The following is a 142,859-nucleotide window of genomic DNA, read 5'->3' as shown; positions in this document are numbered from 1 at the left end:
TCTACAGTATGATGCTGCAGAGCTAACGGTGTATATGTCAAAAGTAGCGCTTCTTGGAGACACATCGCCAACATCGCTCATTAGCATTAAAGCTACAGACACACAAAAGTGTGTGTTCACAGTAGTAATAATATTAGTAATACATTTTATTTGTTTTATTTGTCAGATTTCGGTGCTGAGGAAAGCAGCTAGTTGTTGGGGACAGTTAAGTAAAGAGAGGCCGTTCAAAAGCATAATACATTTGCATCACAAAAACGCAGAATGGAAAAAAATCAGACCTCACAAATGGCTTGGTGTTATTTTCTCTGCCGTCGTATCACCTGCCGCTCGCCCTGTCAATTGTTGTGTACGTGTTTCTACGTGTTGAGATGCGCAGTGTCATACAACTTTATGTCAAAAAATCCAAACCATCCCTTTCAAAACAAGGAGCGGCGAGCTGGCCGGGCAGCGGATGATGTGGGGGGAGATCAAATCATGCAAGTATGGGGGCGCCAGGTTATGAGGAAGAGTCTATATTAAATGCGGTGTAAGACAGGAAGCCAACGAAGGTTAGAAAGAACGAGTGTGATGTGGTTGGAGTAGTTCTGAATAAACACAAGTCGATGCGTGAGAGTCGGTGGAAGACCAGTAAGAAAGGCATTGCAGGTTAATGGGAATTCATTCATGAGTGCTGGGAGGGAGAGGGACTAAAAACACTTTTAAAAGTGCTTTTAGTCCACTTTCTCTTTCCACGTATTCATTGTTTGTCATACTAGATATTTCTTCCTGATTTGGCTGGTCCTTTGACTAACACTTGAGAGTGACTTCTCCAGTATATGTTTGTTGTCACACCGACAGCCAAGAGAGGGCGCTCTAGGCCCAAGTGCAGGTATCTGCTACTCCCATCACTCCTGTGTCACTGATCATTTACAATGTAAACTTATCAACTTACAGACTATTGAGATGGAACACATTCAGGTAAACTAGTTATGTTGTTTAGGCTACAGTTATCTGTTAACGTTACCTTAACATACGACAAATGACTGTTCTTGGTCTCTGATTTTATACTTTTTTTCTCCACTGTGTATTTTGGCTGATGCTCTGTAGCGACTTATACTCTGGAAAATAAAGTAACAATGCACACAAGCCAAACTACTCTTTTAGGGCAATGAATAATTAATACAGTGGATTTGCTGTAATATCAACATCAAATAGGGAAAAGTAAAAAGGAAGGCTGATGAGTGGGAAGAGCATTTAACAAGTCAAAGGTTTACCTGGGATACTCCGGGCTGCATGAGTAAAGAAAATGTAACACATATTAACTGAATGTGATGTTATATAGTAGAATTGTTATTTATCGCATCATATCAACATGATATCATTAGAACCATCAATAGTGCTAAATGAATTTAAAAAAAAAACACTATGGTGGACTTGACTTAAGTTTGTCGGCATCACTATGGTGACTTGAGCATGACAGCAGCCTGCAGGGACGCCAGCAAGTGTGAATCATCAGGTGGGACTAAATGTGGACAGCTTGTGCTTCCATCTGTACAATGTCTCCGACACACTTAATATGCATGAGAGCAATGAGCGCCAGCAGAAATAGTGGGATGATTCATCAGGAAAAACACCTTTAAAAAGGCTTTCTTTTTGCTTTCTTTCTTTTAAATGGTCCCAAGGACGCACTTTGGATACCTAACGTTGGGGTGGTATAAAAAAATAATATACAAGACTTGATCAAAATTTGAGGTGGGATCTCTTTGTCATGCCAGCAATGCTGAAATCCGTCTGGGCTGTCAAGGTTACGTTTTTTCTCTCATTAGGGAATAAAACAATTTCACTACTGTGTTTTTGTGCAATGACAATAAAGGGAGTCTATCTATCTATCTATCTATCTATCTATCTATCTATCTATCTATCTATCTATCTATCTATCTATCTATCTATCTATCTATCTATCTATCTATCTATCTATCTATCTATCTATCTATCTATCTATCTATCTAACAGGCAGTTTTGTGGCGTTGAAGGAGACAAGGTCTAAATTTGTTTTGTGTTTTTAAAACCCTTTTCCCACAGAAGCCGTCTGATTGTTATTGCGCTGCAGTCGGCGCCAGTAAGGGCCTTCAGTTGGGTGGAGGACCACCCTGTGTCTTGACGGATCTTCTGGCTCAGCGCAGGGGTAATCATTGGGACCCACCACTTGACTTGACTTGTTCCTTAACGCTAAGGACGCTGCCAAAGGCCTTGCTTATGCAGCTCCACGATCCAACCATGTTCAAGGAGAGAAAGCTTCTTAGCTTTAGCCATCAGGAGTAGGGGTGTAAGAAAATATTGTTTCGGCGATATATCGCGATACTTCGTTCCACGATACTGTATCAATATTAAAAAGTATGATATGGATATTTTTAGGCATTTATCATAGACTGATTATGGTATTTATTCAAGTGCAGACACAACAAAAGTTCATTTCTGATTTGAATTGAAACCTCCGATGGTTAGGTGGCAGCACTTCCGTAGTCAATTAGGCAAGGACGTTGAAGGAGATTGACGGGTGAAACGTCCTCACACATAAACACAGTTCAACATGGCACAATGCCAGCACACAACAGCGGCCCCTGCGGCGTACAAGGCTGAAGTGTGGACACATTTTGGATTTCTACACAAAGTAGGGTGTGCACAAATTGACAAAAGCCATGCGTCGTGCCCCAATAAAGTATTCGGGAAAACACGACAAATCTGCGAGTCCACTTAGCGAGACACCATGAGGACCTGCCGCTAGCAAGCAATGCCAAGGTCCTTTTGTATACTACAAAAGTAATACTGTGATATTGCAGCTATTTTGTTTTTCAAATTGATATGACTATTTTGTGTATAATGGTTATTTCAAGCATCCTAAAAAGACTTTTTACTGATGTTAGTTACTTTGTTCCACAAATGATGGTGGATAAGTCAGGGACTGTATACTCTGCATTTTTTTACCGCTAATAGAATGTGAACATTTGAGCAGGATCTTGAGACATAATTTAATTTATTTGTTTTTTATGGTGTTTTTTTTTAAGCTGGATGTTAAAGCTTTCTTTATCCAAATGCTACACTTTAAGTTTTTACAGAGGAAAGTGTGATACAGCATAACATACTGTTCTAATGGAATAAACATGTGTTTAGTAAGTGCATATTGCTGGTGTAATTCAATTTTTCCAGGAAATAATCTTTAACTACAAGAAAAACAAAAACATATCGCCTTGTTAACAGTATCGTGATATATCGTATCGTGAGCCGAGTATCGTGATATGTATCGCATCACCAGATTCTTGCCAATACACACCCCTAATCAGGAGGGCATGACCGTGTGAATGCCTGACAGAAAATGAGAATTTTGAGCAGATTGTGGCTTTTATAACCAGTGGTTGTGATCAGGTGAAAAACAACCTATTTGAGTTTATTATTTTAAATAAGTTGCAAATGTTTTTGTCTCACTCCCTCTTCTTGCTCTTGCATATTGTAGCTCTACTTAAAACCTCATTAGGATCCAAATGTGCAAATGCATATTCTAGCAATTTTCCAACTGGCCTCAAGATTTTGATCAGGTCTGTATAACGCCGTAATATGGGTCCCCTGAAGGACTGTCTTGTCAGTCTTTGATGCCCACTGAGCAATTTATGCCCGTGTATGCTATATTATATCATGGCTACCAAAAACACATATGACAAAGCGACAGAGTTGGGGCCTTCGTGCACCGACCTTGCTTGATTTCATCCGCCGTCCTGTCGATGAGCACGTAGAGCGACCAAACCACACACGTGATGGCGATGACGTGGAAGGTGACCGAGCACATGATCTTCCTTCTCTCGCTCGCCGTCATCTGAAGCTTCTCCCACTGGGGCCAAGAGAGCCAAGATGGAACATTTGTCAGACAGGGGAAGCATTTTCAAGTCACACATAAACACACAATAGACACACACTGTGCACACACACACACACACACACAAGAAGGGGAGTCCAGGTGGCCAAAAGCATGTGGCTCACACAGCGTGCCAACTATATTATATAATTGGGGCGAGCTAATGTGACTTATGAAACATGTCTATATGTTCCTATCAGTGATGCTCCACAAAATAAAATGACATGTACTACATTAGGATAACACAAATGTGCTTATTGAAAGGCCACAAGGTAGATGCAGAACCACATTATACACCTCTGGTCACAAAAGTGCATTCAAATTTGTTATATGTACCACTACACTACTCGATTCTCTGATTGGTTAAACTTGGTAAAACCACAAAAAGAAAGAATAGATAATTAACCGATTATCCAATTAATCAACAACATTTTTTTAACTTGGATTCATTTTAGATCCTAAAGGTGCACTGTATAATTTTCTAGTTACATTCCTTGCAGATGCCGTAAATCATATTGGGCAACGTAAGGAATGAGACAGGAGCTAATAAACATTAGCAACACTAGCATAGCCATAATTTTTATACACAATACACATTTTCACAGCAACATCATGCTATGTTATGCATAATTTTAACATTTATAACGTTGCACCTGAAGCTAGCCGAATAGTTCTAGCTCTTAACGGATAGTTTATTTTAAGATGTGTAGCGAAGCCTGCTTTAATTTGTTCATTCATTCATTCATCATTCATTCTCTCCCACTTTTCCTCACAAGGGTCGCGGGGGTGCTGGAGCCTATCCCAGCTGTCTTGGGGCAAGAGGTGGGGTACACCCTGGACTGGTGGCCAGCCAATCACAGGGCACATATAGACAAACAACCATTCACACTCACATTCATACCTATGGACAATTTGGAGTCACCAATTAACCTAGCATGTTTTTGGAATGTGGGAGGAAACCGGAGTACCCGGAGAAAACCCACGCATGCACCGGGAAACATGCAAACTCCACACAGAGATGGCCGAGGGTGGAATTGAACCCTGGTCTCCTTGCTGTGAGGTCTGCACGCTAACACTCGACCGCCGTGCAGCCCCGCTTTAATTTGTATTTATTTACTATTCAAGGATCATCCAGCTAGGGGTGCGGTTTCCTTCAGGACTTTGTGAAAACCCAAAACATCAAAAACGACCATTTGAGTGCTTCTGGTCTCTAAAGTTGAGCAAAAACTTGAAGGAGATGATAGATTTTTCTCCCATCAGGCTCTGGGGACACATATTACTGTCATAACATTATTAAAAAGCCAATTTCCATCTTTTAAGATGTAACAATGACACAGTACTTCAGTAACATGAACATTAAAGCCATCAAATTCCACATGATGGACAGAATTATTACTTATTTTGAAAAGAGCCAGAAAGATGGCAATCAGCACTTCTGCCGGAGCAAATTGATATGTACATTTTGCAGGATACGTGACTAAAATACCACAAGCGATGGTATTTGTACTTTGCAACCATTTCCATCAGCAGGACATATCATAATTATAATTATGGTTGTGGTCCAAGGTACCTATCAGTCCCATAACATGACACTAATTAAAAAGCCAGTCTTTATTAGCTGCGCATATGAATCTGCACAGTTGCTGATGATGATGATCTGGACTTCATCAGCTTCTTGTCAAACAGCCTTTAAGTGAGCACACAAACACAGCGACTCGTGATGATGTACAGTCCAGTATCATGCATGCAGTGACAGTAGATGTCACAGTGTGTTAGTTCATCTCACTGGCAAGCTGTACACATACCTACCTGGCTGCAGCATCCGATCCTCGTCTATCATGCTTACTTTGCCAAGAAGCCTAATGTTGGCACTGGCTCAGGATCACAGTTGCTGTATAAAATATTCACCTCACACTCTGCGCTGCTCTGCAAAATGGCCAAAAGAGCCAACACTTTATCTGCTTTCACTCTTTAAGTGTGATTAAACATGCCTTTGTTTCCTGGCAAGTCTTAAAAGTGTCTTGCAGTATGTCACTCCTGCTGTTAGCCGGCTGCCACTACTTAAAAACAGCCCAGGTCAGTGTTGCAAAGCACCCACATTCACTATGCTTTTTATAGTCGTCCCATTCCCACTGCATGATTGCTTGCATTGGATTACAATGTATGGCAGGTTGATCTGCATGTGTCACCTAAAGCAAGAAAGCCTGGTGCAGAAAAGTTGACTGTAATCTAATCTCTTATTCTCTTTAGAACTACTAATTGTTTAGATACCTTGCCGCTTGCGAGTCAGTGAGGAAACGGAGGAACGGCTTTGGCAGGAGCCACTCAAAAGCTATTAGGGAACTCACAATGAGCTTGTCAACTCATCAAAACATGCGGTCGCCACTCAATATACGCAACAGTCTGACTTACTGTGTTATCTTAGATATGCTAAAATCATCACACAGCAGCTTAACATTCAAAAAGCGTCCAACAAATGTAATGTAACGTACACCCACTAAATTTAGAGCAAAAAAGGAGTCAATCAAGCTATGAAAAAACTCACAAGCCTGTCAACCCATTGGAAATTGCAGGTCATTACTCAATATACCAGTCTGACTCATGACATCATCTTACTCAGAACACTAAAGTCAAATACACCTCAGAGATAAAGAAACATGCACAGTAAGAGTTTACTAGTACAATTTAAAGTTGACCGTGGCCATAGAAAGACAGAAAAAAAACTATGTGTTAAGCCTTGGTCACAACCGGACATACGATTTTTTGGGCCATGTGGTCTTTCGTTCTTCAAATTGCTTTTTTCTTTGTTCAAGGAGGTCTCAACACACAAAATATATGAATGTGCCTTGGTCGCACTAATTGGTGGTGCATGACACACAAAAGTCCACATAACTGACATTTTTCCCAAACCTGAAACCAGCAAAATGTACAAAAGACAGATGTTGACCAAACGGACGACGCACAAAGTGTTTTGCAACCTGACAAAACTTAAGTCAACTTTGTCAAATTTGAAATTTTTGAAATTTTGTCATGGGCACCTTAAGGCATGTAATCAACGTCTCACCTTGCGTAAAGGTTTCAGCTTGGTCTCCATGATAAACTCGTACTTGCAGAGCTCACAGCAGCGAGTGTCGGAGCTCTTGATCCACTGCTGGAGACATGACTGGTGCACGAAGCGCAGGCTGCCCGTGCAGTGACACGGCGTGATCAGCGGACTCTCGTCGTCGCCTTCGCAGTGACAGATCCTATGCAAGAGTACAGTGTTGTCACCATGATGGATGATACAGATCTGGTGTACTTACAGCGTTAGACGGAAATGCCAGATTGTATTCCTGCTAATTAGGTAGGCTACACCTGCACATCGAATAAAGGTCTTATTCAAGGCAAAGATCCCTTGTAAAAATAATAGCACTTTTGACCAAGTTTGAGTTTTGACCGGTGCTGTGAGAAATGCTGGTACATTAATTGCTCCAAACTTTCTCACACGCACTTCACAGACAGTAATGCTAATCATGCTAACATGGACACAAAGAAAGACACCAAGATGTTTTGCATCTAAACCAAGCCAACAGTATTGGTATAAGCAGACTGCACATCCATGTGTTTGGGGCACTGGGTGCAAATAAAATGCACTTCCTTGAGCAGCGAAACATACTTCCTGCTAATAGTAATTGTAGCGTGGCAGAGGTGATGTTGGACCTTGTCAGCGTTAAATTCAAACTTAACACAATGGAACTACAAGCCAATCACACTTCTGTGAAATCAAACTGCCCTCCTATGAGGATGCACAGAATGACAATCATTACACATGCTGTTGTGTTAATGTAATAGACAACACGTGGTCAGCAGGACACCGCCAATAATGATAATAATAATGATGATAATAATAATAAAAAATAATAATACATTTGATTTCCATGATAATTTCCATCTGATAATTTAATGAGAATATTTTGTTCTCTCAGATCTAGGATGTGTTATTTTTGTGTTCCATTTATTTTTTTGAGCCCTGTTTGAGCCATTTCCACCTTCTTTTACATGTTTGTCACACTTACGCAATCTTTCTGATCAGAGAAATCTAAATATCGATCAATAACAACACAAGTGAACACAAAATGCAGGTTTTTTCACAACCTTTACATTTTGCCCTTAAACCTAACAACTGGTTGAGCCACTCTTAGCAGCAACAACTGCAATCAAGTATTTGCAAAAACTTGCAATGAGCCCCACTCATCTTTGAAAATTTGTTCTAATTCAGCCACATTGGATGGGTTTTGATCAAGAAAGAAAGCATTCCAAGAAAATCCCCTGCTGTGAGCACGTTTCCAGCCACCTGACAGGAAGCTTCCATGACTTTGTTTGTTTGGGTGTGCGTGTACAGACAAAAAGCCAATTTGAAGCTATTAATCCTCCTCAGGATCTCAAGTTCTTTGCTCTCTCGTGTGTTTCCTCATCAGAGCCCAGTGAGGATGGGAACCAGGAATGTGGACTTCATTTAAGTAAATGGTGTTTGTTATTGTGGTTTGGTTTGTTTCCAGTGGTGGATTACTGATCTGCATCATACTGAGAACTGCGTCTAATGTTTTAGTAACATTCCTGTACAAAACCACCACAACCACAATACAAAATGCAGTGGAAAAGCGCCAATGCCGAGTAGAACTGTGTTGAACCAAGTCAGCACCATGAAAGGACGAAAGGGATGTTAGATTCTGGCCTTACACCAATTCCATTATACTCAAACTGGTACAAGTACCACTGGTAGCGCCTTTGAGAATCATTTCATTTCTTGCCTCTCCTTGAACATTTTTGGAAACAAACAGAGCACACACAAAGGAAAAAAGGATGATGTCACAAAAAGGGGAACATTATGCTGGATAACCATGAATAAGGACGTTATTACGGTGTGTGTGTGTGTGTGTGTGTGTGTGTGTGTGTGTGTGTGTGTCAGGTTCACTTGCTTCTAACAGCTGGTCTGAGGATAAATACTGCAGGTATCAGACTATGCATCTAGAAAGTGTCTGTCTACTACTCCACTCACAGGGGTGGTGTGGGCTCTACCACATCACATGAGGGGTGGGCATGAACCATCCAGACACCCACCTGCAGCAGTCGCCAGACTGTGAATATGGGGACTGTGGTTCAGTTTTCGCTGACAAAGGGGACGGGCAGCGGTCCAGGTCGCTGTCCTCATCCATGTAGCACAAGGGTGCCAGATGAGTGGCGCTCTTCTCAGCTGTGCTTGTTAGTCGTGGAGGGCGAGTGCAACGGTTCTCTGTGAGGCCGTCTTCCGCCGGTAGCTCCTCTGATGCAAACTCCAACTCGTTGCCTTCCAAGAAGGCGCTGGAGGACTTGTTGATATGAAGGTGAGAAGTGTAGCCATCCAGCTCGGAGGTTGAGGATTGGGAGAATGGGAGGAGCAGGCGGAGGAAGTTGGAGCTTGGAGAGCGATGGGGTTGGTCAGGGGGTAGTGGAGGGGGAGGAGGACGGATGGGTGGGACGGCATTTGATAGATGGTGGTTATTAATTGGGAGGCTCAACATATATTTGTAGTTGTTAGTGAAAGAGGTGACAGGGTGGTGCTGTGTTAAGAAGGCCGGACTCGATGTTCCATTTTTTTGGTTGTCTGCCGCCCTTGGATCAGAGCCCCCAGGCTGAGCGGGCAGGGGCTTCAACTCCAGCTCTCCCTCAGAGCAGGTGCGGTCGATAAAGTTCAGACCACGATAAAGGCTGTCCACACGCTGGCCCACGTCGTTGAGTGACACAGAAAAGCGAAGCGAACCGTGAGGGCGAATGTTGACTGAGGACGGACGCAGCAGTGAGAGCCAGTCTCGTTGCTTGAGGACAGGTGGCGGATCTGAGCAGATGGTGGTCACTGTACCTCCAGAACCTTCATAGCTTTTACCGTTAGGAGCCAAGAAAACAACAGTGGTCCGCTTCTGACACCCCTGATCTGCACTGCTGGTGTATGTGTGTGTATGTTTTTCATGTCGGAGGACGGAATGGTGACGGACAGCAGGAAGGGGCAGTGGAAAAGAACAAAAAGGGAGAAATAAAGACATTTAAGAGAGAGGGGGGAAAATGTTTCAGGGGGCTGACACTGAAATATGCCACACTCAATGACCCATTTTACAAATAAAAATCAATTGACAGCACTATGAGGCCCACTAACCAGTCAGCTGTCCTTGTGTTTACAAATATGACAATTACAGCTAAAAATGAAAAGCTGGTACCTGCAGATGTCTTGGCTGGAGGGAGAGACGGATGTTCTTGAGAAGCTAGATGGGGCGTTCACAGAAGTCGGGCTTCCCGCCTGAAAGCAACAATAGTATACTTCAGGAAAAAACACTTAAATATGCAAGATACGGTTTCTCTTAAAAGGATATTACATTAAGAGTAGTGAGTGTACGAATTGTATAGTAGAGTAGATTTACTATCCACTGAAAATGCCATTAAAACAAGCAGCCATTAACTGTCCGAATAACTAGGAACAAATGTGAGTAATATAATAGTGTCTGCAGTCAAGCTATGGTGTGAGCATGAGTGACTGCTAGAACAGGGGAGCTGTGGTTCACTGAAGTAAACATGAAGTCCAGCATGCAGTATGACACTGTGAAGTAGAGCATGATCCCCTCTGGACTGCATTAGTTTTACCAACATGGCAACGAGTCCAAACACAAAAATGAGAGGATATGAAGTTTTGAGGGCTGCATGGCGGTCAAGTGGTTAGCACGCAGACCTTGACAGCTAGGAGACCCAAGTTCAATCCCACCCTCGGCCATCTCTGTGTGGTGTTTGCATGTTCTCCCCGAACTCCGGTTTCCTCCCACATTCCAAAAACATGCTAGGTTAATTGGTGACTCCAAATTGTCCATAGGTATGAATGTGAGTGTGAATGGTTGTTTGTCTATATGTGCCCTGTGATTGGCTGGCGACCAGTCCAGGGTGTACGCCGCCTCTCGCCCGAAGACAGCTGGGGTAGGCTCCAGCACCCCCCACGACCCTTGTGAGGATAAGCGGTAGAAAATGAATGAATGAATGAATGAATAAAGTTTTGAAGTGTAGTCAAAAGTGGATCAGGGTTTGGGGTTGCTAATGTAAATCCAAAGTGGGTTCGCTTCGTCCATGAAACTAATTACCTATTGATTTCATCTCTAACTGGGGCGACCGTTATAGCTCACGGTCTGACACTGATCAATAGACGCTCCATGTCAAGCTATGCCCTTCAGCCTGCTCATGAATGACATATTTTCTCTTTCACTCATGCATAACGACAGCACGTTTATCTTAATTATACGCCCCTGGTTCATTACATGTTATCGCAGAAGAAACAAATGCTTTGGATCGTCCAATCATGTAGTTCCATCTCGATATTCATGTTTATTTCCGCTCTAGAACACATAGTTCACGTTCTGTGGAACCGCAAGACAAGATCAGCGATGCAAATGGTTCTTATGCAACAGCTGCTATATTTAATGAGGTAGGCTGACAACACGCTGAGTAGCTGGCCGACTATAGGAACATGACTTGACTCGACTGTTGGTGTCAGCTGGAAACACATCCAACATACAGACAGGTCGTGCTTGCACGGATGGCGTGGGAGGCTGTGTTTATTCCTACTGTGCATCTCCTGGCAGGTGGTGTGCTTTGGCCTATGGAAGTTCTGACGATGGTATTCAGGTGTTTTTGCTGCTGTAATGTCATTTTAATGAACATCTCCCGATTAATTAATAAGAAAAAACTAATTATGTAACATCTCTCCCTGTCCGACAGATTCTTCATCAAGCTTAATTACATCTTGCAGGAGGATTGATGTTGATACCACCTGCTCAAAGATGGCAATATGTTGCTATGTCATATGGTTGGTAATAAAGGCAGTAAAATATAATGCATGTAGAAGACCATCTGCAGTGAAAGTGAGTACAGCCACACTTTAATGAGACGATTTGAGGGGTAGGTGATTTTTGCAAATGGCCGCGAGAAAGCCATTTGATTTGATTGGCCAATCATTAATCTGGCACTTGAGACTCCTAAATCTTCAGGCTCCATCTGACTCAACAGGACTTCCCATCAGCTTGGACTAACTGGCAATCAGCAGATTGGCAGCGGAATTTTGAGAAAGAGACTAAAATGACCACTGCTGCTTTTTTAAAATATACCAAAATGCACTCAATTCGCTGACCACCGATCATTACAGTACCAATCTATTAACGTGTCAGTAAACACTGTTTAATTACGTTGTAATCAACCTAATGACACCCAATAAAAGGGCTGTATGAATAAGTACGTCATTACAAAGATAATGCTAGGTTTTCCTGTCAGACATAAACCGGTAAGATATTTTCTGACTAAATCAATGCAAAGCATTGAGTGACAAATAACCAATCAATCAATACTTATTTGTATAGCACATTACCAACAGCCGTTTTACAAAATGCAAGAAATCAGTCATAAAAACAGAACAGACCAACATAATTGTAAAACACAGACCATGTGTCCAATGCCAGTTTGAATGGCGTGTCTTTGGTTGTGATTTAAAGACTGATATGATAGTTCAGTTACAGAGCGTAGACCACGTGGAAGAGAGTTCCAGACCCTAGGAGCAGACACAGCAAATGAGTGATCTCTCCATTTCTTACATGTGGACCTGGGGACCACTAGAGTTATCTGCTCAGAAGAGTTCAGACTGACTGGTTGGTAAAAAGTCAGCAGGTCGAATAAGTAGGATGGAGCAAGATCATCAATGGCCTTGAATAAAAGAGAAAAGAGAATCGGGCTAATATGGGCATGTTTTGAGGAGTTGAATAGGAGGCGAGCAGCAGCATTTTGGACCAGCTGAAGTCTACAGAAAAGGGATTGATTCAATCCAGTAGAGAGGGTGTTGCGGTAGTCGATCCTGGAACTAATGAAGGCATGAATGGCTTTTGCAGATGTCAGCACGGCACATAAAAGGTTTGACTTTTGACAGGAGCCTGGAAGAACTTGCTTTCACAACACAAAAGTCGAAAATAAGAGCTGGAATTAACTGTGGAGTTTTGCATGTCTTAAAACTCGAGTCAGTAAAACTCAAATGTTCCATAATTTACCATCACCAGTTTTTTCAAGTACATGTGGTTAAAATTGTTGGGATGCGTCTCTCATCAGGAAAGACATGCTATGTTTCATGTCCAAAAAATCCAACCCCATACAGACCAGCACTGAATATGGCTTGTGAATTTTTTGGAGTACTGAAAGACACTTAATGTGGCTTAAAATAGTTTGAAAAAACCCTACCGGGGCTAATAACAATTCAACACGGTTGTTAGTGAAACAAATACATGCATTACAACAGCTTGGCTACAAATCTCGCATCATCAGCAGAGTTAAGTTGACCCAATGAGAACAATGACCCAATAAAAGAACCAATGAGCCAACAACCGGTCCAGTCAGTGAAACACCAAACCTGCCAAACCGCCGTGATTGGAATTTTTTGCGCACCTGCCAGATCTTTGGCCTGAACCCAGCACCAGTCTATTGAGCGGCTGCTCGCCTGCTTTATCTTTATGACCAGTGTAATACTTTCATTCCGCCTCACCTCCCACCCCAAACACACACTGGCACGCTGCTCAACACCAACACGAGGCTGCAGCTAAAACCTCTTAGACTCACTCAGAAGTGAGTGATGGAACACTCAGCTTCTGTATCGCTATTAGCAGACATCTTACATTTTTCACTGTCTTCACAATAGGGCGGCTCAATGAAAACACTGAGAGATGGAAATCAATGAAATGACAAAGTGCGGGTGAAAATCGAAGTAGGCGTTTACATTAACACGCATCCTGATGGAGGCGTCATGTCTTTATGAAAGTACAGTATTTGGTCCTTTGCTGCCAGGCTGCAGCATGATGTTTTATATTAACAGGTAGGTGTCGGTGCATGCCAAATGTCCTGTCGACTTTATGATCTTTGTATTCAAGCAGCCTCCTCAGGAAAGTGCTTTTGAAAAAAACGAATATAGACAGAATCATAATGAAGACTCAATAGGTATGGTATGTAAGCCTGCATCTAATGAGATCCAACACTAGACCTGCCTTTAGAAAGGCTCACTTTTGACTGACACCATCAGAGCGGTATTAATTTAACTCTGTCTATTATTGTGTGTGGAGCCAAAATAATAGAATAAGACGAAAGTTTTGTGGTCTTGTCCTGTGATCCCGGTCTGGAGATTTATACTTGTAAACAGGTGGTGTAAAATGTCTTCTCACCAGGCGACTGTGAGCTTTTTTCCTGTCACTCACACAAACCAGTGACCTGGACATGCAGCCGTTGTTAGCAAGTAACGCCGATAATAATATGTTGATCAACGATAGCAATCAAATAACTGCGATGCAGCTAAGAAACATACAGCACAGTAAAACCTTGGTTAACATACAGTGCATCCTGGGTAACGTATTTTTAGGTTTACATTGAAAATTGCTGCAAACATTTTGCCTTTGTGTACATTTTCAGGTACATTTTTAAATCACAAAATGCCCTTGTTAGCAGTGTGTTAGCGGAACCAGAGGTCATTGTTCCCAGGTCTGTCGCCCTTCTATGAAATTATTAGTGGTTGACTCTGTAGTTCTTAACACAGTTACAACACAAGTCTGTTTTTCCTATTGATAATGGCTGCAAAATAATCCCCATGGAGCCAAATAAAGTTAAAAGTACCAGTTCTTTGATAAAGAAGGTGCGAAACATTGAATTTAAGAAACAGCAAATTTCATAGCAAAACATGATGGTGATGTCCGTGTGGATCTCGACTCATAGCTGACAAGTCTTCAATCAAGGTAAAAGTGAAATTAAATATTCATTTATCTCTTCGACGTGTATTTATAATAGTTTTCTGCATTTCTAACTATAATTTTAACACTATATATATTTTAAGTTTTTTGTGTTAACACTTTTGGGTGTTAAAAATTGATTAATTTGATTTCAATTATATCGTAAGTGAAAAACTGATTTGGTACCACCATTTTATGTATTCGTTCCAACATTTTTTTCTTTTGTTCTGTCTGTCTGACTTTCTCTGCAGAAATGAGTCCTGAAAGAGAAAGGTCGTCTTATATGCGGGTCAATACAGTAACTATGTCTACATTTTTTTATACAGCTACTTTCCCCTCCAGCGTGAGCGAGTGACCTTTCCCAGACTCACTAATGTAAGTGCTGAGACTCCGATGACAACATTGTAATAAGCCAGTGTCATTTCCCTTTAGGAAGCAGCGGCAAGATTAGCCGATTGGCCGGTTATGAGCTATAACTGTCACATTCGAGAACCGTGTTCATATTTCATGCCTATCATATTGTTACACACACTTTTCCCTAAGGAACTGGGTGATGAGGTCGGATGTGATGTCCTCGAGAGTAGTGACAAAGTCATAGAAGTTGCATCGTAACTTGGACTAAACCATTAAAGCAACAATAAGTGAGTCATGTGGGTGCAATGACTTCCACGGCACTCGCATCTAAAAGACAGAGCGGCTCATGGATGACACATTAGATACAGAGTGCTAAGTGACCCTGACATGTCTCAGCACAAGTAAATGGTTTATCCTCTTAAGAGGCTCAGGAGGAGCAGGATTGTGAGGGGAGGGGAAGGAAAGATGAGAGAAAATAGATGAGGCTCACGGGGAAGAAGGCGTGTCTGTTTGCCCTGTACTGCTCATCTGGACTCACCACATGACTATCAGTCCACACCTACATATGTTGTTTCCACAAGTGACTTGCTTCAGGCTTCTGATTGGCTATAATGGCCAACAGTTTCTGGGCTAAAAGTTGCAGTTCGCTCATATTAGGGATTAGTCTTATGATAAATTCATTGATTTGATCAAATTGCTGTCTAGAGAAGAACAACATGGAAATGAAGCAATATCCATGCAGACCACCACAATGATTCCTCCAATGTAAAACGGAGTTCAGAACATTCAGAGAAAAAAAATCCTATTATTTCAAAAATAATGTAGGCCACACATTTTGGGTTCGATTTGCCGCTTGGGCATCTCTGTGTGGAGTTTACATGTTCTCTCCGTGCATGCGTGGGTTTTCTTTAGGTACTCCGGTTTCCTCCCACATTCCAAAAACATGCTAGGTTAATTGGTGGCTCCAAATTGTCCATAGGTATGAATGTGAGTGTGAATGGTTGTTTGTCTATATGTGCCATGTGATTGGCTGGCAACCAGTCCAGGGTGTACCCCACGTCTCACCCAAAGACAGCTGGGATACGCTCCAGCATACCCACGACCCTCGTGAGGATAGGCGGGATAGAAAATGGATGGATTTTTTTTTTTGAGTTTTGATTATTATTGCTAAAATATCCTTTCAAGTTACTCTGACCTGCAATGAGGGGAGAAAACTGTTAGGGATGTGGGAAAGTCTCACCTTGGATATATTGCTGGATCTGCTCGCTGAATGACCCAAAGGTTTTTCATTCTGTAAAAAGGTAGAAAAATAAGGACAGGGTGAGTCATCTCTATCATACACATGCATACTGTCGTTGGGCAAACGCTCCACTAAGACGTGGACAAACATAATTTCAATATTTCCTTCAAGGAATAATAGACTCACATTTGTCTATGGATGCATGTATGTATAGCTAGAAGCTCAGTTGGGTTGTTGGGCATATGTTGGTGTGCGTAGAATATATTTATTCTAGAAGCACTCGGGCTCTTAGAGTTCAATGCAGTCAAGATGTGTTTTTGAGACGGTAATCATCCTCGATTCCCACTTGTGCTCCCTGATGAAGAGCTGCTGCGTTGCTGAGCCGCATGCAGTCTTGGTGTTAAGGGCCTTGCATGGCTTCTTAATGAGAAGTCAATCACGGTTACATAACGCCCAGTTCACACGGGCTTGAAAAGGGCTTTGCATACAAACAAATCTTGACAAGGGGGAAATCGGCTCTGTGGGAAGACTTGGGACACCACAACACGTGCAGTTGCCGGCTGCAGGAACAGCAGCTTATCGCAGCATATCATGCACTGTCCATTGGTTGTTCAAATCTACATGTATGTAAATGAGAAATTGAATGACAAAGCATGCTTGTCCATATGTCGAGAATGTCAACAATGTCAGCCAAGTGCCCCCACCTAGTCACCAACTAGCTGTTTTGGTGTCTGTCATCCTTATCTAAAAATACAGCTACACATTGTTTGTTTACTCCATGTGATTTGCTGATATGGTAAATAATAGTATCGGTGTGCACAATCAAACAAACACATACCTGACCTTTAAACTAGTGACTAAGCTGGGAGCCATCTTTCTCATAACAATTCCAATTATTACATAAGAGTAAGACTCTGCATGATGCAAATATCTGATCTGATGGGGGAGATAAAACATCCATTACATGCTCAAAAATGTTCATTTTCTCAAGTTTTGTTTTGAAAAGAGGCGAAATCTTAGTAAGACCACTGATGCATTCAAGGATATTGGGAACATTTTCAATTCACGACCTTAGATGACAAAAACGTGCAGTAAAACCTCACAGAATCAGAATCAATCAAAGCAAATATGTGCCGTAATGCTAAAAGACGATGACAGGTGATATAACACTAAAAAACACCCCCCCCCCAAAAAAAAACAAACACAAGCTTATTGCAGTTATCTGCCATGTGTTTTTTAAGTTCTACTTTTCTACTTTGTTTGTCTGAAACAATCTGAGGTCGGACCACATAAGCTCCAAACAGGATGTGCCTGCTGTATTCAAATGCAGCATTAAAGGGACTTTATGCAGCAAGGGTGCTAGCATTTGAACACACTCTAAACGCTATATCACATCCTCTACCTGCTTTGAGTATGTAAGCTTGTGTGTGTGCGTGTGCGTGTGTGTGTGTGTGTGTGTGTGTGTGTGTGTGTGTGAGCTTGATACAGACATGTACGTAACCACCAGACAGTGACCAATCAATTTACTCGGACTGAACAACAATTTACACCGATTTAATGACATTTAATTAGTTTTAATTGTAAACCACTATTGGTAACATATGCAAGTGGGTGGTGGTGTTCTAAGATTTTTTGGTTGAAAAAAAAAGGACCATCTTGATCCAGCTGCATAGCGTCGCCTTTAAGCTTAAAAATGTACCATTGGACAACAACGAGCTCATTCATCTGTCATTAGTTTTATAGCTTTATAACTTTATAACCAAATGGAAAATTCAGCAGTCAATGTGTTGCATTATAACTATTCTGACAGTTAAGATTGAAACAGATTCAATTTTTACTGAGGATGATGGTAAAGTACAGAACAAATTACTGATCTTTGTCCTTAATCCTTCCATCTTTAGATAAATACGCAGCCCAGACGAAGACTTACTGAGGACAGACAAGCCCAAAATGTGACCTTTAGTAAATAACAGCAGAGATTAGTCAAAAGATGAGAAGACACATGAATCAATCCAGTGTTTATCCTGCTTGTCTTTGTTAAAAAAAATAATAAATGGGTGGTTCTATGAAACCGTCTGGGAGTCACCTTCCTTCCTACTGTGACGGCAAACTACTTGCGCTTCTTTTCTGGACTCATGCATTATTCTGAGGAAAGAAGGTTCACAGGGTTTATAGAGCCTGTCTTACTGCAGCTCCTCCAAAGAAGCAGCTCACGGAGCAGTCTATTCAAAATTGAGAAAGACAGAAAGAGAAGAAAGGCTTTCTTTAATGACCTTGTTTGGGAGCACGTTTACAAACCGGCATTATATTCTAAAACTGAGGAAGCTGTGTGTGTGTGTGTGTGTGTGTGTGTGTGTGTGTGTGTGTGTGTGTGTACCACTCTAGACAATGATCATGCTAACAATTGGAAACAAGATGTACACAGTCTGGATAATCCAGTTTTCCTCCTTTTGATTGATCGGTGACTGTGGAAAGTCCTCTTACATCGCCAACATCTGCCCACTCTCGTAACCGGGTACACAGTCCATCTACTGAACCGACAGTTGGGAACTCTGAGAATTCAGGGTCACGTTCAAGTGTACTGAGGCTTTTCTAATCATCACTTTTGAATACGGCTTCAAGTGCAAATCCACTTCCTATTCATCCTAAACTTCTCAGGGAGAAAGGCTGACAGAACCAGTCAGTTACAGGGTGATTTGAAACAGGAATTTATGGTGAAAATCAACCAAGTGAACTACTTTGCTACCATCAAAGCACAATGAGGTGATATGAAAAAAGGGAAAGGTACTGCACAAGTAAAGAGAATGATAGTTATCACAGAGCAGTAATGAGGTGGTTGTGGAGGGAATTGAATCAGAGAAATAAATGGCAGAGTAAGACGTGCAGCCTCTCTCTCTTCCAGTCATCTTGAATTCTCTATAAATTAATTATCGAAATGAGCTACGGTCAAGAGAAGGTCTATTGTTTCCAACTCATCACAGTGGTAATGTCAAGTAGCGGCACGGTGTGCCGTGAAAAAGCTTTAAGTCCATTAAAACGCGTCTTCATTCATGCGCTTGCAGCTGAATGGTTCTACAATTAGAAATCATTCTACTGACTAAGACCAGTGTTGTTTAAGACAAGTGGAAAAATGGCAACAATGGTGGCAAAGATGCCTTCATGGAGGGCATCCACTGTCTGGAACTGATGTCCGTTTTTGGAAATTTCCCTTGGCTTCTATCCCCAAGTGTTCTCAATCGGAAAGAGTGAGGTGCTCTGTCAGGGGAGCGTTGTGAACTGCAGCATGTCCTGCTGAAAAACCCAGTCACTGGACTGGAGAGGGCCTTCAGTCATGAGAGATGCTCCCTGCACCATCTCCATATAGCCACCTGCCGTTATAGCCAGACACCTCAAGGTCCAGTGTTCCACTGAAGGAAAAAGCACCCCAGATCATGATGGTGTCCCCTTCACTGTACCGTGTGGAAAACATCTCAGGTCCTTGTCATTCCAGTAATGTAAACCATGAAGAAAGTACAGGTTGCATTGCTAGAGTTGATATGCTTGTTATAAAAGGACTTTCCTGCCAGTCATTGGAAAAAAAAAAAAAAAACAATTTGCATTCACCTACGTGATATAATGACACGTTCATCTTAGTTCTATGTTAATATGCGCAATTCATATTTAGAAACATTTACCCAGACTTGTGACCCCGCTTTATGCATAGTTGGACCAGCCAGGACACCTCACTACCAAATGGGCATTAGCTGCAGTGGCTTTGAAGTAAACAACTCTTCAAAATGGATCAATCCGCATCAATTCATCTGCATTTGGATACTGTGTTCACGTCTGACAGATCTCACAAATGAACTATAACTGGGTTGAAATGGACTAATGGTGCTCGAGTGAAAGCACTCTAAATGTACTAATCTAAGCCACACTTTTATACCACCACCCTGCAGTCACGATACAAGCTGACATAAAAGACTACACTTAATTTAACAACACTGCAGGAAAACACAAGGCTCACAAAGACAATGAAGTCAAAAACCACCATTGACAACAAAGTAATATCAAATATCCCAGACAAACAAGCAGTATACTAATTTGCCTGCCTTCAAATGTAAGCATTCCCATCAGCAGGATGTGCTTTCCCATCCTCGTCAATTCCTAGCTTCTCCTCATCCCAGGAGTAATTACATCAGTATGTCCAAACAGGATATAGCAGCTATCTTAGCTGCCAGCCTAACAAGTGACTGACAGTATATAACATGACAGGACTAGCCTGGATCGGAAGAACATTCACAGCTTTCCAATGACAAATAAATGTGATGGTGGCAAAGATATCAACGGTAGCAGCACTTGAAGTCGCACCCATCATGACATGAGTCATTATTTACGACTTGTGCGAAGAAGCAAAATGCAGATAATTGCTCCTGAACCTTGTCCGTTAATTAGGAGTGTTATGAGTTTGTGAACCCACTCTACCCGGGTGATATAATGGCTCAATTACACACAAACAGACAGAGAAAAATATGCTTACATAATGATGAACAGAGGAGGAAAGGAGTCAAATGTTCACCATTACACAAGGCAGAGCCATGTCTGAATATTCAGTTTAAAAAGGGGTCAATGTTAAAAAAAAGAACACCAAATAAGCTCTTATGACTCGCAGTACTAGGAATAGGCACAAATATATCATTCGCTGAATGTGAACTTAATTATCAATTATAGATTCATTATTAAAGAGTTTAAGTTCATGAAGTACTGGACAGATATTTTATTTCCCACAATTAAATCCTTCTCTTTTCCCGACAATGCACTGCACATCAAACATTAGCTGCCTTGTTTCAACGAAAAGGAAAAAAAGCGGCAAAACATGCCCGAGGCTCCGAGCTGAATATCTTCCCATTCAAATAAACAAGCCAAGTGTAAGAAAATACAACATGTCATGTGACAGTAGCCTAGCCAGTCAAGCAGATGGAAACAACTGCTAACTTGCTGCACACAATTTGCCCATCGGAAGAACCTCACTCCATTTACTGTCATTAGCCTATGCTGCCGGTATACAGTAGCGGTGAACATTTGACTATATTTCCAATGAAAAACAATGGAACAGAAATTTTGAGTATTGTAACTGGAGATGCTAAATTTGTCAATCTGGGAACCTCACTCCATTCAATTTCACTAGTCCATGTTGCTGATATACTTTAGAATGAGAAAAGCTGCGGGAGAAAAAATGATCAGTGAGTTAAAGTGCAATATAAATGTGGCTTGATCAACATCTGCACATCTGTAAATGATGTGTAGATCTTCCATGATTGGTATTACCTTGAAATTTCACTCTCTGCTCTTGGGTGCTTTTGTACTCCCCCCTTGTACTTTTGCTGCTGTACAGCTAGAATTCCCCCTTGTGAGAATAAGACACATCTTATCTTGTCTTGGTGTCATTCCGAGCTGTGTACAGTTAAATGATTACTTTTGGTCTGAATCTGGCACCCTCTTAAGAATGGATGTGCAATTCTTGCTATATACAGTATAAGACTGAAGCCACTTTTATTCTAGTAATAGTAATTCCAAAGGATGTAGTGATACCGGAAAAATTTGTAAATTATGCTGATCGACAACAAACATTCTGTTTGTTGAGCTCCGAGATGCAAGCCAACGAAATACTATTTTCCAAACAGTTCTTACTTGCGGGCCAGAGTTTGCCATGTATAACCTACAGCAGCCATTAGCAAGTGGCGAACCTTGGTCCGGTCTGGACCCACTGATGGCTCTTCACAGACCTGAGATCCATTTAAGTGATGGGAAATATAATAGCATATAATCATGCTGGCAAACCAATCACAGCAGCAGATTGTGGGCGTAATTACTTCAATTACGTGACAACAAAAGCGGTGACGTCACTCAAAATGAGCCAATTAAAAATTTCTTTACTTACCAAGGAAATGAACTATCCATCCATCCATGCATTTTCTATGATGCATGATTGTTTGCTTCATTAAAAAGTGAATGAAAAATTAAAAACCAACGTACAGTAACTTCTTTCTTCCAGAATTCAGTGCCAAACCACTGTGTCTCATATGCTCTGAAACGTGAGAGTGCGGAAATTAGAGCAGCATAGTATGAAAAATCTAGGAGAGTCATAGCACATTCATTATTCACTAAGGACTGTATGAATGTAAAATGTCACTGACAGAGAGTTGCTAGTGCTTCTAGGTAAACAAAAGAAGCAATTGTGTGACAAATTCAGGCAAATTCCAATTTAACATTAAGAGAATGTGTTGTTTCAGCTTTTATAATAAAGAATTTTTAAAAACATTTTTTCATAGAAAACGCTGCAGTTTTTATTGCATTATTCTTGTGTTCATTCATTGTTTGTACCGTCAAACTTTTTATTATTTATGTGAAATCTGATCTTGTTTTCTTTTAAATGAAATTTAGGTGCCAAAATAATTGTGTTGTAGGTGATGTGCAGGGTTTCATCACATTTGATATTCATATGAGCCCATCTGTTTGACACACAAAAAAATTGCATAAACGGACCTTACTCAGTTTTAATTGAAGACCCCTGACCTACAGCATAATACATAAGAAACTACACTACAGTTTGTTCCTATTGATTAATGGGTTGAACATGATGCTCTGTCCCAGTCAGTCTTCCTCACTCCTCATAGACTCCTCCCCTCAACAGGTTTTAAGCTGTGCCACAACATGTGACTGACTTAATCTCCCCCTCCTCCCTCCCACAGCTGTGGATTTGACACAAAGCTCTGTGATTTGGTGCATCAGGCGATGATGTGATATGCTAAGCTGAAGGCCAAAATATATTATATATATAGTATATATATATATATATATATATATATATATATATATTTTTTTTTATTTTTTTTATTTTTTTTTTTATTTTTTTTTTTTTTTTCCCCTCAAATGACAAACTCCACCCCGGCACCATCTTGGCATGGAAGCACAGTGGAGAGATTGGCCTGCTCTCTTCGCCAGTGGCACAATAAGCAAAGAAAGAACTGCTGAGGGGTTCATGAGTTCATGTATGCATGATAGTATCTTCATATCTTATTGGTGTTTTAACTGAAAAACAAGTAGTGGCGCCATGGAGGTAGTTAAATATTAAACTCTCAAGCGAGCACACATGCAAATACACGTAGACACACACACACACACACACACACACACTTTACAGGATCGTCTATTCTCTGTTTGGACAATGCAAGCAGCTGAACAGCAACTGTCAGAAGGTGGTAACTCTTAAAGAGGACATATGCTCATTTTAAGACCCTTTGTATTGAGTTGAGTAGCTAGACACAATAATCCACACAGAAAACTTTCTAGATCTTCCGAATCTCCACCTATTCCAGCTGTATTTCCTTGGATTTGTGCTTCTGGCCAAAATGGTCTGTCCCGGCAAGCCCACTCCATGTGATTGGTCACACACCCAAAGTACTTCCTAACCACACACTGTTGGTGCCGTGGAGCTCAGAAGCAGGACATAAGGGCGCTGTGTTTACCAACTGCTGACAATCTTGGCAAAACATCGGCAGTGCAAATGTGATTATTCAACGTTTTTTGCAAGACTACCAGAAATCGGTGAGCACTGTGGTTCTCTCCATCTCCGTGGACACACGTCGGTCGGGCATTAATAAAGCGGCTGCTTCAGGCTTCAGCAACAGTTTGGCAGATATTTCACGTTCATGTTCACAACAATAGTGTCAAATGCCGTTGAGAGGTGAAAATATTTTTCTCTTGCTGTGTATCACCAACTCCAATAACCTCTGCCCTCGTAAACAGACAAGCAAAGGGGTAGGATGGGGGAAGCAGAGCGTGTATCTGGTTTACAGTCATGCCCTTAAGGAAACCTGCTCCTCTGCGACATCACAAAGGAACAGTTTTGCAATGCTTTGTGAAACCAAGTGTGTTGAGCCATCCCAAACTTCTTTCAGGGCTCACTTCCATATGCGCAAACCTCATTATCTGAAACTTTGCCATTGTTTAACTGCATTTATAGGTCCGAAAAGTGGAAAAAGCATCATAGGTCCCATTTAAGATGCTCAAGTCGGTGGGCCTTGTTTACATTAGAGTGCATTTTACTGGTCTGCGTCTATTTTACCACCATAAATGTAAAAAAAAAACAAACCAATGCGGCCAAACATGAATGTTTTAAAATAATGACCTATTTGCCAAGGGCCCTTGGAATTGTCTGGTGGCCTTGGCCAATATCATATCTGCAGCATAAAACCTTCATCTGAGCCTCCCTTGTTAAAACCTTACACTTCTTTGCTGCCATTGCATTGCAAAGACGGTTTGGTTGCCAGAGGGCACTGCTTTGGGGCAAACGTTTTACCCACAAAAGAAGAATATTGTTTTTGACAACAAACATGGTAACTGTGGAGGAGTTCTGCATGTTCTTATTAATAAGACGTCAGGCGATATTGGAGCCACCATAGCAGGTGGTGCTAATCTGCAAAGATGTGAACCACCTAAATGCTCTAAGACACCACAAAAGAGTGAGTTAGCGTTGGTATTTCTAGCTGTGACTCCTCAGTAAATCTTTTTCAACCAATAAGCGACCAGCAATCTATATTACCTATGCTGTATCAGCTGATCAGGTACTAGATATAGTATTCTACCTTTAGGTAGTGCCTGCCAGTGGAAACGCACCAATAGCAAGTTGAGCTGTAAAGTGCAGAAGTCACCAAAGAGGTAGCCGACTCCTTAGCTTATCCTTGGCTCATTCACTCAAGAGCGTGCTAACATGTGCTTCAGTTTCCGTAATGTGCTGCACCGTGTGCCTTTAGATATTAATAATAAAGCTGACTTGAATGTACGGAATTGCACACCATGCACCCCGCCCTCCCATCCTCCAGAACAAAAAGGGTAAGGGGCACATTAGAAAGTGGGTCAAGCTTTCACACTGAGGATGTGACAGATGCTACAGTATACTGCACAAACACAAACAAACAGCAAGCGTGCATGCATGCATAGGAATGGACCATCACACGGTTTACTGCGGTGATGCAACACCCCAGCAAACAAAAGATGAGCACAACAAAACAGAGAAGCCACTTAACTGCTGCAAAACCACACATTTGTGGCACTGCTGTTATCGCTCTGCCATCACCACGGAAACAGAGGGCCTCACCATAACAACCAGCTTTCTATGACCAGGATCCTTGTCAGGATGAGGAGCTACACATGTCATGCTACGTGCACAATAGAGAGCGAGAAATGTACCTGAATCTTGATTTTCCAACAGGAATTCATGGCTGGACCCTGAAGCGCACCTTTCTCTCGCTCTCACACATACACAAGCACGTACACACACGCACACACCGATGCAAACTGTAGTTCCTCAGGGAGGTTACATGACCCCTATAGAAATCCTCATGGCGAGCAGAGATGCACAGTGATGGAAGATGGAGAGAGACGAGCCTCGGTAAATACGGAAGTGGAGCTGCGGCAACAATGGCAGCCGTCACCGTGGCGACTGCAGCTATGGCAAACTCAGCTAGCAAATAAAAAGACAGAGGGGAGAAAAGGGTAGAGAGCGAGAGAGATGACAGAGGGAGGGAAAATAGACGGCTGGCCTACATTTTCTGCACACAAACACAGAAGCTGCTGCTGCTGCTTGTCCTGGCTTGCACACTCTCAGCTGTGTGTGTGTGTGTGTGTATAAACACACACACACACACACACAGAATCCGGCAGTGTAATCCCATTGGCCGAGCCAATTCTTCCTCCAGCTGATCTTGATGACATGGGGGAGGGGCGTACTGTTGTTGAATCATTCATGAGCAGGGAGGTGGTTTCCTTTAAATAGACTCCCTCTCTTCTGCACCCAAAGCTTAACCTTATATTACCCCCTCCTCCCTTCCTCCACCTCATCCCTCCAATAAGCTCGTCCACTTCACACTTGCATGCACGTGCAGCAGCCTCCAACTGAACCTCTTAAAACAAAAAAAGTCAGCCACCAAATCTGTTGTGAGCCTCCATCTGTGTCGCCCAATCAGAGGGAAGGTTACTCCCGGGTGCACCAACCAAGAGGCTTACTGCAAATATGCCAGTGGTTTTGCTTTGTTGCTCTTGCTGACAGCTCCATTAAAGGGCAAACATGACCCCAAATTCTCATACAGTGGTATTTAAAAATGTGGACACCCCTGACAATTTCTATTATTTTCACTTTTAAATCATTGGGTGCTTGTATCTACAGTTTTAGTTTAAAGGAAAAACTGATCTATTTTTTTTATTTTGTCCATCCAAAATCCATGTGGTAGCACATAACGAGACCCACCTCTTTCGACTATAAAACCCATCAAAACATCTAAGATGCCACTGAATATAACAGCTCTTTTTAAAGACATGCACTTGGAAAGATATAGTTGTTGACTTCATTTTTAATCAGGTTTGCAGGGTAAGCCTAATAGCAACTGGTAGATTACAATTACAAAAAGATGAGTTGTCTTATCTGCTGGACACAGTTATCGTTAAAATGTACATAATTCCAGGCCTGCCAACCCTGTGTAAATTTGAATCCTCCCCGATATCGTTAAAAATCAAAGACTGCAGGCCGCAAAGGCTTATTGCAACTGTTGAGCTGAAATCGGAGATGTTGTCTGGCTGCCCTCTGAATTTGTCACCCAGGAAATCATTTTACCAACTGACCAATCACAGTTCGAGGCTGTGGTTCGAGGATTTCATATCATGCTACACTAGGGTGACCATAATTCCTGATTTGTGCGGGACTGTCCCACATTTTAATGTTCCGCAAATTGACTCGCATTTCTGATCGACAGCCACCAATTTTCAAACATGCGTCTAAAATCTTGTTCTGAGGAGAGCAGACAACACACAGTGGAGGCTATCATGAGGGCAGGTCACAGGCTGTGTGTGTGGGTGGGTGTGACTGTGTGCTGTGTGATAGGCAGGGGTTGCTGTCAATCAAACAGCCGGGCACACATGCAGGGAAGTCAATGCCGTTTAAAGAAACACCCACCAATAAAGAAACGCCCACTAAAAAAAAACAGTCAGCAAAACACACGGCGACAGCAAACCTTTTAGCAACACGTTACATTGAAAAGTAATTTTTTTTTAATTAAATTTTTTTAATTTAATTAAAAAAATTTTTATCTGGTCACCCTATGCTACACACAGAAACCGGGGGAATTCACCTCAATTTTTTCCTGGGAGCAGTATATACATATATGTTGGCAGCTCTGGAATTCTTAGGGTTTGCTAACTTCCCTAACTTTTAATGTCTTCTCCTTGTCACTGCATCTCTACACATCACCGGTGTCTGTGAATGGCGGCAAGAACTCGCTGGAGGAGGTCAAAGCCAGAGGAGAAATAAACCGGTGGAGAGCTACAGTAGAATGAAAAGCGCTAAAATGAGAAGAGACAGCCAAAGACCATCTGTCTGATTTCTGCTACATGTCAGCTGTCCTACTGGGTGCTATCCTACTGTCGTGCAGCTTCCATTGAAAATGAATAGACTAAAGGTGATGTCATCTTCCATGTGTTTTTTATTTTGCTGGACAAGAATTGTCCTACAAATTATTATTGTCAAATTTGACATAATTTTGTTCATTAATGTAATAATATAGTATGGCATAGAAATGCTAGTACACTCATTTTTCAAGAGTACTTAACATTAGAATTGTAATGTAAAGAGCTATCAACATATTGTATTATTATAGTGGTTGTAGTTTTAGCTCCACAAGGTGGCAGTAACCACATTTCAAGCATAATGAGTGGTCAGCATCCAGCACTTCTATTTACCTCTGCATGCACTTCAAAAAGTTGAGTGCACTACTCAACTGCGGGTGTGAAAGCCATGCCTTTTGGACTTGTACTATTGTTTACGCTGATCTCATGAGCGCTGTTAATGCTGACTGAGCAGCTTAGTTTGCTCCTTACCACTATTACAACATTGGCTCTGTTGCGGCTGTTTTGTACAGTATACTTTTTAATAAATGAGCATATGGTCCGTTTTCCCTTCATTTTAAGTTACAAAATGAAATGATTATGAGTTTTCAAATTTTAGAAATATGAGTCTCTCTCTAATTAACACCCTGTCCACTTTGCAGTTGAAGTAAGTACACCCTGGCTACAATTAGAGAATTTAAGGTAGTAATTATTAGTCAAAACCTAGAAAGTCCAAGTGATCTACAGTATCACAAGTGTTTGTGATAATTGTGTGTATATAGTGGAGGAAGTGCTGTTTGTTTGCAATTTCCTAGCCATGTCTCCTGTTGAGTCAGAGATTGCATGCTTCAGACGCATACGACGGACCGCAAGATTGTTGTGCAGAGTCTGCATCCATTTGTCATCTCTGTAGAATCTCTAAGAATGCACTGTAATCTTCACATCATGTCAAGATGTTGCATCTTTTCTCCTGCGCAGTCTGGCTGGCAGCACACGTCAGCGGAGTGGATACGAGCGCCGGATCACTCAAAACGGTGACTCATTGTTATGGAACAGAGCGGAACATGACGTGCTTCAGTAGAAGTAGAGTGGCGTTACAACGGCAGCTATTGTGCTGCTACGCAAGCCAGGTGAATGCCTACGGTGCCATCATCGGTTAGGACAAGATGAACAGATGCTGGGTGCAAAGTGGCAACATCGCTATGTAGTGATATTTTAATTCCTCACGTCTACTGCCATTAACATGTTGAATGTGTTTTCCTCCAGAAAAATTGGAGTGTTCTTAAAAAAAAAAAAAAGAATACCTTTGTATTTGGAAAATTTGCTAATGCCAATTGCTAGCATGTATATGGGATTTTCAATGTGAATTAGCATCAAGCTAGCACAACGGTTTAAATGCAAGTTATTTATAATGGCTGTCACATGAAATGGAACTCAACTATAGTCTTTAAAGGGAAGTTATCATTTGCGGAGTTAGCAAGTAGAGACTAAACGTTAGCCGGAGCTAATGTTTATAATATAAGGCCTTTACACACAGGAAGTAGACTCTGCTGTTGTTAAAGACCTACAGAACGACACAAACATTAGTCAAAGATCAACTATATGACAGCTGTGCTATCTCCTGTTAAGAATCTGCTGCAAAAACTCTTGAAATCAACTCACTGGCCTCAGATTATTCTGAATATTTTTTGGAACCCAAACGAAGGGTATGGTGAGGATAGTATTTAAGTAAAATAATATATACAAATATGTCGCAAAAATATGACTTCAGACTTCTACTTATTATTGGCCTAAATTAAGCATTTAAGTAAATAATGGCTACATTAACTAACTAAATGAACTAAAATACAAATACAAGGCAGAAGTAGTATTCTGATTGTGAATGCAGTATTCCAACTTGGCCACTAGGTGTCTGTTTGGTGAGAGTAGGGTCAGACATGATGGCCATAAAAGGCATTTACTGAAAGTTTAAATGATCTCACAATCAGCACAATAATAATAACAACACAATAATCAAAATAACACCTGATATTGTTGGGGTCATAAGCCACAAACCCAACTGTGAACCTCCAATGTCACTTCCTTAAAGGGATTATTTACTCTTATTATACATAGCTACTATATTGGGTAGGAAAAGTGTAAAGCCATTGAAAGCCACCATTACGATACTGTAAGGCTCATGTGTGAGTCCTATTTTCTTTGTGATTATAGCTACTATATTATCTAGTACAAGATGACTATATGGGTGTTATTTCATGTCGAAAGAATAATCCTATTTTGAGGAGGTTTAAATCCTTCCACCGTGTAACATGCAGTGCCTTGACGCATCACAATGAATAAATGTTAGAGCCATGAGCTGTGTAGTGCTCCTCAGCTAGCAGTTAAATAGCAAGTGGACAATATTGAAAACTTAACTATAAGGACCAGCACCTCCAGCTAGCTGTGTCCCTCTACAGTAAATGAGATTAGCATTAAAACAGCTCATAAAGCAGCCCAGTAAGCCATCTTGCAAGCAGAGTGGATCAATGCATTCTCAATGTGCCAAGCTGCAGAGGAAGGCTATTAAGACAAAAAGTCTCCCTCGCTTAATTAAACATTGCAGCACAAATGCATGCCGATATGCGCTTGATGAGGAGCCATTAAAGTTATTGCGATGCAGACGCCGATGCAGATCCCCGACTCCAGAGCTCATTTTGTTATTGACCCTGCAACCTTGCTGACCTCCTTTGTCTGACCTTGGCTTCTGCCGAAGAGAAGACAATACACACCTAGACGCTCCTATAAATCCTTGCGGCATACAGAGCATGACCATGCCACTACTTTTACACACAGACGAAGTAATTACAGTTTTGTTGAAGCAAAATCAATAGGCAGATTTAATTTCTGGAATACATCACCACCTGATTAACATCATAAAGATCACTATCATGTTTCGCTCTAATAGCGCAGCATAAAAGCATATGCTAACATTTTAGGGGGCTTTTTAAAGCAAAGCAGACAAGGAGATCTGAGATAAATACTGTAGGTAGGCTTTTAATCAGCTGTAAACATAAAACTTGTACAGAATCTTTGTCATCTGAAACAGCAGGAAGGACCTCACATCACGTCTGCACTCTCTCCCTCTCCAGCATTCATCAGTTATCACCTGCTGCTAAACAGATGGTGTACCATTACGACAGACAGGTGGCAAAGCTTGCAAATTCAACTGGACGTGTGCGCAAACTTTAAGCAGCAGCACAGGACGGGAAAAAAACATCTCCTTTCCCTGCTTTTGAAGACCTGATTGGGATTCTGGGCTTGCACGCTGCTTCCCGACAGGATGCCGAGGCTCAGCAGGAGGAAGTGCAAGGTTACAAAGCTTCCTCTCCTGCATCTAAACCTTTTGCATCTAACTTCACCAAAAAGCGGGTTCATGTGACCTCAGTGGAAATGTTCCAAGAGTCCTGCCGGAGGTCATGAGGTTCACAATCTTTAGTGAATGATGAAGCAGAACCAACACAAGTCTCTAGAGACCGAAAAGCAGAACAAAAGGGGAGCATACAAACTGAACTGGCATGACATGCATGCCAGGCCATGAGGTGGCGATTTGTCAGGAAAAAACACATGCATGTGCATGAACTGCTTCAAATTATAGCATTTTATATTATGGTAGTTCTGGGCTAGTGGGCGTCAGCTCAGAGTAGGAGCATGGAGGATGTATTGCTATTGATGAGCTTAGTGTAAATGTAATATTATTAATAATCATTTATTATTATTTATATTATTATTTATGACTAATTATGCCTATATTGTACAATACTTGATGAAGTGGGCGGCAGTGGCTCAAGAGTTAGAGCAGGTCGTCCAGAAACCTGAAGGTTGGTGGTTCAACCCCCACTCAAGTCATTGTCGTTTACCCGCCTTGCCTCCAATGCTGCCCACACGAAGGAGTAGGTGGTGGAAGACACCGTAGGTGCAAATCTACTTCAGGACAGCTGTGTCTACAGATGTAGTTAATTCGTGTGTAATGAGGAATGTATGAATAGTAATAAAATCTAATCCATTATTATTAATACCTGGAACCTATATACATATCAAATTCCGTCTATTATGAGCCTTTTGTTATTAGAATTGTGATTTTCTTGTCCTGTCTTTTGCACAGGCTTTAATATGGGGAGCTAATAAGGAACCAGATTTGCCCAATCTCGTGGCAGAAGCCAACATTATCCGATCTTCAAAATAAAGCAGATTGGCAGTCGATCCTGCGATTTCAATTTTTTTCAAGTCCAGTTAAGCAAAGAGATGCAAATCTGCTCTACACTTACCTGAGGCAAGTAACCTTGACTGTACATATCATTCCACCTCAATCCACTGATGACTGGTGAAGGACGTTGAAATAAATGTCCCCTATACTCAAGTCTTCTACTTTCCTACTCAAACTACAATTCCAAAAAAATACATAAATACGGCCCATAGCAGCAGTGGCAATTTACATATTTACATCGAAAGGCTGCTCATCCAACAACCATCATACCCAGGATTCACTCAAAGGAACATTTACATTTTGAATGCCTGAAAAATGAATGCCTGAGCTCACAATGTCAATGAAAAAAGGGAAATGTAAATGTACAATATTTCTGATTTAATTACGTATGTGTGGATCCTCTGGTAATTACAAACATGACAAGCTGCAGACTTGGAGCCAGGGAACATTTCTTATTTGCATTAGTGGTGGGAGGATGAAACTAATCTCAAGATTGAGATGCAGCACGGGTTGGCTGCTTGGAAAGTACAGGTTGAGCTCGTTTTACGGCGTTTTGTGGTGATGAACGCAATTAATACCGCTCAAAAAGAAAAAGAGGTAGTTATGTACATGTGGCAGAAGAATATGTAGGTGGTAATACATAGGTCTCTATTGTTGTGGCACAGCCCATGTAGTGGTAATGTGGTCCAGCGCACCACTGTGCGCAACCAATTTGGTAATCTGGTGGACTGGGCTGCGCAGAGATGGCCATGGTTGCGCATCACCAGGGGCCGGAAAATGTTGTGACAAAACATTGTGGCAAAGGTATGCTGAAAGCTCGCAAAGACGACCTGGTCTATTCTCGGCGCAGGCGAAGCGCACTGGGAGCAAATACTGTAGCGATGCCTCAGACAATGGCACCAAAATCTCAGTACTTACTAAAATGAGGGATGTACCACATTTTGTGCGATGCCGTGTAATTGTTAATTATTTGCCCATTGTATAGTACTTTCTATTCATATTACATTTCCCAACTCCCCCCAGAGAGTTATTATATACACTGAAAATGCTGTCACTCAAATGACACACAATGCAAGGACTGGTCAGTGAAAGAAAAGGTTGACTATTAAGCCTCACTTTAACATAATGATCCACTTCACGTATCTGCGTAGGTAGTGGGACAAGAGAAATTAGATGAGGTGAAGAGGAGCAGATTACATTTTCCAGCTGGTCTTTTGATAAGATGACCTCTCATCTGGTCCACACTCCAACCTTTGGAATTCTATCTCATTGGTCTGCTATATGAAAAATATTCTTCTTCTTGCAAACTAAACATTAGGCTGGATAAGCTCCGCCAACTTGTTGCAGCAATATGAAATACTGTTGCTCATCTTGCTCTCACAGTTTACTCATTTTTTGTGGAAAATACCTGCGAGCAATGGTAGTAGCTTTTTCTGGATTGAATGATACTGTAATCAAATGTGTGACAGGGAGCAGATGGTGTAATACTTGCCTGATGTCCGTCTTTTTAATGTTGCAGCCTTGCATTAACATGTATGCACTCTTAAATTAATCTATACTTTCTACAATACAGTCACAATCTGAAGACTAATCAAAGGTAATGAAACAGCAAAAATGATAACCCAACCATTTTCAACATTTTCATACCTTGTCTGTAAGTCTCTCTTCAAAGCTCATCTCCATCGGACTCTACCACCGGAAAATTGCAAATTAGAATGACATTAAAAACAGGTGTGCAGTGCACTTTGTGCGCACAGGGTTTGCAGACTTTCACTTTAAGTCCTCTGCATAACTCTGCGTACATATCGCCTGAGTATGTTTAGGCCTTTAAAATGCAACACAACCTCAATGATGCGTTCACATGATCTACAGCACTTTTAAAAATGCAATATTGACAGGCGTATGAAAAACATGACTGTTCCACTAGTCATGAGAAACTGCTGAAATTCTTATCAGCTAACCGTTAAAGGGGACCATTATGCTCGGCCTTTGAATTCTAAAGAGAATTCTAAAGAGCAGCTACACACGATAACCAGCACATAAACCTTTATACTTCTTCCAGAATCTGCACCTATGCAGCTGTATTTTTTTGGATTTCGTGGTTCTTGCAAAAACGTCTGTTTTAGTCTATTACACCCACGGCCCGCCTCCAGGCTCGCCTATTCCGTTGTGGTTGGTCACACTTGCGAGTCCTTGGAAGTACTTTGGGTTTCCGCCGCTGTCTGCGAACAGCATAGGAATGGATACTAAATGGCGATATATCTTTTGAAACCCCACTTTGTGTATGCACACGCTATAATGCTACACAGACTACCGCTTTTGCTCCATGAATTACACAAAATAAACAAGTTAGGACACTGATGAATTGTTACTTACTGCTTGCTCTTCTGACTTTTCCACACGACTAAGTAACATTGGAAAGGAATCGGGCTTCAGCAAATTTTCCGGCTAGTCCAGCTGCATACTGGTCCATGTTCACAAAACAGTCCAGTATGAAATAACGACAGATTAAAATGCATTTTTTTACGGTAGGGAATCAGGAACTCCAACCAATTGTACCTGATGGTGGCGTTTTGAGGAATTGTAAACAAATGTGTGTTTCCCGTACGAGCTATTGCTAGCAATGTAAACAGGAGCAGAGTTTGCCCATATAAGGAAGTCCATTCCTCTGTGACATCACAAAGTCTCCGTTTTGCCACGCCTTTTAAAACCAAACGTTTTGAGCCATTCCAAACTTCTTACAGAGCTCACTTCCAAATGTGCAAACCTCATTATCTGAAACTTTGGCAACTTCCTCAATTCAACCAAAATGTGATGATCATCCGTGTCAGCAGACAAAGAAAGCATCAGAAACAGAAAGTGGACACCAGACAGGAGGATCACACAATCAGCAGTCATGCAAGGATACACACGTGCTTTGAGGGTGTTGTCCAAGCTGTGTCACATTAAAAACACAATAACATATTGTGACGGTGATCTCAGAGCAAAGTGACCAGTGTGTTCTCTCAACCAGGCACTTTCCCTTTTGGGGGAATTTCAGGCACATCTGTGTGACAAAGAGCTAAAGCAGTCCATTCGATGTGCAAATGAATGACGGCAGCTGAGATGGGATTTAAATTGAAAAGAAATACAAGACCAGATAGGAAGCGACTCAGGAAAGTCCTAGGGACGTGGTTACCATGGGAATGACAAAATTCCCTCACTCCGTTTGCCCTCCCTCACTCTCATGCTGCTGGGAGACAGATTCATGTTTCGCACTTGGCCAGCGTTTGTCAAATCTATTAGCGTGCAAGGGGGAGAACGCAGGCCGGAGAGGCATATCATGAGGCAAGAAAAAAAAAACAATTAGCTTTCAAAGTTTTCAAAATATCTGATTATCATCCCCGCAGGCGGTGTGACCCAAGGCGACAGACAATAGAGCATCAATCAGCCGACTTGGGCCTGCGTGGAGGTTGTTGCTGGCTTAAACAAATGCAGTAGTCAAAGTAATGCCACTACTCTTATGAAAAGACATCTTTGTCATTCAAGTGCTCCTTGATTTTTGCCAACGTGAAAACCTGACAGGAGCATAGAAGGCATAGAAGTGATTAAGACTTTGGTTGAAGCTAGTCTTAACTAGTTTGCCGCCAAAATAAACAAAATTCAACATTCTTCTAGTACATATTGTTCCAATAATATGACTTAATTCCCATAATAATTTTCCCAAAACTAATTTTCCAAAATGGACAACTATGTTGTTTTTTTCTGTGTCATAATATTATAACGACTTGAAAAAAATGGATTTTTTCTTTCATATTTCAACTTTGTGCTACTAAAATAACATTATTTTTTCCATTATTCTAGGGATGTCCCAGATTGGGGCTGAACGGCGATAAAGTGGTTAGCGCGCAGGCCTCACAGCTAGGAGACCCGAGTTCAATTCCACCCTCGGCCATCTCTGTATGGAGTTTGCATGTCCTACCCGTGCATGCGTGGGTTTTCACCGGGGACTCCGGCTTCCTCCCACATTCCAAAAACATGCTACTGCAAATTGTCCATAGGTATGAATGTGAGTGTGAATGGTTGTTTGTCTATATGTGCCCTGTGATTGGCTGGTGACCAGTCCAGGGTGTACCCGCCTCTTGCCCAAAGACAGCTGAGATAGGCTCCAGCACCCCCTGCGACTGTCTTTAGGATAAGCGGTAGAAAATGAATGAATGAATGAATGTCCGAGATTGGCATTTTTGCAGAAAACCAATATGCCCATAAGATAAGATAAGATAAGATAAGATATGCCTTTAGCTCCAGCACCCCCCGCGACCCTCGTGAGGAAAAGCGGTAGAAAATGAATGAATGAATGAATGAAGATATGCCTTTATTCGTCCCTCAGTGGAGAAATTGCATTGCACAGCAGCAAGAGTACAGAATCAGTTAAGCAGTACACAATACACAATATAGAAAAATAAACAATATAAACAACCCAAGTATTAACAAAATCAACAGTTTTAGCCAAAGTTATATACTGTATATTTTATTCATATATATTGCCCAACTCTTAAATCCTGATACCAATATGTGTAACATGACCTCTCTCTTGTGGTGGAATGAACACAAATGCATTTTTGTAATATTGTTATTGGGCAAAAAAAAAAAAACGGTATCACATTTTTATGCTGATATAGGATCATCTCTATTTTTTTGCATTAAACTGCACTTTTTTTTTTTAAACTATTTGCATATTATCCATAATCCTTATGTGAGACTTGAACACGTGCCTTTTCCTGCAGTTAATGTACACCTTGGGACACACCTGTTCTGCTGACAAAGCTTGAAAACATCTAGAAAAACCAACAACGTTTTATGATTTTATATACTGAACATGCTGTGACCATGTAGTAACAGGCACATACTTTATTTTGCTGTATTATTTTGCTGTATTTTAAGTATTACTGGAACTTTCTTCCTGGGTGCATTGATTTCACATAGCGACAAACAAAGGAACTCTACACCAAGTGTTAACTTTTCTAAACTCCAAAACAAAAACACAGCAGTGGTGGCAGCAGCTCCAACATGTGACGTTATTTTTTGGTATTGGCCTGAGGCATTGTGAGCAAGGTGCTGGTATGCGTGTGTGTGGTGAAGCTAGTCAGTAATATTAATAATAAAAACAATGTGGCTGTGTTTCGGTTAATATGCACGTCACATTACTGAACTGAAGAGGTGTTGGTGCTTTTCGGAGGTTTTTTTCAAATGGCTTTATAGTCGGAATAGGTGCGTTAAAAGAGAAAGAAATGTGTTCATGTCCCACATAAGACTTGTGGATATTTTTTAGGCGCAGTTGTCCTTTAGATTATATTATTATAAAAAAAAAACACAACCACATGCTGTACTTTGGACACCCCCGACTTCAAACATTGCAAGACTCTCTTGTTGTTTGTTGTGTGCGAGACAAATGGCCTTCTTCCTTGCACCAAATGATTTGCTGCTGATGTAAGAGAAGCAAACAAACACTTGTTTTCCTATACATTTCTGGAGCCCTGTGCACAGCTACGATTAAGAGTGGCGAATTGATGAGGCTTTACCAGCCCTCAAAACCAGACACCAGGATCTGCTCAAGAAGCCAGTTGCTATTTCTCCCATGTGACACAAATTATTATTTGGATCCATGCAATACTTTGCAACTAACTGTCACAAGTGGTGGTTTTTAATGGCCCAAGGCTGTTTACACTTCAGGTTCACACCCTCCTATGCTAATAACATTCACCTAATCAAACTGTGTAAAGACACACTTAAAATTACCATGAAGGAACCAATTGACAGCCATTTGTTCAATGACAAGGATGAAAAGGTTGGCTGAAAAGACAAGCTGATAAATGTCTGTCCTAAATGCAAAAATTTCCCGTATGTGTAATAGCGATTTGACTATATATTCCTGGACTATAAATATTATAGTACACTGGATTTTGCACCAAGTTCTCAAACTACAACTGGCCTCTCGTCTGGCTGGTGTTTGTCACACCTCGTCTTTGAGCATGAACTGATGAAGGCTGCTCAATAACCTGAGACCTAAGACAACTCGAACAGTCCAGGAGCGATCGATGCCCTGAGAATACAACGGCCTGGATGAATGACAATATTCACAGTCATTCCATGCCACTTTTGAGGTTAGAATTTGGCAAAAAAAATGCAATTGAAGCTAATTTAATGTATTTTTGCCTAAATTGAGCATATTCAATCATAAATGTGGCCAAAGCAACTTAAATATAAATATAAGGTATTGAAAAGGAGCATTTGAAAGACACTGTTAAAAATATGAACTCAACTCTGAAACCCTGATGTCACTTTCTGTCCGCAAACTACTGCATTCCCCCAAAGTACACATTTATAGCAACACACACAAGCACGACTCTTATGTCATTCATTCATTCATTTTCTACCGCTTGTCGCGGGCGTGCTGAAGCCTACCCCAGCTGCCTTCGGGTGAGAGGCGGGGTACACCCTGGACTGGTGGCCAGCCAATCACAGGGCACATATAGACAAACAACCATTCACACTCACATTCATACCTATGGACAATTTGGAGTCGCCAATTAACCTAGCATGTTTTTGGAATGTGGGAGGAAACCGGAGTACCCGGAGAAAACCCACGCATGCACGGGGAGAACATGCAAACTCCACACAGAGATGCCCGGAGGGGGGAATCGAACTCGGGTCTCCTCGCTGTGTGGCCTGCGTGCTAACCACTTTTCTGCTGTGCAGCCACAACTCTTGTTTATGATGTCTTAAATGGCTTAGTTGCTCTTATGTCTACTGCATTAGATAATACCAGTTTAAAAGGTGACCATAGGCGTGTTAGTTGATGTCTAGATGAATTAAATGATAATCGATTAAACAATTAATACAATCGCACCCTCACGCTACCGTGTTTTTCATAACATTGTTTTCTTGATGACTATGGCTATATACTATACTTATTAGTCCAAAATATTTAAAGACAAGGTATATGTAGTATTTGTAATGTTACACTGATGAGACATGACATTATATTACATCACCGTCACATTGCATGCAGTCAGCCATGGCATGTCATGGCAGAGTGAAAGAAGTTCTCCTCCCATTCTGTGTGGAAGTGGTAAGTCTAGCTTCTTACTTTATCCTTCTCCCCCACCCCATTTAAAACTTCAAAAACAGTGGAATACCGGAAACCGAAAGGGAAAAAAAAGTAAGAATAATTTTCTGTCAAAGTTCCTGACATTATCAAGAGAAATCTAAATGTCACACTACGAATCTGTCATTAAAGATGATGCCATGTGTGCTGGCGTAGAAAGGAGCTAAGGGCAAAGTGATTATTCTGTTTGATTTCTCTAAAGTCTGTTTGCATTATGGAAATGCTAATCTTGTATCATCGCTACCTGGGGATGGTAGAATTATCCTCATAGCCTGGTCTAAAGACATCCTTGAGAAAAAAAGCAAACAGGCCTTCATCTTAGCAGCCAAATGCCTCACAGGCGTAGCCATCACATTGTCTCACCACATTTTAATTCGCTTTTTAACTCTTTGACGCCTCCTGAACGAGACTCATGCAAGTTGTGCACATACGGAGAGACAACACCAGCTGCTGCCGTGTCTTGTGAACCTGCGGGAGGGATTCCAGGGACATACAAGGAGGTCTTTAGTGGCTTGGCAGGCTGCACTCGATGTGGTCAAATTGAGTTGGACCAGCTGAGAAGCTATCAAAGTCCCATACTGCAAATCAATCAGCATTTTGTGAGCTATTTATTACACAATAGGTTGACAAGAACATATTACTTATATGTGTCATTCTCACAGAAAATGATCATGATGAAAATCATCCAGCATTTTTGGTTTCTTTCTTCCTGGCATGTAACCGTTTACTACAAGACAAATGCTTGAGAGGATACTAACTGGATTATTAATAATTATTTTACTCAACACTGTGAAAGTACAACTATTCTGACTTGTGGCTTATTTATTCATTCAAGCAGGTGGTTATCATTTATGGGAACAACGACCAAACATGTAAATATGCCACACCAATGCCACATACACAGGCTCGAATTAGCGTGGCTTGGGCTTTGTGGACTACACCGAGTCATCTGTCAATTACTGCATTAAATATATGGAACTATATGGTAATATATGGCATCTATGGTACATGCATGTGCTTGGAATGGTTCTATTTATTTCTGTCATGCAAGGTGGTAGTTTTCCTTGATAGCTAGCAGGGAGGCCTGTACGCATGTTCTTGAGCATATGCAAGTGTACCTTGGGATTTGACTAAATTATTTCAATTCAATTTATTTGTATTAAGTTGTGGTTATCATTGATACCTGCAAGGGTCAAAGGTTGCATGGGCTGTGTGAGGCATAGCCTTTAAGGACCAGTACTAATAATACATGGAAACAAGCAGAGTTGATGACTGCGTGCCACAGCACACTGCATTGACACATTGGTTATATGATTTTTCGTATTACATAGTCGCGGAATTGGCCAATAAAATGGAATTTACCGTTAAATGTGGACTCTCACGGGAATTGACAAAATATGAACGAAATGCTGTCATCGGGAGGAGAAGAAACGCTCATGTCAGGAGTTACTATTTACTCACAGGAATGCCAGCACAAAATCATACCAACCATTAAAGCTCCTCCTCCCAAATTAAACGGGTTGAAATGGCGATATACACAGGTGAAGGTTGGCTTGTGTGAATGGAATCTAGCTGGTTTAGCTTACTTTATTGCATGGGTAACTACATCTTCCTTAATCACAAGCACAGGTTTTACAGTTTGTTGAATATTTAGCAGAAATTTGTGCAGAGGCCGACATTCCATTAGAAGAGTTAGCCAGATTGTTACCAATAAATAAATATGCTTTACGATTTGAGACAGGTGTATTTCCTTATATGGGTTAAGGTTTCTCTGCTGAATTTAACTATGTCATCATATTGTGATACGTCCCAAAAATAAAGTGATACATGCCAAGGTCTATATCACCCAACACTACTGTTCATTCAACGCCTCACTGTCAATATAATAAGGGCAATTTTTCTCTGGAGATTTATTTGCTGTTAGAATATTGTGAGGCTTCAAAGGTGAGTTGCATTCATGTCGGTGACTGCTCCAGCATTTGTGTTGTGTGCCGTTATAATGGTATCCCTGAATGCTGTGCAAAATAAGCTTTCCAGTTTCGTCACCACCATAGAGGACCCGTGGGTGGGCCGTCGGTCGGAACGTTAAGAGGTTAAGCGCTTGCCGTGAAGGTTATTTTGCTCCTGCCTGGCATGTCATCCTGGGGCAAAGTGCACTTTATAGCATGTGTAATCCTTCTTTTAATGCAAGCCTTATCAAAGCTTCCAGACACAAATACACAGCAAAGAATGATTGCTGAGGTAGAGAAATTTGAGGGAACCTTTATTCCCGCTGTATAAAATCCACTCCAAGTCTTTAAAATGTCAAATTCATGAAGGCAAACACTACTCTTTGAGCACACGCCCACAGGTGAACACATTTGGACCTCGACAAATGAACTGGAGAGAAAGTGGAAGGAAAAAAAGCTACAAAGAGAGGGGCTACCAACACTAGATGCCCTCTGAAAGACCAGCAAACAGACTTTGCATTTTAAATAGAAGCTGGACTCTTTTTTTGTTTTTCTGTGTTTTGGGGATGAGGAGTGAGGATGTGCCGAGTTTTTTAGCAAGCCAGATGGGTCGGCACTGTGCGACTAAACTCTGGGCAAAAATACACAAATGTATGTCCAGGATCCTTCAGTTCATTTGCATTCTAAGTACAGCAAATATCCTCCAACCTTTCTGCAGTCCATTCTGTTCTGGTCCTTCTCCATGGTAATGCTGGTTCCACTGGGACCACAGCAGAAGCCTCGCTGTGCTTCCTCAGAGTGTAAAATACTGAGGTAACAAGAAGGGGGGAAGGCTGCACAAACAATGGTATGATAAAGCCGACTTGAGTGACTAAACCTTGGTTCTAAGTCTAGAATTAGGTCTAAAGTGGTTGAAAATATTTGATGCTGTGAGAGTGGAATATATACTGTACACAGTCGTCCCTCGTTAATTGCGTTTGGTTTAAACAGTTAACATTATTAGAGCCCTTGAGACATTAAATAACACCCCTATAGTCATCTTCATACATGTATTACCTCGGTGTTTTTCAACCTTTTTTGAGCCATGGCACGTTTTTTACATTGGAAAAATCTTGTGGCACACCACTAACCAAAAATGTAACAAAATGTCACCACGACCTCACACGTGCATCAATAAGTCTATCGGAGGAACAAGGTTGGTGTTGCCACACGGACCAATATTACATTGCTCTGCCAGTCTTTACACCACAGACACTCCACGTTTTTACATGACAAGATTTTCTCTTTCCGAATGACCTTTTGGGACACAATGGTATCCATGGAAAGGAATATTCCAATCTCTTGTCTACATGCGCCGTGAAAATCAAACAGAATAGTCAATAGGGCATGCCCAGTAAAACGTAAACACCAACATCACGTGATACCGGCTTCCCCAAGCTTTTCTTTCACTTGTTGGAATAACTCCGTATTGCCAGTTTTTTGTCTGTCCAGTCTTGAAATTTAGTTTGAATCAAAAACAAACTTTGCTTAGTCCAGTGCCGATTGCTGGCCTCCATTTTTAAAACTGAAGAACGTCTGGATCTGCGTGTTACGTCATATCTGAACATGCTCTGAAAGAACGCACCCAAATTCAATCTTGCTAATATTTTATAATTAAACTCAGGACATGTTTTATATAGATATATATTTTCTTTTTTAATAAAACTGCTTGCCAACCGCCAATAAACAACAGAAGAAGAAAAACACCACGAAGAAGAACGCACCCTGTCAACTTTCCGTTTGAGCGGGCACAAGATACCTCAATCGGATTGGTTAAAGGAATATTCCATCCCTGTTCAATTCTTTCCGTTTGAGCAAATAAACCAAATGCAATTGGAATATTTGGGTCCATGTATATTATTGACATAACGGCTATTGACATAGTATTTGCAAATGATGATTAATAAATGTTAATTATAAAAAGTGATATTGGATAATTCCTCACGGCACACCTGACGGTTTCTCAAGGTACACTAGTGTGCCACGGCACAGTGGTTGAAAATCACTGTATTACCTAATACTGTCTAGTAGACATGATAAGCAATAAGATCATAACTCACCATCGGCATTGGGAAAAGTTTTTGTTGTACGTCTTGAAGTAACCTCTATTCTTGAGAAACGTCAGACTGTCCAGTCTCCACTTCCGGATCGAATTCAGGATCCAAGACATATGGCTGTATGTTAAATGCCGACTAAATGGCCGTTTAGTATCAACTCCTACACCATTGTTCACAGCCAGCTACACAAACTGGAACTCCTTTTAAGCACTCACTAGTGTGACCAACCACAGCGGAGTGGAGACGGGCCATGGGTGGAACACATTAAAACGGACCGTTTTCGCGGGAACCACAAAATCCAAAGAAATGCAGCTGAATAGGTGTAGATTCTCGACGAACTATAAAGCTTTGTGCTGGGCCGGAAAATTTGCATTATATAGGTCCCCTTTAAATATTTCAACTCAGTCATCTTTAAAAATGTTTTAAATCCATGTATGAACTTTTAATGCTTCAGTCAACTTCCTGCATAGCCAAATAAAGACGATTTACGACAATAATGATAATGATATAAGTCACTTCTGCTTTGAGAAATCAGATCCCCATATTTCCCAGTGATGCTAATAAACCAGCAAAGCTTTCAAACAACTTTAGCTTCTAGATGACATGAACACCTCAGTTATAAAATAATTCAGTTTCGATCAGGAACGTAAATTGATGTCCCTTTGAAGTAGTTTTGAATGTGACTTCATGTCTACATATTTTCATAAGCCATGTTTACCGTATTTTCTGGACCATAAGTCGCTCCGGAGTGTAAGTCGCACAAGGCCAAAATGCATAATTAGGTAGAAAAAAACATACATAAGTCGCACTGGAGTATAAGTCGCATTTTTTGCGGGTAATTTATTTTACAAACTACTTGATCAAAACAGACATTACGTCATCTTGGAAGGCAAGTTAAATAATAAAACAGTAAAGAACAGGCTGAATAGGTGTAAGATATGCGAACACAATGGTTATTCAGCTACACAAAATATAAACATGAGCAGAAAAGGTGTCCAGTTTTTATGTAACATAAACAGTTTTTTCATTTATAAGTCGCTCTGGACTATAAATCGCAGGAACAGCCAACCTATGAAAAAAAGTGCAACTTACAGTCCGGCAAATACGGTAGTTAGACACCAGAGTTACCTTTTGCAACATTGGCTTCACCAATCACTACTGTTAAATCAGCTTTTTCACTTAATCATGACCGGAACCAACCCCGACAATGATGATAAAGCAGAGGGAGGAGTGTGTCTGTCTGCGTGTTGTAAAAATGTAAATACCAATGACCAGTTTAAGAGAAGTGTGAATATCACTAGAGCCACACACGGAGTGGAAAAAAAAAGGTACCATCTGCAGCATGTGAGAGGCCTCTTAAGAACGCCTGTGCTCTATTGTCACAGACATATTGTTTGAGCGACTTGCTTTGTTCCTGCGCTCAAAAAAAAAATGCGCTCTGAGCCAACTCTTGTGCTGCTTGATGTGATGGAGTATCAAGAACATATTATCAGGGGGAAGAAAATCAATTAAACAGAATAAGAATGAAATTAAAGTCACTCAGCATGAAACTATCCTGACACTGATGAACCTTCAGAGTTGTTCTTATTTCAAAACAAATGTTCAAAGTCAGTTAATTGGTTCCAAACGCAAACTATCACCGTTTTTGTTTTTGTTTTTTTTACACAGTATGTTTAAATTGAGTGATTGGATTTGATTTTAGATTGTGTCTCATGATTAGCTCCACGGTATTTTGTTGGAATCAAAAACTAATAATGTCACTATGCAAGTATTTGCAAGTTCATCATATTGACAAAATCAGCCCAGGCAATTAAAAAATATCATAGAAAATGAATACAGCAAATTGAGGCCAAAATGTACAACTTGGAGATATTGACTGCCCTGAAAAATAACAATAATGCTACCAGCAAATACGCACTTGAAATGTAACCCTAAATGTAACGTAACACTATCAGGATACTTCCAGCTATCATGCAAGGGAATCTAAAATCGAGATTAAAAAACTAAAGTATAATCCTCGATGGTGTCACTGTTCTGGAATACAGGTTTTGGTGTTGTGTGAGGATGTAACTGCAAAAGAGGACGTTTGACTGAAACTGCAGTGATAGGAAATTGCAGCTTCATTTCTTGAAGCTCCTCACATACCTGCTTGTCCTTGTCTTTGTCTTTGTCCTTGTCCTTGTCCTTGGCCTTTCCGCTGCCTGACACCCGCGACGACGTGACATCGCGGGGGATGACAGAGATTTGATGCAGTGGCATGTTCATCCCAGCAGAACCAACTAGGGAAGCTCACACACTTACTTCCTATCCCGACGCCAGAGCAACGGGCATGATGGTTTTCAACTGCCAATGCCGTGACCACGCTACCCTGCAGAAGGCAAACATACACGTTATGCACGTTAGCAACACGGGTATAAATTAGCGGTATAGAAAATGTGTAAAATTGGGGTATGTTTGGATTGTATTTCTGATTGTTATTGTGCTTGTTGCACTGCTTTACACTACAGACCGTGGCCATCCAATACCATGAACGCCATCATTAGCTTTAGCAGAGAAAAACGGGCAAGTGGCAGACTTTCAGACCTTTGCAGAGGTATACAAGCTTCATGGATAAAAACACCTTCATATTTTCCAAAATTAAGGAAATTGGTGCTTAGCCTACTTTTTCTTTTTAATTTTAACTTCAAAATCATTACCTGTTGCTTTATGGGTTTTACGTTTTCGAGTTAACTTTTACACTTGTTAGACAGTTTAATAAATGACATCAGAGGGGCATCAGTGACTTTTACGACGTCATTAAAATTAACAGCGGCTGTAATTTTTTCCTCCAGTAGGCAAAAGATCATTACAAGAAATAGTGTACGAGCTGTGCGTCCTTCTCAGACAAACTCAAGAGAAAGGAGTTGAAAGAATCCGGAGTAGTGTGACTGAGGACGTCCCAAGGAGCAGGAATAAAGAAGTTTTCTTTTCCTTTTCAAAACAGGGCCTTTTAACTTCACTTAATGCAGCCATCTGTACCGCCACTAACATCAATTAAGCTTTGCCTCCTTCTCACCAAGAGGCTGCGTGCACCGTGTTGTGCATTTGTGTGTCATCCAAAGCCTTAAGCTTGACAGTATGAAAATGACAGGATTAGGACACCAAAAAGCAAAACAGACAGATGTCAGATGTCAGAGAAATGGCATCACTGATGTGAGAATGAGGGCAACTGATACATTTCCACCATTCAAAGGACTCAATCTTTCAATTAAGAATTTTGTAGCTGGTGAAGAATGTGAAGAATGAATGAGGAATATTTGTCAAGAAAGTGTCTATACTCAGACTGTATGCACACAAAAGGGTGAAAATGTGTCAAAACATGCACCTGTGCTATTCATTTTATGACTAAGACACCACATGGTGGCGCTATTAATAAACCCGCAACAAATTGTGTTTAGCTGAAAGAGCACAAAAGAGCAGGAATGTTGTAAAACATGGCCGCCACCAAGCAAAATATGTTGGCATGAACATTGGCGGGACTTGAGCGATGTTTACACTTGCATGTATTTTGAAGGTTTGAATGTCACGTACAGCGTCACAAATGTTACATGCAGCTATCGGGAACATATAAACATAGCAGCCGCAGCACGGGTATGAGCAGAATAACAACTGAACCCCCTTCACTTTTAATTGGCTTCATGTTTGGAGCCCGTGGTCTGCACTGGAGTGAGAGGTTGCACTAATTGGAGAAGACGTGTTGAATAGACGGCTGGGATTCCTCCATACTTATAAATTGCTGAGTTCAGCGCCATAACAGCAATATTTTTAGCATTAATTTGGCAAAACAGTGTTTGTGTTTGTTTTTCTTATACTGGAGGGTATAAAAATGGAAGATCTGACTCACCCTTTTTGGGTGGAAAAACAGAGCTTTGTTTTCACTGCTTGTGAGGTGTTGAGGTGTATCATTTTGGAGAACACAAGTTAACTTTTCTGAAGTGTGTGTGTGTGTTTGCATGCACATGAATCACCTGCCGCATTATTAACAGTTCTATATCAGCACGAGCCAATTGCAGACCCCCTGTGGTTAAAATGCAACTCTGACCTGTTGCCATGACAGCAGCTATTAAGACTAGCTTTGATCAAGGCATTTGTTCAGAGTTGTTTGAAAATTATTCGTGTCTCAAAGCAACTGAGGCCAAATGAAGCGTAATATTTGGCTGCAACCAGCAGAGGCGCTGTTGATTAAAAAAGATTCACCCATCCCATTCAAAATCAGTAAATCGTGGACAGTAAGGGATTTTGTCGACTGCACCAATTCATGCAATTTCAACCAATCCCTGCAAAATATGTACAAGCAGCCAACATTTTCCAATACCCACAATTTTTCCTGCACATTTCGACTGATCATCATCTTTTTGACCAATGGTATTTGACAGAATATTGCTCAAACGCACATGTTCACAGTCTAACCAATCAAGTAAGTCCCTGCATCGCCCACCCACGTCCCCACTTCCTTGTTTACAAGTCTTTCATTTGCCAACAAAAACCCCGTTCCATATAGTGCTCAACAGTTCAACAGTGGGGTGAAGTATGTGCAGTGTGTTGGAACATAAATGGAAGTTTACATAGCGTAGCCTCAGTTTGCCACATCCTGGTCTAGAAGTAATAAATCAACCACACAAAATGCATTCCGGAGTCCACATCTCTGTTCCAAGGGCATCATTAGAACCATGCCTCTATAGATAAATGTGTACAAATGGCTGCAAATACAACACACAACAAACAGCTAAAGACACTGCAACTTCCATTGTAATTTTTAGGAAAAGACCTGGAGGGCTTGATGATTTGTTCAATATCCCAAAATGAAAGATCCTTTCAAGCGGCAGGGGCAAAAACAATATGTGTAAACTATGATCATGTGAACGTGCTCCACCAGCTGAGATGAAAGACCTGCGGTAGCGTTCCTTCTACCATTGTGGGTGTAACAGAAGGAGCTGCTCCGAGACCTCCTAGTGCAGAGGTAGGAAACCTATGGCTCGGGAGCCAGGTAGGGCTCTTTTGATGACTGTATCTGGCTCTCAAGCATTTACCACAATAAAAATGTATGTTTGCTAACATTTTAAAGTAAACATCACAGAAATCACTGTTAAAAATATTAAAAATCAACAACTTTCTTATGCATTTTAATCCGTCCATCTATTTTCTACTGCAATACGGCCGACCATATCTATCTTTCCTGATGATATTTTCCAGGTCAAACACCAAAACTCGATTATTACTGGCTAATGCGGTAGTGTACCTCGGTCATTAAGATGTAAATGTAAACTTTCCTCCTTTAGTCACCTAGCTAAAGCTGCAGAACCAAGCCTTCTGGCAAAGATGGCCAAAATAATTAAATATACTGAGTACGGTGCAAAACCATGCAGCAGCAGAAGTTGCATTAATGGCAGCAAGTATTTGATTTATTATTGGACACTGCGCTGCTCACGAAAGTGTGCTGGCCACACCCCCTTGACGTGGGGTAGTGTGCCTGGTCTACGTAATTAGAGCCCATTATATCTAAAACTGTTGGTCTTACATAAAAATGCACACATTTTATTGCATTCAAAATGTATATGGCTCTCACAGATACACATTTTAAAATATCTGGCCTTCATGGCTCTTGTAGCCAAAAAGGTTCCCGACCCCTGTCCTAGTGTCATGCAAGAGGTGAGAGGTGTTATCCATGATGGATGTTAGGTCGGCTAACATCCTCCTCCCACTTCCTCTATGGCATCCAGTGGACAGTCCAGGACCGAGCAGGACCGAGCTATCCTAATCACCTCTTCCTGTCCATGTCTGTGTAGTCCTCCTCCTTTTTTCTTACCACACTCTGGATCTTTCCTGTCCGCCCGCACAAGTTGAAAGCCATCCAGGGTGACATGCGAGTCCGGAGAAAATTCATTCAGCCACGTCACAGGCTGCACTCACAACAGTCCCTCTGCAGCCGGGTTAACACCTTCCATCGTGTTGGGGAGGGATCTCGCATTCCCCATGAGGACCACATGGTTTATACAGTCTTTTCTGATCTGCAGCTTCTGCTCCTACTTCATGGGGCTCTCCGGTTGCCCCTCGTAGCAAAGCAGCGTGTGGCTCAAGCCTAACAGGTGCTCTCGAGTATAAACAATGGAGTCGTGATTGAATGGGTCTGCCACAGCCGCATCAAAAAGTACAAAAAACAAGATGAACACCCATAGCTGCACACCCACTTAAGGGGTCGATATGGCACAAAAAAACATGACACCTCTGCATCAAGAGTTAGCGCACAAATTCATTCTGTATCGATATGAATGACATGCTTGTTTTTGATTTTTCGATATAGAGTATTAATAATCTCCAGACCCAAAATATGAGGCCATGTCAGCCAATTAGAAACCTAAAGTTGGAAAACACAGTAACTGAAAATCTAAGACAAATAATCATCAATGTGCAAAAATGATTAAAATTGTCAGTGAATCCAAAAGACCACTCACTATAATTGAGCAACATACAAGAAAAGACTGCAAAGCGCCAACATTAAATCACAACAACTTGACAAAAGTAGCTCAACTGGCGGTCTTATGGGAATTAGCAATAGAATCACAACAGAATTTGAACGCCTCGCGGAAATACACAATTTCTGATATGGGAAGCTAACATAATTAGTAAATAGTAGGACAGAAACAAGTCCCCTATGCACTGTAAAATTAACTGCCATCGTCTTCACTGTTTATGTTTCCCCATCGATGTCAGGTACAGTCCTGTCTGACTCTTTGCTTACTTTTGCTCTGCTATTCTTCTGTTAGCTGCTGATAGCTGTCAGATCCCAGTCGAGAATCGTCTGCAAACCGCCTTTCTTCACTCGTGATGTGCACCCATGCGTGTATCCTTCAATCACAACATCACTGTACTGCAGCTGCACTCTGTATCTCCAGAGGTGTCTTGCCTGGCAGGTTACAAACACTGGACAGATTGGACAAATTAGGCCATAAATTGTTTTTTTTTCTTAAACCATTCTTTCTACTTTCGCCTACAGAGAGGCTATGCCACTTAGTGTTTAAGACCTTAGTGCCAATGTGAAAAGAGACTTTTGAGCTGAGAGAGCAGAAGCAAGGCTTCCGAGTTTCTCATTAAGTGACTTATTTCCATAGAAAAAAATGACGTTAATTAGCGCACACGGCATAAATATTATTATTTATGCCGTGATTGCTGTTACCTCCCAGGATGTGTCAGATTATAGGTTTGACCTCAACTGGTTCCATTTAACTTCTCCATTCAACACAGTAGCCACGTTTACATGAGGAGTTTTCCTCTTTCCGAATGACCTTTCCGAAAGCAATGGAATACATGGAAAGGAATATTCCAATCATGTGTCTACACGCGCCGCAATAATCAACCAGAATAGTCAATGGGGCATGCGCAGTACGGCATAAACATCAACATCACATGATATTGACTTCCTCGAGTTTTTCTTTCACTTGTTGGAATAACTCCATATTGCCAGTTCTTCGTTCGTCCAGTCTTGAAATTTAGTTTGAATCAAAAACAAACTTTCCGCAGCGGTCCAGTGCCGATTGCTCACCTCCAAGAACGCCTGGATCTGTGTGTTACGTCATATCTGAGCATTCGCTAAATAAACGCACCCGGGAACAGGAAAAGATAAAGTTCAATCTTGCTAATATTTTATAATGAAGCTCGCACATGTTTTATATAGATATGCATTTCCTTTTTTAATAAAACTGGACTTGTGAATGGCGTATAGAAGGGTTTAGATTCTGTTCCACAGATGGCGGTAATGCACACGAAAGCTGCTTGCCGACCGCCAATAAACAACAGAAGAAAAACACCACGAAGACGAACCCAGTCTGACAACTTTCCGATTGAGCGGGTACAAGATACCTCAATCAGACTGGGGAAAGGAATATTCCACCCCTGTGAATCCGATTATATATTCATTCAGATTGGCACTTTTCTTTCGGAATGAGGTGTATACAAAGGTTAGATTCTTTCCGTTTGAGCAAATAACCCAAGTGGGATTGGAATATTTGGGATGAGTGAATGCATGGTGTATGAAAACAAATAACCACTGGGGTCTATACTCATGTCAAAATACACTAGCATTTAGTAGATGTGGCTGTAGGCAACCTCCTGTTGAGTATAGGGTGGAGAGTAGCATGTTGCTTTCAAATCATTAGTTGCTATATGAAATAAAATTAGTTGCTTCAATGTCATGCAGCAGTCACTGACTATGAGCATATGCATGCACACACAAACACACACACACACACTCACACACACACACACACAGGCTTGCCCAACATTGTGCTACAACAGTGAAGAAAATGGTGCTTCTTTATGAGATGCTGTGAATAAATTATCATAATGTAGTTTGTTCAGTTTGCAGGACCGCACCAAAAACAATGTATTACTACTGTGGTGTCTTTGCATTCCCTTAAATGTCACCATATCTATTTACTGTATATGCAGAATCTAATCAAATGCACCAATGATATTGAAGGGTCACTACAGTCAAAATAGACTTGCAAAGCATTCCTTCTTGATGATATGCTAATGAGTTCTACTTTGGATGTGATTAAGAGTGTTATGGGAGGAAAAGTGCCAGGTTGCACAAGCAGTGGATGATTGTGATGATTGAGCGTCAATGTAGCGGGCGCGCAGTGGACGAGTGGTTAGCATGTAGTCCACACAGTTCGGGTTAGATTCTCCGCTTGGGCATCTCTGTGTGGAGTTTGTATGTTCTTTGGGTACTCCGGTTTCCTCCCACATTCCAAAAACATGCTAGGTTAATTGTGACTCCAAATTGTCCATAGGTATGAATGGTTTGTCTATATGTACCCTGTGATTGGCTGGCGACCAGTCCAGGCTGTGCCACGCTTCTCGCCCAAAGTCAGATGGGATAGGCTCCAGTGAGGATAAGCGGCATAGAAAATGAATGGACGTTACGAGCAGCAGATGTGTGAGAAAAATGAGGGAAGATGGCTTTCTTGCTTTGAATAGAAAAAGCAAGGATGTGTTCATTTACCATTTCAGTTCCAATTTGACACTTCTACGGAACAGAAACAGCATGTCTGGCCCTGAACACACTAAAGTGGGTCATTCAAAGTTCAGCTCAGAGCAGCATCATTCCCAGCTCAGTACAGAAATAGCAAACAGCACACATCAAAACATCTTCAAGCTCATATCGATTTTACATCACATCCAGATTTTGAGCCATTAATTATTCCTTTTCATGTCATTTGACAAAATGTATTTCACCTCCTTGTTGACAAACCCATCATATTACAGATGTACTTCAATTATTGTTGTATATTTCATTTTTCACATGACTATGTATTTGTTTGTGTTATACAAACTCTTCTCAACCACTGCACACAAAAGGGTGAAAATTTGTCAACACAACTGTGTTGCCCGTGGTACTATTTTCCTGAAAAATTCACCACACTCCAAAGTCATTAAGTTGGATTGACTTCAAATTTCACACACAGCTCAGAGCACTGTACAAAAACACCCATTTCAACTTCAGGCTGTTGCTGAATCACCACAAAATCTGGTACACATCTTTAAATTTTGAGGACGCTTGTTTGAAGTACATGGCAGCCCTCAAGCAAAACATATCTGCAGGGCATGGCTGGGACTTAGCAACTCATTGTCAAATAAGCCATTTAAGACATAAGGATAGGACAGGGTGGACAGGAAGTGACGTTAGGGGTTCAGAGATTTTCAGCTTTGCGTGGGTAATGGCCGCAACAGTAGCCGTGTTTTTATTAGGGATTGTTTTGCCTGTTGTGAGATTGTTGCGGCAATAAAGTCTGGTCCTTGTGTGTCTCATCGAACATTACTGTAACATTACTTTTTTTTTTTTAAATACTCTAACATTACTGACATCTAGTGACCAGTGTACAATACTACAATCAACATACTTAGGAGTCTTTTAAATATATAGTTCATTTCGCCATTTTTATGCTTGAAAATTATTTAGCCAAATTTAGCCCTCTGCTTATAATATGCAGTTTAAAAAAATAATTATAAAGCATGATTTATTAAGATATTTTTGAAAACCAACTGTGCTGCCCTCCATTTTGAAGAATTAGTGTGAAACAAAGAGGTCTAGCCTCACTCCCTATTGCCGAAAAAAAGGACAAAATAGTCTGACCTCTGAGCTTCTTGCACTTAATTAGCACATTTCAGTTCCAGTATATTCCTCTTCTATTTAGCATTCGGGTTCAGAGCAGCAAAAGCAAAAATTTAGAGAATGATTTCCAGGCTAATGAACCACTTCTTGAATGTTTTGATTTCTTTCTTCTCCCCATTTTTTTATGGGTTCATTGCTTCAATATCACGACACACTTCATCAGATGCAGCCTTTACACAATTGACATCAATTCCCAAGTATCCAAACATTCCATATTAGGCACACTGATTGGGTGTTGTTGACATGAATTATTCATGACATTAAGAGTGGCTCATGGTCATTAGTGATATTTCACTCACTTAAGAGTCAAACTATCACAACAACAAAAATATAATTTGTGTTGTTCAAGTGCTAAGGTATCAACATATTCAGAACGTAGAGCTAGAATGGTTTGAGTACACCATAAGAAAAATATAATCTCCCCTATGCAGCTTTTGCAATCCGTATGTGCCAGTATAATTCATGGCAGGGAAGCAGAACCCTGCAAAGAGCTCACAAAATGTTGCTGCAGGCATTCCAATTTTAACTCCACAATAAATGCCCTTTAAAATGACTTAAGGTCACATTCAGTGGGAATTCTTCATCAGCCCTGCTAAAACAAAGTGTTGTAATCCTGACTAATCCTTGGAGAAAAAAAAGGGTGACGCTTACACTCAGCGTAAAAGAAAAATGAAGACTCTTATTTCATTTCATGTTCTATTACACAAGAGTTCAGCTGTCAGTCAAACGGGACATGGCTTCCAATAGCGTGTGACACCGTCACTGTATAGGTTATTTAGTTGTAAATGTCATGTATTATATAGCAGCCACCACGACGTGCGCACACGACTGCACAGCAGTCTGAGAGTTGTTAGTGCAAACAAAAGGGCCTAAGTGGGCCATTTGAGTGTGAGACGGCAAAATGAAAACACCAACTCACACGCTCAAGACAAACAAAGTGCTACCATTTGTGACATTAATAGTAAACACGGTCAAGTTCGCACAATTTGGGTTCAGCTTTTGCATTGGGGATGGTTAGATGGGACAGGTGTACCTAATGAAGCGGCATGTGAGTGGCGGTTGCAATCCAACACAGCTGCAATCAGATTAGGGAACTGAATGCTTCGACAACAGGAAAGGCAATGAGTGTTCATTCCAAAAGGTTGCTTACAGTACAGTATGTCTCTCCAACACCATATAGAGTCAACACTATAATGTCAACTGGCCCTGAGGGTGAGCGATTAATAAAAAAACCTACAGGACCACAGCAGGCAGAGAATGATTATCTCTGAAGGGGCTTTGCTTTCTCCTGAGATGGAGAATTGTAACTACAAGGTACAAGTAACTATTACTACAAATAACTACAAGTAACTGTATTTTTTGTTTGGGTGGGTGCCTGGTAATTTGATTCGGGACATTTCACTAACAGGAATCCACATGTATTTATTTATTTACAGGGACAGTGCATAGATATTTTTTGTGAATATACCAAAAATAACTAAACGGTTATTTTCCATCTATAGTCCCTTGTCCTAAGAGGGGAAGCAGAACTGGAGGTAGCAGAGATGAGGATGCTGAGGTTCCCATTGGGAGTGACCAGGATGGATAGGATCAGGAACAAGTACATTAGAGGGACATTACATGTTAGCCTTAGAGATAAAGTCAGAGAGACCAGTCTGAGATGGTTGGGACGTGTCCAGAGGAGAGATAGTGAATATATTGGTAGAAGGATGCTGCCAGGTAGGAGGTGCAGAGGAAGACCAAAGAGGAGGTTTATGGATGTAGTGAAGGAGGAGCATAGCGTGCATGTACATTTTTGGTGTACATTGGTGGCGAATGTGTCTGAAGTTACTCAGATTAAATTTGATTCAATCAGAGATCCTTTTTACTCGCGATTTCAATGACAGTTTTGTGTCAATTATGACACCCAGACATTTGTACTCTGATACAATCTGCAGTCTGTCTTCTCCCTGAAACAAACAACGGCGCTGGAGGTATTGTTGGACTCGGTAGAGCACCGCTACTGTTTTGGACGTGTTTAAATGCAGGCAGGATTGCTTCAACCAAGCTGTGATAACAATGGAGTTAATGAGCTTTTCTATCACCTGTGAGATATTAATGACCGTGTCATCACTATGAATTTGGACAGAGACATCAACACAAATGGATGGGAGGTCATTAATGTAAAGTGGGAACAGCAACGGTCCTAAATTTGATCCATGAGGAAGACCAGTGGACAGCCAAAGGGCTGCTGATTTAACAGACTTATTGGTAAATAAAACATCAATTTGGGTCTTGGGAGAATTTGTTATTCTTGTTGGCCCATTGATGATGTGTTTGTGTGTCACAGCATAGCACGGTGTTTCACAACAAAAGCAAATGACATTGATTGATTGACATGGCGACACTGAGAGCCAAGCATTCTAGATCATTACCATTTGACCACTGGATTTGGCTACACTAATGTGTTTTTAATGTAAATTATCACTCTCTCTCTGCCTTGCCTGTAAATATTGTGACTGGAAATATTCAGAGCTGCCGACAGTGAGTTTTGATAATAAGTCAGATTTCGGTTAAGCTTGAAAAGTTGAGGTTTGATTCCAATAATAAATGCTGTAATTGCTCATGGTTAGACAGTATGGTTCTCATGTTTATGCCCTTTGGTTTCACCTCTATTCCTGAATGATTGGCAGTCTGAAACACGTTCCACGTCCTGTTCTTTGCAATCCCTGGGTTTAGTCTCGTTGCTATGGGGACAGCTGAACTACGCGGAGGGGAGTTGTCGCCGGGTGTGGCATCATAGAGGAAGAGGAGGCTGCAGGGGAACGTAGACGTAGATAGTTACGTGGGAGGCTTTGGATGTTTGCAGGATTGTTGGCTGCTAGCATGTAGCTACCTTGCATATTTGGTGTATGCTGTCTGTTTGTTTGTATGTAGTGAAGCAGTTCCATAACAGGTTAAAGTTGTCAATGAATGGGATGTCACGTGTTTTGCTAACCGGAGGAGGAAACAATTGGTTTGACCAAAGTGAAGTCGTCCCTTGCTACTTTGCGGTTCAAATAATGCGGTTCCTTTGTTCTAATAAAGTAATAAACGATCGCTGTTTCATTCCGACATTTATCTGCCTGTGCCTTTTACACAGAAACCAGTCTAGGTGGGATAATGCCACAACTGTGCTGGCTTTCAAAGCACAACATGGCCTTCATGAATCAGATAACTACACGATTCCAGCATCTATGATACGCCGTATGAAATACTTATCCGACAGTGACAACATTTGCTTTCAACAGAGAAGAGAGTCCTGTTTTCAAAACACATCCCAGTCCCAACACTGCGGCTCCGTTACTGCTCTGATAGTGATACTGATACTCAGAAAACGGAAAACTGCCAGGTCAACGGCGACACCTGATTACAGAAACATAGGAAAATAAAAAGGCGATAAAATTCCAGCTTCAACAAGCTGTGCAAGATGACCTTGTGTTTTGCTGTCCCCATTTCACAGTGGTTAACTTCTGTTTACACTTGAGTGTCAGCTAAGATTAAATTCTGAAATGAGACCGCCTTGCAGTTATGCCATGGATGGACATTTAGCCGTCTTGTTTCAAATATTGCACAACGCTACCCGATATAGCAATGGCTTCTGCTAACCTGTGGAGAAGGCTGTTTATGCAAAGAAAAAGCTCAGCATGGGAGACAAAAAAAAATGGAAAGCTAGACGTCAAGACAGGAAACACGCATTGTGGCTGGTTGGATGAATACTGTCTGGCGTGGGTGCATTTGAATGAGAACATGAACGTCCTTCCCCTCATTTAGAATCACAAATCATCTCCACCATGAAGCAACTTTAGCTGATTCATTTTCTGCCAGCAGACTAATTGGTTGTCACCGGTAAAGACTAACTCGATACGCACCGGACTTCATTTCTCTACCACAGCAGAGAATACATCATAGGCATGAGAAGCGATGTTGAGGGGTGATGAGGCACATTAGGACACACAGTTAGACATACTTTATTACACCCGTGAGGGGCATTAAGGAAAGGAACCGAGAGATGTTATTCATTTGCTGTGTTGACACACCAACAAGTCTTGATTAAGGCACAGCATCCAACCCTCAGACAGATATATCTAAACGAATGAAAATGAAGAGGGCTTAATTGGGTTGACAAAGTGGACCCGGCGTCTTCCACCCGCCTCCCTCGCCTCTTCTTTACTGGGAGAATCTGGTTGCCACCAGTTTGAAACAAAACTCCTGATATGACTGTGAGCCACTTGGAACAATGCTGTTGGTAATATCAATGTGAAGTCTGAGTGTGTGATTGTGAGAGTGTCAGAAATTCAATTCAGTCTTGTTTTGTTGCAAGGAAGTACGCTAAGAGGAAGGCTGAAAAAAATTCAGGGAGCTATTATGTAAGCTTTTTTCTAACTTTACAACAGTTGCTGCTAAGCTTGTTATCCCTTTACTTTTTGTTGTGTTTGAACTTGAAACAAAGATGGGTTGTATATAAATGTTACTTTATTCACAGTGGAATCCTTGCAGGATGCTTTTAAAGTTTTTATTCAACTTCTCCCTGCTGCAAACACCAGCCGAGACCAGCATACATTGTTACATACATTGTTGGTAGCTGGTTAGGTCCGTGTAGCGTTTTACGCACGTAGACATAAAAAACTCATTTGACATAAGAGGTGTCGGTTGCTCATTTTACATTTAGGTTACAACTCAGTCATACAACAAAACAAGATAGATGTGGCGTTGGGTAGTGAAAGAAAAGGACACCTGATTATGTGTAATTAACTTAACCGTCAATACCGTCAACAAAGTTGTTGATACTGAGCACCATGCCTTTTCTTATGTTGTCCTTGTAAAACTGGTGTTTTGACTCATATAAAAAAATTAAATTGCTCAACTTCAAAACGTTAATTATCGTCTTTGTTGCAGTAAGCGCTGGTTACATATCATGGGGTCTTTGGAGCTTTTATTTTGTTCAAAAACTTACGTTTATTTTGACAGCAGAAGCTGCTTTAAAGTGTTTCTCCAACTGGTATGCTGCTGAAATTATATGTAAACACATCAAAAGTAGACTTGAAGTCTATCTTTTGTGTCACGTAAAAACATGACATGCATCAAACGCATGTGAGATGCTCGTGTGAATTACCAGACTGATTAAAAGACAAGTGATTTGAAAGCGTATGACACGCTGCTACGCCCCCGCGCAACATTGGGCATCTGGTGTGAATTTTGGGTGGGTCTACCACTTCTGGAGCTATTTTTCTATGTGGTTGGTTGAATAAACATGCTTTAGGCAGTGAAGCTAAGTGTTTGTACGCCAACTATTTACACTTTTACTGCAAATGAATATTGGTTATCCTTAACTACTAATAATCTATATCAGTCCTGGAAAATCAATGTCGGTCAAGCTACTGGCTAGCGACCCCCGACTGACCGTGTATGAACTCAAAGAGTGGGAACGTAAGTCCACGTGTGTCCTGTGTGAAAAGCCGTTGACAGACGAAAATATTTTTCTCTAGCTGAGAATCACCAACTGCAACCACTTCTGCCGGAGCTTGCCTCGTAGAAAGATTTCCTGGGAGCCATAGCTACAAACCATAAACAGAGCGAAGCAGAGCTGTGGGGAGGGCAGTCCTAGAGCATATCTGGCCTACAGTGCATGCCCATATAAGGAAGCCCGGCTCCATGTGATGTCACGGGGAGCCAGTGTTAGAAAGATACACTGAAACCAAGCGCTCAGAGTCATCCTAAATGTCTTTCAGGGCTCACTTCAAAATGTGCAAACCTCATTATCTGAAACTTTGACATCGTTTAACACAGGAATACAACATTGTAACTACATTTATAGTAGGTCAGAAAAGTGGAAAAAGCACAGAATGAACAACCATTCAATGGCATTACCATTCAGTAATCATTTCATTATACGTATTTATAGCATTATCACCACCTACAGACCTGGAGTGGAACAGTTTCATCTGATAGAGAGGGATTTATTTATCATCATTGATCTTTTACTGATCTATTGATCTTATGAGATCAAAAAAGAAACATTCACATTGCAGACAAACAGTGGAATGCATTCACAAATGTGAAAGCACACATGCGAATGTAGCACAGTAGTGGAATGCTTTGGTGGTCTAATGCCAGTACTAGATCACTTGTGATCAGTTTAATGATGTCATCCAGCACAGCGCTACCGGCAGAGTCGCCTCCACCCATTCCGCTGAGACAGCATCTCTGCACAGCTGATGGATCGCAGCTGTCCCACCCGCCTCTTCTGAAACCCACCATTAGAATTTCATTGAAACATTGCACATATGCCCAACCCCAACACATGTGGGAGAGACCCCGGTAACTTCATCAACGTCTGCCATAGCAGTGGTTCTCAGCTGGTTTGGCTCCAGGACCCACATAATCCTTCAATGACAAGCAGCACCCCAAATTGTATTTATTTACATTTTTAATGTAAAAAGAGGGCTGCACGGCGGATGAGTGGTTAGCACACAGGCCTCACAGCTAGGAGCCTTTCCTAAGGGTTGGCTTTAATGAAAAGACATTCAAGTGCAGTTTGAATTTATTGCAAAATGACACGGTGTGGGCTGCACGGTGTGGTTAGCGCGCAGGCTAGGAGATGCGCGTTCGATTCCACTCTTGGCCATCTCTGTGTGGAGTTTTCTCCGGGTACTGCAGTTTCCTCCCACTTTCCAAAAACATGCTAGGTTAATTGGCCACTCCAAATTGTCCATAGGTATGAATGTGAGTGTGAATGGTTGTTTGTCTATATGTGCCATGTGATTGGCTGGCGACTAGTCCAGGGTGTACTCTCGCCCGAAGACAGCTGGGATAGGCTCCAGCACGCCCGCGACCCTCGTGGGGATAGGCAGTAGAGAATGAATGAATAACACAGTGTGCCAGCACAAAACCAGTTGACTTCAATGAAGAATACATTTTGATCCACGAATTGAAAGATAGATTTTTTTGTAAAGGTTTTCAGTACATGTTATATCTGGGGAGTCCAGAGCATTTGCACATGAACCTGGATGGGAAGTCCAAAATGGATCCAGTTGCTCTGATTCAACACACGCTGTGGGTAAGTTTCATCATAATAAAAATAGGAGGACCATTTCTTCTGTACACCACCCCTATCAAATTGAGCATTAAACTGTACCATCATACTGTACCCGGTAGTCCCCATTGTGGGTGGAATTTCCCCACGCAACTAAAGCTTTCGCTTCATGCCAAACTCTTCCCCAGTAGATTGTACCATTCTGACCACCCTACTGAGCATGCCTTTTTTACATTTGTTATAAATAGCATATTTTGATACAGCCTCATGTTAGCAAAAAATTGAAAATGATGTGTTTAACGGACAATAGCAAAAACCCAGTGTCTTTTCCAGATTTGCAGTTTTATTTTTCTAATAATATTAATAATAAGTTTGGTGTAACATCTTATAAGACCTTTGGACAATGGATTTCACAGTGACAACTTTATTTAATCGCAGATTTTCAAGTCATCCCACAGATCTCTAAAATAAAAGCAAAGAAGGCGCAGAGGAATACACACCTTAATGAACACTTTCCTCAAAAATGTGAATAAAATGGACGAGTTATGACCGCAACGTCCAAGCATGGCAACAACAAAATTCAACAACAATATCCCAAACTACTTTGGGTTATGAAAATACTTTGTAGAAGAACAACCCTTATTTGAGGTATAATGAGTGGTCAGCAACTTCAAATGTTGGCATAAAGCTCCTATGTTGCTCTTGCCGTCATGTTTACAATGAACTAATCTGTGCTACTTTACCGGTAAGTCAACATTGGGCTGCTGTGTTGCGTCACACAATTGTTAATAAATTGAGCTATAATAAGAGCTATATTTTTCTGTCCACTTTCTCATGCACTCATATCCTTACTCATATTTTAAATTGTAATATATATAATGACTTTTCAGAAATCCTCATCCTCTGCAGTTTGGGTAAATAGTATTATTAGAATCTGTGTACTGGCAGATAAACGCCAGCTTTTCTATTATAGCGGCAATTTTGCAGGATCTCCGTGTGAAAGAGGCATTGTTAGGACCATTTGTGGTTTGTAGTAAGTCGTGTGCATGACATCATTTGTTGGGAGTGTAGCTCAATAGTACAGTCCCTGTGGATCAAGACGGGTCAGCCACAGAGGGACCAGGGCACAAGACAAAGATATCTTATTAGTGTTATTATATTACAACCCAGATAGATGTGAATACAACCACACACACGTAAAAGATGTCATCAAATGGAAAAAGTTGTATGCATTGCTCCGGAAGCCTACCAAATTGAAGCTAACGAGGGGCACCCACAACCTGATTTAACATATCCCCTAAAATATAAAGGGAAATCAAATGGAACAGTAAACATTCCTCCCCCCTGTCCTTGTCTTTGTTGGCTGTATCCATTTCCTGTCGCTTCACAGAAGCAATCAATATTATCCCAGAGATTAGGCAGCAGAATGGAGAGACGGTGATGGAAGCAGCTGGTGTACAGATGCTGAGCAAGGCAGACAAACTAAATATTTTTTTATTTGTTTGGGGGTTTTTTTGGATGAAAGTGACAGCACCTTCTCTGGCACCTTTTTCAAGAGAATGACCTACACAGTCGTCCCTTGTTTATAGTGGTTAATTGCTTCCAGACCCGACCGGGATAAGTGAATTTCCACAAAGTGGGAGTCAATATATATTTTCTGTTTACTATCTTCAACACGGTAGCCCTAAAGACACAAAATAACACATTTGTATTACCCAATACAGTAGATACTATCAGAACAAATAAGACATATTACACATACTGTAGATAACAGACTCACACGGATGGAGTTGCTTCATGTTTTTTTCTGGACAGCGAGTGCACTTCCTCTATTTCAACACATCATATTGTAATGGCAGATTTCAACGGCTTTACACTTCTATTAGCCAATAGAGTAGACGAAATAAGAGTAAATAGGCAATTTAAGATGTAAATAAAAGTAACAGTCACAGTAAATGTGTTCCCTCGGGAAATACGCCATTAGAATGATTCTTCTGCCTTGTATTTGTATTTTAGTTCATACAGTTAGCTCCTTTCGCAATGTTAGGCTTAAAATGCTTCATTTAGGCCAAAAATTGCTTAAACGTGCATTTTTTGTCATGCATTATTTTTGGAAAAACCACAATAGAATGAGGGAGTGATGCTCAAAGTGAAAAAACGCATGTGTGAATGCAGCCTGATCCAACTTTGGAGATACCATTCAAGTTCGGCCAAAAAAAAACACCGTCAGAAGATACTACTGTGCATTTTATTGGTCTGTTGTGAAACTCCATTTTGATGGCAGCAGCTACAATTTGGCTACAGTCGAAGCTGTCAAACTCCCCATGTGCTGCATGTTGTCAAATATAGTGGGGGAGGCACTTTGCACAATCACAAGCTATTGTGCCCAACAACAGCGGCGGCAAGCTCCTAATGAAGCCTTCATATATTCTGAATTGCATTCTTCCCGTCTGAAAATGACTTCCCTCTGAACGTGTCTCAGAAGACGGAAAAAGTGAGTTAATTTGCAAGCACACAATGGGTCTGAAGACGGCGTCAATCTCTCTTTTAGTCATCTCCACCGCTTTGGAGTCGTAATTACACCGCTCTTGTTTCTCCTGCAGTGGCTTCTTCTGTCAGGATGGCCAAAAAAATAAAAATTGAAGACAGCTCAGGCAGCTCAGGGTCAAGAACAGATGAGATTTCTCATAACGGCAGGCGCTGCTACGGGTTGATGGCAGCAAAAATCCCTCGATGTCAAGAGGGTGCAAAGTGTGAGTCTGGTAACAAAGGGCGGCCATCTTAACCCCACCATGTGGTCATATAAAGACATGCTGTGGCTTCTTTACCTTTGCAGGTAAAGGAATATAAAGAAAGGCCTGCATGAAACCACAACATGGAGCTCATAAATGTAAGTGCAAGCTGTATTAGTCAAGATGTCTTCTCATGGCATGCACCAAACCAAGGTTAGTGCTCCAGATTGTTACCTGCAGAATAACAAAGTGAAAAATGTCGGGTCAAAGCCAATCTACAGTCTATGCGGTTAATCCGGTGTGATGATGCGGGATTAGGCATGTACTGTACCATGAAAGACAAGAGCAGTCAAGAGAGTGCAGACCTCCATCAAAGCCGCTGCATCTCCAGTCACTCACATTCCCGCAACCACTTCATAGGGACGGCATAGTCCCTAATATAGTAGTACTCGTATATGTAGGTATTTAGAGGTATTGCATTACAGTGATTAAGAAGTGAGCTGTTTAGTGTCAACCTATTTCCAAATGATACAATAAAGTGTTCATTCAGTCTTCAGTATGAGAACAGTGACACACAAAGACTGACGGTAACAGTGATGCAACTCAGGATGACCGTGTCTCTTACATCAAAACCTCTGACCACACGGCAGCCAGCATAACGATACAAGATGCTGAAGATACTTTGCAGCCTTTCCACTGTGGGGCACCCGTCCAACTGAGAGCGCTAAGTACACAAAAAGTGCGGCGCATTTGAAGAGGATTAAGGCAGAACATGACACACACGCTTAGACTGGGGTATCATGACACACAGCGGGACGGAGAGTGGAAAGCTGATCCCGGCAGCCAACGAGGGCACACTGAAATGGGAGATGCACTGAAACAATCAACTGGGAGAGAAACCACGCTTGCTAAGAGACTGCGCATAAAAAAAATGTCTGAAGACAGCAAACCCTTAGTTTGGAAATCCTCCTGAGTGTGAAGTTTACCACCACAATTACGTCTCCTATTGTCGGTTGTGGAGACTGGGTCAAAAATTGACACATCGCTTGTGGCTGTAGGCAACCTTTCGATGGAGATGGCTGCATATAAAGTAATATGAGAGGTCATCATCCAGTAGATTCATCTACCTCGGCATGCGCTATCAAATGATGGTTGCGCTACTCAGCTGTCAATCACTGGTATTAATGCTGGTTTGGCCCTGACTGCTATTACAATATTGGTTCAATATTGGTGCTGCTGTGTTGTGTAATTTGTTAATAAATCACCATGTCGTCAGAGGAACTACGTTTCCATAGTTGTAAGATGACCATGGAGTAAGGAATGCTTTTACACATATGCATCCCACAAAGAATATTGGGGGGGGTGACAGGGAGTTGACAGGGGCGTAGAAGTGCACTGCATTATAATGAGAGCTCACAAAAAAAACTAATAATTCAATGAATGGAACTTTCTACAGTGTGAATGAAAACTAAGCATGGCTATGTCTTGCAGTGGATTGTGGAAGCGTACCCAAAGAGCGAATATAAAGACAATATGGAATGCACTGCAGTTTAACCATAAAACAAGACAGCGGAAGGCAAGGCAGAGGAAAGATCGCGGTTGCTTTATAGTGATGCAATGGGCCAAATATATCGAATCATAGGCATAAACATGATTACATTTCTTACCTTTGGTGGGACTGTATCAAAAGCAGTCAATTGTCTCACTGGCGCATCCCCAACAGCGTCCCTCAGTCCGGACCACCGACCCACCGACCGACCGACAGACGGATCAACACCGTCGTCCACCGCCTCCGTCTCGGTGTCACTTAATCCAAATCCGCTTTCACGATGTGTGTCTCCATATTCGTCACAAAGTCAAGCGGACGCCCTGTTTGTTCGTTCGTCTCCCCCACTGAGCTGCTGCGTGTGGTGGCACATCATCATCCACTTCCGCGTTCAGGAGGAGGGGGTGGCGTGGGAGGGTGTACAAATTTCTAGAGAAGGCGAATGACGCAGGTGAGGGTGATGAAGGATTGTGGCGTGGCATAATGCTCTTATTATTTATTATAGCCATACTGGAAAGTTTTATATGCATAATCAATACTAGATAGTAATACTAGATAATTGAGGTGTAATTGAGGCAGTAACCCTACACGGCCAGCAGATGGCTCTGATGATGACCAATGTTTACCTTTATGCCCTACGAATTCTGCCTAGAAACAAGTCTATCTGCTGTAAGCTTTCAGGTAAAACGAACCCAAATAATTCCTGTGGGGCTGTCAAACTCTTGCCCCCGCTCCCAAGTTGCCACATAAGCATTTGTGGTGTCACCTGTAATGGAATGGGGAAAGAATCCAAGCCATTGCTGCGATTTCCTGTTCTTCTTCTATTTACATTTATCCCAGAACAGTGATTCAGTGATGCACCGAATTAACGTACCAAAAATAAACATATCTTATAATACCTATTGTGATGTTTTTGGAGTAATTTCAGTAGTGTTAGACGAAATCCCTGCCATTGTCCCTGCCCTTTCTCTGCTTTATGGGGCAGTCCAGCACACTGCCATGGAAGTGTTTCTGCTTTTGTGTGAATTCCGCCTGGCAACAAGTCACCTGTAACATCACAGGAGAAAGAAAAGAACCCAACCCATTCCTGCTATTTCCTGTTTTTTTTAATTTCATAACTGAAATTGAAATACCCCACGCTTACAAGAATCCTACCAAATAATACTGGAACGTTATAAGGACAAACTGAACCCTCTTTGCTATTATTTCCTTTGATACAAAACCGTGTTTGTTCTCTGTCAATTCTGCCTAGCAACACCCAACTTTCCCTGTCATTTTCCAAATAAATTTCCAAAGAAATGTGAATGGCATATGACAATCGTCAGGACGCTAGTGTTTGTGATCAATAAATTCTGCCTAGCAACTGCCACATCCTTTTTTTATCGTATAGGGCATCTTAGCCATGTGCCCCTAAATTAGCAAGGAAACACCATAAGCTCAACATAAAAGGCATATGATGTTTTTTGTATTGAGCCCAAATCAACAAATTTTAATTCTCCATGTATTCTACCTAGTAACTGCCAACTCTCCCTGTCCTTTCAACCCACGTTGCCAAGTGGTTACAGTTTATGTATTGTACGACTGTCCACACTCAAGTCAGTTAGCAGTTGTGTAATAGTTGACCCAAATAGGTGATCAGCCCCAGTAGCATGTTGGTAGGGGCTGACTTATTAAACAGGCCAATGTTGACTCAAGAGGCTATCTATCCAGCTCTGTGAAACCTGTCCTTGTGTTTGGCCTTATTACTAATGCACAGGCCACCACTCTGTCCTTGGGGCGGGACAACAGAGCCTCTATTCTCTTTGACTGGATGAAGCGGGCTTCACTGAAGTGAGTCTGCCAAATTGTCATGCATGTCTTTGCATCAGTGGGATACATGAAATGAAGGAATTAGGATGCGTTAAATGTGCAGAGAGGCGAGGAGGTGATGCCGGCAAGCTGCCTTTTTGATGCATCTGCAGATTTTATTGGAATTGTAAAGTTTATACTCAACAGTTGGACTTTTAAATGGTCTATCTGGGAAGGAGATGACTCATTAGTGACACTTTGGAATTGAAAAAATATATATTTCTTGTTTAATGTAATAAAATATAGATAAAAATATACAGTATCAATTAAAACTTTAGACACTTCCAATTGAACGACATAAGCAAGTGTGCCTTCAAACTTCTGAGTGGAATTATAGTGTTTGCTCTCTTTGATTTTAAATATTTCAGATCATCAAACAAATTGAAATATTAGTCAATGACAACACAACTGAACACAACATGCATCATCCTCATAGTTGGTAAGGCCACACTATGCAGCAACAACTGCAATCAAGCATTGATGATAACTTGCAACGAGTCTCTTCCAGTGCTGTGGAGGACTTTTGGCAGCAACACAGTCCCAGACCATCACACTACCACCACCATATTTAACTGTTGGTATGATGTTCTTTTTGTTTTAATTTAATTTAATTTAAATTATGATGAAATCATAAAGATACTTATTGAGACATGCCTTTGTGTTCCTTTTGCTCAGCAGTGGTTTTCATCTTGGAACTCTGCCATGCTGCTGTTTTTGTGAGGTCTTTTGTGGGGTCTCTTGGATGAGTCGTCACTGTTCATATTTTCGCGCATGTATGCATAATAGCTCTCACTGTGGTTCACTGGAGTCCCAAAATGGCTTCATAACCTTTTCCAGAGTGGTAGATGTAAATTCATCACTTTTTCACACAGTTTAACTTGTATTTAAATTTGTATGATGATCTGAAACAAGAAACCCAGACCACTGTATAAATTCATACAATATGAATAACATGAAAGATGCATTAAATTATGTTTTGCATTTATTAAACAATTTATTCATTCATTCATTTTCTACCGCTTTTTCCTCACGAGGGTCGCGGGGGTGCTGGAGCCTATCCCAGCTGTCTTCGGGCGTAAGGCGGGGTACACCCTGGACTGGTCGCCAGCCAATCACAGGGCACATATAGACAAACAACCATTCACACTCACATTCATACCTATGGACAATTTGGAGTGGCCAATTAACCTAGCATGTTTTTGGAATGTGGGAGGAAACCGGAGTACCCGGAGAAAACCCACGCATGCACGGGGAGAACATGCAAACTCCACACAGAGATGCCCGAGGGTGGAATTGAACCCTGGTCTCCTAGCTGTGAGGTCTGTGCGCTAACCCCTAGACCACCGTGCCGCCCTAAACAATTTATTATTCAATATTTTTGTGTTAGAATAATTAGAAATCTATCCACACTACTGAACACTTTTGAGGCAATAAGAGCATCAAAAATGCTGTTTTGATTGTGGTTGTAATTTGCCCTGCTGCAGAACCCATCATACTGAGATCTCTTTCTAATTTTTAGATTTCCTTATTGAGCTACAAAACAACAAATTGTTATAACATCAGCAAGGGAAGACATTTTGGGTCTAATATGTACCTAATTTGGCCAGCGTTCCAGAATGCTGCGTCTGCACACACCAATTACCTCACTTCTATAAGACTGTAAACATGGAGGGGGGGTGAACATCCAAACACTGAGATGAGACTCCGGTCAGGGTTTGTCTGAGATGTAGAGACAGACTGCAAACTATGAACAGCAAGACTACTCCCTATTGCTCATGACTCAACAGCCATGCTGGGCAAATGAAGTAGTTATATCATTAATTCTGTTTAAACGACTCATAATTGCAATACTTTTCTGATACAACTTCACTTATCTGCTGTATGTCATTGACAGCATTGATAAGTTTTGTGTTGCATGTGATTGGAGGACAATGAGGAAGTGTTGTGCCCGTGTGGAAGTGATGCAAAGATGGTGGTCAGCGTTGCCTGATGCAAGCTAATTATATTTTTGCTAGGATGCTTTATCATTCAAGAGAAACTACTTCAGGTTGTGCAGGGGCGTCAAACAGCAGCTGGCGACATGGAGATGTTGCTGAGGGCATCCCTTATGACTGAAGGTCCCCATCTGTGTGGTTTTTCAACAGGACAATGCTGCAGTTCACAATGCCCAGACTTCTTCCAGAGGAATAACATCACTCTGGGGGACCATCCTGCGTGTTCTCCGATCTAAATCCAATTGAGAACATTTGGGCATGGATGGCAAGGGAAGTTTACAAAAACAGACATTAGTTCCAGGTGGTGAGGATTTTTGTGCACTCGCTGTTGCTGTTCCCTGCAAGCACTTTTATGCTTTTTTTTTTATTATTAAAAAAAAACTGTAAATATTGCAGTCTAGCAGACAAAACGTTGCTGACAAAACACATTAATATGCAAAAGAACTTTATTTGATCAAACCCCTGCAGAAATGAGGAGAGCATTTTTGCAACAGCTGAGCATAAAAAAAGACATACAAAAGATCCTTATGGCAACCACCTTACTTACTAAACATTTAAATAAGACCCGCGCCCGCCCCCGCCCCGAATACAATACACAATTACATTCACACCAGCACAAATATTTGCAATTCAAACTTGAATTTAAATAAGTTGTTTCTCTTAAGGAAAACTATGTGCACATGAGACAAGACACGAGACCTTTAAACACTTCCAAAGACAAACACAGAAATGTCAATAAAAAGATCCTTCACCACATCATGAGGAAGTTCTAAAGTGCAACTGGTCCAAACGTGTCCAAAATCAGCTGTTCTATTTGTTTTCTTCCAGGCTGCCAAAACTTAAAAAGTCAGAACATGCGGCGACATTTGACAAAAACTTACATACATGCATGAGCTTTATGGATTTTTGTCAGAAATAAACAATTTGACTTCATCCACTCATGTTTTCATTTTAACAGGACACCTCAGTCTTGAAGTCAACTTGGCTGGGGGTGGAAAACAAAGCACACATTGGTGAATAAGACCCTTTCGCTCAGTCGGTCAAAGCCTGAAGGCTTCAGACAATGCAGCCTTTAAAAGAAGACCCTGGAAGTTTCTAGATCTTAGGCAGCTTGGGAGCGCTGATCAGAGGGTTGGTGTCTTGCAGGAATCGTCTCCCCGCACCTCTGTAGTCGTAAGAGCAGTCGTGTGTCTCTGCATATCGGTGAGTGGCACAGAAGTTGCTACCACACCTGAGAGATTCAAATGAGAGATATTTTTGGTTTCTCTGCTAAAGAAAAAAATAAAACCTATAAATAGTGTTGCTTTATTTATAGTTACTACAATATATATTGATAAGAGGCAGTATCTTATTCTTGTAGTGGTCTTTTTAGATGTGTGTATTGAAATTAAGACCAACACAGAGCCGCATATTAACAATGGTTTGTTTATTTTTATACCTGTATGGCAGGACAGTTAAAATGTTACATTATTACATTTGCTATAGCAGACGTCTGCAACCCGCGGCTCTTTTATCCTTCCGTTGTGGCTCCTGCTGATTTATGCATCTGTGTAATCACCATGAAACCATGTTCCATGCAATTTTCTGCCCAAGTGTGAGGGTTAGTGTTTTCCTCATGATGCTATGCTGTGTGTCGAGTATTTCACTTGTTAGCTTCCTTTGTTGCTAATAAACAATGGAATCTAAAATGATATTGAGAGTGGTACTGGAACTGATCGATGCGGTACAACACTTATTATTGCGAATATTGTCCAAAATTGGTGAAGAAGGCTTAAGAAAAGAAACATGACTAATTTGCCAAGTAGCAACAGGTGAAGCTCGTTATACCACCAGGAAGACAGAAAGGTAATATGACAATATGCATAAGGAAACATATATGTTATCTTCAATTTAGTGGTCAAATAGGTTTTGTGTCTCCAAGTGGGTTTTAATTTGGAAGAAACAGGCCCAAATGTCTCTTTTGATACTAAAGGCTGCAAACCCCTTGGCCTATAAAGATGGTGACAGTTTGGCAACGGCCAATCGAACTGTGCTTGGCCTCACGTAACACCTCAAGCGTGGTATGCACTGAATCTTGCCCAGGCACGGCATGCGGTCGTCTCTGACTTCATACAAACACACACTCACAGTGGAGTCACAGAATGACAAGAATGCGGACGCACCAAGCATATTATTAACCAACAAAGGTCACAATTGATATAAAATGCAAATAAGCCAGACTGGAAATAGCCCACAAAGTCAGATAAATTACACTAAACAGTAGAAAGGAAGTGATGGGCTGTGGATTGAAAGCACAGTGAGTGGTGGCCAGCAGGCCCAGGAGTAGGAATCACACCCAAGTCCAGTATGGTACAAATGACCGAGTGCGAGTAAGCCCTAATGAATATGGAAACAATTCTAAACAAATTGGAGGGTGTCAAGCACCCTGGAACATTTTGTCTTAACATCTCTGTTAAGAAAGGCACTGGTAACAATATTTAGTTAGCATTCAAAATTGGACAAGTATGCTACTGACTCTAAAAACTAATGTATTGACCTGAACATAGGATGTATAGAATATATATCAGTTGTCTGCTAACTTGCCGACAACCTTTGGCGTGCATGCACTGTAGCTTACCATAAGTGCCTGCACCTGGGAAGAAAAACTCTCAACTCCCTTGGTGAGAAGGCCTATTGGTTTGCATGTATGAATCATAAAATAACTTGCCCTATTCAGGTCAATAGGGTAATTGTTGATAAGAAATGTGTGTTGGTATAATCTGCAGCTGACTGAAGGCTTAGTGTTCTATGCTTTCAAAGCTATCGTCATCCTTCTATTCTAAAACATTGCATGAGCAAACTACATGTCTTAACGTCATCAAAGCCATCTGACTAAACAGATAGCGGGAAGCTTCACACTATTTAGTAGTCCATGTTAGAGCTTAACAGTTGCACTCAATTGCATCAGATTGAATATATACGCTCCAGCTCGGCCTGGGAGACAGAAATGATGCACGATAATGTCGTGTTGAGAAACCTGGCTCGTAGCTTATGGCTGAACAAGCAGTGTAACCGTGTAAGACACTTGTGTTTCCACAGGCAAGATGAGACAACTGATGGGCAAAGTGATGAACAAGGGAGACGACAACTGGCACTAAGAGGGTGCTTTGAGGGCAACGTGGGCCATGAATTTGATTTGAGAGCCATACCTGCACTCATAGCTGGTGGCCAGGCCAGTCTTCTTGCCACAATGGAAGCAGTGCTTGGAACTCTTTTTCTTTGTGCCTGTGGGGGCCTTGACTGGAGGTAGGTGGTATGTCGGAGTTCCTTAAAGAAAAGGAAATTCACTTTATAGGACAAAGTCCAGCTGTCTTCATGCAAGTTAAATTAAATTTACATGCATTACACATGGACATAAAACACTAGGAGGAAGTAAAGGACAAGCATGATGGAAGGAACTGAGGATAATTTATAGCAGCACATAAGTACGGTGTGTGGAAAGAAAGAGCACAGATATGAGGTAAGGGTACTCAAAGTCTGCACCTTGATCTGCAACAAAAAAGACATTTATTACATTTATTGATGCAGAGCACTCAGGAGCAATATATGGCAGGGTGCACAGAGACAGACTGTACTTGTTTGACCTGCAGGCAGCAAGGACATCTTCAATTAAAATGCTGACAGTTGTCTGTGGTGCTCAACAATTATACAGCCCTCGGTTTTTGTCAAGGGAAATGTTAAAGGGCCTGACATGAGAGCATCAGACTGGATGCATAGTGAGGAACATTTTTTGGTGCCCAATCATGTTTCGGCCCAATCATCAGACAAACAACAGCAGCGTGTGCTTTAATCAGCAGCAATCAATACTTTACACTATATTTAGGAACTGCAGACCTTTGTACAACAGTTCATCTTATCAACCATGTTTTTATCATCTGCTCCTAAAGGCAACAAGCGAATGTGTGCACAGTTCTGTGTCATTGTCTTACCTATTCTCACGAATGGAGGCAGAACTCCCCCACCTGGTGCCAGACATTTGTTGGTCTAAAAAAAATAAAAAAATAAAAAAATATTTTGGAGGGAATCAATAAACAATGGTAGATTTGAGAAATGTCATGAAAGAAAAATCATGAAGACAGTGCTGGCTTTCACTTTTAAATAATGGCTGACTTGTTTAAATTTAAAGGCAGTGTGAAAATACAGTTGGGTTTCTAATTTAGATGTTTTTCTGCATATTTAGTAAATCGTGCTCTTCTGGGTTGAAAGCAGAAATTATTTTTTTTGCCTTCAATAAGAACATTTACAGTATGTTTAGTAAAATCCTGTTCCACAACCCTTTGGTTTAATTTTATTTAGACAGAATATCCCCACACACTCCAAATTGTCCATGGGTATGAATGTTAGTGTGAATTGTTGTCTATATGTGCTCTGTGATTGGCTGGCGACCAGTCCAAGGTGTACCCCGCCTCTCGCCCGAAGACAGCTGGGATAGGTTCCAGCACCCCCGCGACCCTTGTGAGGATAAGCGGTAGAAAATGAATGAATGAATGAATGAATCCCCACACACCTCCCAATTAATCAATAAACGGCATGGCATAAATGTCCATGCCATGCACTGCATTATAAAGGCCGTTGTTTGTTGCATGATATGGTATTGAGCCGGTCCTTTCTTTCTAATGTTATAGTTGCCAACATCATTCAACCCCGTATTTGCAACATTTCATTTATAAAATTGCAATAACCCAACCAAGAAACTACTATTACTATTACTACTGAAAATTAGCAGATAAATGAAAAGTGAATAAATGGTTGATTTTGATGAAATTGTGAATGCAACTCTACAAGTTACTGCAATACCTAATTGGGGAGGTAAATGATGGCTGACTGTTCTCACCGTGTGCGAGGCTGCTGATCGGTGCAAAGATGACATTTGTCGTGCGGCATCATCCTGAGGGGGCCCTGACAGCCTGGAGCAGAGGATGCCCTGTCCTATGGGAGTAGCAGGGGGCAGTCCCATTCCTCTCCTTCCACTGTTGCCGTCTACAGGTCTTGCAGAGAGGAGCTCAGAGTCACCTCGACAAGCTTGATTTGCCATCTTAGTGATGCATCGTGCTTCCCTCTTGGATAGAAGCTCTGGCATCTTGCCCAATGACTCCTCTTTAACGCCATGAAGGCGTGCTGGGTAACTGGACGACATCATGGAGTGGTGAGGGGATGAACTGCCTGGCTTTACTTGTGATTGAAGGCTGGGCTGCAAGCAGGGGACCATGGAGTCAAAAGGTTGAAAACGGGGTTTTGGGGAGCTGGAGGGAGGTGATGGCGATGGAGGGCTTAAATGGAAGGAAGTGCTGAGCTGCGTTATATCTGCTCTGCTGGTCAGAGTGTCACCACGGGTCCCAAGTGTCCAAGTACTAAGTGGGGAGGGGGGCAGCTGCTGTGGTGCCCCAACCTCAAAGGCTTGACAACCCTCCTCTGGCTGAGTAGACAAATCCAAACTCAGAGGGTCCCCAAATAAATTTGGTGACGCAGCCACCAGCCCTTCTTCCAATAAACTCATCCCAAGTGCCTCTCCGACCGGCTTCACCGGGTCAAAGGCGGCTTCGGGTGAGCTTCTGGTGCAGAGCGGGGGGAGCTGAGGGTACACACAATCCCTCATTAACCTTGTGCTGCCAATGTCCAAACGGGATACTTTAGGAGGGGGGCGAATTTTTGCAAACGCCGGGCAAGTCTCCCAGGACTCCTCCTCCTGGAGCATAAAGCAAGAAGGCGAGGGGATAGAGGGAGGCGGTCGGCGAGGGACAGAGAAGTAGGAAGAAGCGACAGCAGCAGGGGGCGGAAAGGGCTCTAGCACCTCTTGATCCACTATTGGAGGTAGCTGGCCATTGGACTGGCGAGGCTGGTTCATCTGAGGGATGGCGCGTAGGAGGCGTTGATGGTGGCGTGTGCTAGAAGGTGCAGAGGGACCGCCACAGGGATGGAGCGGGGGGGGCCGTGGCTTTGCCTTACCAGACTTCTTCGGCTGTAGAATGGAAACCAACACAAAATGGTTAAACCAGAAAATCCTTGGTTTTTACAACAATTATATTACATGGTGGAAAAAAGAAGCATGGCACACACTGGAGGAACGTAGATTTTTGGAGGTTACACAAAAGGATCTTGGCAATGACTCTTATCTCCTTGTGAAGAGGCTGGGTGTATGTGCTCAACGGCAGAGAGTGCCAGGTATCTTGTCACATAGTGGTTTGAATTTTGCAGCTTCACTATCACAGCTTTTCAAATATATCAATAAATCCTGCTGTTTCGTGGGTGTCCTATTAACAAAAATATGCACATTTGAGCAAATTCTACATATTTGTACCTAAATTAAGCACTTCCATACCAGTCGCTAGGTGTCAGTAATATTGCTATAATGTACACAAGCATCAGATTTCAAGACCATCATATTATCAAATGGAATGACTCTACACGAGTGGTTCCCAAACTTTCTACAGTTGCGTACCCTTAAGACATTTATTTTCACATTTGGAAGGAGTTACTGTAAAGGAATCTACAAAAGCATGTTTATGTTCAATGTTAGCTTTTGCTTTGGAAAGCTACATCCTGCAAACACAAGCACACCAGCTGTATAGATGGCATGCTTGCTGTGAAAGCATTGTGTGTTGTGGTAAACAATAGCAGCCATTTTCTTCCTGAGGGAATGGTGTTTAAGATGCCACACCCTGTGATTATTCGGGGCACGGCATCTATTATTAAATGCAATATATAGGACACTCTGTAATAGAGCACACAGCCACATTATATTTTCATTGAGCAATTCCAAAATGGGATGAGTCTGAGATTGTAATAAAACCATTTTGCAAGACGACAAGCTCCCTACCTTCTTGTTGAGGTTCATGTCTTCCATCTTCGCTTTAAGCAGCTTCATTTTGTTCATGGTGATTGAATTTTCAAGGCTCTGCTTTGCAGCTGCACAACGCTCACCATCCTCGGCGCATATGTTGTATACTGAACCGCCACTGAATGACCATTCATATGTAAAATTAATTTCAAGACTAAAAAGTGCATGTGTGTGTATTTGAATATGTATGTCTATTTATTAAAGCGACAACAATTTTCAGACCTGAGAGATTCGGACAGAGGAGTCAGGGAGCCATCTCCCCTGTCGACCACTCGGAAGAAGTTGAGCTGATCGCCTTCACGGTAGACTACAAACGTGACCTGCTTGTTGGCCAAGCTTTTCTCCCAACCCTCATCCTTTGTGCTCTCCATCGGCTCAACCACCTCTTTGACAGGGTCTTCCATGGTTACTACTTAAAGAGAAAGGGTTTCTCAAATGAAAGCCTGCATAATTTGGCTACCTTATTACATACAACCACTAATGTCCAGCTTTTTATCAGAATATATCAAGTGTTTGTCTTTTTCTTACCCCTCTTGGTGTTGATTGGACCTCCCCTCATAGCTAAGACTAGCTTCAACGTGCAACCCTCTGCGATGCTGCAAAAAACATATATGCTGACTATGAATGCAACAGATTATGTGCAAGATTATGTGCAAAAACATTTTCGGTCAAATTTAGAGCTTAGACTGAGAAATCCACTGGGACATTTACTTATTTTAACTATACCATCCTCTGCTTCTAAAGGCTAAGTGCATGCTGGGTGTTGTGGCAGTGTGCCAAAATCTAACCGCAGACTGATCATGTGGAAAATGAAGTCAAGTTATTATCATCACTGCAGGGAGACATTCAGGGAGTTATTCAAACATACACAACACATTGCTTGCAATCACATAAACAAACCCAGTGGATTAAGTATCAGTGTTATGAAGGGTCAGTGAGGAGAACATTTCATTTACCCATAATCATGTAGACAATGTTCATCATCCAGCTCCAGGTTGTTCCAGATGAGGTGTTGCTGGGTAACTGGGATGCCTTCACACACAAGACAGACACAGAGGTGGGTGAGAAATCAATACAGATAATATTAGGTTCAATGGCATCAAGGGTTGGCAACTCTGAAGGTGATTCATGACTGCCCTCTGCAGACATATATGTGATACTGCAAATGGACTGCAGAAATTAACCTAATGTATCTAATAGGAATGTAAAGGTGCTATGGTAGGGCTGGGAGATATGGACCAAAACTCATGTATATATACACTGTGTTCCAAATTATTATGCAAATGATACTTTTCTCTGATTTAGCTAATAGTCAATATAAATTTGTCATCATTTTCAAGGCAGCAACATTCATTTTAATGTTCCTGAAGGAAACTTCCAATGATGAATGAAAATAAAAACCTAAGATGCACTGTTCCACATTGTAATGCACAACAGACTTTCAAAGCATTTACCTGGTTAAGAACCAAAAATTGTCATTTGTTGAATTTGCAGCATGAGGTCATATTTACTGAAAAAGCTATTTCAAGCAACATTTTAATAGGCTAAGTTACATGTTAACATAACATCCCTTCTTTTATGTAGCCGTCACGATTCTTACATTGAACTTTTTTTTTGGAGTGTTTCTGCTTGAACCTCTTGCAAGATGTCAGAATAGCCTCCCACAATTGTTTTGTTTTGATCTGCCTCCCACCTTCATAGATATTTTGCTTGAAATGCTCCATAGGTTCTCAACTTAGTTAAGGTCAGGGGAAAAAGGGCGACAAACCATGAGTTTCTTTCCTTTTAAAGCAAAGACAGCGAGGTGGGTATGCTTTGCATCATGACATATTGAATTGTCATTCATGAAGGTAATTTTGCTCCAGAAGGTATGGTTCTTCATACTGTACCATGGAAGAAAGTAGTCAGTCAGAAACCATAAAGGGCCTACCAGACCTATATTGGAATATATATTGTGTAATTAGATAGCAATTGACTTAACTTCATTAAAATTATTACAAATTATATATATATTTTTTTTTTTATTTTATCCAATCCACTCAAATAAATACTTGCTGTAGTTGAATATATGAACCTCACAGCGCACGGGGAAACATGGTTGCATAGCAGAAATGCTAAACTAATGAGACTTAGGATAATGGAAGATAATGGCTTCTGTAGAAGAAAGCTTCCACTGATGAATTAAGAGTGTATTCAGTGGAGTCATGTCACCGTTTGTGAGTAGTGAGAGCGGGGTGCTCCATCACAGAAACACTGGGTTCACTGGCACGCCTCTTCGCATGCAACCTTGACATCTACTCAATACTTCCTTATTAAACCCATGTGTAACGAAGACGATGGAATATGCTGTACAAATTAAACAAAAGCTTTGCATGTACTGTAAATACACTGGGTGAGCTGGACTGTTTTACCTTCAAGCCTTTGGATCTTGGCCTTGACTGAAATTATGGCCTCAAAGGGCAACACTCGCAGCTCGAAGCACGTCCCAGTCAGGGTCTCAATAAAAAGCTCCATGGGGTCATAGAGTGGAAGCTTATAGTGAAAAGCACCCACTCTGTTGTTATTGAAGAAGGGCGGCTCCTTTCTGTCCGTCATCGCAATTCCTTTTTTCTTTTTGAGGGGAGTCAGGGGGGTACTTTAGGAAAACAGCCAAAGTGGGGGTGTGACCCAAGCTGAGGGAGGAGAGAGGGACAGGTTCTGCTTCCAGAGTTTGGAACAGTCACACATCATGTGGTGGGATGGCCGCAACTGTGAATGCAAACACAAATAACACAGTCATAATACTGTATCCAGGTCTTGGGCAGTTCAAACACTCCCTTACAAGTCTTACATTTTCTCCTATAGCAGCCAAAGATATCTATACTTAACTGCAGAGAATACCAGGCATCTGCAATCACAATGTTTGAAATAATGTCATGAGCTCCATAATTGTCCTCATAGTAGCTTTGCTTTTTCCACTGCACTTATATGTTTTGAGTTAGCACAAGTTGCCAGGGAACCTTTTGAGTGCGCACCATAGCGGAAGAATACCAGGCCAATTGTATGTGTGTGTATATGTGAGGATTGTACTTGCTGCAAAGCTCTCAGTCAAGTTAAGGTGCCTTAGTACAGCTCTAACTGTCCACTGTTTATGGCTTTCACCACAGTCACAAAATCTGCTAGGAAACTCCACCTACAATCTGAAAATTGTCCAATCTTATTGAATGAAAAATATATTTTCCTACTAATATTTAACTACTAATTGTATGCTTGTATTTTTCTAAGTAAAACAGTAATATAATTGAATCAAATGGGCATTTGGAGGATTAAAATACAAATATTTACATGTTTGTTTTGGTATTTTTAATTAGTACGCTAGTCCGAGGTTTCTTTAAGTCCTGTCTTCATAATACGCATTGCTTTCCTGTTGTCATTGCAACAACTTAGGGTCATATCTTAACTTGTGTTCACCTTCCTACAAGTTTTGGAGCTCGATTTTAGGAAAGTTTACCATAAAAGCACTCTGGACAAACCGGCAGGGTCATGAATGCTGTATCGCTAATAGGCGCAGATAGACTATACAGTGTTCCCTCGCTCAATCGCGGTTCACCTTTTGTGGATTTGCAGGTTTTTTAAGTGCAATTTTGCTTTTTAATGTATTGTGTGTGTATTGTGTTCTGCGTTCTTCTGGTGTATTAGAGCTGTATTACTATATTACAGCGATCTATTGGTGCTCTGTTGAATGTGTGTTATTGTATTTACTACTGCTATCAGTAGAGGGCGCCATATACTCATATGAGAGTTGAGGACTGTCCAGACATGTCCAGTGCATCTGAGTATGTGTAGCCAGACGCACCCATTGTGTTCTGCATTTTGATGACCACCATGCTAGAATACTGTAAATGAATCTTCGGTTCATGGAGGACAAAAACACCAGGACAGGAGCAATATGTTTTAACCAGGATACAAAAACACCACAGCCGAATGGCGCCGGCACGAGTCACGTTGAAGAAATGTAAATGGTGACAGAGATTGATCTTTAAAATTCAAATGTAATTTGAACTTTCAGAGTGTTTTATAAAACCAATTCAATCTTTTTTTATCAAGAAATATTACAATAAACAAACAAATAGTTGTACATATTACGCATCAGAGTTATTTGTTCAAGTGAATAGCCCACCTGATGTTTTGCTGAAATTTTGCATGTAGTATTGAGGAATACTCCTGCTTCTAATACCTGACACTGAAAAAAAATGCTTTTTCCAGACACGACATTCTAATTAGACATGTCTGAAATATCAACATGGCTGTCTTTTCTTTGCGGGGCAGGTGTTTGGGGATGATGACTAACTGTTGTTGCATGAGAAATCAATTCTATTGTTATCTCTTGAGTACACTAACATTATAGGTAGGACTTACAAGACAGGGAAGAGAAAGAAGAGCTTCTGAACATTTAACAAAAGGCATCGCAGTGCAAGTCCAGCAGTACAATCGCCTCATAAAACATTTAGAAACGCATTGAAGGCCTTGGCCAAAATTCAAAGATCAGGTGTATTGCAGGAGGCAGTCTTATTGGTGCGGACTGAATCGAGCCTCTGCGATACAATGTCAGTGGATGGTTCATGCAATCAGACTTCTAACATTTGACGTATTCTCCATCCTGAGCAAGGGGTTTTTAAAGGACCGTGAGAGTCCCTTCAGAGGACCTAATACACCTGGGTCGTACCCTACTCCTCGAAAACGTAGTTTTATGCTCACCCCAGACTCACTCACACACATTTTGCTTTTGATTTAAGTGGGGTCTGTTCACTTGTAGGAAATGTGTCGTGTTAGCTATTGCTAAATTACATGAATATTGTAGTTATTGTAAAGGCAGATTTATTAATGTAATCTCTTTAAAACGGATGCCTTACATTGTGAATGCAGACTAGCCCAATGTGTCTACATGTACACAAATGCATTAATTACCTTTGTGTCATCATCCTTGTGTGAAAGGCACTCAGAAGACATTCAAAGCACAATAAATGAAAATGAAGTAACACATTAGGCTGTTAAAATCGGTGCAGAACACCGCCGAATAATTATTTGGCCTTTTTGGCACTTGGATGTTCGTACATCAGGCCCGGGAATGTTATCGAAGGCCATTCTTCTCTGTAAGTGCTAACCGGCTACCCTTAGAAACCTGACAGTAAAAAGTCAAAACAACAGTAACCTGCACAGCCTTCCAGCGGGGTCAGTTAAAATGAAAAGCATTGCACATAGTAATTAAACGCTCACTTTTAAAAAGGGACACCGCTAAGCTAGTTTAAAGTGTTGTTCAAAGCTGCTTACCGTTAATACAAAGGTGGGGATCACCGTCTTTAACCGACGCTGCTATCCTTTAGCCGGGGTTGCCATGTTCGCCTACAACTCAAACAATGGCGAGCACTCACGGCTAGCTAAGTTTTTTAAGCTAGGCTACACCCGTGGGCTCCCTCTCCGGCCTGTTTCCGTGTGCTGGTGTTTGTGTCTGTCGTGGGCGGCGTTACGTTCACAAAAACACAGCACTGCATCACGTTAAACGCCACAAACGGCACGAATTGGCGTCACGTCTGCGGTAGGTCGCCATGGTCCTCTTGTTCGCCACAACATCGTTACCTGTCAACGCCGGATCCGAGGATGATTGACAGACAAAGTAACCAATTGCCGTCTGCAAGAGCTGGGGGTGGGGAAATGGACGGTTCTAATATAATTGCAGTTTCTAAACGGTTTAATCAAGGACATAAATGGTACTGTACACTTTTCTATTTCATTCCATTATGGTTGTATAGTAAAAAGTAATTTACTACCGTCACAAATGTTCATTAAATTCACCTAAAATGGCAAAACTGCAAAAAAACCGCACATTTCTTTCTCGTGATCAATAGTGTCTAATTGAAAACAACTGCAATTTATATAATTTATGGTAATGGTAATGGTTTTATTTCATTTGAACATGCATCAGATTACAATTGAGTGTATCCCGTAATCAGTTCACAGTTCCACATGTCCAAAAGGAGTAGGAAGAAGCAAAGCTTATTAAATCCTACCCCTCCATCTGGTACTTTTACAATCAGTAACTGTTACATTTGTTCACTTCCTGCTTTCAGTAATACAGTTTAAGGTTTTGTTCGTTTTTTTTATTTTTAAATTTTGTAATTTTTTGTCCTGTACCGAAGTAGGAGGTGATATGACCATCCAATGACATAATGGGTACCATAGTAAGTGTCAATATAGTGATATGTATAGCACATCATGACTGGTTCAAGACTCTTCATCCTTGTATTTAGCAAACATCAACTGCTTGTATTGTTTCTTGAATTGGCTCATCGTTGTGCATTGTTTGAGGTCCTTACTCAATCCATTCCATAGTTTGATTCCACATACTGAAATGCTATGGCTAGCATAACGTAGTCCTAGCATAGAAGTGTTTCAAGTGTAGTTCTTCCCTGAGATCATATTTCTCCTCTCTTGTAGAGAAGTATTGGATGACATTTTTAGATAATTGGTTATTTTTAGCCTTATGCATTATTTTAGCTGTTTGAAAATTAACTATATCAGCAAGTTTAAGTATTCGTGATTTTAGAAATAAGGAGTTAGTATGTTCTCTGTAGGCGGCATTATGAATTATCCTTACTGACCTTTTTTGCAGTACATTTAGCGAGTGAAGATTTCTTTTATAGTTATTAGCCCATATTTCCACACAATAAGTAAGATATGGTAGAACCAGAGAGCAATAAAGAGTGTGGAGTGATTTCTGATTGAGAACAAATTTTGCTTTGTTCAATACTGAAATATTTCTGGCCACCTTATGTTGTATATTTGTAATATAAGGCTTCCAGCTCATATTTTCATGTTTTGTGATCCCCAGAAATTTATTTTCGTTCACCTTTTCAATGTCCACACCGTCTATTTGTATTTGCTGGTGCGTGTCCTTTCTGCTGTTACCAAACAGCATGATTTTAGTTTGACTTACGTTCAAGGACAATCTATTATCATCAAACCATCTTTTTAGTGTGACCATTCCTTCTCTGACCTTTCTAATGATTTAGTCTGTACTCCCTCCAGAACAAAAAGCAGTGGTATCATCCGCAAATAATACCAGCTTTAAGTCTTTCGTAACTTTGGAGATATCATTGATGTACAAGTTGAACAGTTTTGGCCCCAGTATTGACCCCTGGGAAACTCCTGGGTAATATATGAACTTGCATATGTGTATTCTCCTAGCTGTACGTATTGCTTCCTGTCAGCTAAGTAGCTTTGGACCCAGTTCAGAACTAATCCTCTTATTCCGTACCTTTCTAATTTAGTTATTAGGATGTCATGATTGATTGTATCAAAGGCTTTTGTCAGATCAATGAATACTGCGGCTGCACACTTCCTCTGATCTATAGCGTTAGTGATTTCCTCCGTAATTTTGATCAGTGGCATGGAGGTAGAAATGTTAGCTCTGTATCCATACTGACTTTCTGAGTGTAATTCGTTTGCATTAATAAATTTATCCAGCCTATTGTTGAATAGCTTCTCAATAATTTTGGAGAATTGTGGTAGTAAGGAGACTGGCCGATAGTTTGTAAATTGGTGTTTATCACCATTTTTAAAAATTGGAACAACCTTAGCTGTTTTCATTTCTTGGGGAAATCTTCCGAAAAGACAGTCTTTTCAGAAAGTCTGAAAAGATAAATTGCTGATGTACATCAGCGGTTCTACGATCTTGTTAACTACCGTTTTTATACTGTCCATTTCGATTCCATTACAATCAGTTGATGTTTTTGCTTCACAATTTTTGACAATGTCGATGATTTCCTTTTTTATTACATCTGTCAGAAACATAGAATTAGGATTCCTTTCTATTGTTTCATTCCTTTCCTTGCTTGTCCTTTGTTTCGGAATCCCTTCTTCTAGTTTGGGACCAATATTGACAAGGTAGTAATTGAACTTTTCAACTGTCTCATCCATATCATCATTATAGGAGTTTCCTACCATGAAATAATTAAGGTAGTCTGTCTTCTTGTTACTTTTCCTGATAATACTATTTAGAATGTGCCAGGTTGCTCGAATATTGTTTTTGTGCTTGTCTAATAGTTGGCTATAATATTTCTTCTTACATGCCCTTAGGGTTGTAATTGTAATTGAAATTTTTATTCTTAAGGGTTAACCACATTTCGGTGCTTGGTTAACTGAAGACAATATATTAATAATATATTCATAAAACTAGTGAAACGTCAATAAAAACAACACAATAAAAGTCTCAAATAATCACACATATACTCCAGATAGTATAAAATATGTTTCTTTTTAGTCATTCATAAAAATTACATTTCTTTTTATCACAGCAAAAGTTAAGAAATGCATGGGCTTCTTGTTGATAAAAACATTGTCAAAAAGCTTAAGACAGTGGGGGGGGAAGGGGCCACACACATTGATTTGACATAAAGATGACTTGGCACAAACCTATAGAATCTCAACAAGGCAAAGCCAAACGAACATCATTCAAAACAATTGACTGTTAATTTCTCCAGGCTTTGAGGCTAAGCACACAGTTATGCTTATAAAGTGCTATCATGTACAACAACCATTAACAGCATTGAATTAAATGTTACGTTATGGGATTTGATGCAATGACATTATTTATTTGCAGTACACGAAATGACTGTGTTGATATGCATATGAATAAATATCTCCATCAACAGTGTGTCCGATCTCTACATGTTACAAAGAGTTGATTCACAATGATACAAATCTAGCCAAAATACTTCAATTGCTACCAAGAGCATTAAGTGGATCATCAAATATGTTGCTTGAGTGTGATGCTGTGCTGCTCTCCTGGGAGGGGGGCGGAATCTTTGACTTGGGCGGAGCCTTTGTGGCAGTTTTGACTGTGCTTGGTGTGAAGATATCATCTTTACCAGAATAGATAGAACATCAGGTTCTAAATGAACATTGAAAACCACTGCTTTGCTAGGTATTATGTATTTTTGCTTACCTGTGTCGTCATCAAATATGGACGTGGTTGCTCCCTTTGTCCTCGTCTTCTGTTTTGGTGTAAAAGAGTCTGTCAGGTCAGCAAAGATGTCAATGTTGTCATCAAACAGGCTGAAATCAATGGGCTTGTCTTTGTCCTTCTTGCGGACTTTTGGCAAAGTGGTTACTACGTCATCCTGCCAAGACACAAAAAGAAATTATTTTGAAATTACAGTGTTATGTATTTATGTGTAGGCTAACTTCAACTGTAAGTTGCACACAAAAGGGTAAAAAAATCCAAAACCTGCACCCTACTGTGTTGCACGTGCCATTATTTTTCCTGCGCGCTTGGCAGCGCTTTTGGAAACTTGAAATTTGGATTGTGGTCAACTTTGGTGGATCCACTGTATTTTTATGGAGACCTTGTTAAAAAAACAAAAAAGAGCAAGTTACCTCAAAAATGTCCTGCTTTGAAAAGCTTTTGCTACTCTTGATGACGCTATTACTGGAGGACGTGGACATTGAGTTTACTCCAAAGATGTCCTCATCGTCGTCATCTTCTAAAAAGGCTGAAACCTTGGCTGCCTTCGAAGTTGATGTCACCTTTTGGAAGAGGTCATCACTGTTGTCATCAAAAATAGATGGGAGATTGCTTTTATCTTCCTTGACTGCTTCAGTGTCTGCACGATGTTGGACGTTAGTGGTGTTTGTGGGTTTGGTGGCAGGAGTATTTGCGAAAGAGATGGATCCAAAAAGGCTGTCAGAACCAAAAAGGTCGCCCTCCTCAAAGGAAGGCAACACTTTGCCTTGGCTGTGGTTACGAGAGTCTTGCTTCTTTGCATTTGTGGATAGAGGTGATGTTGGGAGAGAGGGCTTGGTGGAGATTTGAGTTGGTTGAGGTTGAGACGGTAGAGTGTCAGGCAAGGATGTGTTTGATTCTGTAATCTGAGGAGTGGGAGTCTGGCTTGAGTCGTCTGGAGATGACAAACTGGGGTTAGACTCAGAGAGGTGTCCACCACGGATCTCTTCTTGCTCCTCTATGGATCTTTGAGCAGCTTGCTGTCTTGCTACTCTGGACTGAGGTCTTCGATGTACAGAACCTTTGACGCGACTCTGCATAAAAAGATGTTAAGTTAGTGACGGTGGAACATGTCTTTTCTTGACGCCTTTTTTTTCACTAGGGAAAGTAAGTACAGTGGTGTGAAAATGTGATTGGCCCCTTCCCCTTCCCCTCACACTTGTTTCAGGTCATCAAACAAATGTTCTCCCTTCATAATAAAAAGTGTTCATTTGTGTTGTCATTGAAAGATATTTAAATTTGTTTGAGGAAGTTGCTAAACCCTTTTTCACACCACTGTAACACCTCCCTGGTAAAGTCAGTCAACACGACACTACATACCTTGTGTGCACTCTGCAAAGTGGAAGCCTGGAGAGGCGTGTCGAAGCTCACTGACCCTTCAATGTCGGTCTGGGCTCCAACAGGAGTTGTAGCAGGGCTGGGGCTAATACTAGAGCTGGATACCCCAGAAGACGAACTGGGATCCAGACCAGGGAGCACGCTCACAGCCCCAGGCATAATGGGGACTGAACCAGGGAGCAACACATTGGGGTTGATCTTCAGACTTGCCTACAAAGCACAACAATCACATCAAAAAGGTGGGTAAAACCCATAATGGCACAGAATATATTTGCAAAAAAGATATACTGAAACCAATAGGAGAGACAACTGTGAATGGAGGCAGAGACAGAAATAATGCAATGATGCATAAGAATCATGTTGTGAACGTGACAGAAAGAGTCACAAGCTGTAAAGTTGGAATGTGGAAACAAAAAAACTTTACAATGGAGTGGAAAAAATAATAGTAGAAGAAAAGGAATGAAACGCCAGAAATTTAGAGTGAATAAAATAAATTACTTGAAGTTTGCCAATCCTTGATGACGGCTCTTTAGGTTTTACAGGGCTTGGTGCAGGTTTCTGTGTAATTGAGATTACAGCAAATGCACAATTTAACCAAAGAAATCACATTTTTCCACACTTTAGAGACAGTGGTATAATTTGTGCGCTGCAATTACCAAAACAACAGGAAATACAGTGGTGTATCTGTGGGTGGCTTAAAGAAATCAGTTCAATTGCCTATCCGAACAACAGTATGCGTTTATACTCCACTCACCTGCATATCTGAAACGGATTCAGGATCTGGACTGACGAGCGATGCTCTGTCATTAGATATACTGGGTTTCTCTGCAACTCTCTGAGGAAGATTCCCCCATCATCCCCAAAAAACAACAAATGTGAGGCTGATTTCAATTATGTACTACAAGAAGTCTAGCCAGCTTTAAATGAGATAAACTTGCACAATAACTCAATTAGTACCGGGGGAGGACTTCTGGCCTTGTTGGAACTGAAGAGGTCATCGTCCTCATCCTCTGAGAATAGACTTGGTGTCGCCGGCTTCACTGAGCTGAGCTTTGTGCCCCGTGAAATAAACACAGTTGCATAATCATACCATGTAATGGAATAAATACAACCACATTCAGACACAGTAACAAATACCAAAATGGCGCCGAGGACGACCGCCTTTGTGTTTAGCTCTCTTGTGGTTTTGGTGTTTGTCGCTTAATTCTGTCTTTTGTGAGTCCTTGCTACTCAAATTCTCCAGAGATAACCTCATTAATTACTTCTTAATTATTTAATTGAAAAATAACTGAATTCATCACACAAGATGACCAGCCTTTTTCAGTGGTGGAAGACCATGTTTGCCGACTATGTTCTCTCACTTGGAGCCCACCTATGTGGAAGCCTGGAAGTCCGGATGGGGCTCCACCAATGTAATCTCACATCCTAGGTCTTCTTCAATGTCGTCGTCTCATCCTCTCCAAGTATCACGAGTGATATCAGTTCTCTTGAAAAAGTTAAATATGATTTTGCCTAGACTAAAGGTGATTTTTATAGTTCCTTTTTTTTCCATGTACCCAATAGTGTGTGGAGTGCAGCCAGGAATTCTGAGCCACATGAAAAACATAAATAAATAAGTTGCCCCCCACATTTTTTTTATTAATTAACTGTCATTAATTTTTTTGGGCCCCCCACTAACTTTTCAATATTATACGGCACCCCTGGCCAATAGCACTAAATTGAAAAATGTATAATTAATCCATGTGATCGGTATCAGCAATATAAAACCCTGATTGGAGCGTGCCGATATATACGTTTGGAGAGGAGCACTGTGTTTTGTCCACATTGGGTGTGTGCGCCTCCCCATTTGGAGGAGGTGCCAGTGTGTGTATGAACCATGAAAATACTAACTGTCGTTTTGTCCGAGGTGGCAAATAGGTCAACATCTGGATCATTGTCCTTCTGCTGGGTGGAACTAAACAACAGCTCCTCATCCAGGAACACACCGGTGCTTTTTGCCTGCGATTGCTCCTCAACAGGCTGTAAACAGTAAACACACGTCCAGTATGGAAATATGTTGAAAACAGGATGAAAAGTGCAGCTACAACTAAAGGATACACACCTTTGGAGCATCTCTGGCTGTAGGTTTACTGGAGGTGACAAATAGAGCAGGCTTGTCCTCTTCGTCATCATCATCAAACAGACTGAGAGTATTTGGTTTGACTTTCTCCTGCGTCTTAATGTTTGGTGGCGGGACGTTATCATCTTCATCCAACATGCTTCTTGTTTGCTTGTTGGCAAGAACGTCAATGCCCCCAAACAGGCTGACGGCTCCAACAGGCTTCTTTTTACTATCACTGCTCTCAAGTGATGACAGTAGCGTCCCAGCGGCCTTTAATGTCGTTTTCTCCGGCACTGACGGTTTCTCCGGCACCTTCTTCTTAGCATCCGATGCCTGTTGCAATCTGGGCTAAGGATCAACAGGTGGAAAAAAACAATAAGTGTGATAGATTACACAACCTATCAGCAACTACATAGCAAAGTTCCACTCACTTGATCTGCTGTGTTTGTGTTGTTCGGTTTAATCCCAAACAGCGAGCCGCTATCATCTTCATCATCCTCTTCCTCAAACAAAAGAGAAACCCTCTGTGGTTTCTTCTGACTGTGTGGAGAGCAGAATAACCGCAAGATTAGAGATGAATCATTGGCAAGACAACACATTCTTTATGGAGTACAGTGGTACCTTGGTTAGGTCTGACTCAGACCTAATGGACTAGACCAGATGCTAACCGCATCAGTTTTCCCCATAAGAAGTCTTGTAAATCCAATAAATTTATTCCAAAAAGCCAATTTTTTGTAGTTGTATATTTAGTTTGACATGCAGACAACAATTACAATGCATATAAATGATGAATGATTGAAGACATGATTCTTGATGAGACACCATGTGGCACCACCTTCCTGTTTTGACATAATTTTTTTTCTTCAATTCAAGAGGGTTTCTCAATACTGTGACCCAACACGAAGCCAAAGAAAGTTGCAAGTGCCAGCATTTCAACAAAGGTGACAAACACTATTGAATTCAAGAAATAACTCATAACAAAGCAGAAAGATGGTGTCCATGGGGTGTCTTGCTGTCACATCGTATCTTTGGAAACTGTAGGTAAAAGTCACCTTACATTTATTCCCTTCATTCATCATTTATATACGTTTAGAATTGCATGTAATTATAAAACTTGAATTTTTTTCATTTTTGTGGTTGGTGAAAGGGCTTTATTAACACAATTGGTATGATAATTGAATTAACACACTAGTGTAATATATAGTTCAATGATAAGAAACATTTTAACACAGGTTTTATACTTGTAATATTGCATTACCTTTTTTCATTCATTCATTCCTTTTCTACCTCTTTTTCCTCACGAGGGTCGCGGGGGTGCTGGAGCCTATCCCAGCTGTCTTCGGGCGAGAGGCGGGGTACACCCTGGACTGGTCGCCAGCCAATCACAGGGCACATATAGACAAACAACCATTCCCACTCACATTCATACCTATGGACAATTTGGAGTCACCAATTAACCTAGCATGTTTTTGGAATGTGGGAGGAAACCGGAGTACCCGGAGAAAACCCACGCATGCACGGGGAGAACATGCAAACTCCACACAGAGATGGCCAAGGGTGGGAATTGAACCCTGGTCTCCTAGCTGTGGGGTCTGCGCGCTAACCACTCGACCGCCGTGCCGCCCATTACCTTCTTTGTAAAATTATAAATATATTGTTGTAACAGTGCACAATAAACATTGTAACATTACTTTTTTCTTTTCAGTGCTGCACCCTTAAACTCCTCCATATGGTTCTTCATAATGTTATGAATACCTTGATTCTTTTACTGGAGCAAACAGGTCATCCTCATCTTCATCAAATAGGCTGCTTTTCTGCGATGGTGTGACACTCAAGAGGCTGGTGGGGGCACTGGCACTTGGTTTCATTCCACCCGTCTTATTCTCCTGCTTGGTGACATTCACTTTGGGGCTTATCCATTGGTCCTGATGTGGCGGATGAATAAAATGAGTAAAATCGCATTACAGAAATTATACAGTGGCAGTCAAACGTTTGGACAACTACCCAGTCAATATTTTGACTGGTACTGTATAAAGACTGTCTCCTCACATACCTCACCATCACTAAAAAGAGAGCTAGAGATAGCTGAACTGGGCTGTGGTGTGACGGTTTTAGCTGCCTGAGGTTTAGATTTTGATGCAGACGCAAATAGATCCTGCAGGAAGATAGAGACGATAAATAAAATGAGTACAGCAGTCAGTAAGTTTACCGCATGAATGCAAAGAGCTATTATCATCGTCACCTCTTCATCATCATCATCAAATAACGACACATGATGCTGGCTGATTTTGATCTGGCTTGTTGTGTCAGGATTGGACTGACTCTTGGGAATAGTTGGAAATACCTAGATGGATAAAACACTTAAAATACATAAAGACAGTAAAGTTCATGAATATACTTAAAGGGGACCTATTATAGTCATTTTGGCCCTTTTCTGGACTCCTGTAGAGCAGCTACACACAGTAACTTTCTTCCAGAATCTGCACATATTCCAGCTGTATTTCCTTGGATTTCCAAAACAGTCTGTTTTCATTTATTCCACCAACGACCCACCTCTGAGTATGCCCGCTCCGCTGTGATTGGTCACACTCCCAAGCACTCCTCAGTACTGTACTTCCGGACTACTGCTGAACCCCACTTTCAAATGTTGTGGGTAAAGGAGTTGATAATAAATGAACTGAGCCTTTGGAGAGGTAATTGAAAAGTGGTTAGGAGCTACTGGTAGCTCATGAGCTACTGGTTGGAGACCCCTGACTTACCATGTATAAACTCAAAGAGTGGTAACATAGGTAGGCATAGTGTGTCCGGCATTAATGCGCCTTTTCCAGCCAGTTTGGCGGATATTTCACATTCATATTCACAAAAAGAGTCCCGTGTCGAATGCCGATGACAGATGAAAATATTTTTGCTGGGAATCACCAACTCTAACCACTTCTGCTACAGTTTCCTGTAGCACTGTGAGCCATGGCTAACAACCGTAAACGGAGCAAAGCAGAGCTGTGGGAAGGGGAGTCCTAGAGTGTATCTGGGCTAGAGGGCAAGCCCACATAAAGAAGCCCGGTGTTGGAAAAAAAATCTCTGAAACCATGCGTTCACATCGCGAGAATACAACATCCTAGCAACATTTACAGGTCAGAAAAGTGGGAAAAACTTTTAAACTTGTGGGACATACCTGTGTGTCTTCATCATCTGAGAAAAGGCTACTTGTCATGGATTTTGGGGTCTGACTGACAGTTGGTACAGCATCTGGAACCAGCCCATTCTAGAAACAAGACCGTAATATGGCGCAAGAAGCAAAAAAAAAGGGGGTTGTTAAGCTAGGGCAGAAATACGTTTGATGAGTCACACACTAAAATAATCTAATAATGAGAGTGCTGTGAAACAAACATCTATCCAAACCTTTTCCGAGTTTTCAGACTCCTCACTGGTGGTGGACGGCTGACGTCTCATCAGGGCCTCATTCAGTAAGCTTTTAGTCCCGGGACCAAACATAGAGATGGCCCCTGCAGGAATCTAAACACAATAGCTAATTAATAATACAACATTAAATGTTACAATTAATGGGCTCCGCATGAACTTTAAAAGATGGTTGTGCTACTCAGCTGTGAAATTGAGTGTTAGTGTGCATGTCACACTTGCTGTTGTTGCTGTTGTTTCCATTGAACTCAGATAGTTGCCAATAAACGACTATGTGGTCAGAGACCCATGTTTTCCTTTGCACTTTCTCATGCACTCAAAATTCTTCTTAAAGTTGAAAAATGAAGTTGTTGTAAAAAATTCTATTAAAACCAAAAGTGTCCTTTCAGCTCACTCCAAACTACATAGTATTGCCAAGGAGGTTCCTAAAGACAGTGTGAACTCAACAATGCCTGTGTACTAGGGGTGTCACAAGATCTCATGCGATTAAAACGCTTTCTCGTTCTCGTGGGCGCTAGTAGGGCGATAATAAAGACATAATAAGGGTTCACTCTGTGTATTTGTTTCAGCACCTTGGCAAGTTTGTTCCATGGAAAAATGGCATGAATGGAGTGAGACCTTTTGTCAGTCATCTATTCTCTCTGTAACGTGAGTGAAGGCGGGGGCTGCTAGCGTACACACAGGGTGCAGAAGAGTGCAGCCTCGAAAGGTACAATGGAAGGTAACATTGTAAAAATGTAATTAGTAGATTGCAATATTTTTCATAGCTCCATTGTTAAACGTAAAGCTAAAATCTCATCTCGTAGACCCAATCGTCTCGCCTATGTCTTGTGATACCTCTACTGTATACTGTAGATAATGAAGCTGTAAACAAGCTATACTTAATGTTGATATTTACATTCTTCTCTGATGGCTTGACCGTCTCTTCCACCTTCTTGTTTTGAGCTGGGGTTGAGGCACTGTACTTTTCACTAAATATGTCACCATCCTCGTCGTCTTCATCAAAAAGTCCAAGGGCTTTTGGAGGTTTGGGTTTTTCCTCTGCAGCTGTAAAAAGATGACATGAAAATGTGTGACATAAGTTTCTCCCCAGAGGAAAGTAAGCATTGGAAGTGACCACACTTACCGGTGGAAGATGTTTTTTGGCTTTTTCCACCAAAAAAGTCGTCGTCATCATCATAATCTTCATCAAACAACCCTCCTACACCTCCAGATGGGATAGGACTCGGTTTGGAGTGGACATGGGTCTTACTTGTTGGAGCTTCATTTTCACTGTTCTTCGTCACGTCATCCACTGTATTAAAAAGGCTGTTTTCTGTTTTAAGAGAAGATTTTGGTTCTGTTTGAAGACCTTATTGCACATGTAAACATTATGCTGTATGCTAGCATTCAACTACCTGGAAATATCGAAACGGCACCAGGTGGAATTTTCTTGCCATGTTTGTCAGAGGATTCTTTTGTTGATAACAAAAGAAAATATAATTTTTACAGGAAAACAAAGAAAAGACTAATCACCTTCCCTTATAGCACAAAAGGTTGGAACGAAATACATTCTATTTGTATTTGCAATTAGCATAAAAATAAATTTTATCCAGTTACATGAGTGCATGACAATAGTTGACTGGTTGCGATGCAATATCATATGTATTAGTTTTTTTTCCAAAGAACAAGTATAATACAACAAAGTACAATATTATTTATGACCTCTCTAGTGGCTGCTTTACCAATATTAAATGAAGACTCCCAGCTAATGTCTCATGAAATACAGCCTATGCAAAACAAAATGAAAAAATAATAGAGCTTTACCTGCAGTTTGAGTGTTTTTTCTGATGTTTTCCTTCACAGACTTCTCTTCTTTGGACACAGGTTTGGGTTTTGGTGCCTCAGAGAACAAATCACCCTGTATGGCAATCAATCCGGAATAAAGTACCAATTCAATTATGGTAACAGTTGCGCAATGAAGCATAATGAAAAATCAACAATTATTATAAGGTACCTCATCGTCATCGTCAAAGAGGCCTCTCCCCCCACTGAAGAGACCACTTTTGCCTCCAAATGGGGAGAAGTCATCATCATCCATCTTTGGAGGTTTAAACATGTCATCACTGTCGTCGTCAGCAGCTGCTGTGGTGTGCATAAAGAGGTCAATTGAGTTGATTTGATGCTGCAAGGAAATAATGACAAAACAAGGATGATGATGATGATGAATAAATGAAAAGTTCATGCGTACCATCTGAGTTTGGAGGCTTTGACCCTTTTCTGCCTTTAGCTTTCTTCTTTGATGATAATGCTTTGGTTTGATGAAACGGAAATATCATGCATGTGAAAATGAAATAAAAATGAATGCAAAGAGAAATCCAATTGAATTTGATAAAGTGGCAACTTACAGGCTCGATCTCCTGTTGGTTTGCTAACCAGTTCACTTTTGATCCTGGCGGCCAGCTCGTCAGCAAAGGTTGGTGGGCCTGTGCTCTGAATGGCACATGAGAAAAACACTTGCATCATCATCAACATGGCTCAGTTTCCAAGCAGTAGCACTGAATGATATAAACTCCTGATCAAAATGTTAAGGCCACTTGACAAATTGCATGAATTTCCCAAAAATATAAGTAATCAATTTATTGCAATGAACTATTACCTCGGCGTGTTTCAATTTCCAGAATTTTGTGTAATCTGAGTCAATATTTTCTTAATTATATACTATTAACTATATATATATATATATATTAGACAATATAGACACAGACGAGTGCCCCTTGCAACAACTCCACATAGCCAGCTGCCATTTTTTTTTTTCCCATGTATGTTTATTGGGTTTTTTTTTTTTTTATAACACAAATATACAAAATACAAACTCAGAACACAAAACATAATATACAAACATAACATCAATACAACAAAGCAGGTTGCCAGCCCACCCCTCCCCCCTCCCCGTTGAGGACCCATATAAAACCTCACTTGAATCTTGTAGTACATGTTACATTCATCATTGAGCTTGATTTGTATTTACAAGATATTGAACAAAAGGTTGCCACGATGTTTCAAAATGTTGAAGTCTGTCTTTCAAGATATATCTTATTCTTTCCAGATGGAGTGTGTTCGTCAACTCCTCTAGCCACATCTTAGTTGATGGTACACTTACACCTTTCCATAGCATTAGAATCAGTTTTTTCGCTATAATGAGACCATATGAAATGAAACATTGTTGTGCCTTATTTAACATTTGAAAGGATTCAGAAATCCCAAGGATGATGAGCAAAGGTTCTGGCTTTAACACAATCCCCAAAACCTTGGACATTATATCAAAAACACCAGACCAAAAAGAGTATATTTTGGGGCAAAGTGCATAACTATGAAGATGCGTTGCCTTCGAAGATTTGCACTTGTCACAGATAGGCGAGACATCTGGGTATATATTGTGTAGTTTTTCCTTTGAGAAATGGAGCATGTATATAATTTTAAATTGAATAAGGCAATGTCTGGCACTGTGCGAACATGTATTAATCTTTTCAAGTGCACTATCCCAGAGATCCTCCGTAATCGTTTCGCCAAATTCTTTCTCCCATTTATGCTTATGTATATGAGCTGGAGAGGGAGTCATTGACAGGAGGGCTTTGTAGATGCGTGTTATCAGTTTTGGTTCGTCTATTGTCAATTTCAGGCACTCATTTATTAATGTTTTTGACTCATTCCGAAAGTCCTCCATATGTTTACGTATATAATCCCTAATTTGCAGATATTGAAAGAAAGAATTATTTTCCAATCCAAATTTATGCTGTAGTTGAGAGAATGAGGCAAAGATACCCTGTATATATAGATGTCCAACACATTTTATACCTTTCTGACTCCATTTGGCAAAGCTTCCCCCCAGACCAGACGGGGCAAAAGTAGGATTTCTATCTATGGGTAGGGCAGGAGATATAGAATTTAGGTTATAACTGGCTTTAATTTGTTTCCAAATGCGAATCATGCTGTGGATAAGAGGGTTATTGTTGTATAATGATCTACTGATCGGAATTGGTGCTAACAGAATTGCGGCTAGTGAATGTGGATGGCAGTCTTCCTGTTCCATTATTAGCCAATTGGGTGGGGACTCTGTGGTATTTAGACAAACAATAAAATTCTTGAGTGCTGAGGCCCAGTAATAAAACAGAAAATTTGGGAGAGCTAATCCTCCTTCAGACTTTAGTCTGTGGAGATATTTCCTACCGATTCTAGGGGATTTATGTCCCCACAAAAAGGGTGTAATTATGGAGTCTAATTGTTTAAAAAAAGATTTTTTAAGGAATATTGGAATATTTTGGAACAGGTATAGTATTTGTGGGAGAAAGACCATCTTGATTGCGTTTATTCTTCCGATCATTGAAATTGGAAGTGCGTCCCAAAACAGCAATTTAGAGCGCAGACTTTCAATTAAGGGCGGAAAGTTCTCTTGGAAGAGAGAGGTGTATTCTCTTGTCACTTCTATCCCTAAGTAGGTGAATTTATCTAGGGAGATTTTGAATGGAAGATTAGACCCAGCTGCCATTTGACACCCCTGCACAACCTGAAGCTCCATTGTTCCAGTGATGGAAAAAGCACAACAGATCATGGTGGCACCCCCTCCGTGTGCCATGTAAGAAGCCGTCAGGTTACATTTTGTCTCTAATGTTAAAGAATAAAATTTTCTTCCACATTTCAATGTCCCTTGTTTGGTGCTCCTGTCGTACAAATTCCAAACAAGCAATTTTGTGTCTTTGAAGGAAAAGAGGTTATTGTAGATGTTTCGCATCCTGCGGCTCAGGGCCAGTGACATTTTTTGACTAATATTCTTACGTTAATACCTCTCTGATGGTGTCAATCAAAATTGATGGTCCCTTGTAAGGGGGAATTTATGCTATATCTCTTGTATTGGATTATATCAGTGTGTCCAAAGTGCAGCCCAGTCCATTTCCAGCACACTGCTCATTTTGTGGTTGCCCTCTGCATATACTAAAATACATGTATTTAATATTAATGAGATATTAAACCAATTTGTTTTGTCACCTGTAACACAAAGCTAAGCTGTGGATGTTTTGTTCAAATAACTTGCACATCTTGTATATGTACATGTATCAAAGTGTTCCCCCGATCCTTCAATTTTTTGTGTTTTATGTTTAGAAACCTCTGAAGAGACTGAGCATCTGTACCTAAAGTTGTAGCAATGCTGTACCTTTGCATCATCTTCATCCTTGTCCGACTCTCCAAATATATCAGAATCTTCATCGTCGTCTTCATCCTCCTCATAACTCAACATAGATGATTTCTGTGTGTATAAGGTAAAATGTCTAATGCTGGAACATATAATGTAAAAAAAAAAAATTAAAAAAGGAAGGTCGCTTACCTTCTTCATACTATGGAGGCCATCATCCGTCTCCTGCATAAACTCATCATCTGAATTCTATTGAAATGCAAAGTTTTTAGCAATGTTAAAATGGCAAAAACCTTGTTAACAATGTGAAAGAAAGGATGACCAGCTCTTACATCTGCATCTTTGCCATCATCGCTTTCAATGACACTGTCTCTCTCGCTGTCCACTGACATTTCTGTGAAAATAAATTAGTAACACTGCATCATACTCACCAATACTGATGTCTTAACACAGAGACTGTTAATCACCATCACTAGACAGGTCACCAAGGCCAACGTCATCTTGTTCCATGAAAGCCTGGGAGCCAATCAGGAAAGGAAGAGGTCTATCCACGTAGAGATCCTGAGAAACAAGAAACATTCATTCATTCATTTTCTACCGCTTATCCTCACGAGGGTCGTGGGGGTGCTGGAGCCTATCCCAGCTGTCTTCTAGTGAGAGGCGGGGTACACCCTGGACTGGTCGCCAACCAATCACAGGGCACATATAGACAAACAACCATTGACACTCACATTCATACCTATGGACAATTTGGAGTCGCTAATTAACCTAGCATGTTTTTGGAATGGAAGGAAACCGGAGTACCTGGAGAAAACCCACATATGCACGGGGAGAACAAACTCCACACAGATGGCCGAGGGTGGAATTTAACTCAGGTCTCCTAGCTGTGAGGCCTGTACGCTAACCACTCGGCCGAAACAAAAAACATACTGTATGTAATGCGTGTTGATTCCATGAAGGTCACTGAAGTGCAATAGCTTTATCAATCAATAACATAAAGATTCTGCATTACCTTGGGTTCCAGTATTGCTCCGCCTCGGTCGTTAGCCTCCTCATCCTCTGAGTCAGAGTTTCCCGCTTTGATGTCCAGGTGCTCAAAGGCCGACTCCAGCACTTTTAAACCGTAATTCACTGCTTCCTGCATCTTAGGGATCAACTCGGCTTCCTTCTGCTCTCGAGTTTTCTTTAACAGGAAATAGTAATGTAAGGAAATAACAGACCAGGGGTAATGAGGTCAAATATTCACTGTACATCAACTAACAAACATATGTCATCTACATCCGTAATAACATCTGCTTATGGTTCATACACTTGCAGATACGATTTAAAATAGCATGGACTGTACCTTTCTAAACTCTGAACCCAATTTCTCATTCAATCATCATTAGCAAGTGTCCAATCTTTTCAATGGTACTGTTTGACAACCTATACCTCCAAAATATTGGGAGATACATAATTGTGTTTTGACAGTGATGCCACCTCTGAGTCTACCTGTTCAGGCTGCTTCTCCACAGCATCCGTCTTTGGAATGGGCTCCTCTACCTCGTCGTCATAAACTCTCTGCAACGGGAAACAAAAATGTATGCACTTTTAATTCCTGTCGTGTGCAGGTACAAGGACAGTAATGCTGACAAATAGGAAAAGGGATGTGTTACGTTTTCTATGAACTGTGTATTGGAGAGCATAAGGAAGTCATTGAAGACCGAGTGCAAGCTGCTGTCTGTGGCCTTGGTGTCTCGGATCAAACTGTCCAACTGCTTTTCTATCTCATGCGTCTTGGACAGCATTCTTTGAGAGAAGTCTTGAAGGAATAATAAGAGCTGCCAGAAGGGACAAACACAGGTATGTTGGCGAACCAAAGCAGAAATAATGTCAAGATCCTTGCAATGCAGTGGTTGAGTATTTCTCTCATTAGTCCAGGAAACCTGATTAACAGTGATTGTTTGCACTGCTCTTTTACCCCTGAATCAGCTGCTAATGACCAGTTGGCGCTGCTGTGCCTGATTTCTTCAAGACTCCACGGTCTCTCCCAAACCTGAGCATCTTTCCCAATGTGGTCACTCCCATTTGGACCATTTGCCATCCCATCTGGCATCCCGTTCATCTGAAGAAACAAAACAGTCATTCATGGAAGCAGTAAGTCTGACATGTTGTTATTTGAGACATCAATACTAATGCATGAAATAGTAGCGCATGAAAAGATGTCCTATTTTGCCTCTTGTAAACAAGTTTGTCTGATTATATTATTACCATGTCTGTGGTTTTAACAGCTGGATTTTATTATTTAACTTTTCTCACAAGCCTACAAAAATATATATTTACTTTTAAATATTTTACTGATTAAAAAAAAGGATACATTTTGTCCTGGCAACCAATCCAGGGTGTACCCCATCTCTTGTCTAATAACAGCTGGTATAAGCTCCCGCATACCCACAACCATAGTGAGGACAAGTGGTATAGAAAAAGAATGGCTGGATTAATTTTGTTTTTTTATAAACCTTGATTTTGTCTTTAAAAGTATTATTCCCAAAACACATCTTCGAAAAGAGGGGACGTCTCATATTTGGGTCAAAATGGTACTTTCTTTACTGTGTAAAGTATAGTATAACATCGCATATAGAGCGTGCACGACTTGGCAGCAACCATTAGAGGCACTGTTGATTCAACCTCAACAAGTTTGCTATGTAAAGTATGCTGTAGCAGAAAGGCATCATGACATGACATGACATCAGCTATGGCAAATTGATGCATCCATGCACACCTCCTCTGTGGCACAATTAAATGTTTAGCAACGAGCTCATCCTGTTAATTCCTTATTTTCTACGGCTGTGCAATTATTATAGTAAATCATTATAACACACACCAAGCTACAGCTACATTTAGCATCAAAGGTTTGACTCAACCTTGATGCCACACAGATTCACTGTGGAACCAGGATGAACCACTGCCCTCTGGTTAAAGGTTTTAATCGCCTCTACGTAAGCACAAAACAACTTTTTGCTTATAGTGCCTGTTACAATTCATAGCAACGTAAATAAATCTGCCCGAGTAGCTACACAGTTTTTAGAACTTATAGCAATATGACTGCTACGCTTACGATCAAAACGTACCTTTATAAATGTTATATATTTATAAATGAACTGCCAAGATAACTAGTTACATCGACGCCGCGCTGCAAAAAGTAGTAATTCATTGTATTGCTTTTTAAAGTTGAACTATTAAACTACCGGAGTAGTAGAAGCTGTTTGGCTAGCAGCTAGCTAGCTAGCCAACGTAGACGTTAGACTCAGCAAAGCCTACTGGCAAACACTGATACACACATAGCCAGCTTTCAACACGCTTACCTTGACAAGGTCCGGTGAAATAACGTCCACCAGCTTTCAAATGTGCCGAGAAAAGACGCTACACAAATGATCGATTATGCTAAAATGTGCCTTTCCCTCATTGGTCTTCTGACAGGTCAGCCATGTTCTGTCTGCAGACAGTCACCTGACTCTGGTTGCCTAGCAACCACGGGTAAGTAGGACGGAGTGGAACGAACAAATCTCGCTCGCAATGTAATCACACTTCGGTTCGTTGCTTGATGGTTTGACTTTCAATTCGAGTTCTTGAACTGGTATTGAAGAAACGCAAAAACTGTTTAGGATTTAGCTGACTTGTTTTAATGTTTTTTCTGTGATCAAAGAACTGTTGTTGCCGAAGTGCCAGTGCGCATGCGCAGGTATTTCACAGCTAGGAAGTAGCGACAAAGCCAGCAAAAATAAAACTTAATTCGTTCTTTTCGAATGGAAAGTGATTACTAACTAGTGTGCATATATAAATATGTTGAAATACTATGGCCAAAGTTTCCCTATCTATGGCGAGGGGATGTAGCTCAGTGGTAGAGCGCATGCTTTGCATGTATGAGGCCCCGGGTTCAATCCCCGGCATCTCCACTCTTTCTTTTGCCACAAATTGGCCTGCGTCCCTTTTGGACCACCTTCTTCTGTCCGCAACTATCAACACCTCCATCAGTTTCAGCAGCTATTTGTATCTTCATTTTACCTGTTTCCTTGCCTCTGTTACTGCTGGACCTACTACTGCCTCACTCCTTGATGCAAAATTAATAAACAGAGTCTGAGACTGAGCAGAAAACGTAATAAAATACGCTCCAGGAAGTACAATTTTCAGGAAGTTGTGGTTGACCCAAGAACATTGAAGTGAGGTTCACTGTGCCACACTTTGAAAACTCAATTTAACAAACTGGCAGTGAATCATTTTAAAAACATATAAAGTATTTGTTTATTTTCTCTTTATGCAGACACACACTTAAAAATATATATATAACAAATACATTCCTCCCAACCTGTTACAAATTGTACACAAATAAAGGTTAAAACAGTAGAAAACAAAACATGTCAAAACACTGAAAAAAACACTTATACTTGCAGGTAAAGAGTCAATGTCTCTTTAGTAAGTGCAAACTGAGCTGAAAATTAAGTCAGGAGTTGCTGTTGTACCGTGACTTCATTTAAAATGGCCCATAATGACCAAGCTACCTGTTGTGGTAACAGCTCCTGAGTGTGCATTATCGTGATGACAAGTGGCCGTGTTGCCTCAGCCTCCTCTTGAACGCGAGCATTCATCTGTAACGAACACCAGGCTTGATTGTTTTAGTACTTTGGATCAACTCCTTCCTCATCAGCTGAGGCGAAGTCATCGCTCCTATCGTCTCCCCTTTCCTCCGTCGAAGTCTGTTGTCTATCATCACAGTCCGTCTCGATGCACGCCGACGTTTTCACAGGTGAAGGCTTCCAATAATCATAAAGCTGACACTGCAAGGTGGGTGAGACAGCAATACTGACAACTTGTTCTGTTCTTTATATCGATCTATATATGTTTTGTAATAGTGTGTGTGCGTGTGTGTAGCCACTGTACATGCAAAGGTTTGGACTGCTGGAGGAGCATCTGCCACTTGGTGTAGAGCCGAGCAAGCAGGTCCTTCACCTACAATCATATTTTAATAGCAGAGAGTAAAAGAAAAGTACACCATCTTGTTTGTAAGTTTGCAGTTTGAAGCACATTATCCAAACATTTTATCCCTATTCAGAAATGTGTGCAGCAAAATTCTAGCAATTTAATATCTCAAGTAAAAGGCCACAACACAGGCCCAGGCATCAATATCAAATACAGAATAGATGGAAAGCTCTTCAATCTACTGCGTCTACAGGCAAAGACCAAGGTCCATGTTGATGACTCTGAATGCTGGCGGCATTGAAGACATGCAGAGATCCATGGACTTGTCCACAGAAGCCATCATCCTCACTACGTATGTTCAAGGCCAATCACAAAAGCACCCGTGGCTCGTACTATTGCAGCCTGCATCAATCCCTGCATGCAGTGTAGTGTCTTGAGTAGCGTCCTCCCACTTTCAGTGCGCAGGCATGCCAAAACTAACATAATCATGTCTGCCATGTGGAACTTAACTGCCAACACATGCCACATGCCATGTCATATGAAGAACAGGCACTGAATGGTGAATGGTGAGCATCCCTAGTGCCAGCATGTGATACCTTAGGTATCACCATGTGATACCTAACTACCTACCAAAAGCAGACTAAGACGCTCAGCCGCTTCCAACTAAACTACCTCCACAAATTGCAAAGAGTCAAATATCAGGACAACACTCCCAATGCAGACATTGTTGAGAAGACCAGCATGCTCAGTGTCTTCTCCATGCTTTGTCAGTCTCAATTTGTAAGGGTGAGGCATGTCACATTTCGGTAACGTGTTCTGTATGGACAACTGCAGACTGACGGATGGTGGTTAGAACGCAACAGCAACAGCCAAGTGAAAGCGCACATGACACAAGTCTCATGTCATTGGTAATCCTCCACCACAAGCTACTGCTGGACCCTCTTGACACGACTGTCCAAGATGTCACTGATTGGCCTCATCAGTCAGGAAGACAGATGGCTATAGTCCTCTTCCCATAGGAAGGACAAACAAGGTAAAAATGTCAAAATCAGCATTTAAAAAATATGAAGCACTTGTAGGAACTCGGCAAACAAAAAGTCAAAAACACAGCAACTGACTTGCCAGTCATAACAATAACAAAACAAGCACCTAAAAGCCCACTCACCTTGGACCGGTATAGAAAATTGGCACTCTCTCTGATGTTGTACTTGACATGTGTTTCCAACTCTGAGCTAAGAATCAGCAGCTGCTCCTGAAGAACGACACAAAAAGGGGCAATCAATGCATGATGAAAAAGGCGAACACCAAACTCATTCTTGTGCGAGTTTTTATGATCTATGAAAATATTTAAATTTATTAACATTGAATCCTGTATCGTGGTGGAGTCTGGAACCAATGAAATAAATGAGTGTGTTCCATACCCAGGATGATTAAGGCAGTGCTAGACAATAATGGTACTCACACTAAATATTGACACTTTGGATGAAAGTTGGATACGTTCACCTTGGGTTGCCAGATATTTAGATAATAATGGCTACTGTTCATGTTCGGTGGTATAAAAAAATCAATACTGCGATGCAAGGCCCACACTGACTACCCTAAAGCATATCCACGTTTAATTTCTATAGTGTTGTCCCCTGAGAAGATTAGGAACTGTGTGTTTCTAGTGTAATGTGAGAGTTTTCGTGTGCAACTGTAAGACCTGTCCTACCTTCTGATGGACTGGGAAGATGTGAAAATTGGACACTTCGTTTGTCAAAGTCAACAGACTGTAGCACAGGTAATAGGACTGCAATACAAAAACATTTAAAATGACACTATTGACATTCATCCCCGCCGCATAATACAAGCTCCGCCAACTGACTGCACACTCACCTGCTGATCGAGATATGCTAGATCATTCTCTTTCGGACTCCTGCTAGAGGTGTTCAACATGCCATGAAGGAGGGAAGAGGGTTGCATACGACGCACATAGGGCCTGAGATCAGCGAGCTATACATAGAACAGTACATATTACTATAGACAAGAAACACCAGCCCTGTGAAAACATATTTAGAATAATAGGAACCTGAATTTCTTCTGCTCCGGTAGGTCTGTATTGACAAGTACCATCTAAGAGTTTTGAGATCATTGAGAGACTAAGATGCTGTCGCAGGCATCTACAAAATAAAATGCTGTTAATGTACTGTATTATTCCAAGCAAACAAACAGGCTTCCTTACTTTCCGTGAGTGTTGTCAGGTAGCAGCTGAACCAAAAGGCACATATTGTGGTGGTCATCTGTTAGGTCAATGAAGGCCTGGCAGATTCTGGGGAGCTGAACGACATTTCACACAACAATTACGTGCATTCACAAATGGTAAAATGTGCAGCGTGATGCCAAACTAGACAGAGGTTCCGCTACACTATTATTTTGACATCTCCAATACTCCGATACAAAATGTTTACTGAAACAACCAACCACTACAATACAGTACACCAATATTTGCTGACACATAAAACTGACCATTGCATCCCAGTCCCTGATGACATTCACTGTTTTATACAGTAGAGTGTAACTTTCTACACAGGGCAGGGGGACGAAGTGAGTGTCTAGACACACTCGAGCCACCATGGTCAGCAGCAAGAGCAGCTCATAGTCGCTGTATGCCCGAGGACACACGCTTATGCAGTACGACAGGTACTGTGTACAAAGGAGAGGAACAAGCAGCGGGTCAACATGCTGATAACTTTTTGGGAAGATTCTTTCTCTGTTAATTCTGCCTTCTGTTGTCACCTTAAAAATGTTGTTACAGTTGTGTTCAGGAAAGGGGTTCATTTCATTGCTGCTGGAGGGAAAGTCACTTTGAATATAGACATCCTCCCTGTAACAAAACATAAATAAATACATGCATACATACATACAACAGCAAGAATTACACAAAGTGATCTTCTAAAACAACAAGTGACTTACAACAAATCTCCCTCTGTAAATGGCGGCTGTAGATTTTCCAAAGGGAACAATGTCACAAATGCAACTCCCATGTTTATCAGGACAAGGGTTACATCAGCCAAAGACGGTACCCAGACATTAAACCGCTGGTTTCCATTTTTCACTGAAAAATTCAGCAAAAATATATAAAGAAAATGAAGTAAAGACATAACAGCTGGTGGTAGTGGGATGACAGATAAAGATACTGACCAATGTTATATGCAGCTGAGCTTGCAATGTCACAAAGGGCCTGCAGCATCTTGTCTGATATCATCCTCTCAGAATGCACCGACATCATCTAAAAAATAAACATTTAAAAACATGTTGTTTTCTACCATCAGAGTCATGCTATGGGAATGGAGGTGGGTGGCCTACCTTGAATAGGAAATCAGTAACTTGAGTTGGGCATGGTGCATTATAACCATAAGCTTCCTGGAATAGTCCTATATTCACATGCAGTCTCAGCTGGGCTGGGCTGGACCTGACAGCAGGGCAAAAACTATTTAGCACATCAAACAATTTCAGAGCACTTGGAAGTGATAAAGACTATTTAGATTCCAGTGCTGAGGTTAATTACAATGGAACCTCAGAGTTCCATGAAAATCTGTGGAGAAGCTCAGTGAGCATCTCAACTACATAAGAGCATAGGCTTTTTCCTGTTTGTGCTAACTTATTGAGACATAGGAAAGTGGTAGACAAGTACACCTCTTTCCGGGGTTCTAAGTACAACATCAATAGCACAGCATATTTGTCAAGTTGACTACAATTACTTAATCATCTTTTTACATTGATGATAATGTAAAAAAAAATGTAATGCATGAAGTTGATTCATAATTAGCGGGTAGTTCAACTGTATTTGGATTTCATTAATATCCCCAGACATAAAGAGAACTCACCAGAGGAGTGTCTTCTGTGTGGCACTTTGCGGTTTGACCATGCATCTTCTGAGTTGCAGAGAATCTTCAGTGAAGATCTGGCCAAATTTCTCAAGGTCAAACACGACCTCGCCTGGAGGCACCTCCTTGAATGCACTGGAAACCAATGAGTAGCGCTTCACAAATTCCCTAAAAAGAAACATCATAAAAGTTTTATCTTCCAGCACGAAGATAATATCACGAAGATATTATGTGTCATAATATACCCCAGATAAAGCTTGTTGCACTGAATCCTTTAAAAAAGCTGTCATGAGTTAATGTAACATAGCATGAAAATCAGACAATGTTATATAGCAACATCAGTGTCTGGTGTGATCATTTACACAGTTGTGCCAGCTCCGAAAGCAGAATGTTGGCAGTGCCACTTACTGTTGTTCACTGGAGACGCCCTGTTCACAGTCCCCCACATCCTCACATTCCACTATTCTCAACAGCTCGGTACGAAGATGTGCCTCATCCTCTTTTGCCCTGTGCAAACAAAGCATGTTGAAAATGTTACCTACCATTTTCTACTGTATAATAATGGAGTAGGAACCTCATTTACAGAATCACATACTTTTTATGGATGTGTATTTTTTCAATCATCTGGTCATAGCTGTTGTTGTAGAAGATTCTTCTTGCTGTAAATGGCTGCAGAAAACACACATACAGTCCATACACAGGCTGAAGTTATGGTCAACATCGTTGGAGGGGGGAAAAAGGTTCTTACTGCCTGAGGCTTCCTGGAACATCTGGGTGTGCTTGGCTCTGAAAAGGCAGATTTTCCTGGTGTATCTGCTGGCAGCTTGGGAATATGATTCATTATCTCCTGCAAGGACATCAATTGTTCGTCCTCACTGCTATTAGAGGTCTGGCTTGATTCTAAATTGAGAGCTATTCCCAGGTCCAAGTCTAGGTCCTCCTCTAGAGGATCTATAGCTTTATCCGTTTGCTGACCGTGCCCTCCAATTGGCTCCCTCTTGATTGGTGGAGACTGAGAACAATCGGATGTGGAAAGTTGCTTGGAAGCCCCAATATGGGTCCCACTGTTTGGGACAGGTTTGTTTTCCTCATCTGATTTAAGGCTCTCTTTGGAGGGGACAGGACATTTGGAGTTAGCATCTTTGGAGCAAATGGACACTAGATTTTCTATTTTCATCTTGAATAATGACACAGTGGGCAAGGCAATATGGGAGGGGTGTGCTGATGGCATACAGTTGTTTGCTGAACAAGTGCGTCCTAAGTGGTCACCCTTAACAGAAGAGCTTTGAGAGCTTTGCCTTCCCTCTGTGGTCGGCGACATAAAATCGGTCTTGGGCATCTTGTGCAAGAAAATCAGTTGATCCTTTCCGCTGCTTTCGGAGGTCTGGCTTGAATCAAAATTTAAAGTTATTCCCAAGTCCCAGTCTAGGTCCTCGACCTTAGGATCCATAGAGTTATCTGACTGTTGTCTGTTCCCTCCAATTGGGTCCCTTTTGATCAGAGGAGACCGGGAACAATCGGATGTGGAACGCTGCTTGGAACCCCCAAGATGAGTCTTGCTGTTAGGAAGGGATTTATTTTTCTGGTCTGATTTAAGGCTTTCATTTGAAAGGACAGGACAGTTGGATTTAGTGTCTTTGGAGCAAATGGACACTACATTTTTGACTTCCATCTTTAATAAGGACACAGATGACATTTGAATGTTTGCCGAACATGTGAGTCTTAAGTCGCTACCTTTCAGAGAAGAGCCTCCAGAGCTTTGGACACTGGAGCTGTGTCTTTTCTCTGTGGTCGGTGATGTAAAATCCGCCTTGGTCTTGGGGGTCGTGGGTACAGGCCTGATCGTGACATCAGGAGTGAACAGGTCGTTTATGTCGTCGGGGATCCTGATAGTTCTTCTCTTGCGAAGGGGTTTTTTCCGTTCCATTGCAGGAATGCTCAAATGCGTCCTGTTTAGCTTTGTCCTGACTGGTGAGGAATGCTGAGGAGTATGCCGAGGAAAGGGGCTGCATAAGTGGGAATGAAGTGAGTCGGTAGTGGGCTTTTGGGGAACTTCAGTGCTTGCTCTATGACTTTGGTCATATTGTTTTCCTCTTCCATGCACAATTTCGTCATCGTTTGAAAGGGATCCTAATTGTACAATGTGGTTGTGACTGGAATATATTTGGAGTTGCTTTGCCCCTGATGGTGGTGGTCTCGTTCCAATAGGTTTGGATGAAAGCGAAGTGCAGGACAACTGTTTAGACGTGGATGACGATCCCATGTATGGAGACTGACCACGTGTGGGTTCATCTGGAAATTTTGGTAGCAACACTGAGGAATTCCTCAACAAAGGCAGGGATGTCTTTGAGGTATTAAGAGGTATACTAAACACTGAAGTTGGTTCTCCATGGACAGCTTGGGCAAGCGGAGGACAGAGCTTCTTGACAGTACCGTTGTAGTCATCACATTCCCTGTGCCTCTTCTGAGAGGAGCTCACTGTTGAAGACAAACAAACAACCAAAAAACGGAATAGATTGTTACAGAATTGATACAACATTGATACTGTCACTGTCCATTAGGGTGCATCAAATTTGAATGGGACATTTTAAATTCATAATTTGGCTGGCATTCCATTTTTTTCCCTGATGAACATAAAAATGTATTTTGCAAAGTTTTGAGGATTTGAGATTTCGGGGTGCCACCTCACACAAACTTTTGTAAAATTTCAGAAAATGTGCAATTTCTAGTCTAATTGCCAAAAAGTTGACCTGGAAATGTTGAGTACAATGAACTTCAATACAGCATCATTTTCTATAGGGTTATCAAAGGGGGCCCAGACCAAAGACCAAGCTGCAACTGCTAGTCTGAAAGGAACTAGTTGTTGAGGGCAGCATCTTAGGAGAGCTGGTGGGTTGTGCTGCACAGTGCCTAAAATAACAAATGGACAAGTGTATATCAGATTATGTAGGACTACAGTATCACTCTCATAAATATGAGGCATCAGCAATACTGTCTACTCTACAGTGCATCCGGAAAGTAGTCACAGCGCTTCACTTTTTCCACATTTTGTCATGTTACAGCCTCATTCCAAATTGTATTAATTTAATCTCTTACCTCAAAATTCTACACAAAATACTCCATTATGACAATGTGAAAAAGTTTTTTTTTGACTTTATTAAAAATAGAAAACTAAGAAATCACATTTACATAAGTATTCACAGCCTTTGCCATGAAGCTCAAAATTGAGCTCAGGTGCATCTTTTTTCCACTGACCATCCTTGAGATCTTTCTACAGCTTGATTGGAGTCCAGCCACAGTAACTTCAGTTGTTTGGACATGATTTGGAAAGGCACACACCTGTCTATATAAGGTCCCACAGTTGACTGTGCATGTCAGAGCACAAACACCAAGCATGAAGTCAAAAGAACTGTCTGTAGACCTGCGAGACAGGATTGTCTTGAGGCACAAATCTGGGGAAGGATACAGAAAAATTTCTGCTGCTTTGAAGGTCCCAATGAGCACAGTGGCCTCCATTATTCGTAAATGGAAGACGTTTGGAACCACCAGGACTCTTCCTAGAGCTGGCCGGCCTTCTAAACTGAGCGATCGGGGAAGAAGGGCCTTAGTCAGGGAGGTGACCAAGGCCCCGATGGTCACTCTGTCAGAGCTCCAGCGTTCCTCTGTGGAGAGAGGAGAGCCTTCCAGAAGGACAACCATCTCTGCAGCAATCCACCAATCAGGCCTGTATGGTAGAGTGGCCAGACGAAAGCCACTCCTTAGTAAAAGGAACATGGCAGCCTGTCTGGAATTTGCCAAAAAGCACCTGAATGACTCTCAGACCATGAGAAACAAAATTCTCTGGTCTGATGAGACAAAGATTGAACTCTTTGGTGTGAATGCCAGGCGCCATGTTTGGAGGAAACCAGGCACTGCTCATCACCAGGCCAATACCATCCCTACAGTGAAGCATGGTGGTGGCAGCATCATGCTGTGGGGATGTTTTTCAGCAGCAGGAACTGGCAGACTAGTCAGGATAGAAGGAAAAATGAATGCAGCAATATATAGAGATATCCTGGATGAAAACCTGCTCCAGAGTGCTCTTGTCCTGCTGAAAAATGAACCTTCGCCCCAGCCTGAGGTCAACGACCCGAAGCACACAGCCAAGATCTCAAAAGATTGGCTTCAGTACCACTCCGTGAATGTCCTGGAGTGGCCCAGCCAGAGTCCAGACTTGAATCCGATCGAACATCTCTGGAGAGATCTGAAAATGTGCACAGACGTCCCCCATCCAACCTGATGGAGCTTGAGACTTATTGCAAAGAAGAATGGGCAAAACTGCCTAAAGATAGGTGTGCTAAACTTGTGGGATCATATTCAAAAAGACTTGAGGCTGTAATTGCTGCCAAAGGTGGATCAACAAAGTATTAAGCAAAGGCTGTGAATACTTATGTAAATGTGATTTTTTTGTTTTCTATTTTTAATAAATTCAAAACATGTCAAAAAAACCTTTTTTTCACATTGTCATAATGGAGTATTTTGTGTAGAATTTTGAGGTAAGAGATTAATTTAATACAATTTGGAATGAGGCTAACATGACAAAATGTAGAAAAAGTGAAGCGCTGTGAATACTTTCCGGATGCACTGTATATTACTGTTGTTGGTTATGCTTGCTCAGCTATTAGCTAACTGTCATTAGCAAACTGTAGCTAGCTAATGTTAGCTACAGTAGAGGCAATGAGCACTAAATATGACTACAAATCATTCAAATTACAAAGACAAAACCGCAAATTTGCTAGTAATATGTAATAGGAGTATAAATACCAACAAAAACATAAAGATCACCTCACAGTTCTTGAGCTGCAGTCTTTGCTGACCTCAAATCACCATGGCGACCATTGAACTGTTCACCACTTTATTCCACAAAAACAGATGTATGGTGGCACCCCTAAATAATCAGTATTGGAAAAATATTTTGTATTTTGTTGTTTCTACATATATTGGAACACTTTTAGTACCCAGCCATATAAAAATTCAATAATTGTGTTTTTTGATGCACCCTACAGTCCATGTATGTGCAGTTGGCCACTGAATGACAATTTATGATTTGAACAAGTAGTATTTGCTTCATTGTTCTGTAACACTGCATCACTAAAAGACCCATAAAAACACAGTGGCTTTACATGTCATTCTTCCCTCATTCAAACAGCAAAATTCCACTCCTTTTACATGTTTCTGCAAAGGTGCCTTGCTAGCGTGTGTGGCTACTGATGTTAGATAATAGTTTGTATGTAAAAAAAAAGTGTTTGCATGTGTGCGTGCTACTTTAGGTTATGTTTTTCCCTTGCGCGCTTTATCGTTTATCATCATTGTGCCATGGTGTTATCTGTCATTCCCAGCACAACTTTACCACTCACTACCATCCAACGGGACATGCATACACTACAAATGTTGGTCTGTGATAAAGCACATTTATGGAATTGGAACATAGAACCACTGATGAAGATGAAGCAGATGTTTTAGACAAGCAATGTGTAATGAAGCAGCTGTCAAATTTGATGTCTGCCGATAAGTGTATTGGGTAATGAAGTATACTACCTGGAGTTGATTTTTCGCTTGAAGGCGTTTGCATACGTTGGTCCTAAAGTAGAAAAGAAATGAAGCCTCCTTGTAACAATGGATGCCAAATAATTATTGCATGTGTTACATAAAAATATCTTACCTTGTTTGACTGTGGTCGGAGATCTGTGGTACTTCTTCCTGAGTTAGATACTACTGTGGACTTATGATCTTTCCTGATGTTGAAGGATGGAAAGCGGATGCCTGAATCCTTCTGTGGATGAGCGTGGGAACCACTTGGACGACGGTGTTGAGACCTATCATGTGGCGACTCCTTAGGTTTAGGGCGGTGCAGAGGACCTGGTCTGTCCCCTGAATGCTGCTTGGCTAAATTATGTCCTTGACTGTGTGACCTTGAAGAATTGACTTGTACTGCAAGAGGACAGGAAGACCTGCATGGTGAACCTGCTCTGTAGGGCTGGCACTCCTGGCTGTTTAGCGGCAACATTCTCCTGGGATTGGCTATGAGACGGTTAGTGATCTGAGAGGGTTTCATTGGTGTTTCTGCAAGTAAAAATGTGACATTGTGCAGGAAGCACTGTTAAAGTGGGAGATTATTCAGAAAAACATACATTTGTTTGTCAAAATGTGATCTCCACAACTATGTTTTATTGTCGGAAACAACAAAAATACTTTCCATAAAGTATTTTCGTATTAAACTCTTGAGATGGGTCATTGACTGTCATGCAGAGCTGCCAACACTTGATGTTTGCATCTGTGCGACTATCGATAACTAAATGGTGGCCATGTTATAACTTCTTTGTTGTGCTGCGGGCCATGAAAACCAATCAAATGTGTCTGTGTTTGTGCAGCCGTGTCATTTTAGGTTAATTTAAGGAAAATATATCCATCCATCCATTTTCCTCCGCTTATCCGGGTCCAGGTGGCAGGGGCAGCAGTCTCAGTAGGGAAGCCCAGACTTCCCGGTCTCCGGCCACCTCCTCCAGCTCCACCGGGAGGACACCAAGGCGTTCCCAGGTCAGCTGTGAGACATAAGCGACAAGCGAGTCCTAGGTCTGCCCCGGGGCCTTTTCCTGGCTGGGCATGCCCGGAACACCTCACCAGGGAGGCGTCCGGGAGGCATCCGGACTAGATGCCCGAGCCACCTCAACTGACTCCTCTCGATGTGAAGGAGAAGCGGCTCTACTCTGAGCCCCTCACCGATGGCTGAACTTCTCACCCTATCTCTTAGGGTGAGTCCAGCTACCCTACGGAGGAAACTCATTTCAGCCGCCTGTATCCGCGATCTCATTCTTTCGGTCATGACCCAAAGCTCATGACCATAGGTGAGGGTGGGAACATAGATCGACCGGTAAATTGAGAGCTTTGCCCTCCGACTCAGCTCTCTTTTCACCACGACGGTCCGGTACAGCGTCCACATTACTGCAGCGGCTGCGCCGATCCGTCTGTCAACCTCAGGCTCCCACCTTCCCTCACTTGTGAACAAGACCCCGAGATACTTAAACTCCTCCACCTGGGGCAGGACCTCATTCCCAACCCGGAGGGAGCACTCCACCCTTTTCCGCCTGGGAACCATGGCCTCTGATTTGGAGGTACTGAGTCTCATCCCAGACGCTTCACACTCAGATGCAAACCGTCCCAGTAAACGCTGAAGGTCACAGCCCGAAGAGGCCATAAGAACCACATCATCTGCAAATAGCAGAGATGAGATTCTAAGGCCCCCGAACCGGACTCCCTCAACACCTTGACTGCATCTAGAAATTCTGTCCATGAAAATTGTGAACAGAATCGGTGACAAAGTGCAGCCTTGGCGGAGGCCAACGTTTACCAGAAACAGGCTCGACTTACTACTGACTTACCCTACTGGCCTAAGGTGTCCTGGTGCCAAGTGCACTTATGGTCATCCCTATGTTCGAACATGGTGTTAGTTGTGGACAAACTGTGGTTCATTGCCCACATGGGCGTTAAAGTCTCCCAGTAGAACGACGGAGTCACCAGCTTGGGTGCTCTCCAGCACCCCCCTGATGGACTCCAAGAAGGCCAGGCACTCTGAACTGCCGTTTGGCGCATACGCACAAATGACAGTGAGGACCCTTTGCCCAGCCCGAAGGCATAGGAAAATGACCCTGTCGTTCACCGGGGCTGACTCCAACACAGAGGCACCAAGCCGCGGGGCTATTAATAAGCCCACACCAGCTCGCCGCCTCTCCACTGCAGCAACTCCAGAGTAGAACAAGGTCTAGCCCCTCTCGAGGAGTTTGGTTCTGGAATCCAAACTGTGGGTCGAGGTGAGTCCAACTATGTCTAGTCGGAATATCTCAACCTCTTGCACAGTTCAGGTTCTTTCCCCACCAGAGAAGTGACATTCCATGTCCCAAAAACCAGATTTGGCCGCCGAAGACCAGGTCGCCCAGGCGCCCGCCCTTGACCGCCACCCAACACACAATGCACCGGACCCTTATGCTTGCCCCCGTAGGTGGTGGGTCTACAAGGGGGAGATCCAGTGTGGCTTGTTCGGGCTGGGCCCGGCCGGGCCCCAAGGAAAATATATACCAATTCAAATTAACATAATGAATATCCTATAGGGAATTGGACTTGTACTCAATTAACAACCAGGAGAGCTTGAAAATGCAAATAATGACAAAATATGCCTTGTATCTCTTAATGACTCCACTATACATTATTGCAAACACACTGTTATATTATGTTGTATAAGCACTGTATGCACTAATGTATGTTATGTTGCGTTACATTGCTGTTCAGAAATGACTTTGACCTACCTTTAATCCTCCGGGAATAAGATGTATTCTTGGGTGTCCTGCAATAGACATTCTTTTCAGTCAATATCAGTATGCTGTGATGGAATTCTTATATTTTAGCCTTAGGTCAGCTGATTTGAACTGATTAGAGTATTTCTGCTAATGTACTCATCAAGGTTAGACTGATTTCCTAGGAGAACAGCCTATGCTTTGTTATGACTATTTGCTTGTGCCTTGAGCCCCTCTTCCACCAAAAGAAGTTTCTCCAATGGCGTTTTCATTAACACGGGATATGTCATTGCACCTGGTAAAGTCTCGATAATGTTTGTATAACTATGCTTCTGTCCTGTCCTTCGGGGGGACACTTGTGGCAGACACTCGACTGTCTGTTTCAACTGTCTTCCCTTCTGCAGAATAAATACCCACAAAAGACAGATCTGTCGTTGAGCATTTTATTTCTTCTCTCCACCGGTGCTAACAGAAATGTTCCACAACAATGCCCACCGAGAAAGACTGGGAAAACACCAGCACACATTGCTATACACAGAGCTAATAGTAAGTCTCGCATATCCGACACACCCTGAACTTTGCAATTCTGACAGCAAGCAGCTAACGAGGCGAAGACATTTGCTCAAAGTAACGCCAACAGTGTGTAACGACGACGACTACAAGAAGTACCATCGGGCAGGAAGATGCTTTGTTGATATCCGAAGAAGATAAAAGCACAACTAGGTAAACAAATACCTGAGTTAGAATTGGACAGTTTTGTGAAATAGTCCTCATAACTATGATACTCTGGGGGCGTTTTCAAGTGTCTTTCCTGCTATTCAGTCAAAACAGTGCTGCAAGTTAATACGTCACTCACGACACCGTGCATAGAACAACAGGAAGTGCACCCTTAAGCTAGTAGTAGCTGTTGAAAGCTATAAGCATTCTACTGGCAATTTTACAAAAAAGAGAGTTCGAAGGTTTTCTTACCGAGTGTCCCCTTGATTTTCAGCTCCATTTTTCATTTTGATGTTAAAACACAGTCGACTCCATTACCAAAATATGTAAATGGACAGAGAACCGGTGCTTGAAGTATTGCCCGCCCGAAAAAGCCATCCGTCTGTTTGCCTGAATTGCATTGTGGGTTGTCACGACGCAATTCGTACCGGAAACGCAATCGGTTCTACGCATGTGCAGAACGCGTTCGCGTTCAGGCGGACTATTTTTCTGTTGTCACGTTATGCATGTGCAATCATGTGTGCTACTACGTCATCTATTTTACGGCAGTTACAGAACTTAAACGTCAGGCAACAATATTTCTACAAAGTGTCAGTGAATACTTAAATACTAATGGCAGAGAAGGACACATGCGCGATTGAACGACGCAGAACCCGAAATGGGACATTATAGACGCCGCGTCGAGTGGGTTTGTCCACTGCTGCGATACGTCAACGTCGCCCCCATATTGGATGGGTCAAGGCTAAGCTGTAAATGAATACAAGTCAATGTACTTACTTTCATACAAATAAGTTAATTCCTCCTTTATACATTCACACAACCACTAATATACTTGGGAAACAGGCAGCATAAATAATTACATTGTACAAAAAAATTCCAAATATATGAGTGTGTTAATGGATCAACTAGAGGAATTAATTTATATTTCTTTGTAGAAAGGTGCTTTATTAATATTTACTTGTATTCATTTACTGTGGAGCCTTGCCCCATCCAATATGGTGGCGACGTTGACTGGCTCAGCCCTTGATGCCAGTCTATGGCCTAAGAGGCCTCAAGGCACAGTGCCAATATATAGTTTGCAAAGCAGCACATGATCGTTCCAGCTGAATTTAATCAAATTAAAATAAAGAAACAAGAATAAAAGATAATTAAAATGAAAACTCTAAATAAAAGACAGGAGCAGTAACATTGCATTACATTGGTTTCATTTTATACACCATTGTAACACTATGGAAGAGAACTACTGTGCAAATGCAACAATTATACAGTGAAGGACAAGCACATTATTCAAGAAGGCAACAGACAGCAACACAGTCAAGACACAACAATGAAAGACAGTTGACATGTGACATCATACCCGAGAAGGGCTGCCAAATTTCTTCCCTCATTTTTTCATTATTATTGGAATGACCACAATAGAAGCTTCAATAAGTGCGAAATAACTTTTTTTGTTGTCAGCTTTAGATAAAAAGCTCTTTGACATTGTTTTTATATGCATTCATTTGATAATCAGCCAAAGATGTACAAAAGTACACAATAGTATCTTGGTGAAACACATTTAATTGATCATAAGTTAAATAAAGAAGTGCACAGATTAGACACTACCTTCACTGGCAAGTTAAGCCAATAATACTTCATTCAAGATAGCAATAATTCTGGGCCTTATATACTATTGACATAACTGTATTTTCCCAGAACATTGCAAGTCCAGAATTCCAATTAAACAAAAACACCATTATTAGGAACACAGCCATGTTTTACTTCTTAGCCTTGCCCTGAGCGGCCACAGCCTCCATAGCTTTGCGCACGGTCTCTTTGTCTCCTAGGAACTGCATTGGCTTCACAGGCTTCAGGTTTTTGTCCAGCTCATAAAGGATGGGAATGCCGGTGGGCAAATTGAGCTCCATGATGGCTTCATCTGACATTCCTATATGGAAAGCACAACAGAAATACTATAGAAAGTAAACCTGCATATACTTTAGAGTAGACACTGTACAGCTTGTATTGCAGTACAGATTTACGGTCCACTGAAAATAACTGAACAGAATACTTTTACATATATCAGTCATGCTTATAAAACTGCACCCACCCTCCAGATGCTTCACGATGCCCCTCAGACTGTTTCCGTGCGCAGCAATGAGCACCTTCTTTCCCTGCTTGATCTGAGGAGCGATTTCCTCGTTCCAGAAGGGAAGTGCTCGGGCGATTGTGTCCTTTAGGCTTTCGCAGGAAGGAAGCTGATCCTCAGTCAAATTGGCATAGCGACGATCCTGTACCAAGAACATGTCACATATAAATAAACCAGAAAGAGCAGGGAAAGTATTGTTCTATTTGCATGAACTGTGTAATTACTATATACGTATACACAGCAGGGGGAGCCACCTGCTGTGGCAGTCACGGTGCACGGTAGTTGGACACCCGCTCCGAGCAGACACGCGTTTCCAATGTTGATGGTGATTAATGATAACGCTGTTTAAGTATGCAGACAAATCCACACATCTATGTGTTTTGAGCTGATAAATATTAAGTAACTTTGATCAAATGTAGAATCACTGCAGCTTCTGCTAGTAACACACGCCGCAGCTGTTTAACTCCCATGAAAAAACATCCACACATCACTCGCTGACGGTGGGAACACAAAGTTAGGTGTGTGTAAAACACTTCCAATAATGGCTAGCACACTTCCACTTCCATAATGCATATATTATCATTGCCATACTCCACATTCTGATTGGCCTCTGGCTGCCGTGTTCGAGGGAAACAGATATTCTCCAAATAAGAAAACTTGTCACATTGTAATCCTGCGAGATCTTGTGACACCCCTATTTATTATTATTAAATCATGCAATCCCGGGGTGACCGGCATCCCAGAATTAATCCAATTGAATGGCAAATGATGCTCGACTTCCCCTCAGAGAATAGAACACAGTTGGGTCCTCCGATTCCCTGCTCCTCAGAGAGTCTGTTTACGCTCTAGTGGAGGAATCCAAGCTGAAGTAGGCTTAGCAAGTTTGGAAAAGGGTGTTTGTCTTTATTCTTCTCAAGCTGCTGCACCTCCTCTAAGTCTTGTACTTTGAAAACTCCAATATAGAGGCTACTGGGTCGGTAGGGCTCTGCTTTGACTTAACTTTGAACTTTAACCCCAGGCTTTGCAGTCATATATTAACTCCTCTTACACATGCTCTTAGGTAATACCATTGAGGCTTTGCTATACTGCTGATTTCACTTATCTGTACTTGGTTTCCTGACTGGAGAAAGCATGTTCAAATCGTGTACACCTTTTTGTTAAGCCCCCTAGTCCGTTGCTCAATGTGTACTCTTGCCTCACAAACCAACAAAGCTCCTTGTTTGCGCGTATATGCTACCTTTACCTTGCTGATGATTGCGTAGTGCTCGTGATCAGGACCCATAGGCGGAGGAGGTATGTCGAACGAACGCCTCCAGGTTTTCACCTGAGCCTCACCGTGCTTGGCAGCCGTCTCTGCCTTGTTGAGGCCCGTCAGGCCGCCATAGTGGCGCTCATTTAGACGCCAGGTACGATGCACGGGCACCCACATTTGGTCAATGCCATCCAGGACCAGCCACAGGGTCCTGATGGCTCTCTTCAGCACAGAGGTGTAACATATGTCAAACTCATATTTGGCGTCTGCAGGACACACAACACACAGAAGTGAGATATGAAACACAGGGGGTTTACTCCTTCGAGGGACAATTATTGGGCTGTATTGTAACGCCGAAGCTATATTAATCTGATATCTTCAGAAACAAGCATGTCACCACTACTTGGCAGTACAGCACTAAATGTGTTGTACCCAAAGTGCAGTACTGAGCAGTAAAACAAGTGTATGACTGCAAAAACATGCCTATATTACACTTTTTAATTTCTTTCTCTATTGTCTTATACCAATAGGGTAACAAAATAAAGCAGTATTCACCTTTGCACAAGGGGGAGAGACGTCATTCATTACCTATGTCATTGTATCGAGAAAGTATGATAAATCCTCGCTCACCTTTCAGGGCCTGCCCACCTCTCCTCGCCTCCTTCTCCCCTGTTTCACTCAAATCAGCATCAAACCAGCCACAGAACCGATTCTCCTGGTTCCAGTTGCTCTCTCCGTGGCGAATCAGCACCAGCTTATACGCAGCCATAGTCAACAATATTTGTGATAAATTGCTGTGTAAAACAAATGTGTCTGCCTTAGTGGATGTTAAGGCCAAGCACACTGGACCGTCCACTCAAACCGGTGAGTGCTTTTATCCAGTCGATTGGTCACTTCTTCACTTCCGTGTTATATTGTCCAATTACATTAGAGTATATTTTTTAGTTTCCCCGTTTTCCACCAATGCCAGCGGTGGGCGTTTCCCGACCGGAGCATTTGCACTTTGAGCAATATTTACTTTAAATTGCATTACTTCATACGTAATACATACAAAACAAAACAAAAACAGGGATTAGCACAATTTTGGGTCATAAAACAAACACAAATTATCATGTAAAAGCTTGTGACTGCATACAGTCAGACATTTAAAAATGACAATGATGAACACGCCAAGTCATTAATTTAAATGCAAAGTGATATTAATAAATGATAAATGACGAATGGGTATGTTGTTTCGCCGAGTGGATGGTCATCAAATCAATGCTTCCATCGTTTGCCTGTTGTCCTGTTATGTAACTATACTGCCCCATCTAGTGGGTACATTGGGGTATGGCATTCGTGTTTAAAGCTAGTTTTAGTGTAAACTAGTATTTTGATTGCGTTATAGTAGTCGGAGCTTATAGTTATAATTGTATTTTTAAATAATGTTGATTTAGTTGTGTTTTTATCCATCCAGGGTAGCGGGGGTATGCTGGAGACTATGGGAGGGGTGCACCCTGGACTGGTCGCCAGCCAAACGCAGTTAAAATATTCCAGTTCATTTTAATCATTTCAAAAATGCAATGAGTGTTCATTCCACTGGGAGCCACCAAAGTTGGTCATTTAGTCCACGCAAATGTTACAACTGTCGTTAAAGCTATACAAGACACTATGTGTTATAATTGTTGTAATCGGAATATGAAAAATGCCAATGTATGTATTGCATTACAAATACATAGTAATGGTAGTGTTGAAGATGGCTTCAGTTGGGGTCATCCATTGTCTGGAAGTGATGTTCATTTTTGTGAATTTCCTTCGCCATCCATCCCCAAGTGGTTTCAATTGGATTTAGATGAGGGGAACTCGGAGCTGCTGGTCCAAGTGAGGTTTTCCCCTTTTTAAAAAAAAAGGTCTTAACTTTGATCAGCCTATTTCAAACATTGTCTCGCTCCCACTGTTTTGCATTTTTAAGCTCTACTTAGAACCCGCTTAAGATCCAACAGTGCAAAATGTAAATTTGTGCAATTTTCTAACTGGTCTTAACATTTTAACCAGGAGTCCATAAGATGACAAACTAACAATTTCAGTTCCAGGGGGTGGGATTATTTTAATAGTTAAAATTAGCAGATCAAATATAAGCTGGCTCAGGACATAAAGCAGAACACAAGATGCTTTTGTGTATGTTAGAAAAAGCTACCACTTACGAACTGTTGGGAAAGTGCAAACAACAAGAGGAACACACCAAGGCCGTCTCACTACCTTATATCATCTCCTTAAAAAAACAAAAACAATGCACAGTAAAACATTCTGGCTGACAAAGATCAACATTTGCTTTAGAAGAGAACACACCGCTAAAGGTTACACTTGTCTGTCATACTTAACAGTTTGTGTTAGCTCTGACTGCTAGGCGAAAAGCCGCCTGCTGGCTGTTGACTCTGCACCTACGTGTAAAACGTGACATTTATTACATATGATCAGACCAGCAAGCAGGACACAAAAAAAAATAAAATCAACCTAAATATGCAAAACCTTGGTGAACTGGCCTGTTTTCAGAATGCAAGCCAGTCAGTAGACACGTAACTAACCCCGGCCACCGAGGGGAAAGACAGTGCAGGTCACAAATCATATCAAATTATGTTAAACATATTTAGTCTAATAGAGAAAAGAACAATAGTTGAGTAGGAAGCAGCAATGCAGTTAATTCCCAAAAAAAAAAAGTTTTCAAAAGTCAGTTTGTGTTGCTCCTCTTCTATGCCCACATATGGCGCCTGCAGTGAGCCACAGCCTGAAAGAGAAAAAGGTGTCAACAACATGATGAGTGCACAACCATTAAATTCTGTTAGATGACCCACATCGCATTGGGTGGCTGTTTTCATGCTCCTGCACCAGAATGAAGGTCCCAGGCTGCATTGCTCGACTCCCAGCATCCTGCGTACTGCTTCAGGACAGGCACCCAATTTCTATAAACCCAGATATACGGTACATGATTCTTAACTTGTCAACAGTCAGGTTTCCGGACCTCAACCTGAAGATAGTTTTGTATTGAAGTACTCACCAGGCACACAAAGTCAGGGTCGAGCATCTGAAGCAGTAGCTGCACAAGAATGGGCTCATACTGTTCAACCAGCTGGTCACACTGTTGACACACAGGTTATTTCAAATATCAGATTGAAAAGAGTTCCAAGTTTAAACAAAGTGGGTGTCAAGTGTGCATCTCAGGACCTCCTCCTTGTAGGAGTCCGGCAGGAAGCTGCAAACTTTTCTCACTGCATCTTCAATCTCCGTCGCAGTTGCATTCTTTTCCAGGATTCCATCAATGTAGGCGACGGCCATCTTGCACACCTTGCAGTAGCCACCAACTTTGTAGGTGGTCACATCAAGGGCAGCTGGGGGGAAAAAAGGTTTACGTGCTGTTCTACCACAAGGCTAGAAAAATTGGACATTATTAAAATGTGATTAAACTAAAAGTACATGCCCTGAGCAATGTAAAGTAAAATAGGCTTCACATCAAAATAAAAATTATTTACCTAATGCAGAGAAAGGTAAAAGACTTACGGACATATGCACGCTTGGCATCATTGCAGAGCGCCAACACCGTGCAGACTGTCTTGGGGTCAACCTGCTGCACTAGCAGCTCGATGATGGCCTGTCCGTATGTCTCAATCAGGTCCTTACACTGGCCAGTCAGGCTGGATGGCAAATATGTGCAAACCCGCTCCACAGCTTTTATCACCTCCTCCTGGAACAATGGTAAAAGATTGATCAAAGTGGGGTGGGGGAAGAGTACAACAAACAACTCTGTGCAGGCTTCAGCTAGGGGTACACAGCCTACCTCAGTTGTCTGATCTTCCAACATGGCTTCCAACTGCTTCATCACAAACTCGCAGATTGCACATGTTGGGGATTCACGAACCCGCACCATACGCTACAAAACAAAGATACATTGTGTATTGCATGTCTATGTGGAAGGCAACTATGCTTCGATGCTATGCTATGATAATTACATCTCATCCCAAAATGTGTTTGTGTGTATGTGGGAGAGGCATCAGCAGTTACTTTTGCAGACTTGGCAGATTCCACTTTGGTGGCAGGAACAAGATTGAGAGCAGGCAAGGTCTTTGCTGCAGGTAACATTTTGGCAGGCTGCAGCTGCACCATGGGAGCAGACTTCTTCACGGCACTACAGAAACCAGCATGGGCACATGCATCTGTGGGCTTCTGTGGACAGAAGATAAAGACAGGTCCATGTATGGCGCTCCTGACACCAATGTGCACCTTGCTGTAGTGACATGCAAAAAACACTGTGTAGTGTACATCTGCAGAGTGCTATTTAGCCCAACTTCAACAGCTAGAACACCAAACACCAATGGACAGCAAATTAAAAATGGTGGTTATAACAAGTGTCAGCTGACTCAATTGATCAAACAAGACAAGACTGAAGAACATGTCACACACACGTATGTTCCATGTGTTCATTCCATCTGAACAAACAATTCTAAAATGTGCACATTAAGGTTGTTAAAAGCATCCAAACGTAAAAGGTTAATACAGCAGTACACCTCCAAACCATGTGCATCTCTACCGTGTGGGTTAAGTCTAACCAACACAAGTAGCAATAGCTAGGGGTTAAAATGCTTCAGGCTGGACACACAAGACCTACCTGTTCCTGAGCAGCAGCACAAAGCCAAAAGGGAAGGAAGAAACAATGCAATACATGAATGAAGGAAACTCATTTATATAAAAGGGGCAAAAGTGAAATGTAGAAGGGAGAGCAATTTGAAGATACAAAAAGTGTCAGCAATGTGAAAACAGTTCATCTTCTTAGTTTTTAGAAAGACTTATTATAAATAAATGTTGCGCAAAGTAAAAATATTGGCTTATCACTTAATGTGGGAGTACTCACCATCGCAAAAAGCTGCTGAAGAGCAAGAACACCATACTGGCTGACATACTGTCTGCACTGCATGGGGAGAAGTCAAGTGTCAAATCATCAAAAATTACCAACATCACCAGAAGAAATACAACTCTTAAGGCTTAAGTTACAAAAAATGTGACCATGATTTATTAAAGGGGACCTACTGCAAATTTTCTGCGCTTTGTATTGAGTTGTGGGCTTCTACAGAGCAGCTACACATAACCCGCATAGAAAGCTTTCTAGATCTTCCAGATTCTGCACATCATTCTGCACCAGTGTTTTCATGGACTTCCTGCTGTCAACCCAAACTGTCTGTTTAATTTACTCCACCCCCAGCCCTCCTCTAGGTACGCCCACTCCTCTGTGATTGGTCACACTCAACTGCTCTCAAGGACTTCCTCATAAGCATTTACCAAGTGCAGAAAACCTGCAGCCTATATAAGGAAGTTCGGATTACATTGACCTCAGTAGAACTCCATTAGAAATGTGCAAATCTTGTTATCTAACGCTTTGGCATAACCCAAATACAACATTTATAGGTCAGAAATGTGGAAAAAGCATAATAGGTCCTCTTGAACAATTTCAAATTATAGTGATTAATTGATTTTTTTCCACACATAAAGTTTGGTAACTGACAAAGTGTGGCGCTTACCATGTCAGACAAACCGGGTCCCAACTGGTCACACTTCTTCTCAATATTCTCAATGAGAGTGTCTATGTATGAGGAGTTGGTCTTGGCTTCTGCTTGGGCATCAGTAAGGAACTTGATGCAATCTTGGCACACATCAGCAGCTCCCTAAGGAGAGAGAGAGAGAAAGGGGGAGCAATGTTTAATGATGGGTGCAGATGGAATCAAGGAACTGATTGCGTACTTCTACTGGAGTTTTTTCGGGTTGGGGAGTCTCTTGTGGATAGAGGATCTGTGGCACATTGAGGAGGAATGGTGTTGCTTGCTGGGAAAGGTCAATTTGTGGGATCTCGTTGGACAGGAGCTGTTGATGTAACTCAGCCAGGGCCATCTGCTGGGAGCGACAAAGGCCGATTGCGCCACAAGCCACACCGGGATCATCCTAAAATGTGGAAGAAAAAAAACCCCAAAAAACACTATCAAGTGACTGAAAATGCATGAAAGACTAAGTTCTTGAAAGTTCATCAAAATAGGCGAGTTGAAACAAGGATGCATATTGCACAATGACTTCTCTTTTTCTATTTAAACTCTGAGCCAGTTCCCCATCAAAAGCCCTCGGTCAGGTCTCTGCACTTCACTGACAGGACACTTATTTGACATTTATACGTAGAAGTGAATCAGGATGATATGCAATCCCTCACCAGTTCTCCAATGATGATTCCGATGACGATGGGGTAGTAATTGTCAACCATCTCCTTGCACTCTGCACTCAAACCTTTGTCAGGAATGAGCTGGCAGGCCTTTTCCATGTAGCCAAGAACTTCCGCCTGCAATCACATGATCAGCTATATCTTTCTGGGGTGTAGAATGGGGGGGGGGGGGGGGGGGGGGGTAGGTAAAAAAAAATGATTTGTAACCTGTGTTGCATTGTCCTTCAAAACCTGTAAGACCACCATGACTATCTCTTTACACAAGTCGCATGGCACAGCTTTCTGGAAACAGACAAGACACAAGATACTGACTTATTTGCATGGCACTCCCTGTAGACCAGGGGTGCTCATTAAGTCGATCGCGAGCTACCGGTCGATCGCGGAGGTGGTACTGGTCGATCGCGGCGTGACATTAAAAAAATATCATCCCAGCATCAATGCCGTCACTTGATTGATATACAGGGCAGCCATTCAGATGACAACTGAATGTTGCCCTTCGGGTGACCAATCAAATCAAACAACGTCTCTAAGTGCAGCAGAACTTACGATGTCAGCCTATCATCCATCCCCGTTACTTGATTGACATACAGGACAACCAGTCAGATGACAACTGAATTTTGACCTTTAGGTCACCGCTCATGCGTAAACAGCGATGCAAAGTGCTAAGCTAGTCGGCGAATTGCGAGATTTTAAGCCCTCGCTAAAGTTTATGGTCACTAAAATGAGTGAAGGAGCTGGACCAAGTAAAAAGGCAAAAAACATATCACTTCCATACGGATATGGAATATTATACGGATATTATGATACGGATATTATCCATGACTGATAAACATTTGGAAGTGTGCTTGAGGCTGGCTATCAGCAGCTACTGTCCGGACTATGCATCCCTGGCTGGTTCAATTCAGTGCAAGTCATCAAAGTAAACTCAGGTAATTACAAAAAATGTTAATAGTTAATTATGTGTGTTTTGCAATATTGGCTCATTTGGTTATGTAAGGTACATCAACATACATTGTACGTACAAATAATCCTCAATACATTTGAAAATAAATAGATGTTTTGCATTTTTGTAGTGGGTAGATCATTTTGACTCGGTCATTTTAAAAGTAGCTCGCATGCTGAAAAAGTGTGAGCACCCCTGCTGTAGACCATATCATTGAGATTAGTACTGCATACAATTAGAACTTTCCATCAGTAAAACTAGTAAATGCGAAATGGAAAAACGGAAGCCAAAGTCTCACCATCTGGGGTTTGTTCCATACGTTCTGCTGGCAGTGATTCACCGCTCCACACAGAGACGCAGTCTTCACATTCTGACACCAGTAAGGGGGTCCACGAGCACACTGCTCTGTGCCCAGGAGAGGGATGGCCACAGCTGCAAAAGACAACAAACGCTGATTGAGCTGGAAGACACCCTTTGCAACATGCTCTTAAAGACTACAATTCATGTGCCATTCAAATAATAGGAGAGCACATCAATCGCCACAGGATTTTGCAGCCCTTTGATTGATGGCTTGTCCCCCATTTCCCTTTGGGTAATTGATCATGATTGTGTTTATTGCTGTGCCTGTTTTGAGATAATTCAAACCTGCAATAAAAGTGTGTTCTTATGGCGATCAAGTCTGGTGCTTGTCTCACAAAACAATTAGTGACATCTAGTAACCAATGTAGAATACGACATTCACATTTTGATGCAGCTTAATTTCCTTCAACGGCATTTATATTACAATTATTTTATGCTTGACAATATGCAGAAAATATCCAACATTTGCTTCAATATGTAATTTTTGCACTAATATTCTGCCATATTGAACAGCATGATTTACTCACATTTTTGAAAAACCGTGACAGCATGAAGCACTTGAAACTCAATCATCATGTGTGTTTGACTTTGGAGGTGCATACTCAAGAGTTATTTAATAGCATTCCGGGTCAATAACCAGGGAATACAATCACAAGCAGACTTGACTAACAAACACAAACAAGCAACAACCTGTCCATCTTATAAAACAGGAATCAGTTCAGTCAGCAGAACACCGTATATCCATCACCATATCACACACGCAAGACAGTGACAGTTACATTTAGAAATGCTTTCTGATGGTGCCAGTTTGAACCAACACACATTCATTCATTCATTCATGTCCTGTGGGATTGAATCAGTTTTTAAATATTTGTCAAGAGACAAACCAGCAACCTGAGGGGGTTCCAATTGATTTTAAAACAGGACCACAACAAAATGATCATGACAATGTAATGTATGCTCCAGACCTAAATACTGTAATCAGTAGCAAATGCGAGAGGCTTCTGAGAAAGACTTTGTAAAACAGATGAGGCAACACTTTAAACCTTCGGGAAACCCTGCCCCCCGTTTCTACGAGTCATGTGACCAGTCAGAAGAAACAAGCTGTTATCAAACCACACAACAAAATGTTCCAACTTCAAACTATATAAAGAAGATGAACACTAAAGCATGTGCTTTTGCAAGTCCAAAGACTTTCTTTATGTAGCTGGCTTTAAAACAATCCAATAAGAAGGATTTTGCTTATCAAAAGACTGAACATCTCAAAAGGCCGCCAAGCCTTTGAATTGACTGATTTCAGAAGATTTTCACCACCGAACAATGCAAGAATGGAAAGGTTCAAAGTACACCTAACAAAAGTGTTTATCCGCACATGATAAGCACCGTACAAGGAAGCTTCAAGACCAGTGGTGGAATTCAAGTAGTAAAAACACATTACAATGAGCCACGGTTTCACTGGAAACAAACTAAGGATAAATCGGTTCCTTTTAGAGCACTGATCAATGTGCCCCCACCCCTCAAAAAAGGCTTTACATTTGTAGGGGGGCTGAAGTACACGTATAGGAATACACTAAAAGCAGAATTACAAAAACAGAAGTGCCTAAAGGCAAACAGTACAGGGTTGTGATCATTTGAAAATATGAAATGAAAGTGTGGTTACTTTTTAGAGAATTGAAAGTTAGTGGTAGGATCGCATGGAAACGGGTCAGGTTATATTTGTTGACAGCAAATCTTTCCTTACACAAGAACACGTGTATAAAAACACAACAACCGACCAAATAAAATGTCCACATAACAAAATCGACGTGGTATCTCGTCTCGGTTTTACCTCTTATTAGTCAAAACCCACAACAGAAACAACCTTTAATAATGAGGGCAAAACTGATAACAAGCTGTTAGCTTTCATGCTAACAAAGCTATTGCAACAGGAATGCCTGCAATACATCAGATAGCTTAATATTTATACAAGCTATTCACACAATTACAACATGTTCTTCGACTACCTGATGATTCTAAAAAATATATTTATGTGGGTAGTAGTACCGGCTTAGAAGAATACAATTTGACTGGTGTTTACCACAGACATTCCATGTCGCTTCCGCCCTTCTCGTGTTGAAAAACTGTCAGTAAGTCGACTAAAAAGCCAACAATGTGAACTGGCATTCTAGTTGAACATATGCATAACATCCATGTTTATTTTGTTTAGCGCTCATACATTACCTGACGACACGAAAAGGAGGCTTAGAAGCAGCATGACTCCGCTGTTTTCCTCTAACGAACGGAAGTGTAATGAACGCAGACTGCGTCTTGCGTCGAAGGCTTTATGGAGCCTCACTGTGAGTCAGCTGACCACTCAGCATAACATGTGACTCAGTGTCACTTGACTGGTGACCTCCGCCAAGGAGGCTCTGTCTCGCTGTTTGTTTGTTTCTCCGTGTGCAGGATTACGACTTATCCGATTTTCAGAAAACCTTTGGAAGGTTGGGTGATTGCATTTTGGAATGCGTGATTGATTTTTCTTTGTTAGCATTGTGAGATCGCACTGCTTTGGACAATGTAGATGCTCTAAATGGGATAAGTGATGCATTATTTTCAGATTTATATTGCAGTTTTCTTTCTTCTTTCTGTAAATTCTCAGTAAATTAAACAAGAGCCCCCTGGTTAAACTGTTTCTGATACCATGCAAAAGTACTGAAAAAGTAGTTTTTCCAACAACCCACAGTAGTATACAGTGATGTGAAAAGGTGTTTGCCCCTTAAACTTTTTATTTTCAAGGGACAAATCCAACCCAACGTGGGGTGTGTGAAGAACTGTCTACAAATGGCAAACACATGTAACAGTGGACACCAAAATTACCCTAAGAGCACACCGATAACTCATCCGAGAGGTCACAAAAGACCCCACAACAAAGAAAAAACAAGACATTTGGGAAAAGTTCAACTTTTGGAAGGTGCCCCATTACATCTGGTGTAAAAGTAACACCACATTTAGAAAAAAAGAACATCTTACCAACAGTAAAATATGGTGGCGGTAGTGTGATGGTCTGATGCTGATTTGATGCTTCAGGACCTCAAAGATTTGCTGTGATAAATGTAACCATGAATTCTGCTGTCGAGCAAAAAATCCTGAAGGAGAATGTCCGGCCAGCTGTTTGTGACCTCAATCTGTAACCAATTTGGGTTCTGCAAAAAGGCAATAATCCAAAACACACCAGCAAGTCCACCTCAGAATGGCTGAAGAAAAACAAAAAGGAGACTTTGGATTGGCCTAGTCGAAGTGCTGACCTGAATCCTGTTGAGATGCTTTGGCATGACCTTAAAAAGGCGCTTCATGCTTCATGCTGGAAAACCCTCCAATGTGGCTGAATTACAACAAGGATGCAAAAATGAATGGACCAAACTTGCAGGTTATCGCAAACACTTGATTGCAGTTGTTGCTGCAAAGTGGGAACCCAACCAGTTGTTGTCAATAAGTACAATAAAACATTAATGCATGCATATCACATGTGTTATTACTTTTCATATCTGTTGTAGCAATTCATCAAAGATGAAAGAGGAACTATTGTGCAGTTTTCCAACAGCTAACCCACTGTGATCATGTCTCAGCAAATGAAAGTTGTGTCATTTACATTAACAATACTGCGGTCTGACCTTCATTTTGTAAACTTTGCATTGCTTGTTTATCGGCGTGGCAAACTTTGCCATGTGTGCCTTGTATAAACCCCTCTACTATGTTTGTTACTGCATCACTCACACTGTGACTTTTCTCCATTTGTCATTTACCTTTTTTTCCCCACTTCCTGTATGAAAAGACGGTGTTAAAAATATGAGTTAAGATAAAGTCACTATAAATCATGTGCAGTGTTCAGGGAAGTGGACAAACAGCATTTGAAAATGGTAATCATGTATAGGAATAAATTGGAATTAGTTAAAAGATTAAATAAAACATTGAGGATGGTAAATTTGTTGCATCAAGTCTTTTTATATATTTGTCTAGTTCATTGATGTCCTTGACACCAAGTACTTTGGCTTCCTCTGGTCCTCCATATAACTTGATGTCCATTTTACAGTTGGCGCTCCATTTGTCTTGAATTTCCTTGCTTTCCTTGGTGTTTTTTGTTAAATTATATATTTTAAATGTGCCGCAGGCCAATAAAAAACACCTGTGGGCTGCAAATGGCACCTGGACCTGGTCTTGACTCCCTCGGCTGCAACTAACTGGTGGAGGATTTTGTTCCAGACATACAAGGATCCGAGCCGTCTGAAGAAAGGCAGTCAACTCGGGCCCTTTTTGTACACTGAAGTACCTATAGGATGTTTTTGTGTTAGAGAAGGACACCACACACTTCACGCATACTACAAACAACGTTTATTATACTACAGCAGCAAAATGCAGTCCAAAACCCATGGAAAAGAGACAGCAGACGGCGCAATTTATGGAGCTGGGTCACAAAGACCTGTAAAACAACAAACAGATTTTACAGTGTTAAGTTACAGCCTAGTCAGCACAGCACAACATAATCACTATAAATAGAAAAGAGGGCATCAACCTCTGAAACAGCTCTCAGTTAAAATACAGTGCAGTTCCACTCCACTGCAAACTGCAACCACCATAATAAACATAAACATCAAGAATTGTATGGTCGAGGACAACGACCTTGTTTCCCAGCAGGAAGCCCCAGTTAGTTTTTTACACTCTAAGTACACTTATAGTTATAAGTTTACATACTCTCAACTTGGGCTCGAAAGTCTAACCAATTTATTTCAGCCATTCTTTTTCCAGAATGGAATGATTCAACAAAGAATATCTTCAGTGATGTTTTTACTTAGGAATGAATCCATGGAATGATCCGCTGGCAAACTGACTAGTTTGTTCGGTTCAATGTTTAGCTGAAACAGTGTATGAAAACAGAGACATGTTTTTTGTCGAAAAACAGAATCCAATGAAAACATGGCCATACAAAAACAGAGGTACCACATTAGTTATAATAAATGGCCGCAGCAGGTAATGTCTCTTTGGCAATATACTGTACAGTAGTGGGAATTGTTTGACGCCCCTTGTTGAATTCAATGGAACATAATCAAAATCCCTGAAGAACTGTAGATTTAAATCTGTTTGGAAAGTCTTTTGGAGCCATGTCTAAACACCTGCCAATTCCAAGATCATCACCTCAATTGTAGGTAAGAATTATTTGGACGTGTCACCGCACTTTGCCATGGTCTGATGAAGCCCCAAAATTTGACTCTCGAATTAAAGAACATTGGTCCTGATGTTCAGGAACAACCCAGGAACAAGAAAGCCTCGAGCCTGCCATGCACTGAATGCCATGAAATCAATAAGGGCCCAAAACTGATGACATTAATTCCCATTATGAGTGTACGTATGTACTTAAGTTGCTAAAGGAAACAGATTGTCTTTGCACCCATTTGGATCTCAAATTTTATGGCGAAAAAAAAATTGCTCGACCAAATAACTCTTGGACCAGGACTTGGCTTGTGGGTCTCTATGGTTATCACCATCATCTTAGGAAAGGAAGCTGTTTTGATACCTCTGCAATAAGAGTTTGTAACATTATTTTTAAGACTGGGAACAATTGCCCGAAATGGATGCATTTACACGTCCTGTAGGGTTCGGTAACGTCCACTTACGTTTCATCACTGTTGAGGTCCACGGCATGTTTGTTTGGAAATCTGCGTGTCTTTCTTCAGCACGGTGGGCCTCACTACGTCCACATCACGGTGCAAGTGATCGAGTAGGCCAGTGAGAATGCTGGGAGCGGCGTAGAAGTCAATCAAAAAGTATGATCCTCTGCGGTGTCTCTGGTTATGTTTGGTCATGATATAAGGCAGAACTCTTTCTCCGAGATTCTCCATGTCTCTCACCACAGCGCCCCGCTCCATCAAAGTCTCCACAGTCCGCCGGAGAGTAGCTGCAGTCTCCGGTCGCTGCATCGCCTTAAGGATTAGGGCCAGTTCGTAGCGAGGCATTATTTCGGTGAAGAAAAGCAACGTTTTTAAATACAAATACTCAATTGGTAGATGTCATTCCAATGGGCGCTCAATGTCGACCATCTTGTGACACGAGGAGAGGGCTTTGGGGATGACGTATAAAACAAGCGCCCGTGTATATTCTGCCATCACAATTTGAAAAGCAGAACAAATACGCTGCAAATATTCTAAATGACTTGAGAATATTTGATTGAAAAGAATATATTTTATTGGAAAAATATTACAAAGAAATATGCTTGGGGAAAAATGTTCGCCACAAAGAAAATATGGAGCGACAGAGGTTTCGCTCTAGGGAGTTCTTGGCACCACCGAATAAAAATATTCTGCCAAACCAAGTTAAAAAAATTGTTAGGATGTTTTTATATTCCATAGAACGCAAATGACACTGTTGTCCACATATATATTTCACATTATATTTCCGTATACCGACTGGATTGGTAAAGATGTTTTCACAATGGGCATGCGCAAACAGGCTCAAGAACCTGAGGTCACTTCCTTCCATTACCAGCGTGGTGAAGATGGCGGAGACCAAGTCGGTGCCGAGTGATTTGTATAAATGCGTATACTCGTTTTTGTTGGAGAACAAATTCACTAAGGCGGCTCAGCAATTTGTTAGACAAATTAAAGTGGTAAGTAGACGTCTGTGTGACTGATTGAGACTTGGGCGTGAACTTGTCATGTCTCAAATGCATAGGGACCCCTATGTGTAGCCACTCAACACGTGGATCGGAGTGCATACATGTTCGATTGTCTGTTTATTCTGAATGAATTTACTTTATTCGAATTATATAAGGAGAATTTACCCTTGTTTGTGTTTCAATCTATAGAGCCCACAGGATCCAAATGAGGAAAGCCTTCTTAACATATACGACTTCTGGGTGAAGTGAGTTGCTGATTATGTTTTACTATATAGTGCAGTTTTGCATAGTGCTTATAAAAAAATGTGGAAAATAATATGAATTCGCAGTGGGAAATAAAGATGTGTGGAATATTTTATGTAATCTCAAATGTGCACAGTGTTATGATAGTGATACAAATTCTAAGCACAAAAAGTTACATTAAGTGTTTAGACTTGTGATGAGAATCACAGTAAATTGTGATTCACCACAATGATACCACTTGCTAAAATACTGAAATGTCTTTGAAAATATACTTTTTAATGCAGTCGTCTTAGAACAAATGTTCCATTTTAAGAACTTGTTTGACTGATATTCTCTTTAATCATCCTAGTTTGATACGCATTTATTGGCATTCTCTAATGATGCATTTCTGGATATGCTTAGATCTCCACAAGCTAAGAAACGAAAAGCATCTGCTGACAAGACTGAAGTCACTGGCCCATCAGCCAAGAAGGCAAAAGCCAGCAAAGATGGCTCCAGCAGTGAAGAGTCCAGCAGTGAGGAAGATAAAGCTGATGCTAAACAAAAAAAGGCTACCGCTGCTGGTAATATCAATGCACATTTAATTTAATATTTATAGATTTTAAAGGGGAACTGCACCTTTTGTGGAATTTTGCCCATCATTCACAAGCCGTATGTGAAACATGAACACATTTTTCCCTTTTCAGTACATCATAACACAAGAAAACAAGTTAGTTTTAGCTAGCTTACAATGCTGTCATTGGGATACACCTATTTCTATGAAGCCCTGTAAAAAAAAAACAAATTCCTCTATCAATGTTGCATCATTTAATATCCATGCTGCTATCATGCATGGACACGAATACTAATGTTAACATAATAGTTGCGGTATCCTGCCGTGTTTTCATGATTTAAAATGCGACCCAAACTTTTCAAGGTGAATTGATACGCATACTTATGTTAGTCCTGTCAACAACAGTGGCGACACTTGCAATGTTTTTCATCTTAGTCATTACGCACAAGTCACTTATTTAAACAGACACTGTTGCCGGTTTTTTGAGGGTTTTTGTGTGTGTGAGGGCTTTAGTGTCCAAATGGGTATTTCCCATGCCGGCCGTTGCTAGCAAGCTGTAATTTTCTCACGCTAGAATGCACAGAAAGGGAACAAAATGTGTTCATATTTCACATAAGGATTGTGAATGGCAAAATTCCCCCAAAAATTGCAGTTCCTCTTTAAATGCATGTACAATTTTGACTGCATTTATCTGCCACGGTTTTCTTAAACAGCCAAGGCAGCACCTATTAAGGCAGCAGTTACCAAAGCTGAATCCAGCAGCAGTGAAGAATCAAGTGACTCTGAAGAAGAGAAGGCCCCAGCCAAGGCCCCAGCCAAGGCCCCAGCCAAGGCCCCAGCCAAGGCTCCAGCCAAAGCTCCAGCCAAGGCTCCAGCCAAAGCCGCAGTTAAGGCTCCTGCCAAGGTAGCAATCGGGTCATATCCTACCTTAGAGCCTACTGTATTTTATTGAATGAATGCTTTGTCATCTAGGCTCCTGTGAAGCCCCCTGCAGCTGCAGGCACCACAAGGAAGAAAGACAGCAGTTCTAGCAGTGAGGAATCAGACTCTGAAGATGAGAAGGCCACCAAGGCTCCCCCATCAAGTGAGTGACAGGGACTTGTGATGTTGGCCTTTCATTTGATCTTTATGAATGTATATCAACATTTATTGAATTCTGAATGACAGAGCCAATGGCGGTTACCAAGGCCAAAACTGCTACTCCTGCTAAAGGAGCAGCTAAAGGAAAGGAAGAAAGCAGCAGTGAAGAAAGTTCCTCTGAGGATGAGGAACCAGCCAAGGTGAAGAAACCAAACATCTAAGGCAGAATTTACACTACAAGTCTAAGTGACCAATTTCCCATTATATCTCATTCTCTCGTCTGTCCATATATTTACTGACACCTGTGACCCGTATATTTTTGGCTAAATACATCGTACATACTTGGTCACATGGAGAGGAAATTGATCTCGCTGAACTAGCCAATTTTTTGTTTTGATTCTTTCACCCGGTGATTAGACCGTTTCTTCCACAGCTTCAGTTTGGGTTAAAGTAGATGTTTCTTTGACAGGCTCCAGTCAAACCTGCCCAAGTGAAATCTGTTGCTGCAGCGCCAGAGTCAAGCAGTGAAGACTCGTCATCTGAAGATGAGGCTCCACCCAACAAGAAACCCAAATCAGGTTGGTTTTTGCAACATTTAATGGCGTTCCCACACCATGTAAACAAGGAGCCGAAGAAAATGTCCATAGAGCAGCGCTTCTCCAATAATGGGGCGGGGCATGAGAGGCACGAAGGACTCAATATTAGTGCAGACCTCAATGTGGCACGCTGCATGAAATTTGACTCTTGAAGGGGACCTATTGTGCTTTTTTTCACAATTTGAGCTATCAATGTAGTTAGAATCTTGTATTCTCCTGTTAAACCATGCCAGAGTTTCAGATAACGAGGTTTGCGCATTTGGAAGTGAGCCCTGAAAGAAGTTTGGGATGGCTCAAAACGCTTGCTTTCAAGCTAGCTAAGCTGCCCCTAAACTGCCCCTTTGTGATGTCACAGAGGGGGCGGACTTCCTTATAATATATATACTCTTCTGAGTGGAAGTCCTCAACTCAATATGAGCATAAAGGTCCCCTATAAATACGCTTGTATGTGAGGCCATGACAGAAAATAATTGACAACCACTGCCATAGAGTGACGTTCATTCAACACAAATGTATATTACCATCCCCCAAAGGTTTTACAGTTGGCAAGTCTGTCCGGAATAAAAAAAATAATAATTATGCCTCTGAGTTTGCACAAATATTCGTGGACCATTGCCATGCATACCTCTGCATAGTATTCAGATTTTCCATTGTTTTTTTTTTTTTTGCAACATAGCAAGCCTTTAAAGTATTTTTAATTTTATTTGGATTTATATGGTATGAAATTGATGAGCATCACTTTTTCTTTCAAATTCCGCATGGGCACCAGAATTTTCTACCACTTTCTCATAGCAACTTTTTTCATAAGCAATTCATTAAGAATGGAAGACAAAACTCTCCAAACTTTTACAGTATTTGTAGGGCTTTCAAATTAACAAAATAGCAAATCTGAAAAATGTATTTATTTTGCATTAAGTAAGCCAAATTGAGGAGAAAAAAAATCAAATTTTGAACAAATCACTTATTAAAAAAAGTTACTTTTCAATCAGCCCATGTCTAAGTTGATTCAAAAAGCGGTAATACTCCAGCATCCTATTTTTTTATATAAAGTATTACCGTTGGTTTTCAACTTGTTTTCCCTGTAATAACTGGCTTCATTTCTGTGGGTTTCCTTTGAGACATAATGACTGTAAATATGAATAAATCAGAAAAAGGAAAGTGGAAATGGCCTGTGGGTGACCTAAAGAGGGTCCAGTGTAATTTTTTTTCCATTGAAGTTTTGGTCTTGTTACGCTGGGCTTGACTTGCTGCTTTTTACTTGATTGATCTTGATTTTTACTTGATTTAATTTAATAATTCATATCTTTCGTCATGTGTCTTCTTGATGCCCTATTTGGTGTATGTATAGGAGTATATAGTGCAGTCCCACCTCCTGCTTCAGTCCTGAATGCTCCAATTCCATCAGCAGCCAGCAAGGCCAAGGACGACTCTTCAGACAGCAGTGATGAAGATGAAGGGAAGAAAGTAGTTGGTAAGAGATGACCAACTTTCCTTTCTAGTAATCAGAATGTCATCATGGTGTTTCTTACTATTTTATACTCCTTCCAGCTAAACCTGCCCCCACGAAAAAGGCAGCAGCTACTAAATCTATAGTGAAGAAGCCCGCTGCAGAAAAAGAATCCAGCTCGGAAAGCTCAGGTAGTATAGATTCAAACCATTGTCCTAACAAGGCTGATGTCTGTTCATTGTACTGTTCTAAAACCCTGTGTCCTCTTAGATTCAAGCTCAGATGAAGAGACAAAAAAAACTCCAGCCAAGGTCACAGCATCAAAAGCAGCCCCAGTGAAACGGACCCCAGCAAAAAAAGATGCTTCATCAAGCTCAGGCAAGAATCTGCATATTCTAAGCAAGCTTGCTTGCTTCTTTGTGGAGCTCCTGATTAGGATTTCAGTAATAACTACTGTTTGTCTTGACAGATTCAGACAGCAGCTCAGAAGATGAAGCTCCAGCAAAGCCAGCTACTAAAGCAGCTAAAGCCAAGCCTGCTGCGAAGGCTGCTGTTCCTGCTACTAAGGCCTCCACCACTGCAGCAGAAAGCAGCTCAGACTCTGACTCGTCCTCTGAAGACGAACCAGTGAAAGCAATGCCAGCAACAGCTAAGCCTTCCTTCCAAGCTCCCAAACCTGCCACTCCTGCTGGAAAACCTTCTGCCGCTGTGGCAGCGGAAAGCAGTTCAGACTCCGACTCCTCCTCCGAAGAGGAAGAACCAGTCAAAGCCAAACCGGCAAATGTTAAATCTGCCACCCCTACTTCAAAAACATCTACTGCTGTAACAAAAGCTGCTGCCAAAACAAAGCCACCAGCAGCAAAAAGCAGCTCAGAGTCAGACTCATCATCTGAGGATGAACCACCTGCTAAACAGAAGGGACCCAAACCAAAACCTGCTGCAAAGGCTGCTGTTCCTCCAGGAAAGGCTGCAACACCTGCAGCAAAGACGGCTGCAAAAGCCCCAGAAAGCAGTTCAGAGTCCGACTCCTCTTCAGAAGAGGAAGAACCAGTCAAAGCCAAACCAGTAAATGTTAAACCTGCCACCCCGGCTTCAAAGGCTGGTGCTCCAGCAAAGGCAGCAGCGAAAAGCAGCTCAGAGTCAGACTCATCATCTGAGGATGAACCACCTGCTAAACAAAAGGGACCCAAACCAAAACCTGGTGCAAAGGCTGCTGTTCCTCCAGGAAAGGCTGCAACATCTGCAGCAAAGACGGCTGCAAAAGCTGCAGAAAGCAGTTCAGACTCTGACGACTCCTCTTCAGAGGAGGAAGAACCAGTCAAAGCCAAACTAGTAAATGTTAAACCTGCCACCCCGGCTTCAAAAACATCTACTCCTTTAGCAAAAGCTAAGTCGGCAGCAGCGAAAAGCAGCTCAGAGTCAGAGTCATCATCTGAGGATGAACCACCTGCTAAACAAAAGGCACCCACAACAAAACCTGCTGCAAAGGCTGCTGTTCCTCCAGGAAAGGCTGCAACACCTGCAGCAAAGACGGCTGCAAAAGCTGCAGAAAGCAGTTCAGACTCTGACTCCTCCTCTGAAGAGGAAGAACCAGTCAAAGCCGAACCAGCAAATGTTAAATCTGCCACCCCGGCTTCAAAAACATCCACTCCTGTAGCAAAAGCTAAGTTGGCAGCAGCAAAAAGCAGCTCAGAGTCAGACTCCTCATCTGAGGATGAACCACCTGCTAAACAAAAGGCACCCACAACAAAACCTGCTGCAAAGGCTGCTGTTCCTCCAGGAAAGGCTGCAACACCTGCAGCAAAGACGGCTGCAGCAAAGACGGCTGCAAAAGCTGCAGAAAGCAGTTCAGATTCTGACTCCTCCTCTGAGGAGGAAGAACCAGTCAAAGCCAAACCAGTAAATCTTAAACCTGCTACCCCGGCTTCAAAAGCTGGTGCTCCAGCAAAGGCAGCAGCAGCGAAAAGCAGCTCGGAGTCAGATTCCTCATCTGAGGATGAGGAACCAACAAAAGCTAATCCAGCTACAGCTAAACCTGCTGTAAAGGCTGCTGCTCCCCCAGCAAAGGCTGCTGCTGCTGCTACAGAAAGCAGCTCTGACTCATCAGAGGAAGATGACGAGCCTCCTAAAGCCAAGACAGCTGCAACTAAAGCAACGACTCCTAAACCTGTTGTCAAAAAAGCTGCAGCACCTAAAGTGGCCACAAAACCCACCAAAGCTCCAGCAGCAGAGTCCAGTGATGACACCTCTAGTGATGAGGAACCTACCAAAAAGGCGACAGTGGTAGGCAAGCCTGGAGCTACGAAGGCAGGTGTGGCAAAGAAGGCTCAGGAGACTGTTGTTGCCAATGGTAGATCTCCCAAAGCTGTATCAGCTAAGCCTGCAGAGTCATCATCCAGTGAAAGCAGTTCAGAGGAGGAAGAGGATGCCACTAGTCAAACTATTGTTAAAACCTCCACACCACTGCCGTCCACCAAGACTGCCACAGCACCCACCACTCCCCAAACTAATGGTTAGTGAAGAGATTGATAATCATAATAATTTGGTTGTCAAATAACAGCAGTTCTATCTACCTGAATGTATGCAGGCACCAATGGAAAGCAAAAGGATGAGGCCTCTGAAAGTGAAGAACAGACGAAAACCAAGACTCCAAAAAACAAGAGGGCGATCACGACACCACAGACGTTTCCTAAAGCAAGTAAAAATGTAAGCACAATGAACTGCGATGGAGCTGGGGAACACTGATACACACAGGGTTTAGTAAATGACAATCAAATAGAAATTGTCAGGTATTTCTAGTGTTTCTACCTACAACCAGTGGTCCAACCATGATTGCTTGGGCTGAAAGTGAATATGGGCAGGTGTGTTTCATTTATCACCACCCACATCCACTTTGCCTCAGCTCTGCACGTGGCCTCTGCATGACATCAGAATGAAGTACTACCAAGTGCTGTGGGCAAGTGAGCCGGGGCGACTTAAACCACAATTGGCTGGCTGATAAAATACTTCGGCGACATAAAAATAAATTGCGGTATTGTGTTTTCAGCCCACTTTGCCGTTCCGAAGAATACGGGAGGAAGATGTGGAGGTGGATCCTCGTCTTGCAGATAATTCTTTCGATGCTAAGGTAAGCTGAAGTATTTGTGGTGGTTCTAAGAATACCGTCTGAGGTGGTGTCTTTTTTATGATTGTATAGGCAAAAACTGCTGAACAAAAATGTCTAAACATGATCTATTGCCTTTTGATATTCATATTTTAAAAATACGTTGTGGTGCTGCTCCCCCATGAGTCACATTGACTTAAATTGTCACACAGCTCAGTGCATTCTACAAAATACCTGCTGTACTTTTTTAAGGTGTTTGGCCATCATCACAATGTGGTACACACCTTTAGATCTGCCAACTCGTCTGGATTGTGTGGAAAACTCCCAGGAATCGTCTGTCTACAGACACCCTGACTGAAGTAAAAAAAAAAATCTTTAGCTGGAAAATTGACAAATGTATGGCCATGCGTGGGCCTTAGCAACTAATTGGCCATTTGTTTATAAAAGTAAGGACGTATGCATATTGACCACAACTTGTATTCAAATATGGCCCCCCTTATGGGATGTCTTGTATTCTTTCCCCACATGACTGTAGATGTAATAATTGTTCAACACATTGTGCTCATTCAGTTTGGGTCCAACGGCGACTGGGGCCAGAAAGCCAACGACGACCTCCGCTTCACTAAAGGCAAATCGTTTCGCCATGAAAAGACAAAGAAAAAGAGGGGAAGTTACCGAGGCGGCGCCATTTCCACCACAGTCAACTCTATCAAGTTTGACAGCGAATGAACAATGCCCCCTTTTTTGTTTTTTTTGGCTCCTTTCACCTGAACTGTACAGCACCTGTGTGAAGCAGCGCGGCCAGTCGGCTGGTTACTCCCTCCGGTAACTGATGTAGAAGCAGCACATAGCCTGCAAACATAGCAGATCCAATACAGAACCGTTAATGTTTGAAATTTGATGGTGAAACAGTGGATGCACAATGACCACATGTAGCCACTAGGTGGCTTAGGATCACCAGTCCATGGTAAATCTGCTGAGTAGGCCTTTTTATGAAATGCTAAACAGATTTTCCATTTAAAATGTATGAATGACAGCCATGAATCTCCATCCTTTTGTTAGTTTTCATAATTTAATCTCAGTTGATTGTATGTCTAATTTCTCCATACGGTGAACTTTAGATGTTTGTACTTTGTTTTCCCTTAAACATCACATGGATGACATAGGTATGTTTTATGTGTATTTATGACCTTTTTATTCCATTTCACCAATTAGGATCTTGAGTATTGATGCTAAAATGCAACTTTTCTTTCTCCTGATATTTGATAGAAATATATCATTCACCGAAATGTGAGAACTTGCTTCTGTTGAGATTAATTGTACTGTAAACGTTTTTTTTTTAACAACCCTAACGGTAATTAAAATGTTAAAAACAGACTTATTGTTGTCATTTCATTGCCACCAATTAGATTTGTTTCTGAACCCTATGAGTGGTGACTGTATAAACTGATTTGAGCACACACCCAACTAAACGTCCACTGTGTGGAGGACTCGTCTTTACTGACATGAACGTCATATTAACTTGACAAGACGTCACCTTTTGTTCCTTCTTCGTCCTTTTTATCAAGTCACGTATCTACTTCAGTAGGATAGAACCCGATAAGTCATTTAAAAAGCAATATACTTGGTAATATACGGTATGACGCTGTGTATTGTACACATTAAAGTCGTGCTAGGAGAGGGAAGCTGGGCAGGATGTGAGTGAGACAACACTTTAAAAATGATTGTGTAAAAAAGTATTTGCACTTACTGTACTGTTGATGAGGAGGGCGGCCATCTTGGCTGCTGAGTCTCAATTATGGGTGGGCGGATCGATCCAAAGATGGATGTCAAATAAATCACGCTGTTTTGTGGTTGAATATGGCCTATTATTAATGCACATCAAAGCAAATCTTACATATTTTTGCCATATTTTCAATCTTGAAAATGGCTACATGAACTAAAATACTAATAATAAGGCATTTAGAAGATGTATTGAAAGACACTGAATGATAGGTAGTATTCTACACTCGTCACTTGGTGTAGGTTTGTGACAAAAATCCAAAAGGGTGAGAAAAGCGCTTTCCAACGATATATATACTAACTATTGAAGGATTTCATATATGTTTGTCTCCTATTCTTTACATCTCGTATATGTTTGTCTCCTATTCTTTGCGTCTCATATATGTTTGTCTCCTATTCTTTGTGTCTCATGTATGTTTGTCTCCTATTTCTTGTGTCTCACTCATATAACTATGCACTACATTTAATCAAGTACAACCAAGTAGCCTTGGGCAAATCACAGGACACATAATCGCTTTCAGGCACATACAGTTCCGGAGCTCTACTACACATCCACAATTTTGACTAACAACAGATAACGGGAGAGCATGACGTCGGCAGCCATGGCCTGTCGATAACGGCTGGCTCCACCGCTCCACCCCGCCCGTCCTGCGTTGGTGAGAAGACGTCGGCCGAGGAGAAGAGGGGGGCCACCTGTGATGCGCCAGAGATCTACCGACATTTCTTAGCATAATAAAAACCGGGCAGGGACAGTTAGCTGTACTCATTTGTTCTGACCTGTAAGTAAAGCCTACGTCTCTGCAGGTGTTAGGGGAAGACTATGAGCCCGGAGCTCCGTGTAATCTGACTGGTCTGAGAGTAAACCATATAACTGACAAGTTTGTTGTCATCTCTTGCCTCCAACACGACACCCACAGGAATCACTGACCTAAGAACAGGTGGTCAAATTCCAACAATTGGCGCCCAACGTGGTTGGAGGGGGAGTTGTGTTGTGTGGTTGGGTCTTACTTGAGGCTGCAGTTCGATGCTCTGGGCTTCCACTACCGGCGCGCCTCTACAAATAATAAGGTAAGCAGAAACCTGTTTATTCAAATTCTGCTATTGGTCAATAACAAATTTGGTGGAAACCTGGTAGCATTGTGTCTGTGTGTCTGAGAATATTATTACGCTAGCAGGTGTGTTGACATAGTGTGTGTTTTGTGACATTATTGTGAAGTTTTGAGAAAACCGGTGTTTGTTCCAGTATACTGCGTGGTCCGGGACCACTAAGGGTCGGCGTACTCAACTGGGTGGAGGGCCGTAAATGTAACGCTCCATTCGGGTCCAGTGAAGGGCAGTACACCGAGCGCGGTGAGGGAAACGCTTCACTTGGATGCTTAACAATAGACAGGGTCTATTGCGCTAATTTTACTGGGTGGAGGGCCGTAAATGTAACGCTCCATTCCAGGTCCTGTGAAGGGCAGTACACCAGCAGGCGGTGAGGGGAACGCTTCACATGGATGCTTAAATAGACAGGGTCTATTTGATAACTTTCATTATTGCTCAACATTCTTGCAACTATCAGTTTTGTATTTGTTTTTTGTTTTAATTGTTGTGGGAATAGAATGGAAGGTGAGTTGGACCGAGAATGTGAGGAGTAGGAAATGTGTGGGGGTCCCCCGAGGGTGTCAGAAAGTGAACAGAAAGAAAAAGTAAGTGAACAGAAAGAAAAAGTAAGTGAACAGAAAGAAAAAGAAAGTGAACAGAAAGAAAAAGAAAGTGAAGAGAAAGAAAAACCCGTAATGTTTCATAGGAAGGAAGATAATGAATATTCAGGCCCTTACAACGTGTTGAGGCAACAATTGGAACAGCCAGTGGGAGCCTCAGCACCAAATGAAGAATTAGGAAGTGTGAATGTGTGAATGTATGAATGAAAATACAATTACCACTAGGTAACTGTGTTTTATACCAAACCAACAAGAAACAAATGGTGAGCCTTTGTGGATGCTTGTAGGCAAGAAAATTCCACCTGAAAAGGTTGAAGAGAATTTTACCACCAAAGGTTGTTGATCACCATCTTGTTGAAAATAACCCCAGTGTTAGAACACGACAGGTGTTAAGAACCACTGGGTCCAAATTTAGTTCAAAATGGGGAAGGGACAAAGTAAAGAAAAACAAAGGTCCTTGAAG

The 142,859-nt window shown here is 41.4% G+C and overlaps 8 protein-coding genes and 1 non-coding gene across 28 annotated transcripts in view; 2 read left to right on the top strand and 7 right to left on the bottom strand.

Moving 5' to 3' along the window:
• The window catches only part of marchf8 (membrane-associated ring finger (C3HC4) 8), a 68,255-nt gene extending 3,152 nt beyond the window's left edge, over positions 1-65,103 (bottom strand). Inside the window, exons 1-8 of one of the 8 annotated variants that reach the window (XM_058057970.1) lie at positions 64,796-65,103; positions 45,278-45,500; positions 16,280-16,330; positions 10,117-10,196; positions 8,987-9,844; positions 6,951-7,131; positions 3,727-3,862; positions 1,254-1,268 (exon numbers count right to left, since the gene is read on the bottom strand). In XM_058057970.1, the coding sequence (XP_057913953.1) occupies positions 1,254-1,268; positions 3,727-3,862; positions 6,951-7,131; positions 8,987-9,844; positions 10,117-10,196; positions 16,280-16,330; positions 45,278-45,397 (1,441 nt within the window). In that variant the 5' untranslated portion in view covers positions 45,398-45,500; positions 64,796-65,103. Of the gene's footprint in view, positions 1-1,253; positions 1,269-3,726; positions 3,863-6,950; positions 7,132-8,986; positions 9,845-10,116; positions 10,197-16,279; positions 16,331-25,510; positions 27,286-45,277; positions 45,501-64,795 lie in introns of those variants that run through there. The other 7 variants (XM_058057971.1, XM_058057972.1, XM_058057974.1 and 4 more) reach the window with 7 other exon arrangements.
• A 3,968-nt stretch (positions 65,104-69,071) lies between these two features.
• On the bottom strand, positions 69,072-81,048 carry zfand4 (zinc finger, AN1-type domain 4). 5 transcript variants are annotated; one of them, XM_058059013.1, is made up of 11 exons: positions 80,704-81,048; positions 77,805-78,141; positions 76,350-76,425; positions 75,922-75,989; positions 75,616-75,805; positions 75,373-75,511; positions 74,347-74,514; positions 73,390-73,746; positions 72,485-72,539; positions 71,705-71,822; positions 69,075-69,747 (listed from the first exon to the last, which is right to left on the bottom strand). In XM_058059013.1, exons 2-11 carry the CDS (start codon positions 77,986-77,988, stop codon positions 69,612-69,614), a joined length of 1,491 nt encoding a protein of 496 aa, XP_057914996.1. In that variant the 5' UTR covers positions 77,989-78,141; positions 80,704-81,048; the 3' UTR covers positions 69,075-69,611. The 5 variants fall into 5 exon arrangements, with proteins under 5 accessions (XP_057914997.1, XP_057914995.1, XP_057914996.1 ...); XM_058059012.1 differs by having other exon boundaries at positions 69,074-69,747; positions 73,390-74,514; positions 75,616-75,802; XM_058059009.1 differs by having other exon boundaries at positions 73,390-74,514.
• A 2,609-nt stretch (positions 81,049-83,657) lies between these two features.
• washc2c (WASH complex subunit 2C) lies at positions 83,658-99,958 on the bottom strand. Of its 8 annotated transcripts, none has more exons than XM_058058883.1 (31): positions 99,804-99,958; positions 98,420-98,563; positions 98,115-98,279; positions 97,951-98,019; positions 97,472-97,642; positions 96,927-97,020; positions 96,792-96,853; positions 96,652-96,708; positions 96,481-96,573; positions 93,677-93,761; positions 93,520-93,579; positions 93,286-93,413; positions 93,096-93,189; positions 92,687-92,743; positions 92,416-92,604; positions 92,188-92,336; positions 91,272-91,385; positions 91,045-91,134; positions 90,115-90,216; positions 89,926-90,027; positions 89,628-89,797; positions 88,304-88,412; positions 87,873-88,220; positions 87,662-87,790; positions 86,729-86,830; positions 86,526-86,606; positions 86,270-86,329; positions 85,754-85,981; positions 84,808-85,467; positions 84,377-84,551; positions 83,659-84,293 (listed from the first exon to the last, which is right to left on the bottom strand). In XM_058058883.1, the coding sequence occupies exons 2-31, from the start codon at positions 98,561-98,563 to the stop codon at positions 84,148-84,150; spliced, it is 4,233 nt and encodes a 1,410-aa protein (XP_057914866.1). In that variant the 5' UTR covers positions 99,804-99,958; the 3' UTR covers positions 83,659-84,147. The 8 variants fall into 8 exon arrangements, with proteins under 8 accessions (XP_057914871.1, XP_057914866.1, XP_057914870.1 ...); XM_058058887.1 differs by having other exon boundaries at positions 86,729-86,821; XM_058058886.1 differs by having other exon boundaries at positions 92,188-92,330.
• A 364-nt stretch (positions 99,959-100,322) lies between these two features.
• Positions 100,323-100,394, top strand: trnaa-ugc (transfer RNA alanine (anticodon UGC)). Its single transcript has one exon. It is a non-coding gene; the product is annotated as a tRNA-Ala (tRNA).
• A 318-nt stretch (positions 100,395-100,712) lies between these two features.
• On the bottom strand, positions 100,713-114,744 carry slf2 (SMC5-SMC6 complex localization factor 2). The gene is made up of 20 exons (XM_058058977.1): positions 114,578-114,744; positions 113,621-113,658; positions 110,983-111,383; positions 110,859-110,901; positions 106,030-107,759; positions 105,877-105,950; positions 105,690-105,788; positions 105,282-105,449; positions 104,761-104,866; positions 104,596-104,683; positions 104,368-104,509; positions 104,191-104,278; positions 103,921-104,097; positions 103,637-103,731; positions 103,484-103,574; positions 103,291-103,407; positions 103,127-103,204; positions 102,581-102,667; positions 101,377-101,445; positions 100,713-101,273 (listed from the first exon to the last, which is right to left on the bottom strand). Exons 1-20 carry the CDS (start codon positions 114,610-114,612, stop codon positions 101,112-101,114), a joined length of 3,888 nt encoding a protein of 1,295 aa, XP_057914960.1. The 5' UTR covers positions 114,613-114,744; the 3' UTR covers positions 100,713-101,111.
• A 662-nt stretch (positions 114,745-115,406) lies between these two features.
• LOC131107919 (phosphoglycerate mutase 1) lies at positions 115,407-118,918 on the bottom strand. Its single transcript, XM_058058396.1, has 4 exons — positions 118,336-118,918; positions 117,697-117,971; positions 116,415-116,595; positions 115,407-116,252 (listed from the first exon to the last, which is right to left on the bottom strand). The coding sequence occupies exons 1-4, from the start codon at positions 118,472-118,474 to the stop codon at positions 116,083-116,085; spliced, it is 765 nt and encodes a 254-aa protein (XP_057914379.1). The 5' UTR covers positions 118,475-118,918; the 3' UTR covers positions 115,407-116,082.
• An 853-nt stretch (positions 118,919-119,771) lies between these two features.
• On the bottom strand, positions 119,772-127,626 carry psap (prosaposin). Its single transcript, XM_058059108.1, has 14 exons — positions 127,461-127,626; positions 125,179-125,312; positions 124,145-124,219; positions 123,929-124,054; positions 123,472-123,669; positions 123,252-123,395; positions 122,588-122,644; positions 121,741-121,902; positions 121,517-121,609; positions 121,240-121,423; positions 120,907-121,070; positions 120,740-120,820; positions 120,537-120,644; positions 119,772-120,469 (listed from the first exon to the last, which is right to left on the bottom strand). The coding sequence occupies exons 1-14, from the start codon at positions 127,492-127,494 to the stop codon at positions 120,434-120,436; spliced, it is 1,596 nt and encodes a 531-aa protein (XP_057915091.1). The 5' UTR covers positions 127,495-127,626; the 3' UTR covers positions 119,772-120,433.
• Positions 127,627-129,585: 1,959 nt separating this feature from the next.
• Positions 129,586-131,351, bottom strand: mrps6 (mitochondrial ribosomal protein S6). Its single transcript, XM_058058730.1, has 2 exons — positions 130,889-131,351; positions 129,586-129,696 (listed from the first exon to the last, which is right to left on the bottom strand). The coding sequence occupies exon 1, from the start codon at positions 131,225-131,227 to the stop codon at positions 130,895-130,897; it is 333 nt and encodes a 110-aa protein (XP_057914713.1). The 5' UTR covers positions 131,228-131,351; the 3' UTR covers positions 129,586-129,696; positions 130,889-130,894.
• A 358-nt stretch (positions 131,352-131,709) lies between these two features.
• On the top strand, positions 131,710-140,278 carry nolc1 (nucleolar and coiled-body phosphoprotein 1). 2 transcript variants are annotated; one of them, XM_058058715.1, is made up of 15 exons: positions 131,710-131,877; positions 132,076-132,131; positions 132,532-132,692; positions 133,396-133,514; positions 133,551-133,586; positions 133,655-133,766; positions 133,850-133,962; positions 134,232-134,340; positions 135,707-135,829; positions 135,907-135,996; positions 136,076-136,183; positions 136,275-138,317; positions 138,393-138,511; positions 138,852-138,932; positions 139,479-140,278. In XM_058058715.1, the coding sequence occupies exons 1-15, from the start codon at positions 131,767-131,769 to the stop codon at positions 139,635-139,637; spliced, it is 3,540 nt and encodes a 1,179-aa protein (XP_057914698.1). In that variant the 5' UTR covers positions 131,710-131,766; the 3' UTR covers positions 139,638-140,278. The 2 variants fall into 2 exon arrangements, with proteins under 2 accessions (XP_057914698.1, XP_057914697.1); XM_058058714.1 differs by having other exon boundaries at positions 133,396-133,586.
• Positions 140,279-142,859: the final 2,581 nt, after the last annotated feature.

The sequence above is a fragment of the Doryrhamphus excisus genome, chromosome 20 (genome assembly GCF_030265055.1).
Source record: "Doryrhamphus excisus isolate RoL2022-K1 chromosome 20, RoL_Dexc_1.0, whole genome shotgun sequence".
NCBI lineage: Eukaryota > Metazoa > Chordata > Actinopteri > Syngnathiformes > Syngnathidae > Doryrhamphus > Doryrhamphus excisus.
The sequence above is the reverse complement of the archived record's forward strand: the minus strand, read 5'-3'. Positions and strand labels throughout refer to the sequence as shown.

Bases quoted from the DNA above. Each gene is read 5' to 3' on its own strand.
- zfand4 (XM_058059009.1), bottom strand. From the start codon at position 77,988: ATGACGGACAGAAAGGAGCCGCCCTTCTTCAATAACAACAGAGTGGGT. The intron at 76,426-77,804 runs GTAAAACAGTCC...TTGTGTGTGAAG, and splicing joins CAAGATCCAAAGGCTTGAAG to GCATCCCAGTTACCCAGCAA. The intron at 72,540-73,389 runs GTGAGAACAGTC...TATTTTTTTTAG, and splicing joins GATCAGCAGCCTCGCACACG to ACCAACAAATGTCTGGCACC.
- washc2c (XM_058058883.1), bottom strand. From the start codon at position 98,563: ATGAACGGGATGCCAGATGGGATGGCAAATGGTCCAAATGGGAGTGAC. The intron at 93,414-93,519 runs GTACGCATGAAC...TGCACACCACAG, and splicing joins AAAGCCTCCAAACTCAGATG to CAGCTGCTGACGACGACAGT. The intron at 88,221-88,303 runs GTGAGTGGAACT...GTTGATCCTTAG, and splicing joins ACACAAACACAGCAGATCAA to CCCAGATTGCAACAGGCATC.
- slf2 (XM_058058977.1), bottom strand. From the start codon at position 114,612: ATGAAAAATGGAGCTGAAAATCAAGGGGACACTCG. The intron at 113,659-114,577 runs GTAAGAAAACCT...TGTCTATTGCAG, and splicing joins GAAAATCAAGGGGACACTCG to GACACCCAAGAATACATCTT. The intron at 101,274-101,376 runs GTACAGTGGCTA...CCCACCTTGCAG, and splicing joins AGCAGTCCAAACCTTTGCAT to TGTCAGCTTTATGATTATTG.
- LOC131107919 (XM_058058396.1), bottom strand. From the start codon at position 118,474: ATGGCTGCGTATAAGCTGGTGCTGATTCGCCACGGAGAGAGCAACTGG. The intron at 117,972-118,335 runs GTGAGCGAGGAT...TGTGTCCTGCAG, and splicing joins AGGTGGGCAGGCCCTGAAAG to ACGCCAAATATGAGTTTGAC. The intron at 116,253-116,414 runs GTGGGTGCAGTT...CTTTCCATATAG, and splicing joins CATCGTGAAGCATCTGGAGG to GAATGTCAGATGAAGCCATC.
- psap (XM_058059108.1), bottom strand. From the start codon at position 127,494: ATGCTGCTTCTAAGCCTCCTTTTCGTGTCGTCAG. The intron at 123,670-123,928 runs GTGAGGGATTGC...TCCACATTTTAG, and splicing joins GAATCATCATTGGAGAACTG to GATGATCCCGGTGTGGCTTG. The intron at 122,645-123,251 runs GTAAGCGCCACA...CTCCCCATGCAG, and splicing joins GACCCGGTTTGTCTGACATG to TGCAGACAGTATGTCAGCCA.
- mrps6 (XM_058058730.1), bottom strand. From the start codon at position 131,227: ATGCCTCGCTACGAACTGGCCCTAATCCTTAAGGCGATGCAGCGACCG.
- nolc1 (XM_058058714.1), top strand. From the start codon at position 131,767: ATGGCGGAGACCAAGTCGGTGCCGAGTGATTTGTATAAATGCGTATAC. The intron at 133,963-134,231 runs GTGAAGAAACCA...TTTCTTTGACAG, and splicing joins AGGATGAGGAACCAGCCAAG to GCTCCAGTCAAACCTGCCCA. The intron at 135,830-135,906 runs GTAAGAGATGAC...TACTCCTTCCAG, and splicing joins TGAAGGGAAGAAAGTAGTTG to CTAAACCTGCCCCCACGAAA.